This window comes from Pagrus major, chromosome 20 (genome assembly GCF_040436345.1).
Source record: "Pagrus major chromosome 20, Pma_NU_1.0".
NCBI classification, from domain to species: domain Eukaryota; kingdom Metazoa; phylum Chordata; class Actinopteri; order Spariformes; family Sparidae; genus Pagrus; species Pagrus major.
In genome coordinates this window covers 24390645-24497658 of record NC_133234.1, presented here as the reverse complement: position 1 = coordinate 24497658, position 107014 = coordinate 24390645, and the positions used below count along the sequence as shown (strand labels likewise).

The 107014-nt window shown below is 42.9% G+C and overlaps 2 protein-coding genes across 2 annotated transcripts; both read right to left on the bottom strand.

The window, feature by feature from the left end:
• Positions 1 to 45431: 45431 nt before the first annotated feature.
• hs3st3b1b (heparan sulfate (glucosamine) 3-O-sulfotransferase 3B1b) lies at positions 45432 to 67014 on the bottom strand. The gene is made up of 2 exons (XM_073489675.1): positions 66170 to 67014; positions 45432 to 48540 (listed from the first exon to the last, which is right to left on the bottom strand). Exons 1-2 carry the CDS (start codon positions 66754 to 66756, stop codon positions 47922 to 47924), a joined length of 1206 nt encoding a protein of 401 aa, XP_073345776.1. The 5' UTR covers positions 66757 to 67014; the 3' UTR covers positions 45432 to 47921.
• Positions 67015 to 72000: 4986 nt separating this feature from the next.
• On the bottom strand, positions 72001 to 106484 carry cox10 (cytochrome c oxidase assembly factor heme A:farnesyltransferase COX10). The gene is made up of 7 exons (XM_073488937.1): positions 106377 to 106484; positions 105255 to 105397; positions 104688 to 105078; positions 103657 to 103781; positions 79730 to 79800; positions 75709 to 75941; positions 72001 to 73126 (listed from the first exon to the last, which is right to left on the bottom strand). The coding sequence occupies exons 1-7, from the start codon at positions 106405 to 106407 to the stop codon at positions 72708 to 72710; spliced, it is 1413 nt and encodes a 470-aa protein (XP_073345038.1). The 5' UTR covers positions 106408 to 106484; the 3' UTR covers positions 72001 to 72707.
• Between the last annotated feature and the right edge of the window lie 530 nt (positions 106485 to 107014).

Sequence of the window (107014 nt, the reverse complement as noted above, 5' to 3'; positions counted from 1 at the left end):
ATGCAGACTTAATCAGGAACAACTCATAAACTAATCATTAACTAATGATTCAGTAATATGGTATCTCCCAGCTTGTCCTCTAGTAACTCGTTATCTATCATAAGTACCTGTGAATAGAATAAAAACTACTTTTTTCTTTCTTTATGAGCCGTTTCCTCACTCATTCCTTAGAAACTACTCACATTTTGTGTCACCAATAAACACTAAATAAGATGTGTGTGCAAGCCAATACCTCAGGCAAAGAGCTGTCACCACAGACTGTTTCATCTTTATGCATTTATGTGTTCTTCATTAACAGCAATCTTTTGTTTCCGACTATGCGCTTCAAGCTACAGGGAAAGATTTAACCCACCATTATTTATGTTGACAGATTGAACTCCGATCAGAAACATCTTTGGAGCGATTGGAGGGAAAAACTTTAAGACGACCAAAGAATAAAGGAGGACTACACATGTGAGCGAGCCAGTGTTTGGAAAGATTCACCAAGCAAGCCTGCGGCAGGTGGAAACAATGGAAAGCACTTAGCCTCGGTCCTCATAACGACGTGTCGCTGCAGTAGCTGTTGACATGCCAGCTCAAACAGAATAACAGTAATAACGCAGACTTCCAGATGCGGCCTTATCCAGTTTTTGGAGGCATCACATAGAATCAAATACAGACTAGTATTTCTGCTCATTTCCTTTGTCACTTTCTCTTCCTCTGGCCTATATTTCAGTGTTACACCTGTTCCACTTTTATTTTTAGCTCTCCACAAATATGAGTCTCCGTACTTTTTTCCCTTCCACCATCATCATTTTTCTCTGTGCTTCCTCTCGTCTGGCACCGGGACAAAAGTATCTGGCTCTGCTTTCCAAATGTCAAAAAAGTGGGCAAATGCTTTGTGATTGTGATGCTAACTCCATGACAACTTCTAATGCAATGATTTATCGCAGCCAAACATGTGTATATGGGCGTACGGGCATGTGCTCGGAGTTCATGTCAGCTCTACTTACCACATCCTTTTCATGATGAAGAAAAGATCTCATACCTTATCGATTGCACTCCTGGTTTAATGGCGTGCATGTGCACGGAGGAAATACCTTGTCTTAGAGTATCCACAACAACTCCAGACAAAATCAGAATCAATCATATGAAGGAAAATCCCCCGAATATCTGTGGGTTTGGCCATTCCCAGCCACAGGAACCCCAAAAATCATAATAGACACATTCATGCTTGCCAATGTTTGGCTCTCCGTTCATTCTCTCTAAGAATCTGAACCAATCTTTTGCAGTTTTTCAGAAGAAAATAACGGCAAGGGGAAGTTGGAATATAGCTACTGTAGATCTATTAGATATCCACAGTATTATAGTTGGCTTCCTTTGAAATGATCTTTATGACTTAAGGCAAGCACGAAATTGTTGGGTGAGTTTGGAGCCTCCGTCAGTTAGAAATAAAATAACTACATCAGAAATAAAATCCTAATAACCATAATGACTTAATATATCAGACAATAAACGTTGCCAGGTGCTGTTAGAGTTCTTTTTTGTCCGTTTTTATTACGAGGAGTTTTTCTATCTTTTAAACAAGAAAGAAATCATCATCATGGGAACCAAGTAGGGTAAACATTTTTTTGGTCTCCTGACTTTGTGTCCATCTTGTCCTGGTATTTATCGGTTTTATAATTATTATCTTTGTTTTCAGTAGTTCTTGTTGTTGGGTATCATCTCTCAAATACTGACTGGCTCTTGATGCACATCGCACAGGTTTGGTCTGAACTTGGAACGACTGCTTTTATCTTTAGTGCACTAGACTGCAAAATACAGCACCTCCTTCAAATCAATACACTTATGCCTTCTGGCCATTTTATAAATATGATATTAAGCCTCACAACCTCCACTTTATCCATCAAATTATACCATAGTACCATAGTGCTTTTACATAACTGTGTTTCAGTTTATAGTTTAATTATCTCAGTAAAATCTTACCTTATCTTGTGTGACTGCATTATGTTTGTAAGTATATCTTTTTACTGTTGTTTTTTGTTTTTTCCTTTTCTTTATTTGTAGTAGTAGTAGTAGTAGTAGTAGTAGTAATAGTAGTAGCAATAGTAGTAGTAGTAATAGTAGTACTAGTAGTAGAAGCAGTAGTAGTTGTAGCAGTATTTATCCCTCATTATGTTCATCCATTGTTTAAAATTAAACCTTATTATAGCAGTGTTTGTTTGTCCCTTTGTTGCTGGGAACCAGTAGAAATGCAGAGATACAGGCTGTTTCTTGATTCGACATCTGTGATGAATCCAAAATACATCTGACTATCATCAGAGTTTATAACCTACAGTGTCTCTGAGGGTTAAAGATGTGTTCTCCTAAACACGGTCAAATACAACCTCCAACATCGCTGCAGAGTATGAAGCTGTTTGATTCTAACGTGACGTGTGATGTGTGTCCTCCCTCACTTTTTTTAAACATGCAATCTATGACGAACCAGATCAGACCCAGACTCCTCGGGTCCGGCTGACCTTCTGTCTTCCTCTTCAATCGGGTCCTGGAGCCACCGGTTCCTGTGTGGGCTTATCGGACTGATAAGAACCTGTGCCTCCTTCCCAGGGAACTCTGGAGCTCTCCGGCCCCGAGGGTTCTGCAGAGGATAGAGGCTTCCTCTCAGGGCTTATCTCCCCTTTACCCAGCAGTACAGAGCCAGAGCCAAGGCCAGCCAGGTGGGCATCCCTGTGAGGCATATCAGCGCCATGCCATGCCAACCCCCCCCCCCCCCCACACACACACACACACACACACACACAGACACACACACGCCCTTCAGCCGCCAGCCCTGGGCTTCTTGCCTCCTTCCCTTCCATCACTATCTACACTTGGCAGTCAGGGTCAGGGCACAACATGAAGCGGATATTAGTGATATGTGGGAGGCTGCTGACAAACCAGAGCACAGACGGTTTCTTCCTTATATCCTCTTTGTCTGCATCAATACTGACACTAACTTTCATGTTGCTGCTGCATTTTTTTCCAGGACCAGTTTGCCCAAATGACAAAAGAACATATTTTCTCACTTATGCATCAATACAATACAGTATAGTGCTGCAAATGACTTTTTTTAAAAATTATTATTATTGTTGATTCATCTTTTGATTATTAGTTTGGTCTATGAAATGTCAGAAAAATCAGTTTACTGTCATAAAGGGTAAAGAAATGAAATATAAATAAAAAATATTCACATTTAAGAAGCTGGAATCAGAGAATTTGGATTTTCTTCTTAAAAAATTAAAAAAGGTGCAAGAAATATTAATCAGAAGAGAAAGATCTGCAGTGACTGATATACCACGTTTTTGTTATTTAGGTGAACTAAGCCTCTAAATTTGAACTAAGTCCACTTTCAGTCGTGTGAATCCTGTATGTGTGATTCACTGCTGTCTTTCCTCATAGCAACTGAATAAAACCAATAATCTGTGAGCTTTCAGCTGAAGCTTGAAAATCACAACAATGCGAGACACGGCAATAATAACTGTCCAAGAAGAAGAAGAAGGTGAAGCAGTTTCACCGTCGCTGCACACTCAGCAAAACCTCACTTCTAAACTTCTCCTGTGCTACTTTTTTTTGCTCGCGGGCTCCTCCTCCTCCTCGATCTTCTTTAATTCCATGGAAATTTCCCTGAAAGTCTTCCCCTAATCAGATAATGTGCTGAATATTGGATTTTTAGAGAACGGTGAATTTTTACACATGTGGTAACACTGATTGGCCCCCTGGAGTGTCTATTTGTCATTAGGAATGAAAGAGGTTCATTAGTGATCGCAGCCAATCGTAAGTCTTTAGGGCAAAAGATGTTTTTTTGCAGCGCTGTCGACTCAGCGGATCACCAAAGGTAACCACGGGGAGCAGATTCATAAAATATGAAATGTTTATTTCTGTTTTCCTGAAAGAGATAGAGAGAGACAGAGCTTTTTTCTTTTTTGTTTTAATCAAGGAAGATTAATACAAAAACAACAGAACGGAGAATATAACAAACTCAAACCAGCTCAAAAAGACCATCTTCACCACACAGAACCCCAAAACACTGTTCTTCTTCTAGCTGATATTTAACATTAAGTACTATTTATATACAGTAAATAGATGAATAAATATATGCCGCTGACACCATCTGGCTCCTCCCCCCCAAACATTTCTGTTGCACACTCACCATGTGCCACTACACATAAAATCCAGCCGGGCAGAGAGCGTCCTGCTGCCGTCCCGACCTGTGTTTACTCTGCCGCCGCTCACGTTTCCACTCTGCGGTCGGACAGAGAGCACATACACTTGTAGAAAGAGCTCAGCAGACATAATAGATCATAACGAAGCTGAACGCCCGGCTGCATATTTCAAGGTCAGCAATGTTCATAAGCAAACTTCCTCTGCTCGCTGTATGTACGAGCTGTAAATACATATTAAACTGATCTGGTTTGTGTAAAACTTGTTGGAAAGCATGCGTATCTAAGCCGGGAATAACACATGAAAGTCATAAAAAAATTATTTTCAGTATTTAAAGTATAAACTGCAAACCTTGGATAAATTACACTCGCTGCCAAGTTTATAGCAGCTACTTAGAGTATCGTGGTTTATTCTTATACGAGAACGCTCTGGCTGCTTTCCTCTGACTGTTGTTTGTTTACCATCAGCGGTGCCAGGCTCCTTACATGCTTCTGACCAGTGACCATTTTCTCTTACAAACAACCGGAGGTACATTTTTAATGGTTTGTGTTTTGGTGCCACGGCCGGGGAAACCTAAGACGTTTCAGTGGCATTCGATGGCATCGTTACGACATGCCTGCGTACCAGCAACCGTTGAGGAGAGAAACAGCATTATTGCAGTGGGACGGAGCCAGAGGGGAGGAACTGGGTGTTTGCATGGAGAGAGGATTTAATCACATAACAATCAAGCATTTCATTTTCTTCGCCCTTGTTTTAGGTGAACGCCCTTCGTTCCTCTAAGAATTCAAAATTTCTCATTTCTATCGCCCTGAACCCGACCGAAATCAAAGCTCGGACAACTTTATGGGTCCTCATTGGCTTGTTAAGATAGTTGCCCCTGCACCTGCCTGAGCATTTCTTCAGTCAGTCATGGAGCTGGAGGTGGAGGTGGAGGTGGAGGTGGAGGAGAGGGGGCGTCACAATGATGTAGAGGGTGTTGGGAGTGGGTGGTGCTCACTGTGATACCTCAGGGAGTTTGATTGACAGGTGCAGACAGGGACTGTGGCAACAAGTGGACTGCAGTTACTTCAGCTGCAGCGTGGAGTAGGGAGGAGGGAGGAGGGAGGAGGGAGGGAGGAGGAGGGAGGAGGAGAAAACAACCTCAGCTGTGACGAATCTGTGGGCCCTTCACAGTTCAAAGGCACCGACTCATGAAGGGGAGGGAGGGGGTTGTTTGTGTGTGTGTGTGTGTGTGTGTGTTCTTGTTTTGAGTTAAAGAATGAATGTAAGGCCGATAGTGATCTACAGGGAAAGTCTGAGTGTTTCTGGGAGAATGTATCTGTGCAGACGCAGCATGTGAGGCCAATTTAAAATAAGAAGACAATATGTTTCAGTTTTAAGATGATTTCTGCAGCCATTTCTTGTTGTTTTTGTGTCATGCTTGCTGTGCTTACTTTCAATTTGGGCTGTAACCGACTTATTTTCCATTTTAATCGCTTGAGGTTTTTTTCTATCACATGAAAATTCGATCAGTTGCCTCCCGGCTTGTCCATTACAAGTTTGAGACCGGAGATATTCAAATTACAGCGAAACAAAACCAAGAAAAGGAGCTAATCCTCATATTTGAGTAGCTGTAGCGAGCGAACGGTCATTATGAGTCAAAGATTTACTTTTACGATTAATCAGTCATCCACATTTTTGTCAAATTGTTCTTATCTGACAATCAACTAAGGTCTCACGATGCTCCACGATCATTATTCAAAGCCATTTCTGATTTAATGGTCACAATTTCAATTTGATAAAAAACAGAAATTCAGGATTGATGGTGATGCTTTTGTTAGACCACCACATTTGAATATGTAAAGATCAACACATCATTTGTTTTATGTCTTGACATCTCATTTACATTTTCAAATTCTTCTTTAGAAACACAGGGGTGTTAACAGCAGTAGCTCGCCTTTTTCCTGGTGGCTTTCTGCAGGTTTGGGTAAGTTAAGAAAAATATTCACCAAAACATCTTCGTCATAAATAAATCCTCTTCACACAACAAATCAATTAAAGGATCTCTGCTGATGCTGTCAGTTCTCTTCAGTTCAGTTCTTCCCTCGTGAGTAAGCGCTCTTCTTAAACAAAACAATAAAGGATCTGTGAAAAAAATAATAAACCCAACATGTCTGACGCTGTCGGGGAGTTGTCCCCAGTACCACCAAGTTTGATCATCTTCGTGCACACAGGATGAGTGTCTGCCGGTGCAGCTGCAGGTCACCAGGAAGCTGGCTGTGTTTTTATTTCCTTCAGGTGCAGTTTGCAACGCGTGGGACGATGTATCATCGATATTTAAAGCTAAGTTCGATCAATTCTCCATTTAGAATCTGAAATCGTGACATCCCAAAATATTACACTGGATAACGTCCATGCAATCTTGACCTGTGAACCCCCTGCGAGTGTGAGGGCTACTTGAATACTGTGCTGGAACGGTGGACTCCAACACTTACACTGCAAAACCATCCCATAATAAAAAACTGAGCTATCCCACCAGGCACCAGGCACTATCATCGAGACCGGTTTCCTTTCATTCACTCCATATATATTCAGCTGTTATCCATTTGCTCCAGTTTTAATAAAGACGGGTGTTTTCTTGTCATTTTTCTCACTGTCTTGTAATCAAAATCAATTTAATCTAATTAAAAAAAAAAGATCTCATATTCCTCAGCAGACACGCTCACTTTCTTTCTGATATGATCAAAGAATAGCATTCCTTCCCCCCTTCGCCTCCTCTGGAAGTCTCACCACATACTTCTCAGACACAGTAGTCTAACCCTGATAGGAAAAAACCAAATAACGCTTGAAAGAATTGAGAATTTGAATTATCTGTTCAGACAGTAAATTTGGATTAGCGTTTTCCCTCGTTGTTTTCGTTGGCCGGCGCGTCTCGATCCTGTTACAGAACCGCACATACCTCTGTGTGCGGCGGGACGGAGAGTAGAGGGGGTGGAAGCCAATGCCCCCCAGAGGAGAGACACCTGAGCTGGGGAGGTGGGCACCCCTGAGAGCTCTCCTGTTCCAGCTAAAACACAGACTATTTAAGAAGGAATAATAAAAACGCCTAACCTTGTTAAGTATAAGGGCAAGTATTCTCATAACATTCACATGCGGAGGCATGGGGGAATTCAGTCATTGAATTGGTTAGAGGGGGCTGAGCTCGCATCACAGCGTTTTTACTCTGCACAGCGCCTGCAGCAAGACTAGATTGCCTTTCCTAAGCCTCCCAAATAATATAGGCTACGCGGTGTGAAATGGCAAGAATGTTCCAATCTGATTTGACATAAGGGGAGGATTGTTTCATTTCAATCTCTCTCTCTCGCTCCCCCTCTTTCTGTCACACACATACAGACAGACATGGTGCCTGTCCTCCGAGACAGGCAGTAAAAATGGCTGGCAGTTGTTTCTTTTTTTTTCGTCGGTTTGGAGAGTTGTGTGGCGTGTAATTGGCAACTCTGGCCTCAGGATCTTTTGAGCAGATAATAACTGTCTGTCTGAGAGGGGCGTCTCAGACCAAACGTGCTAAATTCATTACCTGGGACCATTATTCAATTACTCCACTCCATTAGGACATCAGTTATTCGTCGTAGCCGTAGTGCTGCAGCCAAGATAAAGATGATCACCGGGGCTCACGGGGAGAATCTGTCTTCCATAAGGATGAAGGACAGATTAGGGGTATGCAAAAGACTAATGAGGTATGACACAGGGAGAAGGGTAAAAAAAAATGCAAACATTTTCCAAGCTGAAGTCACAATTTTTGCAGAGTATTAGTGAAACGGCTTCAGCAGCACCGCAAAATGTTGTTCGAGGAAATCACAAATGAGACCGAACCACAACTTGTCACACAGTAACAATCGAATGTTTGAGCCTGACAACACAAAAGCGTGAGTGAGTGAATGCTTCCTGAAAAAAAATCACACAGAAATACAGAAAGCCAGATGACTGAAGAATGTGAAGAAACATCCAAATGTTTTCTGTGTGAGACCGAAAAGAAAATCAAAGACCGTTCTGAAGTCTTACATTCAAGATTTACAGACGTCGTTTTTACTTTTAGTCCAGTATTTTTCAAGTAAAATACTTCTGACAAGATAATTTAGGTTAACTTCACTTAATTGAAATGGAACTTTGACATTGATGATGTCATCCTGTGAAGTAAACTGCCCTTTAAAGTGTGGCTGCCTTTTAAATTTAACGTTCCTACAGTGACACAGAAAAGGAATTATGCCTCGTGTACACAGTGATCATTTACAGTTAAACAACTTGCAGCCATAGTGAGACATTTTGGACAAATACTCGCTTTTTGGCCAAGAGTAAGAGTAGAAGATTGCATCCCAGCATGTTATGTAAAGCGCTAGAGCCTGGCGTTAATTAGCGTAGCTTAGCATAAAGACTGGAAGCAGGGGGAAACAGCTAGCCTGGGTCACTGCAAAGCTCAAAAATGCTTCTAAGGCTCAGTAGCTAACACGTGGTCCTCCTGGTTTTATCCAAACACAAATCAATATGTGAAGAAGCTGCAGTTAGACATGCTAGCTATCCCATCTTCTTCCAGTCCTTATGCTAAGCTAGGCTAATCGACTCCTGGCTCTAGAGCTACAGTTAATGCACACACATGGACATGGTATCATCTTCTCAAATAACTCCAAAAAATAATAGAAATTAACACAATCCTTCTCTTAATAATACAATTAAGTCATAAGCAATTAAACCCACCACTGCTTGATTTAACACACTTACAGATTTTTGTCGTTACAGCCTTACTCAGCCTGGTCTGACCATTAATGATGGCGGCTAATGTTAGCCTTTATTAGCAAGCTTCAGATGGACTTTACTGAGTCATTTCACTGGCAATAAGACTCTCATCCACTTGTGCTAATGCTAAAATAATGTTTTAGCATTTGTCCATAATTACGACTTTTGTCAAAGTTTCAAAGTCTTGAATTAAAGTGGAAAAAGACATCTTTAAAAACAAATGGTGTCTGTGTCATTGTGAGACTCAAAGCCTTGGACTGCTGTGCCCAGGTGCCAGTTGAGACTAGCTGGCATGAATATGAAAAACTAGCCAAAAGGAAGCGAGAGCCGGCCGACTGGGTGAAGCTGTCCCACTGACATGGAGCCCCGGCAGACTGCAGAAAGGAAAAGCTACGAAGGTGGGAGGAGGAGGAAGGGGGGCAGATGGCCCCGGTGGTGCAGGAGCCACACAATTTCATGGCGTATTTTCTGCAGATGTGTCTGTGGTAACTCATGCGAGGGCGCAGTTTGGCCACTGACAGGGGTGATGGATAGACCCCGAGTCCCACTGTGACAAAAAAAAAATACTTTGTCTGCTCTTCACGCTCATTTTCAGACCGCGGCACTGAAATATTTCTTTTTTTTATGAAAACAAAACAAAAAACTGTAAGCCTATCTTTTAATGTCCTGTCATCAGAGAGTGACGTTAAGACGGAAAAGCACATTTGGCAGAACGAACGAGAGACTCTGAGCTCTGAGGATCAGACTGTGTGTTGAGGAGGACCAGAACAATGCAGGCACAGCAGCTGCCCGGGGAAATGTTTCACTCTCGCCTCAGCTGGGAGCTTCAGGGACACACTGAATAACCTAATCAGTGCATTGATCACTTTTTGAATCAGACCTAAATTAGATTGAGGGATAATCCATAAATGCTAATGTCAACCGGAGAAATTTGATGCATCTACACCGGAGTCTTCATAGAGTTATATTTATATTTAAGACATTTCTCTTCCTTACATGTGATTTTCATAAACTTCGCTTTACTTTCCGAAGTTAGAAAAAGTAATAATCAGTCGATCAGGTGAGAGGGGAGGGTTGGTGGAATGAAGGTATGCATGTGAATGATTTCCCCATTCACCTGAAAAGCGCGATGCAATTTCCCCTTGAAAGGTGGGAATTTCCCTCAGGATGAGCCAATAACATGCTTGTGATGCATGATCGATGTGATTCAATGGCTGATGAAAATGAAGCAGATGTTTCTAAACTGAAACATTCATCTTGTTGTCGAGCTTTTTCCCCGACTGTGCCAGCTTTCATCCAACCCCGCTTGGAAAAGGGTGCAAAATAAAAAGTGGTGTTTTGAGAGGCTGATGAAAATTACAATCATTTCACATGGGAAGGTAATTGCTCCAGAGAACAGAGGGAATACATTTCATCAAATCAGACTCACGATACTGCTAATTTGATTAATGGTCACAGTAAGATGCTATTAACGTGTCTGCGAAGGAGTCACTCATGCAGTGATTTTCCTGATTAACAAGTGGAGATGTACATGCATGGCAGTGCGACACATTTACATCTGATTGTATGCATCCAGAGTTCATACAGTCAAAAGTCTGTTTTGTTTCTGTCTGACCCGTCTCAGCAGATGTGGTTCTTTGTACTGCCACCTGTGGAAGCCCTCGGGATGCCCTCCCTGCCTGCTCAAAACAAAGTCTGGGATTCCCCACATTCCCAGCGCCGCCCCCTTTCACTTCCGAAGATGATTTCCTCAGGCAGAAGTGGGACGATCCTCCTGTGTGTTTGCTTCCAAACTTCATTCATGATCACCTCTCCGCAGGTAGGTTTCTCCAGGACCACGCAAACATCAGACAACAACTTTTTGTTTCAAGTTTATTAAAAAAAATGGAGGGGTAAAAGAGAAGCGACTTTAGGCAAGATATTGTAACCTCAAGGTAATAATAATGTTTAATGTCTGAAGGACATTTTACTTAACTATTTGGCATAGTTACTAGTTACTTTTAAGATCAAAACATATGACAACTTATCATGCATTGTTACCTCTGCCAAGGAAGTTTGTTTTCCCCTGTGACTGTGTGTTGGTTGGTTTGTCTGCAGGATTATGCAAAAAATATTGAACTGATTTCCACAAAAAACAGACAGAGGATGGGTGTCGGTCCAGATTAGGCCCCATTAACTTCTGGTGTGGATCTGAAAAAAGGGACATTGCGAGATGGGGTGTCTTCTGACATTTTCCTTTTTACTAATGCATGGATGTTGATGAAAAAAATCAGGCGTATTTAGGTGGGAGGTACCAACATGTAACGTTTGCATCGTATCCAAGCTGCTGGGTGGATCTCAAGCCATATATTGTCCTTGATTTGGTTGTCGAGGTAGTCGTCACAGTGTTTGTCACAATACTGGGTGATGAGAAACCCAACTGAGAAGACGTCCTCCCATTCTGACAGCACAGGGGTCCCCCCACTGCATACTGAGTACTTTTGATTGAAGTATACATGGCTCTCAAGACTACATAATAAAACTCTGAATGCAGGTTTGCTCACATTGTATTATTACTACTTTTGGTAGAGTCGAGGACTGTCGCTGAAAGTCAGATATAAAAAATAACATTTAAAGTGTCATCCAGATAAAATCAGCCGTGCTTTTGTCCGATCATTGTCTGATTATTGTCGTGCATTCGTCTCAACTTCAAATGGCTAAAAGCAACAAATTGTAACTTCCCGGAGAGAGATATACGAAGCATTTGGGTTGTCAGATCCGGTCAGACGCCGACCCAAAACAACAGTATTTGACTATCTGGGACTGAGACTCAACAATCGACCATCTCTCTCCAGGAAGTTACACTTTGTGGCTTTAAACCACTGTTGCAAAGTTTCAGACAAACCTCTCTGCAGTGTGCTGATTTAAGAGTAATATGGGTGACCTCCATCCTATACTTCAAATTACTCTGACAAAATGTCCCTTTGTTCCTCTGACCAAGGTTTATTGATCACTTCTAAATCCAGGCAGAGGTCCAGAGGAGACCGATAGCGGTTCCTGCAATATTCTTCCTTGGTCCATCCACGCTGTGTTACAGCTGAAGGGTAAACTCTCCAACCTCTTCTTCTACCTTTTAGCAGAGTTTAGACCACCACACTCTGGACACCTTGCTGTTTATAGATCTGTCCACGGTGATAGATTACAGATATAGTGTGGACTTTGTTCGATGCCCCGCTGCTGCACTTCACCTGACTGATCTGACTGTCTCCTGGAGAAGCGCAGATCGATATCAAGTCTCCCTGCTCTTTAAACCAGACGCATCCCGATTCTTTATTGAACAGACGTATAACGACACAAGAGAGCCGACGTCTGATAAATGCCAGCGAGATTAGATTTACGAATAAAAGCTTGATGTTAAAGTGTTTTCTTTCATAAATCTGATATTTTTCCTCTTTTTTTCCTCAGATGACAGATTGAATTGTGGCTGCTGGTGCACTCACCCACACAGGCATTTTCAGACAAAAACATCTTTGACAAATGACGGATCGCAATTTAATATTGAGCACAGCGAAGGAAAGTACAAAACAATAAGGGCACAATACTGTAGCACTGCATTTTGTGGACTTGACGCCATGCGGTCAGCACGCGTGCATCCTGCAGGGCACCAGCTCGACCGAAAGCCATCTGCCCCCATCGAGCAAGACCCACTAAGGCACATGCAATCTGTTGCCTGCCAGTCAGAGGACTGGTCTGTAATCTGCCTGAATCTACTGGTCCAGAAACAGCCCCTCGGCTCTCCACAGTACGGCTTCTTTGTGATGATAAGGCTGAATAGTCCCCCCGTAAACTGCCCTCATAAACCCCACGCCCCTGCTCCCCTTCAGCAGGGGGCTAATCAGCCAGACCAGGGGGAGCTGAGGTAAGAGTCTGGGGCTGGAAGGGTAAGGAGACGGGGGTCGACTGGGGAGGGGATGCAGCCAGACAGAGAGCCGCTGTAATCACCAAGAGAAGGAGATGACGACTGTACCGCAGATTGAGTTTGAAATGACACGAGAAAGAGGGAAGAACAGACGGCTGGAAGCACGACAAAGTTTGCTGATGACCTGCCTCGACAGATAAGAGAATGATTGACTGCGCAGGATAAGAAAAGAGGTGGAAAAGCACAGAAAAGGTAGAGCCTCACAGGAAAAGAGGATATAATGCCAATCAGCGAGCCGAAGAGGGGCTGTGCGAGGAAGCTGAATTTCCTCCAGTGTTTATCTTAATGCCTGGATTTGAGGTTCAGGGGGGGCTGGGAAGAGAAAAGACTTTGAGGGGCTCATAAAAGGACAGTCTGGGAGGATTAGAGAGATCAAAAAGGTCGCTGCTGCTACCTTACGTAAGTCACAAAAATGCAGAGTAAATTCAGATTATGTTGGATTTGTGCTTCTCAAATGAAACTTTACGTCTTGTGCAAAACCGAGCATATTCATCGCCACAGATCAGACTGCAGAGGAGGACGCGTGAGAGGAATACTGATGGATATTTACCATAAAAACAAACCTGCAGTTTGCTGCTTAATTCAGGAGCTGTTGGGCTTCATACTGCAGCACGAGGGCCAAATGTGAGGGGAGGAAAGATTAGCATTTGCCCCTCTGCTTGTCCATCTGTACCATCTATGTCATTTCCCTCATGTTGCTGGCAGGTCAGTGTTTCAACCTGTTCACCACTCCTGTGATGACATGTTCAACATGCACATGAAATGGTTACACAACAACTGTGATTATTGAGTAATCGTTGAGGTAATTATTTGAGCAAACTCGTTGTTACGGCTGCTTGAATACGAGGCTTTTTATGCTCTTTATTTACATTCTAACGCCACAGTCGCTACATGCAGACATGCCATGTACTGTTATTTTAAAAGCAACAGGTAACACTTCATTCTGCAGGTCTACAGTTTATTACCACAATGATTACATCAAACTGTACTGACTCACTCCAGCATCATCTAATAATAATAATAATAATAATCCTGTATTTTCCAATAAGTAGTTAAATAGCTGGTCATGCCATTTTAATTTCCAACCATTTTCTGTCCAACTCCCCCTCAGCACGCCAATAACATCAATATTATTATTAAATACTGCTGGGGTAATTTACAATCATTTATGAGGTAATTATTGTCGCAATTTCATAGAAATTTCAAACATGTTCCTCGGTAACTTCCACCTACTTACCAGGACATTTGCAGACCTGTAAAATGAAGTACTACAAAGTCACGCTACTCACGACCCATTGATTGGTACATTCCTGGTACTGTGCATGTTCTGGAAGATTTCTTGTGAAGAGTAGTTTTGTATAGTTGTAGATAATAATGTCTAGAACAATTTCAAATTCTCCAACAAGCCTGACGGACTACTAGGTGGCAATTCAGTCTACATCAACAACACATCAAATACCAGACGAGAACATACTGCAGCATTCCTACTGAGGATAATCTTTTTTAAAATATCTGTATACATGAGAGCAAAGCCATAGCACTTTCAAAATAAAAGTATATATAAAAATGAAAACATTTTCATGGATTTCGTCTCCTGTGTTTCTTATGGGATGAGTATATTTTGACATTTTGTTTTAGGTGACGTTAACAGGAAGCATACTGTTACTACGTATTTATTTTAGCCTTTATTTGTTTACATTTTGGTGGTTTTGCTGAGGAAGCTACCAGCATTTCCTGTTTGCACTGGATATCCAGGAAACATCGCCTGGATTACCATCAACACCGCGGTCTAAATCTGATTATTCTGTGGGACGATCTGAAGTTATGAGAAGCCGTCATGTCAGCTTTCAATTAAGGTTCACAGTTTTTGACGCATGTAACACCAATCAGCAACAAAGGATTAAGAAAATTAGGATTGCTGGCAGGACAAATCAAGTAATTAGAAGATGATGACCTTGCGTTCTGGGAACTTGTAAGAGTAAGTGAGCGAGGATAATTTGGTCCAGTGAGCCCGTGGGTGCCTGCAGGCTCTGGCCAGATGGCTGTCCACCTCTCAGCACATCCAGCCTGTGACAGGAAGTGTTTGCCTGTGGCCAGGATGTGATCAGTGTCAGCACCCGGGCCTCATCAGCCCGCTCATCAGGCCAGCTGCCTGCCAGGAAACGTCTGAGCGACGGGGCTTGCATCAGGAGCTCTTGCTTTTACCGACACCAGCTCTGTTTTTCTGTTTCTCTCTCGGTTTGTTCTCATGGTAACTTTTAATGACGAAGCAGTCGCCAAAAAGGGATCAATATTTTACCACAGGAAGTTAAGAGCTAGAAAAACAAAACAATTAATTTCATATAAAGACACTCGGAAAAAAATCTGGAAAGTTGTAAAATATTTGATTTCCGTTAATGTGTGAGAGCCCATGTGAGAGCCAGATATGACTTACGTATGCTTGTTGGCTGTTTATTATCTTTTTTATTGGAGGAAATCTTAAGTGAGCGCAGGAAACTGAAGATACTGTAAGAAATGTTTCCACTCAGCTGCAGACTGTGCAGGACGGACAGTTCCAGGGCAGAAGGGATGAGCTGAACGTCGCCGTCGGCTCTGCTCGAGATGGATTCAATTAAAAAGTTCAGTTCAGTGTGGAAACCACCTGCTCTGATTTATGTGTGCTTGTTTGTGTGTGTGTGTGTGTGTGTGTGTGTGTGTGTGTGTGTGTGTGTGTGTTGTAGTTCACTCCTTCCTGACTCTAATAAGTTACATGTGTTTTTTTTTTGTCTCATTGCTTAATCTAAAGTTTGTGTCAGTGGATGTTAGTGAGCTCAGTTGCATTCGTTGTGTTTTCTTCTTCATTCACACACACATCAGTCATTGACACACCTGTGGAGGAAAAGAAGAGTCTGTTTTTATTTCATTTTGGAGAGGAAATATCAGATGTATTTCACGATTAAGGCTCTCTGTTTCCAAGAAAATTCAACCGGAGCAGAATGACTTTAACTGACTTTCACCAAGAGTTCGTGTCCCAGTACAGCCAAAAAAAATATCTAAATTTAAAAAATGTCAGTAGAAGGTTTTTGCCCTAAAAAAAGCCCCATTTTAATTTCATTTTATTGCTTTTTTAATCTGATTTATTGATAAATATGAATAAATTCACAGATTTGCATGAAACTGAAGCTCAACACATTGTTTCTACTTATTTAAATGTGTAAATTGAATGGTAATTCATTATATTTGTACATATGACTATATAATGTGTGTGTGAGCATACATCTCACATGTAACAAATATATTTTTTGAGGATTTCATGGGACACATGAACACAACAGGTGACAGGATGGAAGAAAACTCTACATGCCAGCTTGATTATTGACCTCAAACCACTTAATCATTAATAAATAGGACTCATTCAATAAGATCTGGAACCCTATACTAATATGTCTTTGAAAACAAAGAAACCTCTTTGTATTTAATTGTGTCCTGACTGTGGTTATTGATACTGATACCCTCTGGATGTGTTTGGTTTTCCTCTTTCCTTTTCTCCTTGTTTGTTGTCGTTGCTCTTGTTCCCAAAATAATGAACATATGTTACAAAAAAAATAAATTAATAGGACTCATTCTCAATGACTACGAGTTAATTCCTCAGCTCCTGGCTAAAACCAGGTTTATTTTCCCTACTTCCAGTTGTGAGCCTCAGAGAGTCTCTTATTTGCTTCAAATATAGAATTATTGCACATTTCCTCAAGTGGATAGTTGCAGTCAACGTTTGTGATGGATAATGTTCATATGCAGGATTTAGGATTGCCTCAAATACAAAATATAACTAGTAACGACACAGTAACGCAACTACCTGGTGTGATCTGTGAGATTTGGGTGAAACCTACAACTAATTATGATCTCACAACAGCCTCATAAGTAAAACAACCAAAAACTCTTATGCCGTTGTTCCATCACATCTGCCGGCCTGGCTCTGCTCGGTTTGACTCGGCACGGCCCGGATTTTGCATTTCCACCGCAACTGGTCTACCTGCTTGAGGGAGATGTCCCGATCCTCGTAGTACTAACAAAGTAGCTCCGCTAATTCAGTAACAAACACGTTTCATTTACTATAACTTCTTCACAATAAAAGCCCCCGGTTATTTAGTCATTTAAGAGCTTTTATTGTGAAGCAGCATTACAGGAAACGTTGAAACAGTAAAACGCAGCAGACGTTTGAATGAACAAACAGGACGAGAGAAACTACAGAGATTCAGTTAGAAGCTACAAAAGTACTGAGAGCTGAACACTTCGGCTTTAAAAAACGTCACCGTGGCCCGCTTGGAGGTGGGGCGGCCGTGGCTTGGCCCTGCTCCGGAGCAGGTCCATCACCGGCGTGGCTCGGCTCAGCTCAACTCGGCGCAGTAAAACTGGTGATGGAAAGGCAAATCAGCGTGGCTCGGTTTGACTCGGAAAAACGGCATTACTCTGAGTAGCTTTTACTTACATTTTCCTCAAATCATGCCAGGGATTATTCTGACCCGGGGTCCTCAATGCCTCGAGTGTGAACAGTTCACTAAAGCATCAGAACCAATGAATAACAAGCAACTATCTAATGAGCTCTGTACAGCCTGATGTCCAAGTGATGCTCGGATAAAGACGGGTTACAACCAAGTGTGACAATTCATTTTGTTCAAGGCTATTAATATGCGGATTGACAGCAAGATAGACCAATTTGCGCAAGTCTCGCTCCAACAGTGTGGAGGATGCATTCAGCTGGGATTTTCATTTTAAGGCGATATTTCTGGCAGCAGCCTTTAGTTTATTTTTGCGTTCATTTTGCAAGAATCAACACAACTACACTTATTAATGAGAGCAGCTCTGCCTTCAGTAAACAGTAACATATAATCAGGCTTAATCTAACAGGAACTGGAGACATGTTAATGGGAAATGCTTTAACTGGCCCTTAAATCAAGAGGATTAGGAGCCATATGTGAGGTTTTCTCTAATCTCATTTGGGAGGGCCCTGAAGGCTCACTCTGCTCTGCTGGTATGTTTCACATTAGCTGAATCAAAATGCTTGTATGCCACCGCGCTGGCATACGTGTCCGGGCTCGGGCTATAGCAAGCACAGCGAGCGTCTCCGAAGTGTCAAAGCGGTTAGACGGATAGAGGAGATAGAGCTTCCTTTACCCGCCGTGTAAATATTCCATCGTTCCTGTTCGGCCTTACATCACCTGTCCCCAGCGTCGGACGCATTTAAATATTCATAGTATACACATATTAATAGACTGTGTATTTTCTGCCCAAATTAACTGTATCTCATCTTGAAGGGTTCGCTCATGCAGAAGTTGCTCTATATAAATATTTCAGCGAAGCCTCACTCTCCCTCAGCGAGTTTCCCAAGGATTAAAAACTTTGCATGGAAATTTACAGAGACGTCTAACAGGTCTGAATGCAGATAAGCTACGACACATTAAAGTTAATGGTATAGACATGAATGTATTGCTTGCTCCTGAGGTTTTTTTTGCCCCCAGAGTTTTGCGAAGGCCTCCTCCTCCTGCTCTGAGCTGAAAACAGCACTTACAATGAACTTCTATTTCAACTGAACTCAAGCTGAACTTTAATAATTCGTATGCAGTTTTCCTGAATCACTGCCGACATGAACATAACACTTGATGTATTCCAGCCGCTACAAGACCAATTACACTTGAATAGGTGAATTTTAGCCCAGCAACTACGCTGCAGTTCGCTCATACAGATGCATTTTGCAGCTGTGTGTGAGCTTACGGGTCTACGGATGGGTTGTGGGAACGTCGAAATCATTCTCTTCTACTGATGGGAAAGAATGCAATTGTAAAACTCTAGGATTAAACCCTGGCATCTTTAATGCAATCAGCACAGAGGGGAACAAGTCAAGGGTCGGAGTTTTGACCTCATAACTAAACACCATTTCTCCACTTCTTCTTCAAAACAAGCTCACAAATGTTTCGGAGCACAATGAGCCCATGATGAGATTTTGGAGGCAACTCCAAAGCCACAAAGCAATGAGATCTTCAGTAAGGAACAGATTAGAGTAAAGGTCTGTCTATCAGCACGCTAATAAATCTGAAAGTGTATTCCTCTTGAGGACGGACTGCCAACTCTATCAGCTCCAAGTCGTGAAATGAGGTGGAAAATCAGAACCACGTTAAAGTTCAAAAACTATTCTGTTGGTCGGGAATAATTAGCTGAAGGCAGCCGGAGAAGACCAGATGAGTCTAGTTTGTATATGGAAAATAGTCAAAGCGGAGCTAATACCCATTGCCATAAAACAACTCTTTGTGTAACTCTCTGTGATCACTCACAGAGCCAGCTGTTAAAGTGCCACATTAAAAAGTCGCCGTCTGATGAAAAATACTGTACAGAAAGACTTTAAAGTGACACTGTCTGAAGACGGGCCACGTTTTTGCAAATGTTTCCCCATCTCTACCTTCATCTTGCTGGAAAAAGTGCGATTAGATTTCAGTAGTTCACATCAAGCTGTAATGATGCCCGCGGGGAAATTGGACAGCAGGAAAGAATTGGATACAGATAAAAATACCACTGAAGATGAACGACTGATAACTGCAACAATAAAAGAGGAAGATTATGCAATAACCATCCATCTATCTACACATTAGCAGAGATGTGCAAATGAAAACGCTGCAAGGGACAAAAAAAAAGGGAGAATATACATTGAACTACCCGAGGACTTTATTTTTATATTCAAAACACTTACTTCATGTATCTCCTGTATGTTTTATAGTACATGTGCTGTGCTGTATATTGTCCATTTGTTAGAATTAGAATGTAGGGATGAACATTATGGATTTTTTCTCTGATAACAGATAATAACCTGCTTCTCATGGCCAATACCTGATGGCCAATAAGTTCAGATTTTTGCATTTTAAAAACTTTCTAACCTGTAGTTTATACACACCTGTGGGAAAGCTCAAACTGTAAAAGAGCACATATCTCCGCCAAGACCCAAAAGTCAACTTTTGTACTTCAATATGCCAGATTATCCCCTGAGAAATAAACAAAAATGCTGGAATACGCCCTGATTCAAAATGTCAAAGAAAGAGAGAAAAAAATCCTGGATCCGTCCCTTTATCGGGATCCAAAGATCAAAAGGTCCATCTTGAAACCAGACCCATCCTCCATCCAAGTTTCACGGATATCTGTTGCGTAGTTTTTGTGCAATCCTGCTGAGAAAACTAGGCAACAAATGAACAAATACACACGGGTGAAAACATAACCTCAAGAGGCAGAGGTAAAAAGATTTGTTGTGTTAAAAATGAAGAAGTTTACCCTCCTCTGGAGCCTGTGCAGAACATGTACTGCAAATTGCAATTGTGCCATCTTCCTCTGAAACTGTAAAAATCTTCCACGAGGGCGACGACATGTTTGGCTCTGTAGTGTTTCCCACACATATACTTCACTAGTGCGCTCAGCTCAGGCATATTTACAGCCGGCCAAATAAATTCAGCAACCCATTTGAGCATTTTGTCCCTTTATTTTCTTCTATCCGTACAAGACGGACGCAATCTGTGATTGATTAAGTAGCCTGGTGAACAATCTGCCCTCGCCCGTCCCGTCTAACGTCAATCAGTAGATTGTCAATTACCTCCACGTCACCAGCTGTCAATATATATCATGCATACCTATTAGATTTATAAGATCATACCGTGTACACTGGACACAATCCAAATCCAAATCTATCTAAATGAGGAGGGCACTGGTGGCAGAGACCAACACCACAAGGCTCAAAACAAGGCCATAAGGAAAAGTATTTGAGAATCTAGTGCTGTCTGGGCGACGTAGAGGATGTTAAGTTTGATTTGACAGAACAGGAAACACTGATTTAAAGAATGCCAAGAACACAAAGGGGGTACAGAGAAATATCAGGCTGTGACCAAAAACGTCTGAGCCCCTGAGAGCGAGGTCGGCGGTTTCCCTCTGGTGTTTTATCCATTATGAACGCTCAGAGACTGGGAAAGGTGAAGCGGCAGGAATTATAGCATGACTTTGCGAATCCGTTGGTATTCCCATCAGGATAGACGGACACAGTGTGGGTAGAGAGTCCAGTGAAGCTGACAGTATTTATGTTTCCACATTTAAAGCAACTGTACACACTCAATGTCACTTATTATTACTGTATGTTTATGGTCTCCTCCACTAATACTGCCAACCACACAGGCGGTTAATTTGATAGCATTGTAAAAAATACAAAAAAGAATCTAAATGATTAATCCGTCCGAGACGAGTTTTAGAATAGTTTTCAAAGAATGTGCACAACCCTACACGGCACGCTAGAGGCTAACGTTTCATAAATGATTCATGATGTACAGTGTTTACTAAAGGCTACTCTTTGATTCAGAGTAAAATGTTTACTCAAGCCCTGGGAGGAGAGAGGAGGAGGGTTTGAAGATATTAAAAGAGGGTCGTCCACGTAGAGCAGAGATGTACAGGAGTGGAACGCATTAATGATGGGTCGTTGTGAAATATCCCCTTTTATAGCCGCTGTACTTTGCGTTTCTGAGCTCAAATCTTGCGTCAAAATGTGACCGAAAGTTTGATTACTGGATTAGAGAAGTGTGGTCAGTTAACACAGAGCACATTCAACATCTGTGTTTATTCTGTAAGAATGTGCATGTATATATATAGAGAGAGAGAGAGTGAGTAGTATAAGGTGTGAAGTGACAGGTATGTTATGATCCAATAGTGCCATTAAAAGTGCATCCAGCTGCTTCGACATGCCAAAAAATAAAAAACAGAAGAAGTGTTTCCCCCCTCTCTCTCATTGTGAAACACACTGTCCACGATCACCTCGACCACTAAATCCGTTCCCACAACCCCCCACACCACCGACCACTGTCCATTATTCTGCATACCAATAAAGAGTGGGTCACTGCCGGCCACTGTCCATTCAGGACACTCTGACCTCATCCACCCCCTCCTATAGGACAACGGAGGCTGACCACAGCCCATTGTGGACCCATTGTAATGGTCCCCAGAGAGGGAACCAGATTTGGGTGGCTGGCCCTCTGTGATTGATGCCGGCTTGACCCCAGCAGTGGCCTGTCGCAAAGATTGTGGTGGACACGCAGCTGCAATTAGCCTGAATTTGTCTCTTTAAGTGTCCTCGTCAGCTACAAAAGGTATGAACAGCGTGGAATAGAGAGTTTAAGAGGGGCTCTTCTTTCTTTCTTTCTTTCTTTCTTTCTTTCTTTCTACCTTCTTCTTCATCTGTCTTATGTCCTTCATGTCTTTCATCCTTCTTTTCCATCCTTCTTCCAGTAGAGACGGAAAGTGATGTCGTGGTCAGGTACTTCAAACACCACTCGACACTACCTGTCCGTCTTCTTGGTGACGACTATCCCATCATGCTCCACTCCAGGGCTTTTGCCACTTACCACTTTATTCTTCCTGTTATTTCTGCACCCTTCTTCCTTTATTTTGTCCTTCCACTTTCCTCTTGTTCATCGTCTGTTTTTCATCCATTTTCTTCTTCTCTTTCACGTCGTTTCCTTTCTATCTTTGAACGTCCTCCTACTGCTGCCCGTCTTTCATCTCCTTTTTTTCCCCCTCTTCCTTCATCTCCTTAATTCTTCCTCCTTCTAAAGCCATTTTTAGGCATACAGACCTCGAAGGTCTTAAATAATTTACATGCTCGACTCCGATTGGAAAGCTATGTTCTCCCCTTGCCACGATGCTGCTGCACAATGAACACACGTACACATTGTTTTCAAGTCTGGGTATCTCATAAGTTAACATATTGAATGGGGGAACCCGTTTACTGCGATCCACGACTTTTCCCACATATATTTAAAACGCTCTTATGTGGCTGACCTGGATCTCATCATTCCCAGATGGGATTAAAACCAGCGCAAGGGGTCGTCTCTGACGCCCCTCTCCACCAACATGAAACTGGTTCCAGTGCACTTAAATTTTAAACCCAGAGCATTTCAACCAAAAATAAATACGTTCAGAACATGAAAAGTTTGACCTGAAGTGTGAACTGAAGTGGGCGTGCCATAATTTACAGGTCCTTGTGCATTTTGCAACGTCCTCCATAGGTCACACATCCTTAAGTTACAATGGTTCCACTCAAAACTGTAGGAAAATGCAGGCTGATTCTCGAGATATGCCTTATTCTCCTTATCTCCCACCTACCACTTCACGACTCTCACCTCTCTGTGAATATACTTTATTCACATTGTCTTGCTTTTATCCAAAAGAACTTTGTCCATTTCCTTTTTATTTCCCAGCCTCTTACCCTCCTGCACCCCCTCCACCTGAGGAAGTCCTAAAGGAAGACCTCCTATCACTTTCTATCTGCCTCTGTCTCCTGTCCTGCAGAGAACTGTCACCACTCCTGCCCCTCGGCCTCTAATGCCTCTCCTCTCTGTGTTTAAAGGGGTGATAACACCTCTCCCAGCGCCTGTCGTCGGGCAGCTCCGCAGGGTGCAGCACGGCTCCCTGAGCTAACACCATACATGGCTGCAAAGTGACGGAGAGGCCCTGGGACTGTCAGTCGGCTTGTAGTTTACTTCTCCCCCATTTCTCTCCTCGTCCTCGCCCCCTTCTTTCCATCTCTCTCCTGCACCCTGTCATCTGTTCTGGCACCCTCATCAGGGGACACTTCAAAAAATAAACACCGGCTCTTCCTCCTGCCCCCATTCTGCTTCTCAGCATGGGAGAAAAAAGTATCCAACTTAAGCCGCTGAGGATTAGTTGTGTAAGGGCTCGACTGGGGAGAGAAGTTGCTCTATAAAAAAAGACAACACTAAACTTTGCTTAATGAAGTAATTCTGCTGGGAAACGGGTAAATCGTTTGCCTTACACGTCCAGTATGTGGGATTTAGGTGATCCAGGCCTTTTCAGCCCAGTTGCCAGGATAAAATGTTGGTAGGTAACGTTTCTGCAACACACTGATGCGTATCATACTGGCATTTATACAATATGTGTCATATCACGTTAATATTGTGTTCTTATGACCCGACTTTCTTACCGGGAGTCAAAGAGGAAGGTGGTGGAGCAAGATGGCTGCCAGGCCAGTGACCACAGTTCACCACAAAGTGTGAAACCACTGGATAGTTTTAAAAGGAGACCACGGGATGATTTCCAGCCATGTTTGTGGCACCTAAAAACTGATATTTTTGATGGGAAGTCGGGATATCTCCGGTTGTGTTTTTACGGGAACCTTGTGAGATCTCCAGACACGTTTTTGGCGAGCAAAGCAGGTATTTTTTGCCAAAATCTGATCCTTTCCAAACCCTAACCAAGTACTTTTTGTGCCTGAACCTAACAAGACTATATGCAAAGCGTTCTCACAACATCAAATTGAAATTGAACATAAAAGCTTCAACATATCGTGGTTTGCAGAAATGTACATTGCCAACTTTTAATCTGTAATTGGGATGAGACGTTTATATCTACAGAGGGCGCGGGTCTTCTTCTGTGGAGTCATACTGCACCACCATGTTTCTACAGTAGCCCAGAATGGACAAACCAAACACTGGCTTAGAGAGGGCCATGTTTTACCTTTAAGTAAAAAGCAGTACGGCCCATTACAAGATCCCAAACCCTAACTCTCCACCAATTAACACAAAAGTCCTTATCTGAGATGTCATTGAAGATAAAATTAATAATCTTTTAGTTAGCTGATAATTTAACTATTGCTTACATCCCTTGACCACTAGGGGCAGTGTAGATCAATGTTCTGATGTGCTGATCCTGTTGTTGTTTATATCACATGTTCTATCAGCACGAGGATGCACATACATGCCACGACCAAACGCATTACATCACCAGGCTGTTGCAATACTCTCGTCTGCCAACTGCAAAGTACGGTGACGCAAACTGACAGTTGCTCAACATAATGTGCCACATAAGGTCACAGTGACAAAGGAAAGAAGCCTGCGAGCCGATGGAAAATATGCAGATTTTTAGAAAACATTCAAAGTCTGCACATTTTTCCCCCTTGATGTTGGAAAATGCCTTCAACATGTTTTCAAGGCCTCGAGGATACACAGACCATCTTCTGCTGAGAAACACTGAATGTAAACAGAACTGTTTGTTTGCATAGTAAACTCCTCGGGGCATCTTTAAGTTTGCAAATTTACATATTTTCTGTCTAAATGGTTTCCACAAAAGTCTTGACTGTTTCCATGATTGATGTGTGGCTCTGTTGTGTTGCTGCTCCTCCTTATGTTCTCCCAATGGATGGGGGTTAGAGATCCCTCGTGTCGGGCCTGTACAACATCCAGATCCATCAAGCATCAAGAAGGAACCTCAGCTTTGACATGATAGATTGAACTGCTGACACATGGAGCGTGGACTATGTGCTCTCACTTGACCTTCTATTGGCTAAAGGTCTGAGCAACGGCACTCCGGCAGCTCTCTGAGGGCCTGAGCGGCTCATCGATGTCACTGATAACACATGGCACCGAAAGCTCACGCACTATGGTAGCAAATAATGAGTATTTACAATTTTATATACAATTTATTTCCTGATTCATCTTTAAAAGTAAACTAAATCTCACCAAGCCTGGGATTATACAGTCGACTAGTTCAGTTTCTTCTTCCATCAGCCTCCTATCTGCATCTGTTATCACAGCTCTGTGGTTGAGGTGTCAAAAGCCAAGTCTCTCTTCAGGGGCAGAAGATAGTGATTTATTGAGCTGGCCCTGTGGTTTGGTCAACTCCTTCCTCACGTCAATAGCCGGCTTGTTTATTTAAGAGTAAGTCGGCAGGAAGTCACCTTGAGCTTCTCGTCTCATCTTCCCTTCCCTTCTCTCCAGTGCTACATCCTCACATTTATCTCTCCCAGACTCACTGATCTGAACTTGTATAAGTAGACCTCACCCTTGAAGTGAAGCATGCAGAGGGTGCATTTTTAATTGCAATGGTGGAAGAAGTAAAAATACAGAAGTTGTATGAACCAAATGTGCTGACTATCAAAAACAACAACCCAACCAAGAGAGTAAAGGTTGGATATGTACGTTTCTGCAAACTACAGTTTTACCCTTTTTAGTTTCAGTTGTATGTTCTGACAACACTGTGCTTATGGTCTGGTTGTGGTTGCTTTGGTTGCCACGAACATGGCTGGAAATTTCACGTGGTCTCCTGAAAAACACCGAGCATCGTCACCACACAGACAAGAAAATCTGCTTTTTGTCATCACAAACATGGCTGGAATTTGTCCCGAGGTCTGCTTAAAATGTTTAAAAGAAACAATGTGGTCCCTCGTCATAAATATACATATACTCGGTTACTTTCCACAACTGCTTTTTTGTAGTCAACAAATATAATGTATCTAGAGTCCTTTGGAGGAGGAATTTAAGTGTGAATGCTCAATGTGTTCAACGTATTCCTTTCTGTAGCATTCTGGTCTTGTGTTTTCTATGCAAATGCACTTGTATATTGATTAGATATTTATCTTCCAAGCTGTTGAGGGTCTTGCCTGGGGGGGTCTGCAGGGGCATGAAGAACAGAGGCCCCACGAGGCAGAAGAAAAGACCTCCCGTCCCTCAGGTCACAGATTGAATCTCTGTTATCTGAACGTGCAACCACACACAGAAGCCTGTTGATCACCAGGGTACCGGTTAACACTGATCAGCAATTACACCCGTATTTAAGTCCCGTGTCTCATTTACACTGTTAATTACACAATGTGTCAGAATATTTTTGCAGGTTTTTTTTCACCGGGGCCTACTCGAGGTACGTGACGTACAGCATGACTGTTGTGCATGTGTGTGAGGTATACATGTGAGTCCTGGTGTTTCAACGCTGTGAGACGGTGGGTAGCTCTCCAACACATGCAGGGAAGAAAGGGAACGAGTACGCACATCCTTAGATGAGGCAACGCGGGAGGGCTTGACTGAGCTATGGAGATGCAAATGACCCAAGAGACAAAAGTACGCTCAAAAAAAAGTGTAAATGCAAATTAATATGCAAGCGTGCTGTGTGTGCGATCACACACATAAGGACGGGCATCATCTGACCTTTCATGCCAAGCCACGAGGGACCGGGGCCCCCTCCTTTGGTCTTGTGACACGACCTCTGCATCGTATGGGGATTCCTTCGCTGAGTAAAAACAATCAACGCCCTCCACAAATCCAATCTCATATTTGCCCTGAAATTAAGCTTGAAGACAACAAAGGAATAACTGAGTGGGAGAGCAAAGACGAGGAGGGGCGCATGCATCTATGGAGGGTCCCAACTCAGTGTGACATCCTTTCTAATGATCGGCGTAGCAGATGGCGATGCGTGCCCCCGTGCATCTCGGGCATGTGTCGCCGTCACCCGCTGCACCGGCAACTCTGTGGGTCGGCTTCTGTATTTATTTATCTGAGGGATCACACTCTGTTAGGCCCGCAGAGTGTGGGGACACCATCTTATCTTATTCTTCTAGTTAGCCTGAACTTTTAACACCTCCAGTGACCTCCATATAGACATGAATGACACTTACAAATCATAAAATCAGCTTTAGATAACGGCTAGATTTCAATGCATTAAGTCAACTACGGCTGAAACAATCAGCTGATAGATTAAGAGTCAGTCCTTTAACAAAGATCTACTAATCAACCTGTCATTGACTAGTCATCTATCAAACAAAAACTGAAAATACAATCCTTTACTGAACCTAACCAAGCAGTTTTTGTGCCTAAAGCTAACCAACCAGTTAAAAAAGTTGTAAAAATAATTAAAAAAGTAATTGTTGAAGAAAGTAATCATTATTTACAACCCTCGAATTAACATGTTGAAATATTGAGCCACAAAACATCAAATTTCATTTCCTCAAAATCTACAGAGAACATGTTCTTTGTTGTAATATCTTTGGATCTCTTACAAGAGTTGTTGATATTAAGTCAGGAGTAAAGATCAGTTGTTGAACATGTTTTAACTGAGTCCAACACTTGACATGTTTGTTCTCAGTGTTGACTCTCAGGATGAACACAACAACACACTCACACAAAGACGGGCAGCTAACACACAGAGAGAGAGAGAGAGAGAGAGAGAGAGAGAGAGAGAGAGAGAGAGAGAGAGAGAGACGTACTGATTTGTTCAGGACACTTGATTCATTTCTTTTTTCTTTCCCAGGAGAATCCCTGCAGCACAAGTAGCAGTGAAAAGAGAGATCGCTCCGGCTGGAGGGAGATGGTGTAAATTAGGGGGAGAATGGGAGGAATGTCTCTGAATGGGGAGGGTGAGAACGAAGAAGATCGAGTGGAAACCAGAAGCCAGACCCTGCATCTGTCCCCTCTCTGCTGGCGTCCCTCTGCCACCAAGGGAACAGCAGACGGGGGGTCTGGGTTGCATGGGGGTAAAGCCTGCCAAACCCCCCTGTACCACACACACATACATATAACACACACTCTGTCTCTCTCTCACACACACTGAGTGGCAGGTCCGTCTGGGTCAACAGTGCACCCTTTGACATTCCAGCAGTGAGAGAGATATGGGGGTGTCGGCTCACCTGGTTTTTGGCTGTGTGGCATAGCAGAGGACAGTAGGGGAGCAGCGCGGCTGTTCACAATATTGGTTTAGCTGTTCGAGGTATCAGTGATGTCTTAATTTACCCTCCTTTAGTTTGCAGAGCCTGCAAGTCAGGGCCGTGGCCAACGCAGAGGCATTCAAACTTAAAAAAACATTTTGGTTTTGTCGCTCTTTGGCCTGACGTTTCGGATGACTGGACATCTGTCTGAAAACGCTTCAGTTTGAACGTAATCTGGATGCTAGCAACCCGTTTAAGCTTGTTCAAGGAGGCGCATAATATAAATGTTCTACCTTTTGTCAATGTGGACATGCATAAGGACAATTCAGTCATTCAGTTCATATAACAGAAACTAGAAGAACCATTTGACTGCATGGTAAGCAGGAGACAGAAAACAGTGGTGACTCCTGCCTCTGAAGCACTTATAAGGTCCTAATTTGTGTCTATTCTTCAATCATTTATCTTCCTGTAGTCCATCAGGGTCCACTGATCAAAAGACTTTTTCATTACATTAATCCAAGTTGAGATAATTGTCCCGTGAAGTCCAAAGCTCAGCGTCTGCCGAGCTTTTTTTCAGCACAGTGAAGCAGTGGTTAGCAGTGTTGCCTCGACAGGTCAGACAACTGGGTTCGAATCCTGTGCAGACTTTACAGCACATGTTCTTCCTGTGCTCGCATGGGTTCCCTCTGTGTTCCCCCAACCATCAAAACATGTACACTAGGTTGATCCTCCAGTCGGTGCCCCTTGACCGAGTCACTGGAGTTAGTGCCCCAGAGTACGAGTTTCGTAATGATGTGATCAAAACATATCTTCCTCTGACTGGAGACATATTTTCTCTTCTCCCTGCCTGGTGTTGTTGGGTATGTCTGGTATTTTTTTCTGTGTTGTTGCCTTCAACATGAAAGTTCACCCCAGGACAGACCCTGGAGTGTTGCAAGAGCTCCCAGTTCAAAAGGCCAGTCGGCTCTGATCGGACAAAGTGCATTTTTTTGCAGTGAGAGGCGACTTTTTCTAAATGCAGCTGAACACAAAAACAATAGGTTTTGAATGATAGTAAATGGTTTTATAGTCAACAGAGACCTTTCTTCCTGAAGTGTTGTATCGGGAGGAGGACTGAGATTTCACACTAAACCCCTTTGCATCGCCTTTCCACCGTTAACTTTAAATATACCTCGAGGTATACAGGTCAGATAACTGGGTGGATGTCGTGGCACCGCACCGAGATCTTCTTCCTTTACAGCCCCAGGTTTCTGTATTAGACCCATCTCCCTTCCAGCTCCCCCTCCCCCCCAATTTATAGACACAAGCACTCCCAAGTTCCTCATCTTGCCACTGTGAGCTTATAGAGTGAAAGCTGAGCAGACACAGACCGGCACTGACATCTTCCAGAGGAGCCAGAGGATATGCCACACAGTGTGCCCCTTTTAGCTTCCAGCTACAAAAGGTGCAATCCAGCAGCGGCTGTATTTCCCTTCCCCACGTATCGATCTATTTATTTATTTACTCTAAGCTCGATTCCTCCTCTCGCCTTCCTCCGTTCTCTCCCTCCGTCTCATCCTCTCCTCGTCCGAGCACCCAGGGATCTCTCTCCCGGTTTAATAATTCATGAATGTTCGGGCTGCTGCCGTAATCCTGACTGACACTAAAAGTCTGTCTAGATTTAGCGTCATGAAATTTTCATCCGTAAATGTACAGTGGAGCTGCGTCTCTCGCCTCCCTCTCCTCTCCTTCTCTTTTTAAAGGGGCACTCTTCGCTTTTACTGAGAATCTTTCTCCCGGCGAGTTTGCAAGGCTAGCCTCATTCTCTCACTCACATGCACACTTGTCCGAGCATTAAACATATACAGGCGTGCACACACAGCGACAGGTAACACACACACACACACACACACACACACACACAGAGGCATAAATAGAGAATCCAGACGGCACACACACGGTCGACTTTGCTCCAGCTTGATGAGGCTATTTACAGTCTTACATCTGGACTCATTTGTTCATCTCTGTAGCAGCTGAGGGGAGAACAGAAGCCCATGAGTACAAAGTGACTTAGAGAGCCGCGAGTGGACGTTTCCCCGCGGGAAATCAACATCCTAACTGAGCGTCGGTGTCACATTTTAGCCAGCGAGCAACAATGTAACACAACCCTGTCATGCTCGACTCATCGCAGCTCTGTCCTTTGCTGTCAAACCTTGGAGGACATTTTTAACATCACGCCGTTGACTGAAATGTGTAATAACCCATGCTAAGGAATGGTTAAAGGTTAGGGAAACTCCATCGGTTCTGCTCATGGAGATCGACTTCGACCAATCGAACGAAGAAAAAGGGCTCAATCTACTTGAAGGTGCTCACACTAATATTGTTTATACATACACCATTCTCACATGTTGAAGAAGTAGCTCTGGATTACAAGTGATCATTTTATTGGTTGTAATTTTTAACTTTGTTTCAGATAACTTGGGTAACATTCCTGAGGTTTGTTTTAAAGCTGATTGCCGACACACTAGTAGCTGAGTAAAGGATCATAACCAACAGGTACAATAGCAAGAAGCTTAAAGAAGAAACTAGACTCACATTGTAATTTTGTTTTTTCCCTTAAAGAAGGTTGTATTTGTGTAAGTTAACTACATTTCCAACAGTGAAAGCAGCATCCTAAAATACGAGTGTGGAGGATGTTATGGACGAGGATACGAGGTTAGGTGCTGCGGGCCTGGCTCCGAGGCAAGAGGACTCAGCTTTGTTTGGTCCATGTAGCCCTGAGAAATGTTTTCATTCACCATCAACACTGACTGGACATCCATATAAAGTGTCCAGTCAGTGAAACTGTACTTAAAAACTTGAACAGTGTGCACAAAATCTTTCTCTACTGTTAAATAAGTTATAACACGAGTTATATAACTATGAAACTTTAACTGAATAACACTGTTGAGCAAATTATAGAAATCCTGAAACGATGTGAGAAACATGCTTTGATGTTACTTTTGGTGCTGATAGCGTTTGGCATGTTTCCAGTGCTCGTCGAGCTACGCGTGGAGAAAGACCAAAACAAAGACTTTCGAGAAACAACCTTCGAGCCCGTCCTTTCCTGGAGAGAGGGAACGAGTAAAATCACAGTGCCTCAAACCAGCTTTTTGTTCGAGAGATGAGTTTATAACTCCACAACACGGTTGTTAATTTATGTCAGCACGTAACATTCGTCGCCCGGAGCTGTTTTTATATTTCGCCCTTAGAAACAACTCTCCCCTTTTTTTTCCATTAAAAATGCACTCGATGGTTTTTACTGAGTAATCAGTTGATAAGAGGCCTGGAGCCTACCCCCTCCTGGTATCAGTTAATTCTCTCTAGAAGAAAGAAAGAAAGAACGGGAGCCCGGGGGTGGAGTTGATAAACTTTCAATGCTCATCGACAGCCATTCATGGCCGGTTAAGTGCCAACCATTGCCACGGTATTAATAGCCCTCTTATCGGGGGAGAGAGAGAAAGGCCCTTTAATTGGCTGCCGGAGTAATTTTGCTCCGTAACACTCGCCGGTATCAAAAAATGCAGGAAAAGATGGACAGATAACCCTCCGATGACAGTAATGTTTCTAATTACCACCCACCTCCTCCATTCTCCGCTTCCATTCTCCCTCTCCATCTCCAGCCTTTCCCGCCCCACTCACGCATGCTTCGAGAGGGCTAAGTCAACCTGAAGAGAGAGGTAACCACAGTGTGGAAAAGCACCACTCACACTAATGGACAGAATATGGTAGCGAGGAGGGGAAAAGGGTTTGCAGACTCTCAGCCCCCACAATTTCCCATTCCTCTGTTTTGCACTTTCTTTAATGTCCTCCTTTTTTTTTCTCCCTCTCTCTTGGCTTAACCACTTCTCGTACTATCTGCTTCGCTCTGGAAGGAAAAAATAAAAAATCAAGAGGCACCTCTATCACGTCTTCTCACCACTTGCACCCGTGTAAACTCACTGCACTCTCTAGCAGCTGTAAAATATGCATGGCAACATATCTTTGCTCATTGGTGATTTTTTTTTTGCCAGGGACACATTTTATGCCGGTTACAATAGCACCCTCTGACACCTATAAAAGCAAAAAATGGAGCCCATCCACACTTCTGCTATCTCTCCTTCACCTCTTTCGCCCTGCTGGAGGACAATCGAATGGAAGCTGTGATATCAGCAGTCTGGCCGTTTGCTTTTATTGGCGCTTATTAAAAAGGACATGGACTCCGGCAGCGCTGAGGTTAGTCGGCTCTCCCTTGCTGTCCTCTCAGAGGTTGCTGCTGGGACTATCACGGTCTTTTATCTATGTGATGCCAGTTTTTTATTCTTTATTTACATCATCCCATCTAGTATAAATGCTATGCTATTTCTGTGATCTTAAAACAGCACATTAAAATTTTAGCATGCTGCTAAAAATGTCACGAGCGCTGCTACATTTTGCGCCACGTGACTGGGTTTCCATAGGGACAAGTGATGTTCCTCTTCGCCGGTTCAGTAACATCAGTTACCAGTGAACTGTGCTGCACTGGGGAGGCTCTGACAGGTCAGGTGGAGAAGCTGCTGAAATCTTTCCCAACGAAAATGGAGGAATCTCATTATTAGGCTTTTGTGATTGTAAATCTATCAGGCAATGACTAACTTTATTATAACAAATACATTTTTTTAGTGTATTTAAGTAAGTAAGTAAGACCTCTGGTAAGGTAGGAGGACGGTGGAATTCGCAAAAGTCCGATTAATAATGTGTGCGGCCTAAAATCAAACTGACACAGTGTTGTTTTTGCTGCGATTGGGTCTTTTAAACAGTGCAGACTGATTTTTTTTCCAAGTCAAGAAAGTCAGTTTGTTGATAAATAAATAATAACATGAATAAAAAATTTAATATTTACAGCTGCAGTTATGTGAAGCTGCCTAATATCAGAGACCAGGTCTAGAAGGCTTCAGTTATGGGTTTTGGTGAGTGTTAAAAAAACCTTAACTACATGTTTAACATTGTAACCATGACAACAAAGGTGCACTTACCTTAACAAGGTACTCATTTTAATCCAAAACATGATATTTCCCTGAACCTAACCAACTTATTATGTGCTAGAACCCAAACAAACCTTAACCACAGCGATGTCAAACACAACTGATGTCATTCTGTGGATATGCATCAGTTAAGACAACACTTCAGTGTCGTTCTAGATGCCATGACGTGTTGCTTAAATGCTAAAAGGTTGGGTCATTGTATTTTTCAGCCAAGGTTAAGTAAAAGGTGCATTTGTTGTTGTTCATTGACAACAATGAAGGTCGGCGGCACCGAGGAATAAGCTGGATCGGGTTCTTACAACAGACGACACTTGTTTCGGTGTTTTCATGTGATTTGTTAACAACAAAATATGAAAGTAGGTCAGCTCAATACTTCAACCTCAGCAAAACACACATTTTCTAACCTCCCCACACATTAATTCTTTAGCATAACCCTTCCAGGTTACAGGCTAAGTGACATTTCTGAATGCTACAACACACCAGGATCTTTCCTCTGCCAAAGAAGCTACACTGTATTTTCTGTTACACACCCTCAGCTGTCACACTCGCATATGCACGATGACATGATTCTATTCTCTGTGATGCAGATACTATCAAAAGCATTATAATCAAATGCATAATCCCCATTTGATTTTTTTTTTTTGTCTTTGAACTAGTGTGAAGAAGCCATCGCCCCGAGGACAGAAAAATGAACGTTTGAACCAGGCTTCAAAACCGGAGTGGATAAATTTAGTCTGGTGAACTATCCACGACTCTCACCGCTTGATCAGAATGGTAACTAATGATACAGAAGAAGTGAAGAATGGCCTTTTTATCTGTGCGCTGAAACGCTGCCTCCGGTGTCTCGGCAATTATAATGGCGGAGGGGAGCATGGGAAGGACGGGAGGATGGCAAAAAAAAGGAGGAAATAAAATCTACCATGTAATGAAGTGATCGCATGTTTCAAATGACTTGTTGATGGCGACTTACATACGTGTCTGCTAGAGCAACAAGAAATGCATTAGTATTCGATATCATGGGTCGAATCAGCAGTCACACGGTGAACAGGACGTTGAATACAGGTGTGACTCGGTACAGGCGGCGTGCTGCTCAATGACTTGAGCTAATGTGTTCATTTCATTCCCGTGTTCATGGTGCGTTGATGGCATGCAGCCAAATACCCACATGTGTGTTCCTACGTGTGTGTGCGTTGTTTTGCAGGAAACAATGACAGACACACACACACTCGGGGTCTCTGGCCCCCATTTGTTGAAGATGACGCTCAGTGGGCAATCTCAGCAGACAGATGTCAGCGCCTTATTAAAGTAGATGCCCACCAGCCCCTGAGGCCGGGAAGAAGGCTATGAATAAATTTATTACACTAATGTACTGACCTTAAAACTGTAAGTGACGTTCAAACGCTGCAGTGATGCAGGCAATTGATGTAATAGTCATTAAGGAGAGAGGAAAATATATGCAGGGAAAACTGCCTCAGTCTATGATACATCCCCATCCTTCTTTCTTCTCGCCACATGTGTATCCGCACTGCCACCGAGTCTACTTTGTCCGGAGGAAAACCACCAAATGGGGCCCCGTTTCCATGCCAGGACTGGGAAGGCACGGTGGCAAAAGGAGTTTCCACCACCTCCATCACCAGCAAACCACCTCAAACAGCCCCTCAGCCGAGCGGGAACGCCGGGCGGTAGGCCGGGCCCGCTCTCATCAGGGCCTGATTAGGGCTGTGAGTGGGCCGTCGGTCGTGGACCAGCAGGAGGAAGTGGCAGGGCAATGGTTTCCAGACTAAAGAGTGGTAGCTATTGCACTGGAAGCGTTACCATTGAAGTCTGAATGTGACATCACCTAAACAAAGACAAAGTGTAGCTCTGTTCCCCCCCCCGAGGCAGAGGCAGCGGTTTACGGTGATGCCAGCGCAGCCACATGTGGAAACGCTGCTGTGCACACATGCACACGTGCCCACGCGTGCGCACTCACACGCGTCGACATGCCCACACTTTTTTTCCTCCCCCCCTCTTTTTACTTTGATGCAGATGCACGCAACATACAACCACAGTCAGCTTTGACAAAAGGAGAAAAATATCCTCCAAGCCACACAAAGTCTCAGCTTTAAAGATTCCCAGACATTCTTCTGTCTGACTTCCAAAACCTCCTCGCAAATGATTTTTTCATCTTCTTTGATATTATATAAACTGATAATTCCTGATGACAGAATGATAACCATTAGATATAAACAACGCTGAAGCTGAAACGATGTGCTGAAATACAGAATCTTTTTAGCTTTTCTCCGCTCTGATCACCAACAAATTGACACCCCTCTTCCCCGACTCTCTCTTTGCCTCCCACTCTCGCTCTCTCTCTCACACACACACACACACACACACACACACACACAGCATCCTTCTCTCCCACACATTATCATGCCAACAGCTGGGCAAAGGACCCCTGCTGACAAACTGTGAGATATTGCCTCATCTGTTAGCGAATGCTTTAACCATTATAAAGACCCATTTCTCTGGCGCAAACACCCAGGCTGTCTCATGCAGGGACTTAATGTTAATAATCACGCATTAGATGGGACGATGATACTCACTCATAGACTTGCGCCGGGCTACTCTGGCGATGAAGGGCTTTTTTTTCTCCTACTTTTCTTTCTCATCAGATAGGAAATTGAAGCCATCCGTCTGTGGAGATGGGGGGCTTCCAGCAGGGACAGACCAATTGTCCCTGATGATAACGCGGGTTGCCGGATCCTACCGCCATGTGCATTATTGATGGCCATCAGTCGGCGTGTGTCTGACCACATTTAAGTGTCTCAGCAGGGGGGTGGTGCAGTAATCAAAATACACATACACACTGCAGCGTCTCCGGCTCGCTCGCTACCCCCCCGCATGCAGTCCATCATCAAGTGTGCATCGGCACATTGAAGCTGGCACTCACAAGTGATGTTTTCATGCAAACAAACACACACAAGGATGCAGGGATGCGCTGCAGAGAGAGCTGCTTACTGATACTTTTACACGGTGCGTTGGTGAGCAGAATTTTGTTTTTGATGTGAAATACTGCAACTTTAAACAGTCTCAATTTAATATTCATGTCTATGTATGACCTACATGAGCAAACAAGACTAAGATTGGCTATTTCTGTAAAGTTCGAGGACGGAGAAGTCATAAAATTAAAATGTCTTTTATGGTGGGGTTGAGAAGCCTCACAGCCTGCAGACAGAAGCTGCTCTGTAGTCTGGTGGTGCGGCACATAAACAAAGTTTAGGTCGTTTCATCCTCGTCATATTAAAGTTGTGATACAGGTGCGTTGAAAAAAGAAAACTAGCATAAAAAATATGTTGCGTCTTTCTCTCACTGGCTTTCACAATAAATGCACATGCTAGCTAGCCAGACCAAGAGCTTCATGACTGGAGGTGGTGGTGCTATAACTGCTTTTGTCCACAGGGGCAGCCAGAATGAACAAAACATTAAAGTTCCTCGCAGCTGCTTTAAAATAATTTTCCTTTCCTTTTCTGTGTGTTATGCCAAGTAATGTTGATTTTAAATGTTGCACAAATTTTAAGCAAATTACTGAAATCAGCTACATTTATGCAAACATGCTCCCTTCAAATAGGGTCATATGAACGCCCCCACTTTTCGGTGGACGGTAGGTTAATAAATTGTAATTGAATTAATAGAGTTTCTCCTCATAATAAAATAATAATATACCAAAAATGTTGATATTCCCAACGGCCTCATCTCTTTTATGTCTTTGCATTTCCTGCATCGCCTGCTAGCCTTCTGAATTGTTAGCCTCGGTGGCTCCCGCGTCATTGCCAAGCTTCAACGCCGTTGAAGTCATGTTGTCAACATGACTTCCCATGCCATAACCACAAATTCCATTTGAAGGCAGCATCATGTTCAAGAGGACGTGACAAGATTACATAATCAATAGGAATCTGATGCATCGCTTTGTGTTTGTTTTTTCATTAATCTTCTTTTCTAATCTTCATTGTACCCTGCAGTGTTTTCATCAGCAGCATAAAAACTTTCCCCCTCAGCTAAGTGCTATATTTCATCTGTTTTTTAATCACATCTCAACATTTTCACTCTGATTTTTTATCCAACTACAGCATTTCTGTTGCTCATGGCGGCCTCAGTTGTGTCACAACTCATGTCCTCTGTCATCACAGAGCTCCAGCGTAGCACTGACTGTGCACAGACGGGCCCGAATGTTTCCTGTTCGACACCCAAGAAGGAAAAAGAAATGTGTCGACTCAGTGGTTTGGTTTCTGAGTGGCTCGGAGTTATGTAAGTAAAGCTGTTTGCTTTCATAGTAAACAAATTATGATTGTGACTCATCGCAGCCAAACTATTTCCTCTCCGAAGCAGAAAAACTGGTTTTTGGCTTGAGCTAACCAGCCAGTTTAACATAAAACACATTCTGAAATGTTTATTGTACTTAAACTCTTGGTGATTTAGGCTGTTTAGACCAACACAGTATCACGGCGGTTCAATTGAAGATATCTTCTCCTAGCTTTAACCAAAGTGCTTTTGGTGCCTAAACTTAGACTGGATGAGACCCCTCGATTTTGGTGTGACAGGCTTAGACTTCCACCACCCACATCGACCAGCTCGTGCCTTTCATGCTGAAAGTCTCAAAAACAAAACATTGTGTTCATGTACATGAATTCTGCAGATTATATTTCATTCCAGCGTCACAAACAGCTGACATACTGTGCTGTCACAGATTGCATTGTAAAAGATGCAGAGAGCTGCACAATCTGCTGCGTATCCAACATAAAGCATGTGTGCAGGACGTATAAAACTACACAGTACAACAACATTACTTACGGACTTGGGTAGCGCACAAACAAGGTAGCGGCTATAAAAACGCTTTTAAAAGGCAAATAAATCACATCAGAAAAGCAAAGCTTTCTTCTGCAGCAGCAGTTGAAATGAACTGCAACACTGAAGCTTAACATGAACCGGGAACAGTAAAAATCCCTCGAACACAAATAGAAAAACCAGACACCATAAAAATCACCGGCGGCGCTGATCACTCGCACCGAGGCAGCTCTCGCAGGTGTATCAACACCAGTCACAAACATCTGTCTGACATACAGTTATTTTATTCATTCTCTTTAATCAGCGCAGCCCACCTGCCCTCTGCTCTGCCTTTACATTTCCTCATTTGAAAAAAAAAAACTAAAAAACAAACAGCCTCCCTCTTGGCCACCACGAGACAGACAGGTGCGAGAGCCAGCTTGCCGTTTCCTGCGTCTGCTGGTAATGGAGACTCATCTATAGAGCCAGCAGGGGCTTCGTGTGACCAGAAGGGAGGGCTTACACTTGTGCAGCACACACTATTCCTGTCAGATACCCTGTCGTGAGACGGTGCAGACGTCAGGCAAACAAGAATCTGCATTCATAAATAAGACGATATGACAGATGAGAGAGCGCTGATGTAACAAGCGAACAGGTTGTCAGTCTGTTCTCCCGGGCCTCCAAACACACAAAAACAAATCAATCTCTTAATCTTCAGTAACTGCATCTATAATGTATGAGGAAATATATGCATTAACATGATCCTGGAGTTTCCTGTGAGCATGTATCGATATTCCCCCCCGTCTTTCTATATTAAAGGGAGCCAGCCAAAACCCGATCTTGGCTTTGATAAAGGCAGTGGAGGTGAGGTGTAATTGACTGATCTGAGGAAGGAGAACCTGATAGGGCAGCTGTATAGAGCCCCGGCGCAACACCACCTTTGTTTAACCGGTCATTATCCCCGTGTAAACCAGCACGAGCTTCTCCTCAGGTGTGTCGGCTAATCTCCCTTTTATACCTGTGGTGATAAGATAGACTCCCTCTTGATCCCTGTGTTTCCTCTCGCCGTAACATCTCCGGGGCTGAAGCCTGTCGCAGCATGTCTGACATCTGTCAGACAGAGGAAACGGTGCAAAGGGGAGGCCGGGGACAGGGTGAGGGGAGGGGAGGGGAGGGGAGGCATGATCCAATGAGGCCCCAGATGTAGGGGATATATTTGGCATGTAGCGGACTTTACAGTACATCCACCTCAAAACCAGTTTAGTCGCCTCTTTTACTTATGAAAATGTTAATTTGATGCAGCATTAGACGTCTTTATGATCTAAATTTGGATTTAAGTTCGGTACGCAGTTAAAAAAACAAAACCTCTTCCGCTGCACAATTCTTCTGAAACCTGACATATTTTCAATTGAGGTCACTTTTTGATCTCTTCTCTTGTTTTGTAGACTGTGGGGAATTCCACTGAGACAACCCTGCCTCTTCAGATGTGTGCAGGCTCCTCTTTATCTTCCTTTTCTCACCTTATTCGACTGACGTGAATATAATGCAAGTCTAAATTTATTGTATGCTATTCTTATTTTTTGCTGAGTGTGATTTATTCTTGTGCCAACAGCCCCTGACCCAATCTAACTTTTACAAACTTAAAGGATGATGTTGATTCAGTTTGTTTCTTTGTAAAGATGCACTGATCCACCATTTTTTCCAGTTCTGACTCAATTCCAGTAGGACTACGTAGATTTGGATGCAAGTTGCAATCTTGCTTTTCAGTGTTTCAGGACTAATAGATCTCCAAACCCAGGAGGTGTTAAGTAAGCCGACTGTTACAAGCTTACTCATTTGCAGACTGTGTCATGTCACTTTGCGTCTGGTTCAGGGTCCAACAAGCCCAGACTGCATGATATCCATTTGAGCAGTATGACACACTGACACACAGACCTGAGATCTGCAGCAAAACATGACTCTCCCAAACCCAACTGGAGTCCTGGATTGGGTCACTGATACTAAGAAGACGGGGACCCGTGAAGACCTCTAACCTCAGAGATGGATGTCTCAAAACCTTGGCAGAAAAACCCCAAATATACTATGTAAGTGTGTTTTTAAAAATGTGGGAGACCCTGTTGCAGGGTGCAGACAAACAAGTGGAACAGCAAGGGCCAAAGTGCAAGATGGCGTGTGAAGCCAACCACCAAGCCTCCATTTCCTCTTTAAAGAGCTGCTCCGTGTCGATCTCCCACAGGAGAGCAGGGTAGACAGCTAAATTTTTAATGCCACCCCTGCAGCCCCTCTGCCATGTTTCCAGCCATTGTGACAAGCCTGTTTGGATATTGTGCAATTGCTTTGCAGCAGCTTGAAGCTAATATGATCAAACACACCACACAGCAACCTGCTCTGGGTGTACTGTCAGGGGATGGGAGGGGAGGGGGGAGATGGGGTTTGCATCAGGGAGGGAGGGGGGGTGGCGGCGAATGGGAAGAGTCAATAGGGGGTTCGCGTGTCTAGTGCTGCCAGGTGTCTGTTCCCATCCCAAAGCCCAGAGCAGCAGCCGACTGTACCCATAACAGCCCAGGAGGCACCCGCGATGACAATAAGACATCATCTGCAAACGCTTCAATTACCCCCTGTCATTCTGCTGCGCTTCTCTGTTAATTACACAAACCATTTCCTTCAAGATGGCTCGCTTGGCTGCCAGCCCGGAAATCTATCACTCCTCTATCTGCGTCTGTCGGATCCGTGAACAGGTTAATCAGGTTAGTCATGAGTTAATGCAGGTGGCGTGGATTCAGGGGACAAGCTGGGTGCTCGCCAAGAGAGCATGCGCCACTTTAACCTGCCAAGCTGGGACTCTTTTTTTTTTTTTCCTCCCCTTCTTCATTCACACCACATCCTGTTTGTCTTCCTCTCCGGCATGTCTTTCAGTGCTCCAGCTGAGCAATTATCCAGCTCCAGACTTGTAAATATCAACGATGATTTTCTGATGAGAAGCAAGTCAGTACCTGCAGATGAGGACGGGGGGGAAATGGGCCGGGCTTGGAAACCACATGCTGTTTTTTGCTTCGATGGGATGCTGATGACTCTGTTTGCACTGCATCATATTGGGCTGTAATAATGACTGCTGTTTACTTTGTGTGATACATTTTTCCATTGAGGTTAAGTGGCTCTATGGAGAAGCAGTGTCACCAGCAGGCACCTCCCCCCACAGCGGCATTAGCCGATATTTTCCAGTGGGCAGCGTCTCAACCACATCTGTGTCCTTGTTTGGACATCATCATTGTCTGTTGTGGCACACTCGAGTCTTCTCTCTAAGTGGAAACACAGTCGCCATGTCGGCACACATGCCACGTTAATCTCAATCTAACCTTAACTGCTCTCTCTTTTTTGTTTTTGCTCTATATGAATGTTGTTATTCCCTCCGGACGATGTCTGACTGACAGGAAGGAAATAGTTTTCCCACCTTTTTTATTTGCCACAGCGTCACAGCATGCACACTGTGGGGATTTCTGCTATGTTCCACTCATTACAGCCTACCTCTTCCTGGGGGGGGGGTTGGAAAGCATGAACAGGATGCTCGCTCAGATCAGCCAATAGAAATCGGAACGGGTAGTTTAATTGCATTCGAAAGTCGTTTTTATTCCATCAAGTCAGCCCGAGCAAATTGAATTTAGACTTAAAGATACAGTGTAATGTTGCATGTTGGTTCCCTACTTATCAACTTTTCCTTTATTTAAATAAGCCCCACTTTGAGTTGCGTACAGCAGCAGGGATCTTTTGTTGGTTTTGTTTACGCAACCTAAAAGGGACCCACACAAGCAACCAGCAGGATGTGTCAGTCAGATATAGAGCATCTATACCCACGAGAACGCAAAGAGAAAACAATGATTCAGAGCTAATTTTAACTTGAGAAATCTGGATCAGTCCAAGTACCCAACACTTAACTCGGTAGAGTGAAAATACTGTGAAATGTCTTCAGCATACACGACAATATTCTCCTTTTAGTGATGTTTTTTGTTGGGAAATGTTACTCTGATCACTCATTAGCTTTGCTTCTCCAGGTTACAAATAATTTTAACAAAGATTAGCAGGTTTGAAGCAATGAAACAGACATTTTTCTCAGTCTTGTAGAGCTATAACAATAACTATTTCCATTATTGATTAATCTGTCAAATATTTTCAGGAGAAAATTATTGTTTGTGTCCAAGTGTCAAAATAATGCTGTAACAAACCAAAACCCAATGATTTCTATCATAAATGACAAAGAAAAGCAGCAAATCCCGACATGTAAGAAGCTGGAACCAGTAAATATTTGACATAATTGCTTGAAATGAATCTTTTATAATCAAAATAAGTGGAGGTTCATTTTCTTTATCGATTTATTGACTATTAGTTGCAGCTCGAGTGCACAAAAGTATGAAACTGGTATAACTGACAAGAAAAGAAGGTGTGATATTTATCTGTGCAGATACATTCTGGCGTGTAATTGGCATAAAATCCCCGCGACCAAGAAAACTTCACCCACAAATTGCCACAGATGTCAAAAATCCCCAACCCGTGGACAGGTTTGTAAATACATCACCTCCAATCTTGTGAATGGGAGCCCTGTTGATACACAGAGGTGTTTCAGAGCCTTGTAAATAAACAGCCCTGGAGGTGTATCTCATTATGAGCCATAAGGAAACATTGGCTGCTTTTATAGGGAGTGAGGGTGTGGGTAATGTGAGGGGGGAGGGGGGGGGGGGCATTTCCGATAAGCAGGCAGACCCACCGCTACCGGCAACCAAAACCTCCCACACAGCTACGGGTCACCTGAAACCACACAGACCCCCCACTCCCATAACCGCAGTGCCAGGCTGAGCAGGAAACAGAAAAACTAAAAAATAGCCAGGACTCCACAGAAAGCCGGTTCAACACGTCTTCCTACTGGACACATGGAGGTCTTTCAATTGTTTGAGATACTCAGGTTACTCAAATGTATCTGTTATACAGCCTGTTTGAAGGTTAATTCAATACATTGAGTTTAAATGTCCATTAAAACGACAAAAGTAATATAACTAATCAATTATTAGATTCAAAAATTTGGATGTTGATGCACAAAAACACTGAATATGTACGTATAAGTTATATCTTAAAAAGGAGCAACTTGTACTACTAAAGGTAGCATGCTAACCAGCTAGCCCCAGCCTCAGGCAGTTAGTTGGATCTCTTTCCAAGTACATGACGTAAAACTTCTCTTTTTTTTAATAACATCCTGTCAACATGGCGTCGCTTGTCATGGCCGTCCTTACGTGAGATTTATTAGGAAATAAACTGAATTATCTGGTAACAATGATAATGATTATTATTAGTGTGCATGTAAACGTTCTCATTGCGTCTCTAAAATATCATTACTGATATTTCGGCTGTAGATAATTTTAATTATTGAAAGTTTTAAACTAAATTCTTGCATATTGCACCTTTAAGTTTTGCAAGAGGTTGGGAGCAGCAGCAGCATGAAACTCAAAACAGGAGGTGAACAGTTAGACGATGTATGAAGCCACCTGACACAGAATCACATCTCTCAATCAGACAGCGAAATCCCTTAAAGCCAACATGCAGCTAATACTAGCAACTTGTTATGCATGGAGCCAAAAACAAACATGTCACATGATTATTCTTTTTTAATTAATCCCTAAATTAACAGCTTGACAGTCCCATAACATGACAAACAGAAACCAAATAAGCAGCCACAATAAACCTGCCGACTAAAGGAAACTAATCACAGATGCGATCAATGTAAATGATGCACAAAAGCACACAAGAGATTATCAACCCAGCAACCAGCTTACTGTTAGCATGCAAACACCAACTAATCACATCTAACACTCAAAGCATGCACAAGCAGTAAACACTCAGTTTACCTGTGGTTCAGTGGAGCAGAGGTCCGTGACGTCTTCATCAGCTGATCATCACAGCTGAGGCACCACAGCTGAGAGGAAGAAGCAGCAGCAGCCACAAAAACACAATTACTTCCTCCACAAAGTCTTCTTGCAGTGATGTAATCAGACTGTTGGCAGCTAGCTTGATAATGAAACGCTAAATTAGGGAGAAGAAAGCTGTACAGCAGCGTCGAAATAAAGGGGGCGGGGCTTACAGAGCTTAATGAACAGGTAAGTGCAGCAGGTGTGTTAGACTCGGACTGACGAGGCTGAAGAGAGGACACTGACGTCATACTGGAGTAAAAGTACAGATAACTTGTTAAAATATTACTTTGGACTTTACTTGAGTGTTTCTGCATTTATCTGATAACTTTAGTTACTAGTTACTTTACAGATTACATGTTGCATCAGAGCCGAAGGAGCACATGTTTTATTTTTTATAGTACACAGTAAGTACATACATGTACTTTTACTAACACACACTTGAAGTATCTGATATTAAATGTGGCTCCTTAAGTTTCAGGTACTCATGACTCATGACTATGGAAAGTGTCTACTGGGCAGCTGACTGAAGTTTAACCATTCAAGGTTCGAATGGATTTAAACAAGATAAATACTTTATGCTGTGAATAGTTATTGTCTTGTGATCAAAAATATTGATCCAAAGCTCAAATCTGAGGCTTTTCTGTGAGACAACTTCTGATCGACTCACATCACTCTCTGGCGTACGTTAACAACTTCTGATCATTCCTGTCCACTTCTGGTTGAAGCTCGACTTGTTACAAGTACAAATACGGATACAGATAATTTAGTTGTTTGAACAGATATGTGTACTACGAAATTAATTGATCCTGAACCTTTACCGAGAAACAGTCATGAAAATAGAGGAGATTTTCTCTTGAAATGGAAGTAAGTTGTTATTTTTCAAAGCTTTGGGCACCCCAAATTAAATTTCGTTTCACCTCCTATCATTAGGGCGGAAGCAAAAAGCACGACGATGTTTTGCCTGCACTCATACTCCTGGTAGACGGAGGTAAGGAAATGGACACACTTTTGAATAATGGATGTCTCCTCAGCGCGGGGATATAGATGCATGTGATGCCAAACCTGAGAGTGACTTCAGTGTTTTTCTCTTAACCCAATAAAAGTACAGTTAATGCCTGGTTCTTCTTTAATATAATGAACTCATGCCTTTTAAAAGCAGCACTCATTTAAAAAAGCAGCTTACATTTGAGTGTGTAATATACCATTTAGATAATAAAACTGCGGGAGAGAGTCGAGGAAATAAAAAGTCAAACACAGGATGTTTTTTGGTAAAATATATACTTTTTTATTTATTTCTTTCATACAAAGAAATATTATGAATGTTCAGTATTTAATCATCTAGAAACATCTGTTCCATTTTTGCTTTTGCATTGTGTAAAATTAATTTCCTTTGATGTACATACCACAAAATACTTGATTTACATGTTCTTTTTCATTTTTGTACATACAGATTTCTTCTTCTAGTCTAAATACATTATTATATGTGGGTAAGACAAACATTTCTAACATTTTTTATTTTTTAGATTTCAAAACAGGTTGAATAAAACTCAACCGTAACCGACGCAGCAACGTGGAGGAACCCCCTCCCACCACGAGTGCCAGTTTGTTTTATTATCATCAGATATTCCCTCAGTTACATGACCATCATTGAAATGCAGTACTCCATCAGTTGCAGGGAAAATGTCAGACGTTCCTTTCCAGAATGTGACAGCGATGCCATGAGAGGTCATCATAAATGCTTTTTGTATAATCAAACATTGCACTAAAGGAGAGAAGAGGGGGGATGGAGGCTTTTTCTTCCTACCATCGCTCAGGGCAGAGAGGAAAAGTAAAGAATAGCACTATAAAAGAAATACAGTGTCACAAGCCTCCATCTCCCCCACGCTACCAACCGTTTGGTTTTGAGGCTAAAACCAGGCAGCTGGTTTTCAACTGGAAAATAAGAGAAGTCGCTGAATTAGGGTCATTATCTGTTTTAATGACAGAGGCAGGCTGACTGTGTTGGATTGGATAGTTTGAGAGGCACAACATTTTCACTTCAAAATGAAAAGACGGACAATCAAATTCAACTTTTAACTGACTTTTTAAAAAATTGATTGGAGGGACTTTTTTCTATGAGGATATGTTGTGTACATTCAGTCTGGGCCCTCTTTTGGACGCTAATAATAATAATCCCCTTCCCTTTAATCCCTGCATTCTCATAATGGCCACCACTTTGAGCATGCATAGCATAGCGTAGCGTAGCACAGCGTAACGTAGCATAGCGTGGCCCCTGCGCCCTTATAATAGCGTACCGCCCGCTGCAAAGAGATGCGCCTTTACTCCCCTCTTGCATATCAAGAATTCAAGTAGAAAGACAAAAAAGCAAAAAGAAGCAATGCATGGGGGGGAAGAGCTGTGTGAAACGTGATATCAACCCGAAGGTTTTTTTATTTTTTGGCAACAAGTAGAGAGTTGTAGATCTGGCGTGGAGAGATGAGACGTGTGAGGATGAGGAGAGTGAATAAGGCATAAAGTATATAGGCCATGGACGATGGCACATGAGGTTTTCTGACGACACCGCAGAGGTTAGACGCTGAACCCTCCCGCCTGAGGCAATTCTTGCTGTGCTGAGAGTGCTGCACAAAAACCTTTCCTCCCTCTTTGATCTGTTCAGTCTGGGATCTGAGACGGGGGCCTGGTGGACTTCTGTTTGAAGAAGCGCTATTGCAGTGAGGCGAAGCCCGGGTTGTTGTTTGTCACCTTTTCTATCTTTATGCTCCATTTCTGGCAGATATGCCTCTGCTACCTCACGCAAAGATTTTTTCCATCTCACTGTGAAAACAAGGCAAACTCCCCCCCTCCTCCGACCTGCAGTGCTCCGGCCCTGCTCCCCTCAACAAATCAAAAGCCTCTCAAGGAAATCTGATTGAGACTTTGTGTGACCTTTGAACTGAGCGGGTACGGCGAGAGGCTGGCTCTCAGCCAGCAGTGCTTCTAATGGGGGAGCTGGAGAGCGGAGCCTCGATCGATCTGCCGGTTACCTTTACCCAATTAGCATAATGTTAACATGGGCCCTTACGTGGTCCGGGATGGGATTTAACGTTTGATGGATGGGCCATTCATTAGAGCAGGCAGCAGGAGCACCGTGAATGAAAGGGCAGCTGTATACTTTAAGCATGAGTGACACAATGAGGATCAATTAAGCCCATTGATCCACCTGTTATTGAGTGGAAAGGGACATGAGAGCTGCAGCTTTTGGCCAAAGCCAGTGCAGGAAAAATGGGATTGTAGAGAAAACTTAACTGGACGGTTTGTGAATGAAAGGATGAAGTTGTGATGAATGAGGATGCACATGGATTGGTGTTCTCCACTTCTCTGTGAGCACTCTGTACCCGTAATATGGTGCTTTTTTACATTTTCCACCCTAACTTCTACTTCAGTCGTCGCTGATTATCTGCATCACGAAGCACCGATAAAATCCACTGAGTCTACAGGACCACGCGGGAGGAGCGAGAGAATTCAAAATTAAAATGAGGAATGTTAAAAAACAACATGTGGGCCAGATGTTATGTACAAATATGGTTAGGCAGCTTAGTGAATTAATTGCTTAGAAATAAAAATAAATTATTATAAAATAGATTTCTGTACATTTTACATATATATAGCAATATCTCCACATCTTGCCGTTGAATTACAGAGGAAAAAAAATAACTTCTCAACAAATTAACAAAAAAACAAAAAACAAAATGTCTCTCATGGTTTTCACATCAATCCCAACCAAAGTTATGTCCTGTCATCTGGTAGAACTTCATGTTGAAGGGCCTGTAGAAGTCCCGTAGCCTCTGCACCACCTCCGGGTCAATGTTCGGATGGGTCCGCCCTTTGGTTTTGCCCAGGCAGTGGGGCTTGCTGCTGCCCTCTGCCTTCTTGAGGCACGGGAAACCCTTGGTCTGGTTGAAGTAAAAGTGTTTGTCTGTGATGATCCTCTTGAGCCCCAGGAAGTCCTGCACGCGGCCCAGCTCTCCGGCCGGGTCGGTGATCAAACGCTCGCCGCTCACGAACAGGATCTGGCCCATGGGGAAGTACTGCAGCCAGTTGTCCAGGTGCTTGGCGTAGATGCCGATCTGGATGGCGCTCCACGAGGTGTCGATGAGCCCGGTAGTCCTGTTTTTGAAGGTGAGGCTCTCGAAAGAGGGAATGTCGGGCTTCTTGGACAGAGTCTGCGTGTAGTCCGAGATAGCCCTGGTGACCGGGTCCCTCACTACCACGATCAGCTTGGTGTCCCGGGACATGGCGGATATCCTGGCTGGAGCCTCTCTGGTCACAAAGTAGCTGGGGGTTTTCTCCATGGTGATCTGGCCCTCCAGGGTTTTGGGCATCAGCTCCCTGCAGGAAAAAAAAAAATGAGGAAACAAAACGGAGGTTAGGAGAAGGGTACGCTGGAGCAACGACTTGCATAATGTAATCAAGTTGATGGAGTGTACCATGTTCTGTAATCAATGACTCACTGAGCCTGTTTAGGCTTATTACAGGCCTCGAAAACCTATTAGTGTAGGCAGCTCTCCAACGTCAACATGCTCACTCACTCACTCATAAGATATCTCACTTCTGACAGAAAACAGAAAACCCTTATTTACTGCACAATCAAACACCAGGAAACATTTACAGGCATTTCTAAACATGGCTGACCCTGAATTTAACCATATATGGGTTTAGGAGCTGGGTTTTCCCACCTCCGCTCGACGCAGCTGCTCTTTTTACCCCCTTAACAATTTTTAAGTGTGAATAATTTTGATTAGCCCGACGGTGCATATTTTACAAATTAGCTCACAACATGTGTGAATCCCATTATCTGATGTGTCGTCCCCGAGCTCGTCATTCCTCAGACCTCCCTGCTGGATGTGATGTTCCAGAGTCGTGAGGTTTAATCAAAACTCAGCCTCCCTTTTGGAGCAAAAAAAAAAAAAAATCTGCCTTGCTGACTCAGACGTGCCCCGCCCCCTCATCCGACCCGCAAAAAATTTTAAAAAATGCAACAGTGGTGAAAGACGATGAGGCTTGTTTCAGAAAGCGAATCTGTTTTCTGACAAGACTGGGTTTGGTTTTGGCTGATGGGCTTTACACAGATATGTTACATGCAGACATATAATCAAGAGGTACTTGAGAACAACTGGTTCTGAAGGAAAAGTGAACGCGCTCCGCTCTCTCAGCGTTAGGTTTCAGAATTGGTGGCCAACCGCAGAGTCTAGATTATGGTGGAGGCGATAAGAGCGGTTTGACTGACACCGGGGACGTGGATCACCTTTCCCTCGTTCCCCCCTCGAGCCCTGGGAAGAAAAAACTAGCCCGTGTGATGTGCGTGGGATCAAATGTGTGAGGATTATGGACTGGAAAACTTCAACAGCTAGAGCTTGTGCCTTTTTTTACACAGTCGAATCAAAAAAGACAATCACTTCAAGAGGCAATAACCTAAAAACAGCAAATAAAGCACTCGAAAGGAGGGAGAAACAAAAGGAGGAGGAGATAACCGAGGGCACCGGTCTATCAGGGCGAACACACTCTCAGATAAGACTCCTGTTAGCTTGTTGTACCCTTTGTTGTCAAGGCCAGGGCGCTGATACACCATTGTGTAGACAGTACTATTGTAGTCGATCCCATTCAAATAATATGTAATCCTACGCACAGAGGCGGCAGAAGTACACACGTTCTTAACCCAAGTAAAGACAGACTCTGGTAAAAGTACTCAACTTCAAACAGTTCACATAAATAAGGACATGAGTGGGAAACAGAGAATCTGCTCTCATGTTGTTGCCGGTGTTGCCTGGTTCGGTTTCATCCATGTCGCTGTCTTTGTCACTGCACGCCTTTAACCTCCCCATTCAAGTCTCCCTCTCTGTCTGTTTCCGTGTTGCCTGATGTGCTCTGATAGGCCGAAATCAGTCTTGTGATGTTGGGAAGGCGGCGTGCAATGACTCAAAAAAAAAAAAAAATCGATAATTGCCCTAAAATGCATTAAAAGTAAGGTAACGAGCCTGTTTTGAAAATGTAGGGAGTAAAAAGTTGTCTACTTAAGTACAGTAATGAAGTATCTGTACTTCGTTAATTCCTTCCTCTGCCTATGTGGAATATTTACACACCGAGAAAGAGAAAGAACGTCGGAAACTACAATGTCGGACCCGCTCTGTACACTCAGAAGTCTGTAATACTCGATTCGTCCCCAGAGCTTCAGCTGTTCCTCAGAAAACTCTAAAAGCTGGAATCTAGTTCACGTCCATCTAGCTCATGGCTAATTCATGGAACAGCGGCTCTCCATCGATGCACATATCTGTGTGCGAGGAAGAGGGAACGGTGGGGGAGAAGAGAGAGAGAGAGAGAGAGAGAGAGAGAGAGGAAGAAAAACCAGGGTAACGTCAGGTAACCCATAAAATGCCTCATGGAAATGGTGTTGGCAGATTTGTGTAATCCTAATGCAGTGCCAGTGATCTAATTATGATAATATCTTCTTGATTGCTGACACATCAGAGGGATGAATGGACTCCGGGGCCTGAGCTCATTAATAGGGTATTGAAATCAAAACAGATACAGCATGTGGGTTTTTTAATGCAGGAGCATGACAGATCTTTTTTTCCGCCAGCGAACCATTTTCTGGAGATACACGTGCAAACATCACATTATCAGCGCGCGCACATTAATTCTCCGCCGCTAAACTTAAAACTGTTTATACAGCAACCTCTTGAATGTCTTCAAGGAATATACAAACATGCCTCGACTTAAACTGCACGCCGTTCGTCATTCGCTCGATGCACAATGGCGTTACTGCCTGCAAGCTTTTTTGTCATTCCTTGTGCTAACATACAAAAAGAGTCCGGAGCCGACACAGAAGAGGCAAATGGCTTCCCATCTAATCCGATTTCGAAATGACAATGCGGCATGGAGATAGGGAGGGGGGGGCTTGAGTTACAATGTGCATAGTGATAGATTATGCTGATCCAAGCTCAGGGAATCCTTTTTTTTTTTTTTAAATCAAGTGTTGGGGGTTGGAGGAGCGTAAAAAACAAGGAGATGGTTGGATAGCGAGGGAGAAAGAAAAAGTGGTGAGGAAACCCCAAAAAAGCGCCAAGACCCCCACTAATAAAAAACCTCCACCTCTGACTTTGCCCACGACTCTCCGCCAAAGAGTTTAAAAAAAAGAGGGGAGAGAAAAGGGAACAGAGGAGGGGAATTTTAGTGGGACAAGTAGCTCTTGGAGAAAACAATGCCTATTATGCTCTTTTTTGATTTATGAGGTGCTGCTTTTAAAGATCCCGTCAGCAAACAGGCAATTCTGTGACACCGGCCTCGTCTTTTTTCCTGCGTTTCTTTGAAAGTGAGCCATTGTCCCGGAGCGGAGGGGTGAGCAGGGCAGTGGTCAGGGCACCGGGGCGGGGATGGGGATGGGGCTGGGGGGCAGGGTAAAGAGAGAGGGGGCAGATAGAGGAGAAGGAGGTGGAGGGGGTGCTTAACAGGGCTGAGTGGAGCACTCTCCGTCCTCCTCAACCTTGAGTGAAGAGAAGCCTCTTGGAGAGCGCTTAAGTGGAGCGTGTGCCAAATGTGCCCTGCAAACATCACCCCTGTCCCCCTTCAGATACTGAGGACTCCAAACCCAGAGACTAACAGCACCCCGTCGTCCCGGGGACAGTAATGCTTTTGGATAAAACAGGGATTTTTCCCGGGCGGCCTCTGGTGGCAAAGGTAGCCTGTTCGTCTATGCCAAGTGTTTATAACTATTGCTTTTCAATTCCTTTTTCCCCTGATAATGCTACATTGTGTGCAACAAATGTGTTGAAATCGACACGAGTTGATAAGGCTAGTTAGCGGTTAGTAGCCAGTTGGCAGCGCGAGACATAAGAAAAATATGACACGTTAAAATCCAAAAGAACGCAGTAAATTCGTTACCGTCGCCTTACGCATCAGATTTTTTTCCCTGAGGTAGCAGGAGGTGGGCTAGTTAGCTGTTAGCAGCCGGTGAGCAGCAGGATCCTTTGTTGTTTTTGTGCTACAGAGCTAATATCTTACAGCTAAATGAGTTAACAGAGCTAACGGCTAAACACACAGCAAGACCGAGAGTTTCTTTTCAGAGTGACGTGAAGCCTTTAACATTGAAGTGTAGTTGATTGTGACAAAACAACAACTTCACAGTGAATAAATGTACAAAAGTACTTAAGCTGAGGGGGTTAAAGTACTCTGAATGCTAATACTTTTAGTACAGATGCAACATCTGGATTATCAGACGGTTTATATTCACTTTAAAAGGGTTAAAATTGCATTCTGGGACAGTTTATGCAAACACTTCTACTGTCTAATATGTGATCCAGTAATACTTAAAACTTTAAATAACTAACTTGACATCAAATACCACAAAACAAAACTTCTTCTTTGCTTGTTTGTCCTTTCAAAAGATATATAACAACCAAGTTTTTGTTTCCCCCTCCACGTCTCTCTGCACCTTTGTCCATTGAGAATATTTCCAAGTTAAAAGACATGCCAAAAACAGCGATAAGACACAAAGCAGAAGCCTCTTGTCACACGGCAGCATCAAACGGGGGCCGGCGGAGTGGCCCTTTGGCCTCTGTTTTAAAGAGCCCTCATCCCAGTGGAGATAAACGGCAGGCAGGAAAAGGGTTATTTCTGTGATGCTTCTGCCTTCCCTCCTGTCATGTTTGATTTGATGATAACGGGCTGCCACTGAGCCGTCTGTGTCACAGCATCCCTGACGTAAATGACTAGTTTGCCCGTAGACAAAAGGAAAAAGGCTCTTTAGTTGTCTGAGTTGTCTGTCGATTTTCTAGTCGATACAAAAGGTTTACAATTGTCTCACATGTCTGGATGTTGAAAGCATTTGAATCTCAAATTAGGGTTTGTTTATTTGACTACAGACAAATCAGAGGGCATTTTGTATCCTCAAGCGAAGGGGAGGGTGTGGTTTTACTCTTAAGAGCATTTAAAGCTCAAGATGTCAGGTTTCTATGGCGTGAAGACCCTGGAGCGAGTGCGATTTCCCCCCAACCCCCGGGGGAGGTGACACCATGCAAAACAACGGCGTACACTTAACTAGATATAAGAAAATCCAGAAAATCAGCTTCCATGTGCTGAAATCCTGAGTTTTCTTTACATATAACCCACTCCACAGTCGCCACTCTTCACCCAGCTCTCTTTTCCATTGATCCCCGAGCCTCCCCCGCCCCCCCGACAACCAGCCCTTGAGGGTCCGATAGCAAAGTGACACTTCACAAGTGGGAAGAAGGAGAGGGAGGAAATGAGGGAGGAAGTACTGAAAGGCTCCCTTTCTTTTCCAAGGGCCTCTTCACCGAGCCCTTTACATGAACCGACATGGTGGACGTGCAAGCGTTTTTCAGGAAGTACAAAGAAACATCTTTATTCCGCAATCGGATGATAAGGATCTCGAGCACCGCTTGTTCGTTCGGTTCTAAATTTGATCTTATCCACCCTGGGGACAACAAGCCGTTCAGTGTTACATGCAAATTCAAACGCAAGGCATATATTTTGTAAGACTATGCGTGAAATCTGCTGTGAAAATCCTCCCCTGGTGTTGGAGAGGATGACGGATGATGGATGCAGATACGGAGGGTTCATTGTAAGTGTTCACGGATGAGTCGCTGGTAAATAAAGTGTTCATCAATAACCAAGTGTTTCCTTTTACAGCACAGCAGAAGCCTGCATGCTATGAAATGGAACTGAAGGAAGCAACATGTTTATGTAACACACACAAACACACACACACACACACATGCGTGCACACACTACGGCTACTACAAGGGGGAGGCAGTGCACGCCGGCCTCTGCTGGCTCGCTGCGTATTTTTCAAAGCAGCATTTAAGCACATACAGAAGCCAGACATTTTGAAATATACTCCACTGTGCCTGGAGTCTGACATTATATTTAACCACAGAGCATGGCTTTGGCTGTAAATTAAAAGAAGAGGGAAGATGGTTTATGGCGCAGTCTGCCGACACAGAGGGAGAAGAGCTCCGGCTGCAGTCGCAGGAAAAAGCCTCGTCTGGTCTCTCTTTCAAGCACTTAGTGGAGTCCAGGTGTTAGTATGTGGCCACTTAGAGCTTTCTGACAGTTCATTTCCTGGCTGAGAGAAGCCAGAGATCGGTGCTTTAAAGCTGAGATCTTGCAGGTGTGCATCTGTATCTTGTACGCCTCCTGTTTTGTGCTGATAGTGTTTTTGGGTACGTCTTTGCACCTGCGTTTGAGTAGGCTCAAAACTCACCCGTTAACCCTACGTGATGCTACGGCTTCATCATCCCCGATCAGAGTCGATCGTCGGCGCTCCTCCCCGAAGCCTGAGGTTTCAAATTAACAGGCTTCACTGAATAATGGTGTCACTGGTAACTCAGGAAGGTGGCTGAGTGGAAGCCCCTCCGAATCATCTGTCTGCTCAAAAGGATTAATAATGCAGGCTGGCCTAGTATCACACACTCAGACCTGGATGGAGGGGCCCTGCATGGGATGGTGCGTATCATGCTGCTATAAAGAGGAGAGCTGTTTGAAGGCTACATTCCTCCTTGAGATTACTGAGGAAGGCCGTTGTCTGGAACTGTCAGTGTGAATGGAAATACTTCAGACTGTTTTCTACTGTATCTGCTGCTTGACCTTCGAAAGTGTTTATAAATGAGACACATCAGGAAAGGGAAGAGCTCGCGGCTCATGTCTTGACTTCACAAATAATTTATTTTGGATCTTCGGGTGCGGATCAATGTCGCCATATCTCTGACACGTGTATTGGATTTCTGAGACATATTCGTTTGTCTGTACCTATTCTATTACAACCCAGCTGAACTTTCTGCAAAGACGTTGGGGTATTTTGCAGCAGAAAACAGGGTATTTTTAGCGAGATGTCATCTAAATTTCTGGCTATGTTTGTAGCGACAGAACCAGGTTAGCCAAAACATGATCTTTTCTTGATCCTAACCAAGTGGCTTTTGTTCCTAAACCTAACCAGACCTTAAGCACAGCGTTTATTCTGGTGACTGAAGATTTATAAACCCAAATGTAGCCTGAGATCCCACTGAGGTCCTGATTTCCTCAAACATGCAAACATTTGGAAAGATAAGCTGCAGAAGGTGTCCTTAACTAATGATTCCCAACAACTTTTCTCACTTTTCATTACTATTATTTGGTTAAACGTCTTTACAGCTCATGGACATTGTCAACTTGTGACAAGGGGTAGTGGGTAGGCAGTGCTTACAGGATCACGAGCCTAAAAAGGTTGGGAACCAGTGGCTTAGACTTACTCTGAGCTAGAAAATGGAGGCTTTTGCATGAAAGTAGACTTAGAAAAATACAAACACACATTCAGGCTTTGATTTCACAGTACTTAATTAGACCTACTAACAAGAAAAGGGAAAGAAGGGAGTCTAAGAGGAAATGGCCAACAACAACACAACAGGATCTGAGGTCAGAGTATAATGACGCGGCGACCATTTTAAGCTTTTCCAGAACAACAGTGCACTGGCCGAGCTGGTAGGAACGGCTTCTCGCTCTGTGACACTTTGACACCCAAACTCTGTGCCGGACTCCTAATCTGTTTGATAAATGCCGACTCCCAGACCCCTTAACTCCATCAAGAAGCTGCACTATGTCAGAGCAGCCTGGGAATCTACTGACCCTCCATGTAAACAAAGCAGTTAACCCGACCGACGCAACCCGTCCATCCATCACTTTTCACTGGAATCAGGGAGTCGTGCTTCGCCGGAGTGGAGCATTTTTTTATCGGAGCGTCTCTTTACAGAGTGTGTAGGAGAGGGAGAGCGAATGACAGAGAGTGTGTGAGTCGAACGAGGGGAGGAAGAGCGAGAGCGAAGGGGAGGGAAGGGGAGCGAGGCCTCGTGGTCACAGACCATCCAGACAAGGTCCTGGCTCATACCCAGCCTGGTTTGGAGGCAACATCAGACACTGGTAAATAAATAGAGAACTTACCACCACATATAATGTCATGGACTACATGTCACACACCCCGACAGCATATTACCCCCAGCCACAGCTCCAGATACCCCCCTCTGTTCCATCCTGACAACACTTAAGTGAGGCGAAGACATTCTCCTCTTGTACCACTGCGGTCGCTTTGTGATGGGCAGCATCGCAGAGGCGTGACAAGCACAAATTATTCAATTCAATAACCAAATATCATTTTTCCTGCTCGGAAAATCTGTTTTTAAGTATATTTGTTGCTATTTGGCACCTTTGGGAAACAGCGCAGGAATGTGCAGAGCCATAAGGGGTTTTTCAGGGCCCGGAACCACATCGGCCTGCGGGCCATAGACGGCTGCCTGGAATTACCGAGTGTTAATAACCCTGCAGTGAAGCGAGGAAGCCCACCATGTGGTATAAATAAAACAGAGGAGTTGGTGAAAGGGATGGTAGAAGGGAGGGTAGAAGTACCTCCTCCCTTCCTCTCATGAATGTTCAACAGCATGCTGACAGAAGTGTCGTTTTTTTTGGGGGGGGGGGGTTCTTGAGGCTTTCAAAAGCTCCAAAAAAGCTGAATTTTCCTGGCTTAAAAGAGGTGAAAGATCCCATCGTTTTTGGTGACACTAAACACAACATCTCATCGCTTTGTTTGACATGCGATACAAGACGAGTCATCTGACACGGCCTCGGTCTCGACCGCAAGAACTCTCACCAGCAGGCAACGCTCTTGAAATCCAACCACTTGGAAGGTATTACCCAGAATTTGTTTAGCTCTAGTAATCCCGGACCTAATCAGTGTGTTTGCTCCGAGTGTTTGCTGAAGGTGTTAGCCCGGAGCTAGCCACACATTCCAGCGCTCCGTCAAGTATCAGGGCGCGACTGACTGACGGCGGCGGCGAAAATAAACCGATGAACCGTGAAAGGATAAGAAACAACAGGGCAGACAACAATGAAGAGCTGCAGGTGTAGAGTCGGTGAGCAGGTCTGTGTTTGTGCGTGTGTGTGTGTGTGTTTGTGTGTGTGTGTGCGCAGGCAGAATCAGCCATTCTGACTGATTTCCTGACACTTGACATGCACCAAGAGGCACATGACTCCTTGATCTAGCTACAGCAAAGATGAATAAAAGATGAAACACTCGAGAAGAACATACATGCCACCACCCCCTACTCCCCAGACGCATGCACAGTCACACACACACACACACACACACAAAGAGAGAGAGAGAGAGAGAGAAAGACAGGGAGGGAGCGAGCAAGCTACTTTGCATCCTGTTTGAATTGGCTGTCATCCGTAACTGCCTGCACACCTTTTTTGAAGACAGGTGAACTACAAAGTGTGCACGAGAGAAGAGGGGATTTCCTCTCTCTACTGTATGTCACTCAGTGAGCAGGAAAAAAAACATCTTCCTGTGCGTTTGGACTATCATTTAGCTTCCATTACTCACGCTGCAGCTGTTGCAGGTTAATGGTTTACAAATTCCTGAAGACAGCGTTGCCTCCCGAGCTAACGTATAATTAGCCAAATTGAGTAACGATAGCGCCAGTCGTGACAATTAACCTGCTCCTTTTCAGAGATGGAAAGAGTGGCAGCGCAAAAAATCCTGCAGCGATCCTTCAGTTTTCTTTGGATCCGAGCCTACATGTTGTCTCCCACAATATCTCCGAGCTCCCCGAAGACAAGATAATTACTGTTAAGAACAGCAAGCAGCTCTTTTTTAACCGTTTCTGCCGCAGAGAGCTGCCAATCGGAGTTCAGTTTCAGGGTTTCAGGGAGCGAGACGACAAATGTTTTCACCCCTCGGCTCTATCTCCATCAGTAAGCCTCTTGGTTAGAAGTGAAAGGGGATCTGTGAGAAGTCTGTGCCAGGAAGACAAGCTATTTTGTGAAGGGAGTAGAGATTTGATGTACAGTGTGTCAGCTCTTGGCCAGAAGCCTGTGGAGGATGTTTGTTTTAATAAATCCTTTCAACAGGTAATTAAAGTGTTTTCTTGTTTTTTACTAGATACCCGTGTTGTTTTTTCCTTCGGTTAGAAAGCACTTACGTACTCGTGCCAAAAACTGCACAATCATCTAAGTTTCTAAAAGGTTTACACACTGATCTGTATCAGATCATGAGCACAGACATAAAAATCACAGGGTGCATGAGCCAGATTTATGTTTCCAATGAGGTAAGAACAGCAGTTTATGAGACAACAACACATACAGTGTGTTCAATAAGGCCCCACGCTTCACAATATTAAAGGAGCAATATGTAGGAATATTAGTTTAAAACAATGTAAACAAAACATCATAAAACAAATGTGAAGAGTTCTGACGATAAATTAAAGACGTCTATGTGTTGTGTAGCAGATGCTAACCAGCTAGCCTCGGCCCATTTTTGTTGAAAATACCACTCTGAGCTCCCAGATGCATAGCTAACTGAGCTAACTAGCTAACGGCAGCTACAGTTAGCAGTTACTTTGGGGATGTGCTGCCCCCTACTTGTTTGGAGTTTGGTGATGTTGTTGAGAAGCGTGGGATCATGGGAGTATCAGCTAACGTTTCCCTGGACGTTATAGCGACAGGCGAACAAATGAAAGGCGGCGTTATCGTGAATAAAAGTACAGATACAATACGTAAGAAGTGGTGTGCCGTCAACAGAGTAACCGCTACCTGCTGCTAAATGTAGCTACTGTTAGCCATGCAGCTGGTGGTGCGGACTGTGGGCTTGGAGCCTGGGGGAATTGTTGTTGCTTACACTTCTTACATATTGCTCCTTTAATATATAACAAAGGTTGAGTCATTTTTTTGACATTTTAATGCGGAAATATTAGGAAAATCAGCCCACACACACCCACAAATACTCACACCCTACCTCTGAACTATATGTATATATAAGTTATCAAGTGTTTTGGACATCCTGCTTTTTTTTTCAGTTTGGTCGTGGTGCTGCCTTCTGATTCTGATCACTTAAACAAGGGGGAGAGAAAAACTCAAGTCTCGGTAGAGAAATAATTGAAAGCGAGCAGAGTTTGGCCAGGTCTTCTCGGAGTTGACGCTGAAGTGTTCTTACGCCCAGCAGGTCTGGGAGTACATCTTAATGGAGAGAGTGACTAGTGCCGAGCAGCCGCGGCGCAGAGAGACAACTCAGGGCTTCTAATGAGCTCTGCTCTTTTTACTGCCAGGCTAATGGAACCTCAGGAGACCTCGCTCGCTCGCTCTCTCTCTCTTTCTGTGTGTGTGTGTGTGTGTGTGTGCGTGTGTGTCGTCCTCTCTCCCAGAGGCAAACACAACTCTCCAGCACCCTTAATGGCTACCTCGGGGACTTCGTACCTGGGACGAGTGCAACTTTACAGGTTTACCGTCATCACTTTCACCTCTTCCTCCTCAACTGGACTATCGAGTTCTTTTCTTTGGAAAGTTCCCGCACTAACCTGCCTTTAATAAGAGTAACAGCGGATGCTTAAACGAAAGCGTTATGAGCGTGCTCCTTCCAGCCTCCAGGGGAAGCCATTTTTTTAATGCGCCAAAGAGTGTTTATTTAGCGCCGATGAATGACCATTAACTCTGGAGGGAGGATGTCTGGTTCTGTTCTGACATGTGTAACAACATCCAAATTATCACCTTGTTAAAAAAAAAAAGGGGGCTAATTCACACGCAGCACAGAGGGAGGGTCTGTGCACCGCTGATACCACTTCATTACACGTCTTTGTTGAGTATATTAACATTTCCTCCGAAGACAGACTGTAGCAGCAGTCGCATGAATCCTCGGGCAGAGTGAATGAGCACAAACAATAGTCCACGCTTTTTTGTGTTTTTCTGTTTGCATCAACCTTGTGAGTGTTTGACAGCAAGTTCCTGTCAGGCTCTGTGGCTTTTATCCTCGGCTCCAGCAGGAGGTTCCTGCCTGTGGCGGCCATATTGTCCTCACCAGTGTGGGTAGTGCTCGCTGGACACCGTGAGGAGGAGGCGAGAAGAGAGGGGGGGGAGGCAGGCCACCACAGTGCAGCGCTGCCACTCCCCTCTCCACAGGTCTCTCCTTTCACAATTAACCGCTTGTAATTTGGGGGTGAAAGCTGCCTTTTCACTCTTCCAGCCATGCCGGGCTCAGGCAGCAGGGAGAGAGGGCCTACCGTCCCCTCGGCGCTGACTGAAGGCTTCTCTGGGAGACAGCCACTCGTGGTCAGCGAGGCCTGCAGCGAGCCCCGCCCGGGATTGGACAAAACCGAGCATGACATGTGACACCAGCAGCGCAAGTGCACAGCTGGAGGAAAAGCAGTTCATAAGGGAGGGATCTACTGTTAGCAAATAATCCACTAATTTTGGGGGCTCAAGGTGGAACTTCAGCCAACACAGAGGCACAGTTTCAGGAGGATTCGAGCAGAAGGATGTGAACCTGCTGTCAGCTGTGCACGGTTGGCCGGCCCGGGCGCTCGTCCCCTGAGGAGCCGAGGAGTTCCAGGAATCAGGAAACAATCGGAGCGCCAAAGTATCTAATCATCATCTGAATTTGTCCTCTCTGGAACCGAGTTAGGAGCCACTTTAAGCTTCAGCTGTCAGAGTTTTAAAACAAAAATCAGCCTCATCTACATAAAAACTGTGCTGTCATGCTATTGTTTTTCTGCGAGGCACGGCTGTAAAATCCCCCGTGGGGGCTTGTAGCATCCAGCAGCTTTCTGCAGCTCTGCAGATGGTCAACACACAGACCCTGTCAGCGAGCAGACGTGGGGCTGACCCCCAGTCAAAGGCCCTTAACCCATCTCTGCACATTACCTCCAATCAGGCTTGACCGATCAATACCGGTGGCAGCAGCAGGGTGAGGGGTGACATTTGTGTTCGCTGTCTGAGTGTTTCTCATTCTTTTGTGCCCGGAGATGAAAATCATGGGTGAGGGGCTGAGGCAGCCGTAATAACACCTTCCTACACCTCCATGTATGCAAACATGAGCACTAGATGTTTTTTGCCGGACAATGACTTCACTGGAGCGCTGTAGAACCAGGTGGCCGTTGAGAGGAAGGAAGGAGGGCGAGGTCAGCGGCAACAGAGAGTGGGATGGGTCACCTACATGGAAAGAGGGAGCAACCCCGCGGTGAGCAGATAAAGGGACGTGCACCCATCCAGAACCGTCCCTGACATGGGCCCGGAGCTGCAGTCTGACTCCGAGGATAACGGCCTTTTCAAAAACAGCGCAGACTTCCGAAAGTCTGATAGCGGAACATGATTTTTTTTTTTTTTTTCTAAAAGGAGCCCCCTTTTCTGCCATGCTCCACTTGTCCTTTTTTTTTGTTGTAAGGAGCTTTTTTTACTGACGCTGCTTTGTGAGCATGTTTACCTCCTCAGTGTTTTATCACTAGACTAGATACAAAAGGTTGACCGGAGAGACATCCTGCTCAGGGATGGCGCCGATTCAAGCCCAGCAGTCCCTCGAAGGCGACTGAAGCCTAACCTTTGATCATAAACCACATCACACACCGACTGAAGATTATATAGTCCTGTGTGTGTGTGTGTGTGCGTGTGTGTGTGTGGGCTCCAACTTACATATTGCATTATTATATGGCAGAACAACACAAACTTCTAACATTAAAGGGGCAGTATGTAGGTTTGGAAGAAATTCAAACTCATAATTTTAATATTTACAATATTAATGAGGTGATAAAACAAACGCAGACATATTTATTTTTCCAATAAGTGAATAAACCCAGGTCCCAGAACTCTGTTTAAAGCTAGAAAGGTGGCAGGGTCCGCCACAAACAAAGTAAAACAGTATAATGTGTGTTGTCCTTTGAGGTCAGTTTGTCATTCAGTCGTGAAAACAAAGATTTAGTTTGTTTAGACATAAAAAAAAAGATCTTTCTCTTCTGATAAATAAACTACATACTGCACCTTTAAAAATCTCTACAAACTTCTGATACGTTCCACTGAAATAATCACAATACGACCCCTAATATAACCCACCACCACCCATATGGACTCGAGCCGTATACACATGTCTCCTCGCTTAATGCTAAAGCCACTCCGAGGGAGGAGCACCGGCGTCAACACTGCCGGGCCCTGACAGTGAGCTGAGACCAGAGCCCGCGACACGACAGCAAAACCACAGTACAGTAATTATATATCAAAGCCCCCTTCATAGCCAATAGGGCTAAATGGAATATGAAGAGAGCGACATGCACCACAGCCTGACAGGCAGAGATGAGGGCGGCAGTCAACAAGAGTTAGGGCGTAAATAAAAAAGCTCTGGTTTAAAGAAGAAAAGAAGAAGGAGGAGGAGAGTCGACTTTAAAGTACGAGTCAGAGTTTGTTAAAAGTGACACACTGTAAATATACGCATTAATATATATATGTGATAGAAATGGAGATCTGACACAGAGCCTGTATTTCTTCTTTGTTCATTTCATGATTTATTAACTTCACATTTTGTGGTTATTTACACTTTGCCTCCTTATTTTTGATAAATTGTCTAATTTACCTTTTATTTCCTGAGTTTCTTGCAGTTCTTTGTAACTTCTCTTGTGAAAAAAGTACAAAAACGTTACGTAACTTTAAAAAGGGGCCCTGTGGAGCTCCTGCGCTGTTGTTAAAGTACGTTAGTGGACTCCATTAGTAAGCTAACATTAGCTGCTGTCTCTCTCCGCTAGCGAGTCTCTTGAGAAGATGTAAAAAAACGGGACCGTCGCTGAAAATCTGACCTGCTCACACGGGCCAATAAAAAGGTTTTTATTACAGATTTAGATTAATTATTACATAGAGTCGCTTTAAAGGTGGTAACTGTTTGACTTTGTTTATATGGGGCGGACCCTGCCACCTTTCTGTTCTGGGGAGCTTATTGTCCCCTGAGAACAGCTTGTTTATTCACTTATGGATGCAATAAATATAAAAACATTCTGAGTTTGAATTTCTTTTCTGAAACTGCACAGTGCCGCTCTACACATGCAAAACACATAGCAGGAAATTAAAAGACAGCTTTGCTTTGTTGCTTCACAAACTGCTCACACTGCCTCCATTGTCGACTGTTTATGAGTTATTACCCTCTGCAGGATTTTAACTCCATTAATGTAACGTGCTGACGATAACACATATTTGACTTATCGCTATCAGATAAGACCGGTCGACTTTCACCGAGCCGCCGAACAGGTGCAAAACAGAAAATAACAAACCAATGTTCACATTCAGTCACACTTGCCTGTTGAGCTCTGACTCTCTATGTTCGTGTGTGTGTGTGTGTGTGTGTGTGTGCATGTGTGTGTTCCTTGGGGCCAGTTCATGCATGACCTCACTGCGAAAATGTGTACCTCCTCATACAAGGACCCCCTCGGTCAAAAGCATGAATCATGTGTTTGTCTTTGGCAACAAATAAAAACTGTCAGAGTACATCAGACGTCCACAATAAGACGTGTTATTATCACCACCTCCATTCATTTCCAAACTTCTCCCCTCTCTTCCTCTCTGGAGTCTTTTCTATGGCTGCTTTTTTTTTTTTTTTACTTGGTGGGATTCCAGCTCTAAATGTGCGTCCGTTGGGGGGGAAGATGGTGCAAGCTAGTCACAATAGCGGATGGCGGAGAGAGATTGTGCAAATGAACAAACAAGGAGAGGCTTGAATTGCTCAACTCGCACACACACACACACACACACACACACACACTCAGCAACACATAAACCGTCTACAACCGCCTCCGTAAAAATGACCCTCACTGTGATCAGATCATGTTCCCACAGAATACATTTCAATGCCACGCAAATTTGAAACATTCCAGCGTTCGCCTCCCTCCAGTATCTGGTCCATGATAGGAGACTGTGGAGGGATCAGCAATGAATGAAGTATGATTTCCTCTCTCGGTTCATCCTCACTCGAGAAACAGACTCACGAAAACTTTTTTTTTCTGCACTACAGGGACTACTGGCGCCAGCTGTTTTCTCTGAAACATACATTTCTTGCTGCAGTTCTTCCATAAAAGTGCATCGAGACGGATTCACTGCACCAAAAAAAATCCAGTTTTTCAAACACACCACGGTCTAGATATTCTGTTGCAGCAGAAAATCCTGTTTCACTAAAAGTTTGAGGGAATTTCAGTCTGAGAATTAAAAATGAAACTTTGTGTATTTCTGTGTGAGCATTAAAAGACTTTTTGGCACCGGCAGGCAAGAAAATGTGACAAAAACTTGAAATTTAAGCTCCAGACAATATGCTTCCATTCAAACCTCGACAGAAAAACCTTGAGTCATGACTTCTTTACATGTCTTGAGAAGTATTAGATTTCGTGGCCCTGAACGCGAGCAGACAGCACAACTCCCACAATTCCCCCCATCCAGAAAAAGTTACAAGATGGAAGTTAAATAACAACCTTCCTCTCCGGCAGTAAATCTGTGTTTCTATCAAAGCGAGCAACGGGAAGGAAACTTCTCACAAATCAAGGACACAGTGTCTTTGACTATTTTTTCATTATGTTGACCTTTGCTGGGGCCCAATTTTAGGATCTGAGCTTGCAGAGTAAAAGCATGGAGCAAAATCTTGTTCATTCAAAATCCAAAATCTTTTTTTTTTTTTAAATCAATTTTCAACTTCAGAGAAAACTTTGTGAGACTTAACTGGAGGCAAAATACTTAAAAATAAGCCAATTTTAAGTGGAGTTCCAAAAGCCAATCAATAATTTATTACCTCCAGCCTGACCCCGTTTACTTATCCTCAAATTAAAGGAATAGAGGAGCGGTGTGGTCCAACACTGACATTATTCTGATTGAATTATGACTCAAAACAAACTCAAGCTCAAGCAGCTCAGTTCGTCTTATTTCATTAACGTGCTGAGGGGCTTCACATGCGCTCATTAAGCTCTGCAGCTCGTCATATCAACACTCTGTGATGCAAATGACAAGGATAATGTTAGTCTGTCGACCTCTGAGGACGTTTTGTCCTGAGGATCCTCACTTTGTCTTGCAGATCCCCACTTTTTTTTTTTGTTCTTGCAGCGCAGCCTCTCTTTACAGGAGCCCACTGACATTTTAGCCATTTTAAGATCTGTAAACACTATCACAGGAAATACAGTGAGAGGAAACAGATTTTTTAAATCAATTTAAGTCAACTTTAAGTTTGGATAATTTCTGACATTTGCTTTGGAAACATTTGGCCTCCATGTTGAGCTTCACATCACATCGTGTTATACTGAAATATAAAACACGTCTGTGGGGTCAGATTTACTGTCACAGGCACTCACCCAAACGAAACAACAGCTTACTGAGAGCTCACATCATCTCACCTTCACCATAACGCAAACATCTGCTCCCAATAAATCACATTTAATTTATGAAAACGAACCACAGTCCAAACAAAGCGCCAAAACACGACTAACTTTTACATTTTTAACTTCGTCAGAGGAGCCTGAAGGCGCGTCACCGTCAAGGTGCAGTGTTGCCCTGTGTCCAATAGAGATCACTGCGCGTCGCAGAAACAGGCCAGGCTGAGCGGAATCAGGCTGCCTCACAATGGGACAATCAATACTTATTTTATTTAAAATATATGCAAACAAAATCAGTCTGCAACCACACGTAAATTGCACAAATTTAATGAAAAGGGAAACATCAGGGAGAGCCAACAGGCTGCTGCGTAAATGCGTAAAAAGACGAAGCAAAAATGGCACAACTGAAGTGTTTTAATCAGCTTTGGAATAAACTCTAAACATGCTGATAATTTCTATAATTAGCCTGAAAATATCTTAATTTGTTGAGCTTTGATGAGGTCCGGATTAATGTCCGTGTAAACCAAACTGGAGTCAGTCAGCTCGCTGCGCTCTGAGGCGCTGAGGCGCTCTGAGGCTGGAGGAATGAATAAAATAACTATAGAAATTCTCAGAAACACAAAATTAAAATTTAGTAAATACACATTTGATCCTCCTGATTCGCTCACTGATCAATATCAGCTCTCCTGCAGCTACAATCTCCAATAGATCTAATTAATGGAATAATAAAAAATCATGTAAAATAACGCAGCTACATTCATTTTTTGTTTTCTGGATCCATTCAATCATCATCCAAACGCATTAGTATCCACACCAGCAGGATTTACCTGTACCACTCCAGTCCGTTCTCATAGTTGCGGTCGAAGAAGTGCGGTTCCGCTCCCACGGCTCTGATGTCGGGATGAACCCGGAGGAACTCCAGCAGAGCCCGGGTGCCTCCTTTCTTCACCCCGATGATGATCGCCTGCGGCAGCTTCTTGCTCCCGGAGCCGTTGGAGAAGCTGGACATGGCGCTGGGCTCCGGGGCTCTCTGCTGCTGCTCCTCGGCCCGCATCTCGTCCCAGTCGTCGGTTCTGTCCGCATCCAGCTCGTTATCGAGCAGGTCTCTGGACGCGGCGGTCCTGATGGACGGCTCCTCGTAGTCGCTCTCTATATCCTCCCACGGCTGCGGCTTGGCGAGCAGTCTGGACACCAGGTCCGTCCTGCTGCTCTCTGTCCTCCTGGCCACCGCCGAGCCCGTCTCCTTGCCCCGGTAACCGTCCACCACCAAACTTGGCATGGTGGAGCAGTAGCCCACGCAGGAGTACAGCATGTATACCCACACTAAAAACATGATGCTGAGCAGGATTAGTTTCTTCTTCACGGGGCTGGACCAGAGGGCATACAGGCTGTGACAAACCAGGCTATATTCCATAAGCCTTTCGGGTGAGAATCATATCCCAGCGGCGCATATTGCCCAACTCAGTCCCGGTGGCACCTCAGCGATCCTCGCGAAATTACGCACATGCTCACCTCAAACTAAAAAATAAATAAAACTCACAAATAAAAAATAAGAAATTCTAATCTGAATATCACCGAGGAGAGGGATAAATCCAGGAGTGAGGAGGCACCGAGAGTTTCTGACTCATAGTTAAATTGTGGAGAACAGTTGAGCTGCGACGGGCGCACCGCGGAGCTGCTCCAGGCTCATCTCAGGTTTGTTAAAAGTGCTGCTGGAGCAGGAGACCTTATACAGAGACGAGAGCCGGAGTGACACCGGCGGGAACCAATAGCTGCTCAGAAGATAAATATGCAGCCGTTTGTTGATAGAAGCGGACCAATCAGAGGAGGAGGCGTGGGCGGGCCCGGCCGTGGGATCCTCTGGTATGGAGATGGAGCGTGTGTGCGGGACGCAGCTGAGAGTTTGGAAAAACTTTCTTATTGGGCAGAGAGTCCAATTAAGTCCCGATTCTCGTGTCCCGCTGCAGACATGTTGTCCGGATGAGTTGAAATGTTCCCTGCAGGATTATTCTGACACTTTTAAAACCTCACTGCGCCTTTTTACTGTGCAACAAACAAGAAAAACATACAAATCAGGTTATTAGGAGACGAGAAAACACGAGGAAAACAACACCGACATGCATAAAAAATAATATTTTTAAGTCTCAACACTCACTTTGTGAAATTTTAGTTCGTTAAACTTTATTTCTGACACTGAATGAGAAGTGAGGCAGAGGTCACACAGCGTCAGCTCAGCCTCAGCAGGCCTGTTTATAATGTGTGACTGACAGAAACAAACAGAAACAGACACAAAATGACAAACTGACATTGTTTTAATTACATAATTACTAATTTAATTGCTGTTAATTAATTTTATGCACGTTTTAATTATTAATCTGAAAAAGTTAAGCCTGGAGAAACCATAATAATAAAATAATAATAATGTACACATATAATTTCATAACATTTAGTACATGAGAACTACTTATTTTTATTTGTTTTACATTTAACCGAATGCGTCTTTACGCACGTTCCTTTGCGACTTCAGTCGGTTTTACGCAGGAAAATGACGCCACTTAGAGCTAGATTAAAATAAACTATATTGTAAAGTTAATTACTTCCCCTACTCAGCAGGTCAAGCCCGTCGCCGTGCTCGTGTACACCATTTATTCACATATTATCATTATTAATTAAATTAAAACTCCACCAGGTCTTTGTTCCTCTTTTATTTGTGCCAATAAAGACCTCCTCACAAACTCTTTTAAAGTCTACTCAATGAGAAGCAAAATAGGAGAATAAATCAATAAATAATTAACTGTCTTCATTTACCCCTCGTTGACTTCTTCTTTTAAATACTGAGCGTGCTTTTTACTTTAAAGGGAGAGCCTGTGCGTAATGATGAAAAACTCGAAGCTTCATTTTCCACACACACTTTTTTAAAAAACACACACATCTGAGAGCACTTGAAGATTCCCAGCAAAACTCTCTGAATAAGAAAAAGCACAACATTTGGGGAATATGTGCTTAATTTCCAATTTAGAGAGAAGAAGAAGAAAAAAGGAAGAAGAAGAAAAGAGAAAGTTGCAGCGAATATGTTTCATGTGAGACTGGAGATGAGTCAAAACAGATCTGTAACTCAAACCCACGGGGGCAGCTCGGCCCGCGCATGAAGCAGACCCACTGATTTTTTTATAGTTTCAAACGAACGAGCAGATTAAATGAGACTAAATGTGGATACCATGTACTTACAAAATGTTTTTTACTGCATACGAGCAGGCAGCCCTTTTTTTTGGTTTTCCCCAGTTTTTGGCTGAAGTGAACGTGGTCAAAGTCACGCCGAAATGACGGCCCGAGTCCTGCGAGAAGCACCAAATGAAGAGATCATCTGTTGGAAACTCAACCAAAGTGCCTTATAAAAAAACAGCATTTTTTAAAGGGAGATTCGTCTCATTGTATGTCTCTCCCCTCGTGAGAAATCACTAGAAAAGTTGATGTGTGTGACTGTGTTGGACAGTTAATCACACTGAAAGTCATTTCTGCTCTCTGATATTCCTACACGGATGGTCTCACAGGGCTGGTTGCACAGTTTCAGTGTAAATATTGCTTTAGGATCTTTTTTTGTTGGCTTCTATTTTGCAACAACCAGACGTTTGAAGAGAGGCCAGAGGTCATCCGTCATCCTGAGATTTCATTGCTGGGTTTTTGAAGAATCCTGGAATCTGAGCTGTTGTACAGTGTTTCCCCCCCAACAACCCTCCTCTCCTCTGATGTGAGACTCAGTGTGGACATTAAAGCTGCAGCACCGGGGTCCACTTCAGATTGCTGTCCGGGGGAAAAACTCTCGCCTGTTTACTGATGCATATTTTTTGCTCTCCGGCTTGTTGACTCTGGCGTGAAAAGCTCAGATGAGTGATTTAATGAGTGATATCAGCAGTGGGGAAGAGGGGAACGCTCATGTTTTTATGCATCGAAGGAAGTGAAATAAAGAGGGAGGGTGTGAAATATCGTTGGCTTATGAAAAAATAATAGACTTTTAAAAGTTTTCTTCAGTTTATGAGTGAATGTGATAAATCTGAAGAGCAAACATGTGCAACCATGTCGTCGACGGCTCTTTTATGCAGAGCTGGAAGTAGTTCACAGATCTGTTACTTTAAAGTCTAAGTCCTGCTTTCAGAATGTTACTTGAGTGAAAGTACAAAAAGTATTAGCCTCAAAATATACGTAAAGGAGCACTATGTAGTTTTAGGAAAGACATTTTAATCGGAAGAGAAAGATCTTCACTGACTGATTTTTTCTTTATGTCTGAACAAAATCAACAGACCTTCTTTGTTGTCATGACTGAATAAATTGAATAAACAAACTGACCTTAAAGGACATTGTGTAGTGTGGCGGACCCTGCCACCTTTCTAGCTTCAAACAGTGTTCTGGGAACCTTATTTTTACTTCTGAGAACAGCTTGTTTATTCACTTATGGAAAAATAAGTATTTCTGAGTTTGTATTATTGTAAATATTAAAATTCTGAGTTTGAATTTCTTCTCCAAAAACTACATAGTGCCCCTTTAAAGTACTCATTCCTATTTCAGAGAATAAATGTTATTTTATCGCATTATAAATATTCAGTGTTGTAAAAAAGTACCCAAAAGTCATACGTGAGTAAAAGTAAAGATATTGTGTTAAAATATTACATTAGTAAAAGTACGAGTAGTACTTGAGTGAAATGTCTTAAAGTATCTGACAGTAAATGAACTTTATCTATAATAATGCGTCATAATTTATAAGTTGATTTATCATCTTCATCATTTTCCTGATTATTGGAACCAGTTTTTTTTTTAATTTAAGCCGGTAAAATAAATTAATTTAAAAATTCACTCCTTTGGCTCAAAGTTACTTGTAACTAAAGTTATCAAATACATTAAGTGGAGTAAAATTACAATGTTGGCCTCCAAAATGTACTGTAGTAGACATATAAAGTAGCAGAAAATTTAAAATACAAAAGTAAAGTACAAGTACCTTAAAAATGTAATTTCGGTATGGTACTCCAGTAAATGTACTTTGTTACATTCCATCACTGTTACTATTGATACACTTTAATGTTGGAGCCGGTGAAGGTGGAGCTCATTTCAATTACCTCATATACTGCTGAGTAATTTAATCTATAGAAACACATTATAATTTATTTGTTTATTTACATTCTGTGTTATTAATCTGAATGAGCAAAGTTACTTGTATCCAATTGTAAAAAAAATAAATGTAGTGGAGTAAAAAGTGGTGCAGAACAGGAGTTCATGGCCTCCCTGGATGATTTATCGAGATATAAAAGTCACTAAAATACTTATAAAACATGGAAATTGCCTCCAGACATCTGTTAAGATATTTAATAATACCCTGCTGTGATTACTGATTTGTGTCTGATGTGTTAATGCCAGAAAAAAGTCTACTTACCTCATTAAAAAAATCTTAAAATGACATAAACTCCTTCACTGACAAAACGATAATCTATGAATGTGCAGATCATTTCAAAAGTTTGATTACTCGACACAAAATGTCTGAAAGTTCAAGTTCCAACATCACAACAGTCTAAACTGCACGTCGGACCGTGAATGATTTGTGGTGATGTCACACGGTCGCACTGAAGTATGCTGTTAAAAGATTTATGACGAGCGGAGAAACTTTCCTCCGTCAGCTGATGATTTTGAAATCATTCTGCGTGAGGAAGCTCAAACATCCGAGTGAAGTCACAAAACTCAAAACACATTTTTGGATTGAAGAGGAGCTTTAAGTATCTCCACTTGTTGCTTTAATAAACTCCGACATCTAAATCTGAGGATAAAGTCGCCCGAGACTTCTTTTTTTTTTTAAAAAGATGAATTTACATTTCATCAGAGACGATCTGAGGAGGAATGCCTCTGCAGGTTGTGGCTTAATAAATCAAGCAGCAGTTGAAATCCTCAGCTACAGGCCTGAATACTAAATATAAGTCATATGCTCAAATATCAGAAGAAGAAAAAGAGAGTAACTCCAGAAAAAGAGAGCAGAGCAGAGCAGAGCGGGACAAGACAGCACCAGAGTCCCCCGCTCCACCTCTGCTGTAAACCATGACAGGCCGTCTCACTGAGCCCTGGAGGTTGGGCTGCGACATTCAATCTCCACACAGGTTGAGGGTGTGTTTTTTCCCCACTTTTTCTCCCGACTGTAACAGCTGGCTCCATCGCTCCCCTTTCACCCTCTGATATGAAACTCCGTATCCGGTCAGACACTTTACGAGGATGTCGAGCCGTTTCAGGTCCCCCGGCCTTGGCTAAATCCCCTCAGCCCTCCCTCCTTTTAAATGGAGGGAGGATGGCAGCGAGGGGAAGGGGAGCGCTTGTTTCTCTGAGCGCGGTGATGGAAATGTAACCAAATACCAAAACTAGGGGTAAAGGGGGCGGAAGGGGAGCACATGTTGACTGACAGGTGCAGAGGTGGCCTGCTAAATAGAGCTCATTGGAGGGGACGGTGATTGTGCTTAAAGCGAGCATATCCACTAAGGCTATAATTGAAACTTAAATCCATATATTATGTGGAGTCAGCAGCACCACCTAACGAGGTGCGGCGCTGGTGTGTGTATGTGTGTGGACTGATGAGGGTGAAGCTTCAGGTACGCAGCCACTCGAGTGAATGATGACACAGAAGACAGAATTACAATCGTGACGTGTTTTATTGTCAGAGAACATTTCTGCCCTTGTGTTTCTTACAGGGGGGAGTTATTCTCTTTGTTTGGGCGAACCGTGTTGAGTTAAAGCGTTTTGTAAATGAACGAGGACCCATCAGTGCGTCTGCTGTGTAGCAAAACACAGCGAGGTGAACCAACCGTCAAGTATCAGGACTGAGGTGAGAGTCGAACACAAATCAACAGATTCAAGTTGAAGAGACGTGTATACATGTCCTATTTTTATACCCTGACTGAAAACCAAAAGTCCATCTTTTAATAGCATGATGTCTTTATGATCATTATATATCCTCTTCTTCTAATTTGCATTGTACAATGCAATAACATAAATCTGTGTGGATCCATAGGAGCAATTTACACTGTACAAGATCATTTAACATCAGTCATGTACAACAGAGACAGAGGAACTGGTGGGCCCCCATATAAATAAATACAGAATATATACAGTACACACACATTTCAATGATTACAACCTGATGTAATAATTAGGTGTGTTCTTCTGTAAATCATCCATTTTGATCCGAATCATTTCCAGCTCATTTCCTGATCTAGAGTGAGCACCAAATGAGCAGCATGTTAAACACACAGAGAAAATAATGCGTCCATCATCCGGCCTCCTCCGAGCACGACAAGTGGTTAAAGGGAGGGTTAAAATAAAGGGTCTGTGAGGGGCAATCTATGAAACTAAAGAAGCTGGAGGTAGAGCTGCGTCCTCTGGATCCCTGCGAGGCTTCTTGCAGGTGAGCGCCAGCAGCAGCAGCATGGGCAGGTGCCAGAGGCTGCAGAAGAACAGCTGGCGGGCGCTGCTGCGGTCCCCCTTTTGGTAGAAGCGGAAGGCCAGGTAGCTGATGTACAGGTTGATGGGCAGGGAGATGACAGGGAAGTTCCAGGTGGTGACGTCCAGCACGGGCGCCAGAGAGGACAGGCCGATCAAGCCCAGGCTGTGGCGCAGCGCCACCCTCTTGCACATGCCGGGGTGGGTGACGGACATCATGCGGTAGCCGCCGCGGGAGTAGTCCTCCCTCAAGTTCCAGCTGAGGGCGTTGAAGTGAGGGAACTGCCAGCTGAACAGGAAGCCGCCCAGCAACAAGGCACCTGAGGGGGAGACAGAGTCACGGGATTAATGACAGAGTCATGCAAATTTTCAGACGACAGAACATATTTATGTATTTATGTTTATTTTCATTATTTCATGGCTTTATTACATACTGTAGCTGAAGACTGACATGAAACGCTCTACCAACTGAGCTCTACCTCTTTTATTTATGTTATTATTATTATTTTAGGCCTTTTCTTGGCTTTATTGATAGGACAGACTTAAAGAGACAGGAAACGTGGAGAGAGAGAGAGGGAGGATGACATGCAGCAAAGGGCCACAGGTCATACTCCAACCCTGGGCCGCTGCGTGAGGACGCGGCCTCTGTACGTTGGACGCATGCTCTACCAACTGAGCTGCTGAGGCGTCCCCAGAGAGCCTGTTTTTAATCTTTGAAATGGTGACAGAAGGCAGTGATCCCCTAACTTTAACACATTCATCCTACAAAAGAAACACCTTGTTGCAAAAACGTATTTATAATATACAATATGTAAGTATTAAGTATAAGAAACTAAAAACATCTGGCTCAGCTTTTAGTTAGTTAATATCAGAGCAAAAAAAGGTGATTTAGTTCACGACTATAACCAGAGAAATGATTTCTCCTCCATGATAAGAGTTTTATCAATCATCATCTAAACCCTAACTTGCACAAAATGTTGCTGATTATCTTTACTGGCGCCATTTCTACCGAGGGGGGAAACTTTTCTCTGAAGCTTTACACTGTGTGGTTATAATTAGTGCTACATGTGACGCTTTGAATGACTCAAACCAGAAGAACAAGTGTACAGACTGACAGGAAGTCAAGGAAATAATCCCTCTACAACCACCCCGACACTTCGTTTGTCAGTGACAGTAGCTTGTGTTTCGCCTTCAGTGTGAGGGCGACAAATACATCTGTCGACTGTCATGTTTACTGCGAGCACTAATTAGAATGAGTCAGCAGGACGGGCGACGGATCAGAGAGCAGAGCTGCAAACAGAGCAACTAGTTTCTCTTCTCTTGCTTTTTAGTTGCATAAAATATCGTCTGAAACGATGTAATGAGGCTGCACAACAGTGTTTTTTTAAAAGCTTTCATACATTTAAAGAGTTATTAATTAATCAGCGGCGATCTTTGGAAATCAGATGGAACAGAGCTGCTTAAGTTTTATAGATCACAAGCTAATAAATTCATTAAACTTCATGTTGAAAGACACAATTTCTTTTTTGGCATAAATATAAACTTGCTCAATGAAAACACACACAACAACGTGATGAAACACATTTCATACAGCTGCCACAACAGAAACAACTGAATGTGTTCACCCGACAGGCTGAATGAGCCCCTCAGTCTCCGTCTCTTCACTGACTTAACATCACATTCACTCTGCAGACACTTTTGTCCGACGCCACTTACAATAAGAGCATTCAAACTCCACAGGAACAAGGAACAAGAGTGTGAACGGCGCTGCAGGGACTCTGGGCCGTATGTAAATACAGCTTTATGTGGCGAGATCAGAGGGGGCACGTTGTATCCAGTGAAGAACCAGGGCTGCAAACTAAGCATCATTCTCAACTTCATTTGATCTGCCGCTTATTTTATTAATTTAATTGTTTAAACTTAAAAATGGTTTTGAAAAACTTAGAAAACTGTTAAAAACACAAAGACATTCAACTTTCTATCATAGAAGAAAACAAGCTAATATTCCCATTTCGGTCATTAAAGTCGTTGACAGCTAATTTTCTGTTGATTCTCCGTTTGAATAATTGACTAATTATTTTAGCTGCAGATTATCCGAAGCCTCAGACTGAACTTCTGACGGGATGAACTCTGGCACAGACTGATAAGATGGAGACTGCGTTAAGGATCCTAAATTACTGCGAGGAAAGGATGATTGTAATTGAAATATAATAATCTTTATAGCACCTTTAACGTTATATTACACCTTTTGATGATAATACCAACTTTTTACTTAATATCCATACCAAAGGGCTCCGAAGACTTTTCAATTAGCTGCTGAAATGTAATATTTATGAAAGTCTAACATAAACTACTTGGGGGGAAGACAAACGCAGCTATATGAACTTTATATGAACTTCAGAAACTGCAGCAGCTCTTTGTCCTCCTACACTGTCTGCAGACTGACACGTTTGAAAGGTGAGATTACCGATACCAAAAATAGAGCTGATTATGACACCGATACTGTGGTTGAACATGACTCATTTGCTTTTTATTCAGTTGATTTCTTCGTCTGTAGACCATCGCCACGTGAGAAACATCATTTCGATTGCGTTTTTCCTAATTATATATAGTTTTATAAAATATCAGAAATAGTGGCCAGACCGCTCTTTCTTACGTAGAAGATAAAAGTGATGTTTTTTAAAATGTTTCTTTATCCAAAAACGTATAATTTACACTGATATAAAACAGAGAAAAGCTGGAAATCCTCACATTTAATGAGCTGAATCTCGTGAATGTTTGGCATCTGTGTTTAATAAAAGATGCCTCTCAACTTACTTTCAGCACTAGTATCTAAACACATGTATATACGCACACACGCGTGAGTCTATCTATACTCCACGTCTCCGCCGGTGATTCGTACCTGGCTCCAGACAACCTGTGGCGGCCGTCCAGCCCATGATAGGAGGTATCGCGCCCACCGCCGCTCCCACCCAGGTGTTGCTGATGCTGAGCCTCTTGAGCGGTGTGTAGCAACACGTGTAGAGGAAGATGTTGAGGGCGCCCAGGAAGCCCGTCAGGGGGTTCACCACCAGCGTGAGCAGAGCGACTCCGGGAACCCCGCAGGCCAGAGCGAAGGACACTGCATGGAGGGGACTGGAAGAAGAGAAAAACAGAGGGAGAGAATATGAGCATCAGCTAAGTCAGCAAGAGAAAGAAAAAACATACAAAAACATGTTTGAAAGATGAGTTTCAGATGTTTTTTTTAATAAAAGGCGAGTCACAAAACACAGATTCAGGCTCAGACAAAAGCCCATCACCGTCATGGGAACTCTGGGATGATAAAAGTTTTGTGGGCTTGTGCAGACACAAGATAAGACAGTGATAGCTGCACATGTTCAACACACACACACACACACACACACACACACACACACACACACACACACACACAAAGACCTACAGGGGCCACACACTGACAGTCAGCAGCCGTCTCAAAACAGGAGGCTCAGGGGAAGCTCATCTGATAAGAGTTTGTCAGGAATAAAAGTAGCCCTGTAAGATGAAGAGCATGTGCACACGCCAGAGATCAAAACTAGCTGGAGAAAACCACTGCGGCTCAGGCTTTTAGCCGGATGAAGACTTCCTCCTCCTCCTCCTCCTCCTCCTCCTCCTCGTCCACCTCCCCCTCATCTTTTATTGAAAGCAGTGATGGCGAGGTCTGGTTCAAATTCACCAGTAAATGCTCCATAAATTAAAGAAAGGGCTAGATTAAAATCTTGACCAAACGCAGGCCTTTTTCTTCAAAAAGCAAACAGGGCTGTTATTTTGGTGGTGTGGCCGTGCAGGGAGATTGGAAGCATTAATGTGATTAGTGGTGTTATGTCTGTTTTATGTGGGCTGAGGTGGGGCCGTGCAGGCTGGCTGTGGGCTGTCGACAGTCTGGCTGTGGGCTGGGCTCGGTGGGGGTCAGGACGGGGAGTGTGTCACATGGCCCTGAGGTGGGTTTACTGTCCCCTGCTTACAGTCTGACACAGCAGCAGCGCTGCGTCAGGTGGGTAACGTCAATAACAGGAGGTCAAGGACGAGGAAGCCTGGTTAGACCACAATCAAGGTTAGAGATCTAAATGTAAAACACAGGGAGTTTATATATTAGGGTTAAAGAAACAGGACGGCGGAGCTACAAAGATTAGCTGATTAAGTGATTAGTCATTTGAAAGAAAATTAGCTGCCAGCTGTTTTAAATATCACTTAAAGGGGAACGCAAACAATTATTCACATTAAGGTGTGTTTACAGGTCTTGGGGAGCACTACTGCATATGTGGAAAAAAGTAGTATGAAGCCTTTTGTGGCTCCAGAGGAAGCTGCGTGAAATCTGATAAATTGCCTCCAGTATTTGAAAAGAAAGACGAATGCGTGGAAGAGAAAAAATAATATCTCTGGTTCTGCTGTATCAGTTTTAAACAGTCCATAATGAGGGCCAGGGTGGACTTCTTTTCAAAACCTGGTGCCTACATCACCCACCATGCAACTGAGTGACATCACTGGAGGCAATTCACCAGATTAAATGCATACCGTCTGTCTGATAATTCCAAAAAACAAATAAACAAACACAAAAAAGTTGAACATTTAAGTTTTCTTAATACAGCAAACTCCATTTTCTGATGAAGACCATGAGATGTGACTGAAAGCTCAGTAAAAAGCTAAAAGTGGACCTGGACTTCTGTTACATGAAGAAAATAATCCTAGTGAGAACAATAGACACACATGATTAAAATAATTTTAACTCCAGCGCACTGACTGTCAGTTTGTTGTTATAAACTAATCAGAACCATCTGCAGCCTCAAAAAAAGTTTGCAATGTGCGTCTCCACCTTGATGAGACTAAAACTTCTGTTCCTCCTCTTACCAAGCTGAAAGCTATTTAGCCTCACCACATGTAGAAGCCTCAAACTCTGCAAAAACCACTACAAAGGCCGAGGGACTGTCATCCACGTTTCACAGAAGAACAATAAAAGGACGGGAAAGATGATACACCATTGTAGTCCCGGCATAAGATGACAAAGTATTTCCGACGCTGACATGAGAGGCGCAGACAGACTCCTGCAGTAAAGACAGACAAAGCTGAGGAACATCACTCGGCTCGTGCAAAAAGCCTCGTCCTGAAGACGGCATGGAGAAAGTGTAAAATGTGGCCTTCTGATGGCTTGTTTGACAGGACAGTCCAGCCTCCCATCTGCTCGCTGTCTCTACACAAGATTGTATGTGCAAGTGAGAAGAAGGAGGAGACAAAGAGCCAGAGATTGAGTGTTTCTGTGTGTCTCAGAGACAGACAGACACCTCTTGTCAGGGGGCAGCCTAAAAGCCGGAGAGAAGAGGCTTGTGTTTAGACAGAGAACATCTTCCATCCGCAGCTCAACAGCACCAGAGTCCACTTTTAAACAGCTTGTCAAGGGAGAATTCCTGAAACTGGGATGAGATAGCTGCAGGTCAAGGTCCAAGCTACGGTACTAACAGGCTGTTCAGTCATAAAGTGGCCATGTTTCTGGTAGGAAACAGAGCAATTAAGCTTCCACTTGTTAGCCTCTATGGGAGAGGTGTGAAACCCTTTAATGTCAACAGGCTGTTTTGCTTTTGGTCTTCCTGAATAAAAAACGAAAGCAGAGATAGAAAGATTATCCCGTCTGAGTGAAATTCAATGGAGGCAGTTTCCCGGCACAGAAAACGGGTGAAGAGGACACTTGTTGTGGTTGGTTTGTGGTGTTTTTTTGGTTCACGCATCAGGGGATATGTGTGCGTCTGCCTGCTGCTTCACAGTGGCAGTCTTCCAGATGGGCAGGTAGAGACGAGAACATCCAGGTCTTGGTTTCTATTACCTGGAAATTACTTTTCTTCTTTTTCTTTTTTACTCGGAGAATCTGTTGAAATTCAAGTCCAATGAAAAATATTCCCACTTAAGCACAATTTTTAATTGCATTATAGGTGGAAGTGAAACACTGTAACAGTAACATTAGCTAATGTGTTATCAAATACGTTGTTTCACCTTGAAATATGTCCAGATTTTAACCATCTGTCATCTTTTATGAAACTTGCAAACTGAAACACAGCCGCATATTATTATCCCAGCAGTTGAGCTTCCCACCTTGAGTGTGACATCAGAGGAAAATGGCCACCTTACGAATACAGTCTATAAACACAGATAAAAATTTGACCGCAATTTCTCCAGTTCCTCCGGGACACTGAAGTCTTCCGAGACACGTGGACCGGGACAAACCCCGATCCAGTCTTTGAGTCAGATTTCTAGGAGCGTAGCGATGCACGCAGTTCACTGAGCACAAAAGCCGAGGTTATCTGACATCTAAGCAGTAAACTACACCCTAACCCCCGTGCCTCCTCCCTCCCCAACCTGCTAACAAGCTCGCGTTACACCTGACAGGTGTGAGGCAGAGGACCGTCACTGCTGGCATGCCTTTCTGCTACTGGGCATCGAGGATCTCTGGCTGCTGTTACTCTTACAGGTCTGCTTCTGCACCACAACAACTCAATAACTACAGGTGGAGCAGAAGGGTGTAAGTCAATATGGGATGTTTGCTCAGTGCTACTGTTTTATTTAAGGTGTGGTCTTATTTCAGATATTGCATGCAAATACACAGGTCAGGCCATGTTTTACCCCGTCAGCAAGACGAGGTACAGTAACATTCAAATCCAGTCCAGTAAAATGGTACAAAATGCAGCTTTGAAGGCTCATCAGCTGTCATGAAGTGTTGCTGCGATGTCTCCTTATTGAACTGAACCCCATGCTGAGCAGCTGCCTCTCTCTCCTCCACTCAACTCACTCTTCACTGTCTTTTTAAAAGTACAAAGGGTGCACGTAGGGCTGCTGTACCTCATCTTTCATACAGAAGATCCTGAGAAAATGCTGCACAAAGACAGAAAGACTGATACCTGATTTGTCCTCTGACGAGTGGACGGTTCTTTGTGCGGTTCATGTTGGAGTCGAAGGGCACCTCGAAGTACTGTGGAGACACAGAACAACAGGTGGGTTAATGCAGGAGACACACACACAAACATCTATCTTTTCCCCTGCATGCACAATATATCACGTATTACTGCAGGTAGCGGTGAAGAGGAATCATTTTGAGTGTTTTCAGGCAACACTATATATATGCAGGTGTGTTCTTGTACACCTCCTACACTGCAGCTCAAAAAGGTACAGATGTGGTTTAGCAAATATAGCAGCGCTGTGGTGCAAGAGATACAGACACCAAAAAAGGTACGAGTGGAAAATAACAGCCCGTGTGAAATAATCTATGTCTCGTTAACATTCACAGAAATGTAAATGGACCTGGTATATTCATAACTGCCTCTGCGAATCTTTTCTACGCAACATCTGGAGGGGAAACAATGTGAGCAGAGCCACTTAAGGCACCGTCACAGCAAACCTCTGAACCAAAATGCTCACCCTGCACTTGGAGAGTAAATGGACTGGAGGTGGAAGGTGGAGGCTGTGGGCTGTCGGGTGGGAGGTGGTGGAGGGTGTTCTGGGATACAACTATGTGAAAAACTACTTATACTCCTGTTTTATGATCTGCTCTGGAGGAGTATGCTTCAAAGTGCTCCCATGAGATTGGCAATGTGTGACTAAAATGCAAACACATGGGGTGCTTAAACGCAGGAACTGGCTAATCTGTGTGTGTGTGTGTGTGTGTGTGTGTGTGTGTGTGTGTGTGTGTGTGTGTGTGTGTGTGTGTGTGTGTGTGTGTGAGACTGTGTGTGTTTGCTTGCCCGCATAAGAGCCTTTGACTAATGAAGAAAACAGATAAAGCACTTAGACTACAGAATATCGAGATCCATCTCTTCTGATATATGGTTCACATAAAATATCTAATAAACAGATAATCCACTTTTCTCTTCTTAAACCCCAGTTCCAAGATTTACTGCATTTATGACATCAGAAAGCCACCATATTATTAAAAAAAAAAACTCCTGGTGGAGGGCACTGCCTCTTATATCTTATAGATTTTTATTCTGAAGAACATTAGAGGAGTGGGCTGCAGCATTAAGGTCTGAAGTACAAGATATCTCACAATACTCCACTGGGACTTGGAGCCAAGATTCAAATTCAAAGCCAACCAACAAAAGATCTAAAATGTTTGGTAACAATTTGGTGTTGTAAGAGGGTTCAAGCTCCTTAAAATATAAGAATTAGCTGCCTTTCTTTGTCATATATGATAGTAAATGAAGAGTCTGGACTCTTAGTTAGTTGGACAAAAGAAGCAATTTGAAGACATCAATTTGGGCTCCGGCAGAATAATCGATAATGAAAATGTTAGTTGCAGCCATTTCATCATTAAGGCTTGTCAGTCTTTGCATTGATTCGCATGAGCTATGGCTGAGCCTCCTTAGGTTTTCTGGGTAGAAATGGATCACAGACACCCAGTGCAGCTACACTTCATTCAAAGAGAAAATATGCCTCTATTTTCAAGACAAAAATGAGCATTAATCATAAGAAGAAATGGAGCCTTTGAGCGGTTAGAAAAATAGGTAAATATAGCTCCCGTTTTGAGCTCCAGTCACTGCTGACAGAGTGACACTAAAACCCTCCAAGCACCCAAAAACATTCAAATGAACTCTGGAATAATCTCCCTCCAAAAGCTCCAAAGAAAATCTCCTGCTTCCCTTTTTCCACCTTTGGTTCAGTTGTAGTAGAGAAGTAGCTAGCTGGGTCTGACTGGACTGGGCCGGGCTAATGGACAGCTGTGTATGCGGCTGTGGGACCCCAAGGCCCGGGCTGAGGTGTTAATTCTATTTCCTGGGTCAGGAAATGCGTCAGGAGGTCAGGGGCCGCATGAGAGAGAAATGCACTTTGTGGCCAGGCCAGAGCAGAGCAGTGCTGAACCAGGCCTCGGGCAGGCCCAGGGCCAAGCTCGCTGCAACAGTGCTCACATAAAAAGGATCCACTTAGTTTCCAATAACATCATCCCACATGTAAGGAAAGACCCAGATACTGTGCATTACTGCGCTCTGTGGATTGTGCCCCCGCAGACGTAAAAGGCACCTGTACAGTAAATAAGAGGAGAAGCGAAGGAGAACTTCCCAGAGTGAGAAAAGTATTTCCAAACACGAGATCCACAGTGTTGCCGTTGTTTGGACGAACCCGTCGTGTGTGTATACGGATGATTTGATGTGAATGTCAAAGTCACTCAGTCCAGCCCCGGTGCGTGTGCTGTGTTGTCATTTCACAGTTTGTCCAGTTCTGCTCTCGTTCCTCCCTCTCTGCCTTTTAAGTCAGAGCGCCTCATCTGGTTCACATCAGCGGCCCTCTCAACCCGTGTCATTATTTCCGCCCAACGCTGCCATGTGTTACAGTGATGGCATTAAAATAATTGGGCCATTTGTGTTTTGTGTGCATGCACGTGTGCTGCTACAGGTAGGTCTGAAGGCTCGGTTCAGAGTGCATTGGCTTAAAACTGACGGGTGTTTGCCTGCATTTAGTCGAGGTAACATGATTGTGTAATTACCTTGCATAACATTCGGTGGTTATAGCTTTTAGCAACAAGCTCAATCTCCAATAGGGCACTTCTGACCAGAGAACACCAGTGTGGATATTCAGGGCTCTGGACTAACTTTTTTACAATGGCTGCACTGGTGCGGCTAACTCTTTCATTTAGGTGCTCCTAGATAGATAGATAGATACTTTATTTATCCCGAGGGAAATTCAAGTGTCCAGTAGCATACAAAATACAAAAACATACATTACACATATATAATATATAAAATTAAAATTAACAGTAGCTACAGTAAACTGCACATAATTTAAGGGCATCCCATAATACATTTTTATTTAATTTCTTATCACATTTTGTAAATTACATGAACAAATAGTGAAAATACATGTTTTTCTAAAAAATGGTGATAACCTGAATTGTTAAACTGCTTAATTTTCACCAATGAATATGTTTAGTTGCACTCTAAGCGAAGCTTATAAGCCTTTAATCAAATTTAAAAAATTAAAACATTAAAAAATAGGCCAACCCCCCAAAACACTCATGCTACTGAATTATTGTTTAAAGTTATTGTTCATCAATGTTTTTTACTATTCATATGCAAATAAATCTATAATTGTTTTTACAATCTTTCAACAACATAATCTGAAAATAATGATCAATAAACACAAATTTAATGGAGAAACACAATAAAGCAACAACTTTTCTTCCTTTATTACAGTGCTATGATTATGATAATCAGATATTACAATCTTAATAAAAAATAAACTTAATAATTTAAATGTGCCATAAGAGTTTTACAGAGTTTATACCTTTATGTGCTTTTTGATGCATTAAACAGCCGCTCTGTGTAACACAGGCTATTATAGGCCTTCAATAAATTATTAGTGATATAAACTTGTATGACAGCTGAACAGCTTTGCATTGAATTAATAAAAAAAAAATATTTTAATTGTTCCTACATTATTATTTATCTTTGAAACAGAGTTTGTTCGTTCTTAACCAGCCTGCGTCATTCATTGACACACCGTGACATATCAAATTAATATTACTGTTTCTTTTGTAAGTTCTTCAGTTCACTCATGATTCACTCACTAGAAATGCTGAGCATTCGAGCAAGATGGTGCATTACTGACAGCAAACAAAAGGTCAGAAATGGATGAATGAATGGATCGGGGTACACATAACCATATACCTCCAGCGGGACGGGGTTGGTTTTGATTCAGGCAGCTTTTGATGGATCGCCCTGAACCGGAAGTTATGGAGAGTCGGCTGCTGCTTTCAATTATGAACACAAACACATAAACACACACACACAAAACCCATAACTGTACCAACAATTATCTGCCAGATGATGTGGACGGAACACAGGCGAGACCAAAGTGAGAAGTAAAGGAGAGGGGGTGTTCAGCTGCCAGATCCTTTGAGCAATCAAAGACGGAACGTGATCCACCGCCAACCACCAGGGCTCAATTGATAACAGGCTGCAGGCAGGCATTTCCTGTTCTTGTGTAGACGCGACGGAAGATAACCTGGCTTTGTATCATGATATAATTCATGGTCTGCATAGTTTTGACAAGGTGTGGATATCATGGAGATCATTTAATTAATAAGACTGAAAAACATTCACACTTTGACTGTGCACCAGCCGCTCCTTGTGCTCCCCATAGGAAAAGGTGTGCCTGACTCGGCCCACACCTCCTATCTGCCTGCAAAAACAACAATGGGGAGTGCAGTGAAGGTCGGACAGATGAGCGATACTGTAACTACACACTGTGCATTTACTGTGTTTACTCGAGAGGCAGGAGTGTGCCTAAACACAAGCACAAGAGCACACACAGCTGAGCAGCTGTATGGCTTTGGCTCACAGGAACATCAGCTGGCCTAAACAGCACGTCTCTCTCGCTCTGCTGAGGAAAACCCAGGTGCATGGGCTAAACCCAACAAAAAGACCAAGTCATCACTTGTCAGAATGTCACCTGTTTGCACACTGGAGTTGAATGGTAGACTCAAACATCCACAGGGGTGGGTGTTGCTCCGATGCAATGCGAGCCAAGTCTACTTAAAAAAAAAGCACAAGAGCTCTCAAAGCCCCCCTTCAACACCAACTGTGAACTGTCTCTGATCAGCCACTTGACAAACAAGCAGCCAAAGATTTACATAGATTAAGCTCTCCTCAGAAGTCAATTCAATGGCTCTGGCAGACATTCACACTGTTTTGAAGTCAAATGAAAGAAAGGAAATGGAACAAAACAGACAAGGCATGCAACCCGACTCGTCACAACACAAAAACGCTGGTATGGCAGATTAAGGTTATTTCAAGGTGTTTCTGCGGTAGAAGTGGGGCCGCTGCTCTGTCACAGAAATGCTTTTGATGTCTCTTGAGTGAAATGAAGTCTTGGAGCAATGTGAGCAATGCTGTGATTTTACACTGCTTCCCTGAAGAACCTGTTAAACACCTCCAAAGTACTTATTACACTGTTAGCAAGAACCTGTGAGTGCATGGAGAGCAGAAGTGTGAGTGCATGGGGAGCAGAAGCCATTAGAAAAAAGTCAGAAAATATGCAAAACATAACAGAAATATGTGAGAGAAGAAATGAGGAAACAGTGGGAAAAAGGGAGGAAACTTAAAATAACTTGAAGTGTAGAGGAATAGGGGGTTTATTACTGGTATAAATGTTGCAGGTATAGGGTGGATTTTAATAACACCTTACACAAAATACATCAAAAGCACGTGAAACATGAGTGAAGGCTTCCCTTTGTACTAAAAAGAAAGCTTGTTGTAAGGTTTTAAGAAGTCAGAATACAAAATATCCTGAGGGCACCATGCAGGAATCCGACTCGTACGGGGTGTCACGATTCTCCGATCCATGATTTGAATCAAACTTTTTTTTTTCCCAGCACTGACGGCTATCGCACCTGCACTTATGAAGATGTGTTTTATGCCCTGACAGCTGTCAATTAACATTTCCAAATCTTTCTTTTTAAGATAGGAATATTTTACGATGAGAGCTTCACTTCATCCTGGTGACTTTTTGCAAGTTAGGCTTAGGCAAGTTCAAATAATATTCACCCAGTATTAAGTTTCCAGAGTTAACAAAAGAAACACCCTGAGGGGATTCAACAATAAACAACAAAATACAAGTTTATTTTTTTAAATAGCTAAATCTGTCAGGAGTGAACCATCTTACCAAGAAAATCAAGAAAAGGATCATAAAAGAGGAATATAAACCCGACATTTCCGTCCCTGATAGTGTTACTTTCTCTTCGTATGTGTGAAGTGAGTGCAGGTGGAGAAAAAACAAATCCTCGAAGAATTGCTTACCCTGCTTTTGATTTCTCTGATCAAACTTGAAAGCTCATTTTGACCCTGAACAACTGGAAACTGGATTTTTTTTTTGCCCTAAAGTGTTAAAACGAGTACTGAGCACATCTCCATCACTTCATTTCTGTCAGTGAGCAAATTGCAATGTTTAGTTCACACTATCTGCAGCGGAGGTGAAAGATAAAAACTGGAGACATGTGTCTGTGTCTGGAATGCTGCATACGGACAGCTGGCAGATGTTTCTCGGGTTCCTCGCCCTCTGCGATCCTTTGATGTGATGAGAAACTCGTATTGTTTGCGATGTTTAATTCATGAGAGAAGACGTCATCACATAACCTATGATCTGGAGTTCTTTTCACAGCCGAGTCGTACACGTTTCCATGTCAGCACAGTGACTTCTGTATGTACACACAAGACATTTTGCTTCAAACTCTGTACTTCTTGGTCTTCAAAACACCAAAAACAGCACTATCCTGCCGCTACACACTAAAGTCTCCTCTCGTTCTTTACAGGCACCACTGTAGAGACTGCAGTACTCCCGTCTGGCCAAGGAGTGGATCACGTCTCTGTGCTGGACCCACACCTCCTCTCCCTCTCTTTATAGTGGTCTGTGTAGAGCTGTTGGCAGCAGTTCAGCTGGCACAGCCTCCCTCTTGATTAATGGCCTGAGTGTGGGACAGTGAAGTGCTAAACTGTCCTTATGTTAATCAGCCAATTAATGCTGAGCAGAGCCACATTACCTCTGCCCTAATCAGTCCCTTTGCCTGTGAAGATATGAGCAGGATCTGGGAAAAGCTTTACCGCAGGGTAGAGGCATGCTACACTCTCGCTGCCCTGAGCCACGATGAGAGGGAAGGATTTGCTGGAACAAAAAAGAGGATGAAGATTGATACGGAGAAAAACAGAAAATGCTAAAAGTAGAGGAATATTTCGACATGCCGCTTTTCTTTTAACTCGTCTGATCAAAGGAGGGTTTGACAGCAGCTGCTTTGCCTCCATAAACGACAAAGAAAAGTTTTGTTGTGCAATTTACAATAAATGAGTGCCGTCTATTTTGGTTGCGTGTTGAAGACAGTTTCAAACCGCTAAAACAGGGTCTGGGGGAATATGTTGCCTTGTTTATCATCGTGCGTGCCTTGTATGTCAGATCACATCACTACTTTCATCATTAATGCAGCGTTAAGACCAAGCCACAGTGCCTCCTAGTGTGAGGGAGGACTCGGATTACACGCCGAACTCTTGGTGGATGATGATGAGGATGACAGCAAATCAAGAAAAAACCACCTCCCACAAGGAGATATTTCATTCCAGCGTATGTTTGTTTAAAGCCTACTACAGGCCCCAGATTCATAATTTACAAATGTAGTCAAAATATGCGTCACACCATAAGAATGTTACAGAAGAAAGAATTGTTGGATTTGGGGCCAAATCCTCGAATATTAATCTTCATTTGTAGAAAAAGAGTTTTAGGATCATTTGCCACTGCACTAGACATTGTGACATGCTGGCTCACACATTCATTTTCACTCCACTGTAAACACATCTACTGTGCAAACAAGACAAATTCCTTTGTTGGAGTGCTGGCGAGCCATATCTCCAGTCTGAGCCTGATAAGTTAACGTTCTTACTAATGAGGGCATTTCACTTCAGTTCCTGATTACCATTAACTGTGCACACACTTGACTGCTTTCTATTCAGTCTCACATACTGTGGGAAAACATATCAGTGAAAGCTGAATTCGTGGAACCAGACAGTGTGTGTGTGTGTGTGTGTGATCACTTGTTTAAAGAGAAATAAACAGTCCTTTCCGCCATCAGTGGGCATTTGCAAATAACTGTGAGAGTGTGACTGACATGACATGCTACAAGTTTGAAAGGTTTTCAACAGTCTGGGCGCAGTTGAAAAAGAGGCATGTGCATGACCGTGTGTACGTTTGAGAGAATGTGAGTGTTTAGATTTTTCGTGCGCAGCTGTGTCCGACCGCAACGAGACGGGAATGGGTGTGATCGTGTGTGTGTGTGTGTGTGTGTGTGTGTGTGTGTGTCAGCTTTAATGCGGCTCTGATACAGCTCTTCCCGAAGATCTCGAAAGAAATGCACCCCTTGGAAATTAGAAGCGATAAGGTGCGGACACGTATGAAGGCCCTCACTGTTCTCTCAAACATGACAGCAGCCATCAGCACCTCCGGCAGATTTGCATTTGCGGCAGTGACCCGTGGTAAAATCCAGCCCTTCATCTAGACAGGCTCATTCAACAAGCCTTTCAAATCAAAATGATGAGGACCTCAGAAGAAGACACATAGCCAGGTCTGGTTCTCTGTGTGCAGCCAGTGTTTTCCCCGCTCACCCATTATATTACCTTTTAAGGATATTGAATTTACATTCTGGATGAAGGTCAACTACCCGTTAATGAAACAAGTCAACTTTTTCTCCAGTAAGCCACATACTTAGGAATACCACAAGATGCCTCTGGCACGGGTCACGGGTCTCACCCTGCCTGCCTTTCCTCCGAGGTGCATTTAGTTCTGCAAATATCCTGCAGATCCAACTAAGTGAACACAATGTAACAGGCTTTACATTGTTCAATCAGCATCTTTGTTCTCCCTCCCTTTCTGCTCGCCAGCATGTTCGGTAAACTAGACTCCTGATAACACAGTTTGGCTCAGGGACAAGGCAAACGGGAAGGCTAGAAAGATTACAGTGTAAATGATGCCAATTCATAAGTTTGCATTTGCAATGTAGCTTCTTTTCTGTGAAAATGGACATTTTTGAAAGGAAAATGTAACCGTAACAAATGGAAATCGATAGTAAAATGGAGTAAACATCTAACATCTAATAACAACAGCTAATGTATTGATTGCCAAGTAAGCTAATGTATTATTCTGTCGGGACAGACCAATTATCAGTCTCTGTCTGTAATCACCACCCTGTAGTCTCACTGAATGTCCTGCCTGCAACACTATCAGATTGGTTACATGTCAGTAGTAATAGCCTATCACTGAATATTCTTTATCTGCAAAGTAACTATTAACTCAGTTATCAAATAAATGTAGTGTGTGGAAGTATAAAGTAGCAGAAAATAAAAATACATTACTCATTCCATCACTGGTTATTCTGAGTTTTGACACTATGATTTCACTTTTATTGCAAATTTATATCAGTAACAAATATCAGTCAGTCTCCTTGAATACTTGGTCCTGAAAAAACATTTGGTATTTTTTGTCTTCCGTTTAATTTTCGTTTAGCTCTAGGTTTTTTGGGTCGAAGTCTAGATTTACAGGCTTAGTAATAAATTGAATCGATCCAAATAGGAAGAGACAAAGAGAGCACCTGGTTAATATCAAAGGTCTGCTTTGACCTGAGCACACTGTACAACATTCACACTGGGCTGGTGTTAAAAAAAAAAGCCATCCAACTGAGACATCCCTGATTATTGAGCACAAAGAGTTGTGGTTTTCAGCTTATCAGCTCACTGTGACACATCTCCTCGAGTGCTTTTCTTTTTAGTTTTTAGAGTGACAGGAAACAGAATAAGGAAGAGACTGAACAATGTTTATATTGCGGTGGAACATCTGCTGATACACCCAAAGCAAAGGGAAAAGACAGTAAACAGGGGCAAAAAGCAGCAAGAGGAGATAATTTATCCATGAGTCTCAATCTCGTTTGCCGGAGCAAATGGGATGAGACTGTGTGAACAGGGTAACAAAGTTCCTGTCAGAGTCTGTCCTCCTCCACAGCCGGAGCTTTGCCCTCCCGAGACCCATCCCTCTTTTCTGCCATATTCTCTGCATCCCCTCGCCTCTCGCGCTTTCCCCTCAAGTGGCAAAGCAACCAGTTAGCTTCTCGGCGGGTACTAGAAGTAAGCTGTCAACCATCTGCGCCGTGAATGTAACAGAAATTCTTGCTGTCAGGATGTTACGTGACAGCATCCAGTGTGTCAGTGCTGGCACGGTTCCTCAGGGTTAGTCGCAATGTTGGTCACAAACCCGAGAATGATGCTGTTTCATCCCAGAATACTGACAGACAACTGGATCACAGAAGTAAATTCTTCCAAATAAATATCTGAAAAGTTTTTTAACAGGTTTATTTAGCTGAGGACTCGAGGATAAAGTCTGTTTTATCGGCTTCTTTAAAGCTGAAGTTAAACGATACATTTCCTGGTCACAGCGCACTGTATAAAGGAAGTCTTAAACAAAGACAGCCATGTCAAAGCAGTAAAGTGCCATTAAAAATTGTGGGCTGGTGAAACCGGAGCCACTCTTCCCCTCCCAACTCTGTCTCTTCATGAGCAATTACTACAAAAGAAGGATACAGATAAAAGGTCTACCAGGACACCCTTACACCACTAACAGTGCACAGACAGCGGAAATGTTAAATCCCCAGGATCTGTGGAGCTGAGACAAAGACCTTCAGAGTGATACACACACACGCGTACAGACGGGTATATCCACTCATGGACACGCTCTGATGTCTATCATTCTCAAGCTGATTACAGTGGTGTGGGTGTAAAATGAATGGGAACGCAGCAGTGGTTCCTTGAATGAGTGACGTATGCTGACATTTCTGGTGTTCAGAGTAAAACACGTGTTGCACCTCAAGGCCTTTTTGTGTTTTTCGTGGCTGCTGTGTTGGAGGGATGTGGGCAGGTACATAATGCCACAGAGGATGAGTGCAGCGTGAGTCTTTGCTGAATTGGACCTGAATAATTATACAAGGTCTCCATCAGATGCCAACAAAATGTTCATCACGATGAGGGGCAAAAAAAAAATTTGTTTACTTTGAGACAGAAACTTGTGAATGTATAAAACAACACAGCCTTAAAGTCCCCATGAAACGTCTAATTGAGAACGCAAATAAAGAACGTATTTATTGGACAAATAATTAATATACACCACCAAGTGCAGGATGAGCCAACATTTTGAGTCTCCAGGAAGTTACAAACTCTAAAATACCATTAAAAATACCTACAAAATGGCTCATATGTGAGATACAGGGGAGATCTCAGAAGAGAAACAGTATCGACAGGCCAGTCCTAGTTGTGTTTTAAGAGTTGACCCTTGCACTGCTGTAGTGCCTACATAGCCCAACCTCCGTCGATGCTGTTGTTCTTTAGGCACAGCGCATAAGCCCTCGTTATGTGCGTATTTTAATAAAAATCGAAAAGTTTATGCCCTTGATTTCCCCCGCCATGGTATCAAATAGATATTTTTCAAAGTAAATTCCAGTATTGTGGCAACACTAGACACAAGTCCCTCCAAACAGCCACACTTACAGAAGATACGTCACTTTTGTTTAAGAGCTGACGGTGCAGCTATGTTGCTTAAAGCTGGCTTACAGGTGAGCCTCGGTAATAACAGAAAACACTCATTAAGACATAAAAGCACAGAGGGGTAAAGTAGTGTTATGCTGCAGACATGAAAATAAGACAGAAAAAAAAAGTTTGGTTTTTCAATCCCTTTGTGATCCCCAGAAAGCAAAACAGCACCACCTCATATGCAGAGTGGAACGGGTTGGTCCGTCTTGTGAGCTGTAATCAACAGTTACTACATGACAGAGTCTGACAGACTGCCGTGTCATCATATAGCTGAAGATCCTTTTAACTATGCAGCGTTTCCTGAGACAGAGACAGACGAGAGGTCCACACCCAGTCCAGCAGGATGACTTCCTCAGGTGAAAGAGGAACGGGACAGGTGGACCAACATGCTGACAGAACACAAGTAATGGTATACTGAGTCAGAGACACAAAGGCAGACTTACTAAGCCTTTTGTGCTCGACAGGGCCGCCACCCTGAATAAAGGGCAGTAGATGTTGTATGGCACCGGAAAACTTTAAAAAGGGGGGTTTTTGAGAGGTAGATTGGGAGGCAGGAGTCCATGCATCTGCTTAGGTTACCTTAGCATGAGCTAGCCTGATACAAAGCTTTGAAAGACTACTGAAAAACTTAAAATATTAACATAAGATTACTTGGTTACTGCTGGCAACCTTAATTTATTAATGAGCACACACCCACAGCCATGAGTCTCACAGAATGTCATTTAGCCTTTGTTCCCAAACTTGACAGTGCCTGGTCACCAGTAATTCATAGTTATTAGTGTAGACCTGAGAGATAAAATAAAGGAAAGATCGAAACATCTGCGGTTTATCACACACACACACAACAACTATTAGTGTTGGGAAACATGGTCCAGTGAAAAAGAGGGATGTTGCCTCATTTAAAAACACATTAAACGCTCAGATTAGAGCTTGTTTTATTGACTTGCTGTCCATCTCAATCACATGAGGTCGTCCAGTAACAAACATTCATATTATTAAGAGTGTCTCCTGCCCCTGAACAGTCTTGGCAAGGTTACAATACTCATCACAATAGAGCCCTCGAGATTATCTCTGCTTTCAAATGTGACTATTATGAGCAAAAGCAAAAAGCCAAAGTCACACAAAACACATCCCTTTTTGTATTCTAAATATCACCTGCCGCTTTTTAAACTGCTAAGTGTATGCCGTGTGGATGAATAATAAAGGACTTGGGTGGCAGTTAGGCTTCAGGAAATTCAGTCTGAATAATTGTCACTGGAGAAAAGAAAAGGCTAGAGCCCTATTTAAAATTTCCAGTATAGAGAACAGAAGCTGAAAAGCACGGAAACGATTACTCAAACTACAGAGTAGAGAGAAATGACAGCTAGTCTAAATCTAGGGTGGCTGATATTAACGTGATGTCTTCATAACGCTCATCTGAGACAGAGCACTTTACAATAGTGGAGCAAAAGGATTTTTCTTCAATAGATGAGGTGCAATATAATGCATACTTATTCAGAACAGCCTTTCATCAAAAAGGCTAGAGGGGTTTATGAAGCCACAGTTATGGTGAAAGAAAATGCTCAAATCAGTCAATGTTGTAGCAAATGAACAGCAAAAATGACAATTTGCCAACCAGCTGACCTCATAAATGCAAATCTTGGTTTAATTAATCTTGCCCCTTCATTAATATTTAAAATAATAATCGCCTTTTCAGGACACCCTAATGAATTTAACCCTCCATGTGCCATTTAAAAATCAAATCCCTGAAGCAGTTTTGTTAAAAGCTAAAAAAGTCACATGCTGCACAGACTGCGAGACATCCTCGTGAATTTGGGTTAAAAAAATAAACTAAATAATTAAACGTGACTCTCAAACCGAGATTTCAGAATGTGGGACACACCCATGGCTCAGGCAAAGCCTCAGTGCATGTTGGTAACCATTTTGTTTTCCAGCAACGATGCCCTTGCCCCAAAAGCTTCTCGGTTTGAATCAAATTAGCATTCAGGGTTGGCTCACGGGCACGCCATAAACAGGGCTGCTTTTGTTAATTATCCACGGATCTCAGCATTACAAAGAGTGTTCCTACTTGCCTTTGGCTAAGTTACCTTCAAATAGAGAGGGCAAACTTGAGTTTCGTGGAAAAAAAGAAAATACGCGAATCCATAAACGAGATGTCTTAGGAAAGTAGATGCTCTGAATACATGTCTTTTTCTAAATCAATGCCCTCAGTCTTGCAAAAACCTACCGTTCCTTGTTTAGCTGAACCAGTATCTGAAAACTGTCAAGGCCAAAAGCTTGTGATCAAAATACGCAAGCAGTATAATCATCTCTCCAGCAACTAAAAAGAAGGCAGGCAAAGAAGAGAGAAAGCTAAGTAACTATCAAGTTTCACCTCAACAGAAAACAGCAGGTCATTTCATGACATCTGTTATTCACCTCTCTGTCACGGATTTTAATGCAGTAGAGTACCACGTATCGAAACACAGTATGTATTCATCTGACTAACATTAGCATGACAACAGACTGCCTGCATCATTGCAAAGTCATTGCTTTATTTTGTCATATTACTTTTTACTTTCTTCATGTCATTCTGGACAATTTTTGAGCTGCTCAACTAAACAAAAAACATTTGGGCTCAGGCTTGGCAGCATTCAGCGAGATTACATCGACTGAATAGGCATGCAAACCTCTGGCCCCAATCTGCTAATGTTCAGCAGTGCAAAGGGTTGATGACAAGCAGAGAGGGCCACTTCTAAAAGGACAGCATCTTCAGCAACCCATTATCACCGCCCGCAATCTGCTTCAGTGTGACACTAGTGCCAGAGGAACGGTTTGTCCTCTAGACATACAGGGGCCTCTGCACTAACTGCCACCATTCACTGATACAGTCACAATACACGCTGGGTGTACTGACAAGCCACTTTCTTTTTCATTGAAAGCAGGTCCAGAACAGTCAAAGTTAACTGGAATTGATTTATTTGATTAGTTGTTTATTGGGATCTTTTTAAGCCCAACTGCACTCCTCTTCAAAGAGTCCTCAAACCCAAAACCCATCACTTATACAAAATATACAAACACAGAGACAAACACTGTTTGTACAAGTAGAACACTTAAAACCCACAATCTGGCACATACGCTGCACAGCACACAAAATAACATTAAATCCACAGGGTACAACAGTTAAAATGCTGCAACCAGCAGAAAACCCACCATATATACAATGAAATATATAAAATATATCACCATTAACTACTTATTATATTCTTTAAAATGTTTCGTAGACATGTCACTGATGGCCTGATAAGACAATGTTCTTTGACCAAGCTCTAATTTTGCCCTCGGCCAGATACAACCTGTAGTTGTTCTTGTATTAAATGGAGTCTGTCATGATTACTCTATTATGTACGTTATGACACAAACTCATAGCGCTTTTGTCATCGGTGTCATTCACAGGCAACCCTCACAGTCATTCGTCAGCCAATGTCAGGACGGCCGTTGAGCATCTGTGGACGAGCTGCCGCGGTGTGTCACCACACTGTTGGCACTAGTCATCCCTCGTAGGAGGCTTTTTTGGGATCTGAGAGTAGAAACTGCGGTGGAGCTGTTCAGCTAAGCGAATTAGTGCATTAGAACAGAAACGGGACAAAAAGGGAAAGTCCTCTTGAGCCTGTCGCTACAGTATCCATGATTTCACCCATTTATCACCGTTTCTCCTTATTTTTCACCTCTCCCGACACACCGGTACTATTTGCAACTTTTTACCAGACATATTCATGACTTGAAGCGGCTATATTAGCAAGAGTAGTGTCAAAAAATTCTGCTGTCTCAAGTGCAGCTTTTTGGCTGGGACATATTTAGTTCTTTGATGTCGGTTTGCTGGGTCTGGGACATTAGCGTACCACGTACTTCAGTCACTGGGGTGTTATTTTGAGACACTGACAGCACCAATACTGTTACAGAGCTCAAGAAGCTGCTTTCAATACAGGCAGTAAACACTGTTATTCTAAGGTTGATACTGCCCCGACATGCTGACCATAAATATTCAGACTCTACCATTTACTGGCTGTAAAAACTGCCATCAGCAGTAATGGGTTAAGTCAGAAAACAGATACATCAGATGGAGTGTCCCAGTTGATGTAACAACATTTCTCAGCTTGCGTGATGTCAGCCATTACCGAATGCAGTTTCAGGTGTAAAAAGGTTCATTGGTGCCAGACAGTGTTGAGGTGGGTGGTTCCCCCACCTCTGACTCAAGTCTCAATGCTGTCTACAGCTTGTCTTGTTGGTCACTGAAGCCCATAATCACAGTGTTTTGTCAAAAACTAAAGGCTAATCAGGGAGGTGGAGAGGAGTGGCTCCACCTGCCCATCAGTCAGTCATGTTCTTCCCCTCAGGTGACGGCAGCTCTATTGTGGCGAGGTGTGTTTTGTCCAAACAAGCTGTGGCATTGACAGCTCAGAGAGACACTCTGCGTGTGAGTAGTACCATGTTTCCTAAGTGTGATCTTCACAGAAGATGACGACATGTGGAAGACAACTCCAGTGAGAAGCCATCTTATGATCTTCTTTTGAAGTATTTGTTTGTAAAGGCTTAAGTGTACTGGGATAAAGAGTGTGTAGTCGAGGGAAAAAAAGGCACGAACATGTTGACAATGTTGTATGTTATGTACTCCTACTTTACCCTTTAAGATGCAGAACCAAAAATAAGATTGTACCAATCTATTTGTTTAATGAGAGTAAATATATTTTTATCCTTTATGCTTTTATGCTTTTATTTTAGCTCTTGCGTCCATGGAACAGGAAGGCTATAATTGAGGTTGGGGCCATTTCATTTCCCTGGAGTAAAAATTATAAACAACCAGAGCTGGCTTTTATACACCATGTGTTATCTTTGAGTGCCAGGTCAGCGGATGGAGATTGCAGAATGATACAGCGACCATTAAAAAAAAAAATCTATTTATCGTTGTCGGTCTCCGTTTGCAGCTTTTTGTCTGTGCTGTTTTAACTTGCTCTGTGACGCACTTTGGGATACGTGTTTCTATCTTTTATTATTTGATATAAATGTGTTGTTGAACTGAAGAAAAGTGACCTTGCTTTACTCATTTCCAATACTTCTCTAACTTCACTTTGTTGGACTGGATTCAGTTCGATAAGGCCTGACTGCATGAGGTGAGCTGGTATTTTAAGGATTCACATCAGTAGAAGAGTTGCACCGTATAAAATCAACACCCCACAAGTACTTAATTAGACTGCTGCTGTCGCCTGCCAACCCTCTTTTATAAATGAGTCGCCTCCAGCTTCGTGTCCATCTACTTTACTGAGTTTGTTTTGCACCTTTGAATGTTTAAATCCCTCCACTGTGATTGTAATGTACAAAATGTACCAGTACAGTGTTAATAGCTACTGGATTTACCATTAAAGTCAAAACCAGGACTTTATCTGTGCTTTTTTGGCACCATGTCTTGTATAGAACATATGAAGTTAAAGTAATTTAAAACAAAAAAAATAAAGCTGCTCTTAACTGCAACATTGATGCTACATTCTTTCAAACAAATGGTATATAATAAATACAAACACACAATAAAATCAACAATTAAAGACCAGGATATCATTTACATCCTCGTATCTCTGCCTAACTAGCTCTTTGCCTGGCAACAGTGTTTGCTCATGCTTCCCCTCAGGCATTATCTTGGGGGTAGATAATAGATGGATTTACCCTTCATGACTTTATCAGAGGAAAGCATCTGTCTCCCGTCTGAGACTGCGAGTGATCCATTTGTACAGTTTGAAATGGACTGGCACCCCGTGGTTGACAAAGACAAAAGCCTTTAAAGAAATTAACTATTAAACAGGGGCTGTCTAGTTAAATATTCATTTTAATCCAGCACAGAAACAGAGATGTCCATTGAGTCCTTTCTGCACCATCTCGCTAGGCAATTAAAAAGGAATATTCATTCCTTCTCCCAGGCTGAACTAACAGCTCGGTGGAGACCATTAAAACAAAAAAAAGTCAAACTATCAATGTCAAAGATCAGCTTGCTCTTTTGTTTTGACTAAGCTGTTGGAAAACAAGATCTTAAGAGCAGCATCTGCACTAAGGAAAGGATCTCGTTTTTTTTTGCTAAATTGCCTGTTTGGCTAAGCCTCTGAAGTGTTTGGCCTTTAACTCTAAAAAAAGACAACCCACAAAAATGCCCAAAACATAATCCTTTGACAGACAAAACACTTTTGAGCAGTCAATTACAGTACAAAGCCAGTGGAACTAATATGACAAGCACCGATACGTTTATAACTCTATCTGTCCTACGATATATTTGAAACTTTCCAGGCAAGAAAAATAAATACAGCGCCCCTTCAATAGAGGTGTTATTTTAAAAAGGCATCCACTGCAATTCATCACAAGGACTTTGGTATGAGAATGGTGGGGGGTAAATCGCAAACAGGAGGAAAATATATTGCACCAAATGGATAGCAATGTCATCATGCGAGAGGTATCCCTCTCGCACCCGTTTGAAACCATATCTTCTATCGCTACTTCCCAGCAGGGAACAGACACAAATCCAGTGGTGGAAGGTTCTCATTGTCTTTGAAGGGCGCAGTGGTTGGTGGGGTTTTTCGGGGCAATGAGGTCTTATTACAACTAATGATCCTCTCAAGAGGTACTATGTTATGTGAGGTACCCCAAACTAGAGTGAGCGGAGCCCTATTCTGGAAAATTGTTGTGGCAGCCTTGACTGCTGGGACACAGAATATCTGCCGCCAACCCAGCCTGAGGTAGACTGCTACCACCTACTGCGCTGCTGATGGACCACGCTCTTCACCTTCAGTTTGTCAAACAACAACGGTGTGTTCAAGTTGGCAAGCATTGCTGTAGTAACAGCCAACCACTTCAGAAGTGAATGGAGTGCATTAAATGTTTAACACTGTAGCATAAAAACCTACAAAAGGCAATGCCTGATTAAAGTCTATAACACAGACTTTCTTTGGGTAAATTTAAACATATAAAAGCAAAATTAATGTCTTGAAAAAGCTCGACAAGTCTCCTCGACATGCTCACTTTGTGTCTCGGTACATTGCCTATGATGATGCTCCCTTTGCATGCAAATGAATTCTTTATAAAAGCACAGGAGGATAATACAAGGGAGAGGAGTCGAAGAAAAACCTGATTGGTGGCTTAATAATACCCTATTAATCATTATTAATCAATCATTGGGCAATATATTGATATTAGGTCGCTTATGATATAAGACTATATATCGTCTTGGCATTGGACATGGCGTAAGTCTAACGCTATATAAGGCTCAATGGGGGATTCATTCTGTAAAACAGGGTGAGAGAATCTCCAGACTGGATTCAGATCACATTTCAGGTGGCGGCACACCAAACTGACCTCCAAATGTGTGGATAATTCAGATAAACAAGATCACTGCCACTGTAAACAAGATTAAAGATAAAGATCACAACAAGCCTGCTGTGCAACACCATGTGCTTGAAATAGTATCCTCCTGTGGCGTCGTTAGATTATGAGGACCATGACAATGTTTTTAAAGTTAAGCACAAGCTTACAGAAGATATTGTGGCCTTATATGATGACACAGATCTGTGTGTTAAGATTAAAATATGAAACCTAGTGCTATCAGTTTGAATCACTATCCGTTATTGTGCTGATTAAAAGCTTCTAAACGTAGCTGGAGAAATCCTCTAAATCACTGTCAAAGTGCTCATTATAGAGCTTTTTCAAAATACAGCCTTGGAGTGCAACAAAAAGGTGTTACTCTGTTGTCAGTTTCCACATTTCATGCTGTTTTTAAAAGGTTATCAAATCATTCGACCTTGGTTACACCCGCCATCTTAATAAACTCGAAAACAAATTTTAAAAAGAGTGTAAAAAAGTGAAATCAAACACATTATCAGAATGCACTAACTTGTCTTGATAACCTAAACCTCCCCATGTTCAGTCTTGTACCCGTACACTGTAAGGGGCTGACCAAGATGCGCAGAGAAGGAGGCATGCAGGAGGGTAAATAATGCATGCCTGCACAGGACAAGCGAGAAGGGTGTAGCTTCAAGTGGTAGGAGTGGAGTGGATGGGCCGGGGGGCTTGTGGGGGCTCGCTTATGCGTGCCAGCCTCAGACAGCTCACCGCAGGAGAGACACAGACACAAAAGAAAACTCACTGTCATGGTCACGAAAGCAGAAATGACACTAGGCAGCCACAAAACAAGCCAGCTTGAATCTTCATCAAAACAAACACGAGAGCTGACACGGTGTGACTTACACTATAGCCGCTGTCAAAACAGTCAAGCAGTACTTATTTGACAGTAAAAGGCCATATCAAGGCTTTTTTTTCCACTGCTGGGGACCTCGGGCCTCCCCGGGGTCTGTTAGGCTCCAGACTGAAACTCTCGTCTGACCCAATTATCCAATTAGCTGAAGTAGTGGCCAGACTGGAAGGTGATGACGGCTGGAACACCTGTGGAGGCTGTGCCTGGTGTGGGGCCCACTGGTCCTAGAGACCAGACCGACCAGCACTTTTTCAACTAACATTAACCAGCAGAAACAGAAGGAACTCTGTAGTGAGACTTTCCTAGAAGTCTAAAAAGCAAGACTGAGGTGTAAGCCAGGACTGCAGCTAACATTTTTTTTACGTTGTCGATTTTCTTTCACGATTAACCGATTAGTTGTTTGGTCTGTAAATTGTCAGAACATGTTGAAAAATGTGCATCAGCTTTTCCCAAAGCCCAACGTGACGTCTACAACCCAGAGATATTTAGTTTACTGTCATAGAAACAAGAAGAAACCAAATATTCACATTTAAAAAGGCAGAATCAGAGAATTTTAACTGTTTTGACGATCATCATAATTCATAATTGCCATCCTATGAGAGCTACTTGAACTAGAAGCTCAAATAATTCCATCCCTTTGCTGTACGAGCCGACTGTCCTCACTGATTGTAAGACAGACATGACAGCATTAAGTCTTTTGACTGTGGTGGGAAACTCAAGACGACGAATGCCATTGTTACGTGACTCCAAGTGCTTACACCCTTCCGTCAGTTTCCTAAATAGAGTAACATTTTAAAAGGAAACCACAACATTTCTGTTTGCCCTGCGGGCACTTCCCAATGAGGACGAAGAGCAGCCTTTGCTTCTGACAGCTCCACTGAAGGTCTGGCTGCCACTTCCAAGAGCCAAAGCATTTTTCTCTCCCTCAAGGCATTTTCCTCCTTTTCCTCAAGGTAATTCGACAGTTGTGTGGTCACATACTTGCACTATCCTCTGCCTCTTTAGATGCAGAGAATTAAGGGATTAAGGCTGAGCAGCAGAATCCATAGGAAGTGATCTTCACGAGGGTCTTTCCCTGCTTTGATTAGTTTGTCAAGCTTTTGTTTAATTATTAATATCAAAAGAGATCAGCTTTGATCACAACTAACCTCACTAATGGTGAAGCACCTGATTGTCAAGATGAAAGAGGGTAAGAAAAAACCTGGCAACTGATCTGAAGGTAGAATGTTTTTCTTCTCTGTTCCACTTTTTCTTTTTAGGCTTATGAAAAACAAACAGATGACCAGAGTGTTGAGATCGGTTACACACAGGTGAGGGTGTGTCTTTGACAAAAAGAGGCCGACAGAGTGCGTGTTAGTGCGTTGCGAAGAAGTGTAAAGTACCGCCACAGTGGCAGCGCAACAGGCAATTATGTGTCACACACGACATCCCTTGTGCTTCTGTGTATATAATTACACCCAGGAAAATGACATTCTTCTCCAAACAAAGCAGCACCAACAACTACTGTTAGATCGTGTGCAGAAGTGCACATAGTTTTCATACCAGACAGGCGGAGTGAGACAAGATACTCCCAACTACAAATAAGTTTATTCTCCTTAATGATGTGTATCCTTTTAACCACCATTTAATCACAGCAGTGCCCTCGCACGACTTTGTCTGACAACCTACTTCAAAGACAGCCTGACTCGAGACAGGTGGCTAATTTGTCTGAAACAATAATCCCATCTTCATCTCTTTCCAATTAAGACAACGATGAAATGCAAAATGTCCCCACAGAGAACAAGGCAGAGGGGAGCAGAATGACGGACTCGTGTGAAGGCTCGGGCTCGGGCTCGGCTCGCATACCAGCTACTAGCCACAAAAAAAAAGAGGAGTTCTTGGCCTGAAACAGAGAAAGCGCTGATAAATTTCACACAAGGCTGTTTGAGAAAACAGAGAAATGTTGAAGTAATATTCCACCAAGATCTCTTTACAGATCACTGTATATTTATCTACAGAAACCATGAGAGGCATTCTCAAAATACCATACATTCTACTATAGAGCACATTTTAGCCACATGTATAATGCAAAACGAACTCCAAAATCTTTTTACTTCTACAATGTTGTCATGTAGCGTTCTTCATATCATGACTATTTGGAAGGTCAGCTTACACAAGACAGATTTCCTCTGGTTTAATGCAAAAAGAAACATTTAATAATGATATGAAAGTGCTTTGTGATAGTGAGTATCTTGGTTTGTGGACAAAACAAGACATTTGTGGACGTCGTCTTGGGCTTTGCGAAACACAAATCGACATTTTTCACTGGTTTCTGACATTTTATAGTCCAAACAACCAATCGATTAACTGAGAAAATAACTGACAGATTATTAATTGACAATGAGAGAGCCCTATTTTAAGAGTAGAGCCTGATAAGTGACACAGCAAGAAGTTGGAGACATACTTGGCCTGCTTGATTCCGTCACAATTTTCCAAATTCTGCTGTATTTCTTATTTTTGAGTATAAAAACGTGACAATTTACCTGCTTTTCTAAAAATGCAGCTCTTATAAAAGGCATTGAAAATATATAAACTTCTGCAAAGTTATTAGATTAATCAATACCTCAATCGAAAGAAAGTTAATCATCAACAACTTTGATAATTAACTAATTCTTTTCAGCCATTTTTCAAACCAAATGTCAAACATTTGCCAATTCCAGCTTCTTAAATAACATGATTTTCTGATTTTCTTTGGGCCCTGACTGTAAGTATTTCCTGGAGGTTTTAACACACACTTATCTAATTTGCAACCAGAATTTGGACTGCTCTGAACTTCACCTTTGCCCATGCTTCAACTTCACTGCATGTCTGAAACTAGACCAGCCTAGGGGTGGCCAAGAGAGAGGCACTGAAAGGCAAATAACATTGTTTCAATGAAATATGAAGCCATGTGGTATCCTAACCTCAGGGCTGAGTTAGTGAAGAAAATGAAGACTGACAGGACTGATGCGAGGGTGGGCCCACAGATAAAGGGACACCCAGAGTACGAACAGTGGCAGCCTCCTCTTCCATCACTCAGCGCTCTGAACGTCTCGGGGCTCGAGCCTGGGCTACTCTCAGCAGCAGGAGGAGAGGGGGACATTTTTCAAATACCTGAAGGATATTTACACACCTGCTGTGTGTGAGGTAGAGCTGCACAGGGGAGTAGGAGCACGGCTCTGTTTCAGCCCACTAAAGAGACAATACAATTTTAACCTGAGTGATGGACTGATTGACACTATCCCAACCTGACTACAGAAACAAAACTGTGTAAACATTTGCACATTCGTATCCATAGATTTAACCCCCTGTGGTGATTCACAGGGAGGGCTAGACTGTACCTATATGATACAGAAAGCAAGTTCAGGGTCCAGGATGATCAGTCTCAGTACAAATTAAGGTTGTTTGACTTGGTGGGGAACTTCGTTATTGTTGTAAAACAATGTAGACGGCAGTTGGAGCATTGATGTTGATGGTAGGCTTGAGTGGGAAGGGGGGGGGGGGGGTCGACCCCAAGGGCAGGAACCTGCAGTGTAATCAAGGCTTTTGCCAAATTACAGGCCAAAGACACTACTAAGCAGAGTTCAATCTAGGGCTGAGGGAGAGGTCACTCATTATACTAATATTCTTGAGTCACGGAGCAAATTCCGATGTACAACGTCAACACTCGACAGCAGCGGGAGCCCCGCTAGGCATCCTAGCTGTTCTTGGTTTACAGCTTCACAAAAGCTTTCAGCAGGGAAATAATAACAGCATTACAGTCAACTCAATGCATTTCTGAGATGCGTAGCAAAAGAGGAATGTAGAGTGGGTAAAAGCGGGATGTGGTGGTTCTTTTGGTATTTTGTGGAACAGAAGCAAATTATAAGAAAAAAGAAATGTGGATGTGTGTTTGTAAACAAGCACATTCGTGTTTGTATAACATGCCAACAAAAAATGTATTATTCTTTATGAGAGGAGCGGACATCATGCCAGCGCTAAGACCAGTCCTCGTCACTTTTATTTCCAAAGGAAATTGGTACTTAAAAAATAAACTTTATGAAAGACAAGAAACATCTGTGCTGTTTACTGCAATTCTTGAAGCAATTACACAAGCCATGTGTTTAATATTCTGGCTTCATTGAGTAAATTAGCGGTGGTTAATCATTCATTTTACAGAGTTACCAGTTCATCACACAACAGGCCTGTATTATCCAGCAGTACCTGCTACCTTTGGGAAGCTTATAATGTTCAATATTTGTTGACGATGTGTAGAAGAGGTACTGATTAAACTCCACGGTTAATCGGTGAATGCTGAATGACATGTTGTTGTGTCGAGTTCAGATGGCTTGTGCTTTAAGTAGGCCTACATGTGGTGAGCAGGGAGCCAAGTAGAAAACAAACTCATGCATACAGAAATAGCCGTGCGTGGCCTCGTTTGACGTCTGTTTCGAGGATAACTGACCTGGTTGATTGAATTGGCAGTACAGGAGGCGAGGCCTGTTCCTAGACAAGCCACGAAGAACATGGCGGGGTCGAATGGAACTGGAGCCATGGCAAAACCAGCTGCTGCAGTCGTTACCACCAAAGCTGAAGTAAGAACAACAGAACAAATCAAGACATTTATTTCAAAGTGTGAGAGAAACAGGTTAAGAATTCTACAGATGTGATGCTTGGTTGCAGTAGAAGCCTGATTCAATGTAAAGGTATTGTAAGGAGAGCAGTGTGGAGGAAAATGAAAGCTAACAGCACATTATAGTTTCTTGTGAGACAGAATGAGCTACCTTTCCCATAATAACTATCCTGAGACTATAGTTGACAGCATGTTTTTGTAGAGTCAAACAATCAGTGCTATGAGGTTGTGAAGTATGTGTAACTCAACACAACAGCATGTACTCAACTGAATAAATAACACTGCATGTAACTGATCACTCAGTTTACTTATCCACTGTTGATCATCAACATTCAGTTTCGAGCTAAACACACTACTTAAATGTTTCTCTACAGACTCCTATACCTCCCATACCCCCGAAGCTCTGCTGGAAGTAGCATATTAAGTCATTTATTACTAAAAACAATATATGATTGGAAACATACTTGGCTTACAGATCAGCAGCAGAGAAGTGAATGATGCTGCAGGTCTCATCTCCTGTGAAAATGGACCGCTGTGCACACCACAGATGGGTACTAATTCTGTTTATACTAATTACTGGACTAGTCTGCATGGTCACATCCAACTGGAGGTTAGGGTTAGGGATGTGCTTATGAGTACATCCTCGGATAACTAAATTTAGACCGCCAAGCACCGGCGGACACAGAAAGTGTGATTGCAGCTTACATTTCAACATACAATCACCGATACCTAATAAACAACAGTTCCATAGACTCACTCACTGAATGAACTACATGAATGATGGACACTTTGCGCATGTATCATCTTCCATCTGTTAATAATTCATATCATGTGACAAAATCACGATGTACTGTATACTCTACCTGTGAGTTTGATTTTGGCGAGCCTGGCGTAGACGTCCGGCAACTCCTCCATATCAACCTTCAGCTGCTTCCACTGTTTGTCTAGACGTGCCTCTCTCGCCTCATCTGTCTCCACATTAACATGGGGAGTCTCAGTCTGGGTCAAACCCGTACTGGACACAGTATCATTCTGTACTGCTGCATCTTCTGCCATGGGCTTCGAGGTGGATATTTCAGGCTGTGTTTTACTGGTCTCATCCTCTGATACAGTTTCTGCAACCAAAGGATCAATGGCTGATATTCTCTGCACTTGTCTTTCAACGCTGTCATCTCTCTCATCCACAATGGTCAGGACCGGGGCCCGTTTCGGGATGGCTCGTTGGTGAAGCTCACTGTTGTTCTTTGAGACATACTGAAAGGAAAACAAGTGCACAAGAGTGAACAATGGAACAATTTTGAAGACATTTACAATATTAAAAAAACATCTGTTCACCTTTAAGGTAAAGTAAAGAAAACGCATTAACAAGCAGAACCAAATATCTTTAAACTATAAAGAAAGATAATGAAAGAAAAAAGACTGAAGGATACCTGGCGCTTCAGGAAGTTGAGATGCTGGTACGTCAGCCAGTTCGATGGATCTCTTCTGTGCAGCTGAAGAAGGCTGCGAGCCGTCTGGCTACATCGAGGAACATTTTGAACTAATTTCTGCTTCACGCTTGCACCGACCAAACCTGCGAGACATGTTGAATACATTGGTTAGTCATGAAAATAAAATAGCGCTGTTTTCTTTTAATTTGATGGAAGCAATAAACCAAAACCAGACATTATTAAAACGAAAGAACAATGACAACAAAGACAAAGCAACAAGGATTCAATCTTACTTAGAACAAAGGCATGCAAAGACAAAACACAAACATTATATTATGCATAAAAGTGAAGGATGACCAAACAAATTACTAAAGTTATTTCCACTGACGTGATTTTCTTCTCAAACGAAGATCACGATAACAACAAAGACTGCCTTGAACCCAGTTTGAGCAGGTTGCCGTGTCATTACAGCTGCACTCCCAAGAATTTGATGTGATGTTAGACTTAAATTTACAGCTAAGACATACAGCATATATATACCCACATAACCTTTAATGCAAAAGATCCCATTTTTATGAGGGCTGTAATGTTCAGCTTTTGTTGAAACGGTTTAAGAAGGTTGTTAATCCAACTAATCGTACTTGGGAGCTGATCCTAATATTTAAAACACCCTATTTACACCCACAAGTGTAGACTAAAATATCAGAAAAGCCTCTAATGTAACACACGCGTGATCAGTGTTGTGCAAACATGGTACTGACAGCGTCCTTTGCACGCAGAGCGGTCATGTAAGGTGAACACCTAGCTACAACACACAGCAACACTGCCTTGTACGCCAGCTTCTCACGTTGTTTGACCACACACTGTCACAATAAAACAGTGTAAACGTTCTCGCTACAAAGCCAGACAGCTAATTGCTAATTCTGGTCTCTGATGCTGTGTTTGACTTCCATCTAAGGTCACTGCTAGCCTCTTGCAAAACAACTCGGGTGGCTATATGCTAAGCTAGCTAGCCAGCTTCCGCCTCGGCTTCAAGGGGCTGTTTCGAGCGCACAGACATTAGCAATGACTTTAAAATGCGTCGACATGTAGAAGGAAGAGTCGCACGTCGTCCCGTCTCACCTGACAGCCTGCTACATGGCGTTTTATACATGTTCTCGGATCATAAAAGCCGGCTCCCGTCTCGTCCCCTTCACATGCTGCGAGCCGCCATTTTGACCTCGTTAGGTAAAGAGAAGCACTTCCGGGTGACAGAACGTCACGCGCAGAGTGGAGACACGTCTGTGTTGCAGATAATAACAATAATAATAATAACAACAACAATAATAACAACAACAATAATAATAATAACAATAATAATAATAATAATAACAATAATAATAATAATAATAATAATAATAATAATAATATAAACACATGTGTATTTCTCACATTACCAATAATAATAATTATATGTGTATTAAACATATGATAGTTACGCTGAAAATTACCTCTAAAATTACTTCTACTGCTTCTTATATTAACTAATAACCATTAAGAAGGACTGATTAAATGTACAATCATATTAAATAATAAAACAGAGAAAAATAATTCGTATTCAGTTGTGAATACAATGTAAATGGGTCATTTTTCACAGATCTTTGTATTGTATTTTTTTAAAATATTCACAAAAAACAAAATAAACATTTAGATACGTCACAGAATAAACAATGAAGTGAAAGACAACAAATATCCCAATATCTCTAACTAATTAGAGATTA

Excerpts from the sequence above, each read along its gene's own strand:
- cox10 (XM_073488937.1), bottom strand. The coding sequence starts at position 106,407 with ATGTATAAAACGCCATGTAGCAGGCTGTCAG. Across the intron at positions 103,782-104,687 it reads CGCCAAAATCAAACTCACAG|CTTTGGTGGTAACGACTGCA; the intron begins GTAGAGTATACA and ends TTCTTACTTCAG. Across the intron at positions 73,127-75,708 it reads CACAGGTTGTCTGGAGCCAG|GTGCCTTGTTGCTGGGCGGC; the intron begins GTACGAATCACC and ends TCTCCCCCTCAG.
- hs3st3b1b (XM_073489675.1), bottom strand. The coding sequence starts at position 66,756 with ATGGAATATAGCCTGGTTTGTCACAGCCTGTATGCCCTCTGGTCCAGC. Across the intron at positions 48,541-66,169 it reads AACGGACTGGAGTGGTACAG|GGAGCTGATGCCCAAAACCC; the intron begins GTAAATCCTGCT and ends TTTTTCCTGCAG.